The following is a 144,179-nucleotide window of genomic DNA, read 5'->3' on the forward strand; positions in this document are numbered from 1 at the left end:
ATCGGGTTGATCAAGGGGGGGGCTTGCCTGGTTGCTCTGGTAAGAAGGAGGGGTCGTCGTTGATGTAGTCGATCACGGGGGTATCGGCAGCATCTCGGGATCTATCGGAAAGAACTAACGAAGGGGGAACACGATAAATAATAGAGCAATCAAAGCATCACAAAGCATATCAAGGCAATACGCGGTGCTAGGGGTGACCTAACGCGGTACTAGGTGCTGCTGGCGAAGGGGGAAAACATCCGGGAAAGTATCCCCGGTGTTCGGCATTTTCGGACAGACGGACCGGAGGGGACGGTTGCAGGTTCGCTATGCTAGGGACGTGTGGCGGACGAACGGACTGAGTATTCGGATTCGTCTCGTCGTTCTGAGCAACTTTCGTGTACAAAGTATTTTCATCCGAGTTACGGATTATTTTATATTAATTTTCAAAGTTTTAATTCATTTTCTAAATTATTTTAATTTGAAAATTGAATAGTTAGATGCTATGGGTACACATAAGTGTACCCAGAGGTGTACACATGGGGCTGACTGGTGGGGACAGGGGGTTGAGTCAGCAGCCCAGTCAGCAGTCAAAGTTTGACCGTTGGCTGGTCAACCTGACCAGCAGGTCCCACATGTCATTAACCAGTTATTTAACAGATTGTTTAAATAGGTTATTTAGGTGGGGTGGGACCCAGAGGTCAGTGAGACACTTTAGTTAACTAATTTTAGTTTGACCCAAATTCCTAATTAGTGTGTGGGGGTCCCACAGTCAGTGGCTAGGGGGGTTAGCTGCTAACTAAAAGGCAGGCCCTAGCAGGGGATTTTGCACGTGCGCTCGGGCAGAGGGGCGCCGGCTGCGGCGGCACTTGGTCGGCAGGCAGCGGCAGCAGGCGGGCTTCATGCGAGACGGACAGGGGCGAGCGGGGACGGCACGCAGGAGCGAGCGGGGACGGCACGCAGGAGCGAGCGGCGGCCATGGCGAACGCGAGCGGGGGTGGAGGCGGAGCGCCGTCAGCAGGGCGGTGGGCGACTACGACAGTGGCGCGGCAGGTGCGGCCGGGAACCGGCGGGGAAGGGAGGGAACACGCGGGTGGCGCGGCTGGGAAGCACGCCGGCGGGCCGCGGTGCAGCAGCTGGAGTACGCATGCAGCAGCGGTACAGCGAGTGCGGGCAAACGGGGCATGGGCGTCAAGCGGGGAGGGCGCGACGCGGCAGCGGGGCCAGCAGAGGACGGCGTCACAGGAGGGAGAGGAGGCCGGGGTGCGGTGAGCGCGGTGCTGGCGCACGTACAGGGCAGAGATCAGGGGCGCGCGAGCGCTAACGGGAGCAGAGCTCCGGGCGCATGGTGGAACAGCGGTGTACGGCCATGAATTCGAAGGGGGCAAGCTGGGGGGTGGAGGAGGAGCTCACTGTGAGCCTATAGATGAACAAGGTGGGCTAGGGGAGGCTCCGGCAGGCGAATCGTAGACGAGCATTGCAGTGCCCGAGGATGATGACGACGGCGATCCAGCGATGCGACGGGGGTGGGCTCGATCTGGTCCTTGTAGACGAAGCAGCGAGCAGCGGAGGTTCTCTGGACGTGCTAAGTCGACGTGAGGTCGAGGTTAGTCATGGCTGTGAGGTGCTCCATGGCCACGACAGTGTTCAAGCCCGATCCCAATTAGATCGGGGGAGAGGGAGAGTGGTGGCGCGAGTGGGGGAGTGGGGGTGTCGGTGCCTAGGGTTTCGGCACCAGGGGTTAAGGGAGTGGGGATGGGCCGGCCTGGCATGTGGCTGGGCCGAGGCTCGGTGGGAGGGAGGCCTTTTGGCTTTTTATTTATTATGTTTTATTTTTTACTTTTTTTTCTATTTTCTTTTATTTCTTAATAGTTTATAGTTTTACCAAAAGAAAACCCCATAACTAAAATAGAGTTACAGTTCCAACTACTGCCACAAAAAGTTTACCCCTGAACAAAATAGTTTAGTATTTTATAAAATCAAAAAGGCATTTATTTAATTGTTTTACCTATTGTTTTAATTACTTAAGTGCATTTAAATCTTTTATAAAAATGTGGTTTCTCCATCATAATTACCTATGCATTATTTGGCACAACCCAGACAATTTAGTTTTAATATTTGAAAACTTTTTTTGTTAGCCTTTGTTTTAAATTTGAATTTGAATCGGTTTCGAATCAACATGAGTTTAATTACAGTAACCGAGGTGACGTGGCATCATTAGCAGAGGTTCACTGTAGTTTAATTACCCTGGCGTTACAATTGTTCCATGCTGTTATATTATCATTCTTGGATGTTTTACAATCATTTTATAGTCATTTTATATCTTTTTTGGTACTAACCTATTGACATAGTGCCAAGTGTTTGTTACTGTTTTCTGCATGTTTTTTACATCACAGGAAATCAATACCAAACGGAGTCCAAATGCAGCGAAACTTTTTGTGGATTTTTTCGGACCAGAAGACATCCAGTGGGCCAAAGAAGTAACGAAGAGGGAGACCGAGGTGAGCACAAGAGACCATGGCGTGCCTGGAGGCCCAGGCGCGCCCTGGTGAGTTGTGGCCACCTCGGTGGCATCCCGAACCGCCTCTTTGCTCTATGAATACCCCAATATTCCAGAAACCCTAGGGGAGTCGACGAAAATCAATTCCAGTCGCCGCAAGTTCCAGAACCACCAGATCCAATCTAGACACCATCACGGAGGGGTTCATCATGTCCATTGGTGCCTCTTCGATGATGCATGAGTGGTTCTTTATAGGCCTACGGGCCCATAGTTAGTAGCTAGATGGCTTCCTCTCTCTCTTTTGATTCTCAATACAATGGTCTCTTGGAGATCCATATGATGTAACTCTTTCTGCGGTGTGTTTATTGGGATCCGATGAACTTTGTGTTTATGATCAGATCTATCTTTTTATCCATGAAAGTTATTTGAGTCTTCTTTGATCTCCTATATGCATGATTGCTTATAGCCTCGTATTTCTTCTCCGATATTTGGGTTTTCTTTGGCCAACTTGATCTATTTATCTTGCAATGGGAAGAGGTGCTTTGTGATGGGTTTGATCTTACGGTGCTTGATCCCAGTGACAGAAGGGGAACCGACACGTATGTATCGTTGCTATTAAGGATAACAAGATGGGGTCTATTTCTACATAAATATATCTTGTCTACATCATGTCATCGTTCTTATTGCATTACTCCGTTTTTCCATGAACTTAATACACTAGATGCATGCTGGATAGCGGTTGATGTGTGGAGTAATAGTACTAGATGCAGGCAGGAGTCGGTCTACTAATCTTGGACGTGATGCCTATATAATGATCATTGCCTGGATATCATCATGATTATTTGAAGTTTTATCAATTGCCCAACAGTAATTCGTTTACCCGCCGTTTGCTATTTTTCTCGAGAGAAGCCACTAGTGAAATCTACGACCCCTGGGTCTCTTCCTTATTATATTTGCCTTTGCGATATATTTTCATTTCCATTTATTTTCATATCTATATTTCCAAAAACCCAAAAATACCTTGCTGCAATTATTCTCATTTATTTTATCTCGCGTTCCCGCGAGATATATTTATCCAATCCATCATATTTTTACCCCGTCTTTTTGGCAATTTCTCGCACTGTTACACGAAAAGGATTGACAACCCCTTTAATACGTCGGGTTGCGAGTATTTGTTATTTGTGTGCAAGTGTCGTTCACGTAGTGTTGCGTGGTTATCCTACTGGTTCGATAACCTTGGTCTCATCACTGAGGGAAATACCTACCGTTGTTGTGTGATGCGGCTTGAAGCTACGTTGGTATTTCCCCAAAGAGGAAGGGATGATGCAGCACAGCGGCGGTAGGTATTTCCCTTAGTTATGAGACCAAGGTTATTGAACTAGTAGGAGAACCAATCAACACAACGTAAACAACACCTACACACAAATAACAACTACTCGCAACCCGACGTGTAAAAGGGGTTGTCAATCCCTTTCGGGTAGCGGCGCCCCAAGATGGGCAAACAGACATGAATAAAATTGTAGTCGATTGATAGATCGAACGCCAAATAAAATAAATAAGAATAAAACGAAGCAAGGTATTTTTGTATTTCTGGTTTAATAGATCTGAAAATAAAAGGCAAATAAAATAGATCGTCAAGGCAAATAATAGGAGAAAGAGACCCGGGGGCCCTAGGTTTCACTAGTGGCTTCTCTCGAGAAAAATAGCAAACGATGGGTAAACAAATTACTGTTGGCCAATTGATAGAACTTCAAATAATCATGATGATATCCAGGCAATGATCATTATATAGGCATCACGTCCAAGATTAGTAGACCGACTCCTGCCTGCATTTACTACTATTACTCCACACATCGACCGCTATCCAGCATGCGTCTAGTGTATTAAGTTCATGGAGAAACGGAGTAATGCAATAAGAATGATGACATGATGTAGACAAGATCTATCTATGTAGAGATAGACCCCATCGTTTTATCCTTAGTAGCAACGATACATACGTGTCGGTTCCCCTTCTGTCACTGGGATCAAGCACCGTAAGATCGAACCCACTACAAAGCACCTCTTCCCATTGCAAGATAAATAGACCAAGTTGGCCAAACAAAACCAAAATATCGGAGAAGAAATACGAGGCTATAAGCAATTATGCATATAAGAGATCAAAGAAACTCAAATAACTTTCATGGATATAAAAAGATAGATCTGATCATAAACTAAAAGTTCATCCGATCCCAACAAACACGCCGCAAAAAGAGTTACATCATATGGATCTCCAAGAGACCATTATATTGAAAATCAAACGAGAGAGAGGAAGCCATCTAGCTACTAACTACGGACCCGAAGGTCTACAAAGAACTACTCATGCATCATCGGAGAGGCACCAATGGAAGTGGTGAACCCCTTTGTGACGGTGTCTAGATTGGATCTGGTGGTTCTGGACTCTGCGACGGCTGGAATTGATTTTCGTCGACTCCCCTAGGGTTTCTGGAATATTGGGGTATTTATAGAGCAAAGAGGCGGTCCGGGGGGGCACCCGAGGTGGGCACAACCTACCAGGGCGCGCTTGGGCCTCCTGGCGCGCCCTGGTGGGTTGTGCTCTCCTCGGAGCACCCCCCGGGCGCAACCTTGGCCCATTAGGTGTCTTCTGGTCTGAAAAAACTCTCCGTAAAGTTTCGTTGCATTTGGACTCCGTTTGGTATTGATTTCCTGCGATGTAAAAAACATGCAGAAAATAGCAACTGGCACTTGGCACTATGTCAATAGGTTAGTACCAAAAAATGATATAAAATGACTATGAAATGATTATAAAACATCCAAGATTGATAATATAACACCATGGAACAATCAAAAATTATAGATACGTTGGAGACGTATCAGCATCCCCAAGCTTAACTCCTACTCGTCCTTGAGTAGGTAAGTAATAAAAACAGAATTTTTGATGTGGAATGCTGCCCAACATATCATATCATATTCTTTTCTTTATAGCATGGACATTTGGACTTTTATATTGTTCAAAGCAATAGTCTAGTTTTGACATGACAACTTAAATACTCAAACATATCAACAAGCAACCATGTCTTTCAGAATATCAACGCTAAAATAAGTTATCCCTAGCCCATTATGCTCAATCATTGATCCATTCATGAAACACACTCACATATTAACTACACCCAATGCTCAAGTACGTTCATAGTGCCTCCTAGTTGGTGCTTTATAAGAGAAGATGGAGACTCAAATTCAAAATAAAAATTGCATAAAGTAAAAGAAATGCCCTTCGCAGAGGGAAGTAGGGATTTGTAGAGGTGCCAGAGCTCAAAGCGAAAAACTTAGTGACAAAAACATTTTGGGAGGTGTGTCCTTCCCACCAACGAAAACGACTTAGAGTTCCCAACACTTTCCATGCTAGATATATCATAGGAGGTTCCCAAACAGAAATTAAAGTTTATTCCCTTTTCAACCATACTTTCACTTTCCATGGCTTGCCGTATCCATGGTTGCCCTCCGTACCAACACTTTCCAAGGAATTTATTATTTGACAACATAAAGTAAATTCACTTTTAATTTCGGGACTAGGCAACCCTAATACCTTTGCCTTACTCTCGTGCAATGATGTAACATCCCAAATTTTCAATTTGGAATGTTATACAGAGATCATCATTTGCATATCATGTTTTGTAGCATTTTTGACAAATCCTCGATAAATCCTAAGCAACTCAAGGACCCTCGGAGAGAGTTGGGGATTTTCTCGAATTTTCGTATTTGATTTTTCAAACGAGGATTGGGATTTTTAATTATTTTTCTCTCCGGAAAAATATTTCATATTAAATAAACGAGAGGAGAAAATATGACTTCTCCAAAACAATTGAAATACTGGAGGAAAAATGTTAAAAACATTATTGGGATTTATTTGGATTTTATTTGCAATTTTTGTTGCATTTAAAAATATGCATGTTTTCAAAATATTTATTTTTGATTTTAAAAATGTTCACCCTATTCTAGATTTTCTAACTAGACGGGGAAAATTTATTTCATATTTTTCTGATTTTTATTTATTTTTCTACGCAATATTTTCTGCGGAACTTATTTAAAAAAACGCGCCCGCGCCGACTCGGCCGAGCCCAGCCGACGGCCCGCCCCGTCGCCCCTCTCCTCTCTCCCCACGACGCGATGCCGCCGGAGTCCGAGCTCGCCACGGGAGCCGCCGCCGCCTCGGTAGCCCCTTCCCCAAGCCGCCCGCACCCCCCCTCATAAATACCCCCCCTCCGTTTTCCTCGCCACCGCCGCCGGAGGAGCCCGCCGCCGCCGCCGCATCTAGCCCGCCGCCGCCGCCGCTTTTTGCCTCGCCGCCGCCGCCGGGAGACGCCGGAGCCGCCGCCCCCTCGCCAGCCGGAGCACCCCCCCGAGCCCCGCACCCCTCGCGCCCGAGCCCCGCCCGCCGGAGCCCCTCGCCGAGCTCGCCGCCGAGGTACTGCTGCCGCCGGTCGTCTCGTGTTGACCGGTTTTCTGCAAAAAAAAACCTTTCGTTTAAAAAAAAACCTAGATCGGTTTTTTTTCGGTTTTCTTATTTCGCGAGCGTTCACCCAACCGTTCGTTTTAACGAACGCGTTCATCGGTTTTTCTCTGTTAACGAACGTCCGTTATTTAACCGTTCGTCCGTTTTTCTTTTTCGTCGAATTTTTCTCGTTATTTTCTCAGATTCGATTTCCGATCGAATTTTCGAATCTGTTTAACTTTTCGCTCGTTTATCGGAATCAGGTGATTCAAGCGCCTAGAGTTTCGTCTCGAAATTCTCTTTGCGTTTAACCTACTCAAACAAGTTTTTGCTACAGTAAAATTTGACCTAGATCCAGATTAGCAAACGAAGTTTCTTTCTTTCGCCGTTTGACTTTCGTTGCTTCTTTCGAGTTGATTCTTTTTGCAAACCGTAGTTCTTAAGTTGAACTTTCTGGTTGGATCTTTCATTCGAGTTTTACCTGTGCATTAGTTGAGTACTGATTGTATGCTTGTTTGTTTGCGATAGAGTACCCGGAGTGTGCCGCTTGTTACTTCGACTCGCTAGGTTTTGCGGATCATCAGCAAGGCAAGTAACACTTTGATCATACCCCGTTCATACCCAGTTTTATTGCATTAGATCTGTTTTCCTCAAACACATTGCATGATTAGGATCTAATTAAACTGTGGGTATTGGGAAGTAGTTGAGGTAGTACCTATTACCTGTTTTATTTATCAAACCCTTGGGAGTTACTTCTACGTTGCTATTATATGCCATGCTATGCTCGTAGACGTGGATTGGGTTGAGTGATATTCATGACAGATGTGAGATGTTTAATAATGGTTCAACTTAAGGTGGCAACTAAAACTCACATCTGGGTGGATTGAGGCACCTGGAGAACCCAGTGTTGTCTGTATGTATAAGGTCCGCCACCCAGGCTCAAAGGGATCATAAGATTATTCATGCTAGAAACTTCCGTGTGCAGCCGCAATCTATTATGGGCTCTAGCATAGCTGAGTAGGTTACAGGATCTCTTGAAGAGGTGGACTAGCAGATGTAGGGGAAAGTAGGTGTACCGGTCCATCCAGAGTAGAGAGTGACTGTTTCTGAAAGACTGTGTCTCGGTCATCCGTTTCTCAAACAACATGCAGTGCGAGAATCAAGCGGAGGCGATCGAGTCTTGTGGGGAAAAGTGCACAAACCTCTGCAGAGTGTACAAACTGATCATGATTAGCCGTGTCCCCGGTTATGGACAACTTGAGTATCTAGTACCTGGATTATCATTTGAATCTCATCACCGTGATACTTATAATTAATTTTGTTGGGTTAATGATGACACTTAATTGGGATTGAGTTGGAGGTACCTTCTCAATGTTTCAACCACCATGATAGTTAAATAAAATTTATTCCTTTGCAGTAGGATAAAATTGGCTTTTCGCAAAAACATTAACCATAGAGCCTTTCCACCAGCCATATATGCATATAGTATAGCATTATCATTGTTCATTGTTCTCTATGTGTTGCTTTGCCAGCATATTCTATGTGCTGACCCGTTTCGGGCTGCAACGTTTCATGTTGCAGACTTTTCAGACGACGAGTAAGGTGCCTTAGGTCGTGGTCTTATACTCAGTGATGCCGCTGGAGTTGATGGACTCACTTATCTTCCAAGTCTTCCGCTGTTATCGTTATTAGATGGCCTTAAGCCATGTTTATCATACTTAATCTCTTCGGAGATATTCGATGTAATAAGTGTGTGATTGCTACTCTGTTATAAATCCTCCATTTGTACTGTGCGTGTCAGCATTACTGATCCAGGGATGACACTGGTGCACAGCAGCACAGGCCATTTGAGGTCTGGTCGCTACAAAGTTGGTATCAGAGCACACGCTGACTGTAGGACACGACCACTAAGCTTAAGCCCTAGAAAACTTCTCTCTTCTCATTTCTGACTCCTCTCCACTTTCTACTCTTTTAGGAGTGGCGAATGCAAGGAGCAAGTTCATGCAACCAGATGAAGATACGCCGTTTGGACGACACTTGAAGGAAGTCACCAAGTACTTGAACATAGGAATACCAAGCGTCACCGGAACCTACAACGCCACCTTACCTGAAGAGGAGAGCCGGAAGATTCAAGTTATCATTCCAGGAAGGATGTTTAGTGCCATGAGATTGGTTTTCGAAGCACCAACTTGGAGTTTAGGGAAGAGCATGGCCGCACACATCGCCATGGGACGCATTGGAGAAGTCTATCATCATGAGCTTAAGGATACAATTTATCAGATTTGTGGACGTCGAGACGCGCAATGGGAGATGATCAAGACCAATAAGGATGGATCAATTGGAGCTTTCATCCAGGAGCAGAACCAACATATTCGACGCCAGGAGAACCAGATATGCACGGACAAGGAAGAACTGAAGAAGGCATTCACGAAGATCAAGGAACTCCAAGAAGAACTCAAGGCTACACGCGAAGATTACTTGGAGGAAATCAACGCACTAGTCGGGAAGATTGACGACCTGGAGAACAAGATTGGAGCATTCGTGGGAAATCCAGTGCCAAAAGCAGAAGTCGACGAATGCACTTGTCCGGATAACTACATCATCATCGACGACACCGACTCGGAACCAAGTGAAGACGAATGGATTGATGAAGCTGGAGCAGACATCATGGAGTCTTCAACGGATCAGAATTTTTAGTAGACTACCATATCAGTAGTAGTTTTTTCCCCATTTAGTAGTATAGTTCAAGCACTTTGTAACGCTAGATAGATCGATTGTTTTGCCTTGTTTGGATTGATTGAGTGATATTGATTGAATTTGTCTCATGAGCATATGGGTAGTGTTTTCTCTCTAGACCTCATTCTATTCTTAACTCTCATCTTTTCTAAACCTATCAGATGCCTCCGAGACGCGACACCGGATTTGTTTTCCCGCCAGAGATCACCCAGTTGATTCAGCAACAGAATGCCCTGATGCAAGTGTTAGTTCAGAACCAAGGCAACAACAACCCACCGCCACCACCACCTGTTGACCACTTAGCCCGTTTCTTAAGGCTAAACCCGCCGGTGTTTTCCAGTAGCACCGAGCCGATTGTTGCAGATGATTGGCTCCGCAAAGTTGGAAGGGAGTTGACCACTGCAGGATGCACAGATGCGGAAAGAGTGCGTTTTGCCGCACATCAGCTTGATGGACCCGCAGCATCATGGTGGGATAATTATACAGCCACGCACCCTATTGACACTGTCACATGGGACCAGTTTCAGCAAGCTTTCCGTACAGCTCATGTTTCAGCAGGAGCTATGGCTATGAAGAAGCGTGAGTTTCACAACCTACGCCAAGGAGGACGCACCGTAGGCCAGTATGTGGAAGATTTCAGTAAGTTAGCACGTTATGCACCAGATGACGTTGCTACGGATGCTGCCAAGCAGGATAAATTTCTGGAAGGATTGAATGATGAGCTGAGTATGCAGTTGATGGTAGCAACTTTCAACAACTACCAGGAGTTGGTAGATAGAGCTCTCATGATTGAAGGGAAGCAATAGCAGATTGAAAACCGCAAGAGGAAGTATGGACAAGGGAAGTACAATTCTGGAGCCCAGCAGAAGCCACGATTTACCCCGAAGCCGGGAGGACGGTTTCAGCATACCCATGGAGGAGGTAGTTCGCACAACCATAATGGCTCCAAGAATGGTAATGGGAATGGAGGAGGAAACGGACAGAACCGCACCAACCCATCTACCCCAACCAAGAGAGATCTAAGTCACATTACCTGTTTCAAGTGCCAGAAGACGGGATATTACGCTACCGATTGTCCTGAAGCCCAAAATGGAAATGGCAATGGAAGCTCTGGGAAGAAGCCGAACCCGTTCAACAAAGGACATGTGAACCACGTGAGCGTGGAGGAGATTGAAGCTCAGCCTGATGCAGTAATAGGTAAGTTTTTGGTTAAGTCATTTACTGCAACTGATCTTTTCGATACTGGTGCATCGCATTCATACATATCAAGGGGATTCGTAAACAAGTTTAAGATGTCCACCCAAGTTCTCAAAAGCCCCATGTTAGTAACCTCGCCAGGAGCAGAGTATATGGCCACCCAAGGATGTTTTCAGATACCGTTGGCCATTGGAAGGCATGTTTTCCCCTCAGACCTCATTGTTTTGGAATCGCAAGGTTTGGATGTGATTTTGGGAATGGATTGGCTATCGTTGTATGGAGGAAACATCGATTGTGCCAGCAAGACAATTTTGCTTACCACCCCAGAAGGAAAAAGGATCAAGTATGTATCCAGGCATATGCCGAAGAGGACTCAAGTGAATTCCTTATCAGGAGTTGTACAGGAGGAAGTACGAGTGGTGAAGGACTATCCGGATGTATTTCCAGAAGAGTTGCCAGGCATGCCACCGGATAGAGACATTGAGTTCTTGATTGAACTTTTGCCAGGCACAGGGCCAATATCTAAGAGACCGTACAGGATGCCCGCAAAGGATTTGGAGGAAATTAAGAAGCAGATCAAGGAGTTACTGGATAAAGGCTATATTCGCCCAAGCTCGTCACCTTGGGGATCACCAGTACTTCTAGTAGAGAAGAAAGATGGATCACTAAGGATGGTTGTTGATTACCGAGGATTGAATGAAATGACCATCAAAAACAAGTACCCACTACCGATGATCAATGGTTTGTTTGACCGCCTGCAAGGAGCTAAAGTATTTTCCAAGATCGATCTACGATCAGGATACCATCAGTTAAAGATTCGAGAGCAGGATATACCCAAGACAGCATTTACCACCAGATATGGATTGTATGAGTATACCGTTATGCCATTTGGACTGACTAACGCACCGGCCTATTTCATGAACCTGATGAACAAAGTGTTTTTGGAGTTTTTGGATAAGTTCGTCGTGGTGTTCATTGATGATATTTTAATCTTTTCCAAGGATGAAGAAGAGCATGAGGAGCATTTACGATTGGTACTTGAGAAGCTCAGAGAACATCAGTTATATGCCAAGTTCAGCAAATGTGAGTTTTGGTTGAAGGAAGTTGGATTCCTTGGACATGTTATTTCTGGAGAAGGAATAGCAGTAGACCCTGCCAAGGTTGACACAGTGACAAGTTGGGAATCGCCCACTACAGTTGGAGAAATCCGGAGTTTTCTTGGACTTGCAGGATACTACCGGAGATTTATCGAGAATTTCTCAAGGATTGCTAAACCCATGACTGAGCTATTGAAGAAGGACACCAAATTCAATTGGACCGAGGAGTGTGAAGCTAGTTTCCAAGAGTTGAAGAAACGATTGGTTACATCACCAGTGTTGATTCTGCCAGATCAACGCAAGGACTATGAAGTTTATTGCGACGCTTCTCGTCGAGGACTTGGAGCAGTGCTTATGCAGGAAGGAAGAGTTGTTTCGTATGCTTCACGACAACTCAAACCCCATGAAAAGAATTGCTACGCATGATTTGGAATTAGCAGCCGTGGTGCATGCATTGAAGACATGGAGACATTTTCTCATTGGAAACCATTGTGAAGTGTACACGGATCACAAGAGTTTGAAGTACATTTTCACGCAGAAGGAGTTAAATCTCAGACAGAGGAGATGGTTGGAGCTCATCAAAGACTACGATATGAGATTGCATTATCACCCCGAAAAGGCTAACGTAGTAGCAGACGCGTTGAGCCGCAAGAGTCATGTCAACACCCTCATGACAGGAGAGTTACCTCAAGAGTTAGCCGAGGACCTACGCGAGCTATGTTTGGAGATAGTCCCTAGAGGCTATTTAGCGACATTGGAGATTCAGTCTACCTTGATGGAAAGGATCAGAGAAGCTCAGAAGACAGACAAGGAGATTGAAGAGATAAAGGCGAAGATGAGCAAATGAAAAGCCAAGGGATTTCGTGAGGATGAGCACGATACCTTATGGTTCGAGGACCGCGTATATGTGCCAAATGATCCGGAGATCAGGAAGTTGATTTTGCAAGAAGCCCATGATTCACCGTACTTGATTCACCCAGGGAATACCAAGATGTATTTGGATTTGAAGAATACTTTCTGGTGGACCGGAATGAAGAAGGATATTGCGGAGTTTGTAGCAGTTTGTGATGTATGTCAGAGAGTGAAGGCAGAGCATCAGAAGCCAGCAGGATTGCTACAGCCATTGCCGATACCCGAATGGAAGCGGGATAACATAGGCATGGATTTTATCACAGGATTACCCAGGACTCGTTCAGGCTATGACTCGATATGGGTTGTAGTCGACCGTTTGACGAAAGTGGCTCATTTTATTCCAGTAAAGACCACTTACACCAGTGCTAAGTTGGCGAAGATATACATGACCAGGATAGTATGTTTGCATGGAGTTCCGAGGACCATTGTATCAGACAGAGGAACCCAATTTTACCTCGAAGTTTTGGAAGCAGTTACATGAAACATTGGGAACCAGGCTGGAATTTAGTACAACATTTCACCCGCAGACAGATGGACAGACCGAGAGAGTCAACCAGATTTTGGAGGACATGTTGAGAGCATGTGCGCTAGATTATGGATCTAGTTGGGACGACAATTTGCCATATGCAGAGTTTTCATATAACAACAGCTATCAGACCAGTTTGAAGATGGCCCCTTCGAAGCTTTGTACGGAAGGAGGTGTAGAACACCGTCGTTATGGGACGAAGTTGGAGACCGTCAGTTGTTTGGACCAGATTTGATTAAGGAGTCTGAACAGAAAGTAAAGTTGATTCGCGATAGGCTCAAGGTAGCCCAGTCCAGACAGAAGAGTTATGCTGATTCTAAACGCAAGAGACAGTTCACGAAGTCGGAGACAGAGTGTATCTTCGAGTATCGCCACTTCAAGGAGTAAAGCGCTTTGGAGTTAAGGGAAAGTTAGCGCCCCGTTTTATCGGACCATACAGAGTGTTGGAACGTATGGGAGAAGTTGCCTATAAGCTGGAATTGCCCGAAGGATTGTCTGAAGTTCATGATGTATTTCACGTTTCGCAGTTGAAGAAATGCCACGCAGAAATGGCTGAGATACCGTTGAGAGATACTGTGCCACTGGAAGCGATTCAGTTGGAAAGTGATTTGACCTATGAGGAGAAACCCGTTAAGATTCTCGAGTATGCCAGCCGAGCTACCCGCAGTAAGGTTATCAAGTTTTGCAAAGTCCAGTGGAGTCACCACACAGAAGATGAGGCCACCTGGGAGCGAGAGGAAGATCTACAGAAAAACCACTCCCACCTGTTTTCTAGCCAACCCGAATCTCGAGGGCGAGATTCATCTAAAGGGGGGTAGGTTTGTAACATCCCAAATTTTCAATTTGGAATGTTATACATAGATCATCATTTGCATATCATGTTTTGTTGCATTTTTGACAAATCCTCGATAAATCCTAAGCAACTCAAGGACCCTCGGAGAGAGTTGGGGATTTTCTCGAATTTTCGTATTTGATTTTTCAAACGAGGATTGGGATTTTTAATTATTTTTCTCTTCGGAAAAATATTTCATATTAAATAAACGAGAGGAGAAAATATGACTTCTCCAAAACAATTGAAATACTGGAGGAAAAATGTTAAAAACATTATTGGGATTTATTTGGATTTTATTTGCAATTTTTGTTGCATTTAAAAATATGCATGTTTTCAAAATATTTATTTTTGATTTTAAAAATGTTCACCCTATTCTAGATTTTCTAACTAGAGGGGGAAAATTTATTTCATATTTTTCTGATTTTTATTTATTTTTCTACGCAATATTTTCCGCGGAACTTATTTTAAAAAAAACGCGCCCGCGCCGACTGGGCCGAGCCCAGCCGACGGCCCGCCCCGCCGCCGCCACCTCGGTAGCCCCTTCCCCAAGCCGCCCGCACCCCCTCTCATAAATACCCCCCTCCGTTTTCCTCGCCACCGCCGCCGGAGGAGCTCGCCGCCGCCGCCGCTTTTTGCCTCGCCGCCGCCGCCGGGAGCCGCCGCCCCCTCGCCCGCCGGAGCACCCCCCCGAGCCCCGCACCCCTCGCGCCCGAGCCCCGCCCGCCGGAGCCCCTCGCCGAGCTCGCCGCCGAGGTACTGCTGCCGCCGGTCGTCTCGTGTTGACCGGTTTTCTGTAAAAAAAACCTTTTGTTTTAAAAAAACCCTAGATCGATTTTTTTCGGTTTTCTTATTTCGCGAGCGTTCACCGAACCGTTCGTTTTAACGAACGCGTTCATCGGTTTTTCTGTGTTAACGAACGTCCGTTATTTAACCGTTCGTCCGTTTTTCTTTTTCGTCGGATTTTTCTCGTTATTTTCTCAGATTCGATTTCCGATCGAATTTTCGAATCTGTTTAACTTTTCGCTCGTTTATCGGAATCAGGTGATTCAAGCGCCTAGAGTTTCGTCTCGAAATTCTCTTTCCGTTTAACCTACTCAAACAAGTTTTTGCTACAGTAAAATTTGACCTAGATCCAGATTAGCAAACGAAGTTTCTTTCTTTCGCCGTTTGACTTTCGTTGCTTCTTTCGAGTTGATTCTTTTTGCAAACCGGAGTTCTTAAGTTGAACTTTCTGGTTGGATCTTTCATTCGAGTTTTACCTGTGCATTAGTTGAGTACTGAGTATGCTTGTTTGTTTGCGATAGAGTACCCGGAGTGTGCCGCTTGTTACTTCGACTCGCTAGGTTTTGCGGATCATCAGCAAGGCAAGTAACACTTTGATCATACCCCGTTCATACCCAGTTTTATTGCATTAGATCTGTTTTCCTCAAACACATTGCATGATTAGGATCTAATTAAACTGTGGGTATTGGGAAGTAGTTGAGGTAGTACCTATTACCTGTTTTATTTATCAAACCCTTGGGAGTTACTTCTACGTTGCTATTATATGCCATGCTATGCCCGTAGACGTGGATTGGGTTGAGTGATATTCATGACAGATGTGAGATGTTTAATAATGGTTCAACTTAAGGTGGAAACTAAAACTCACATCTGGGTGGATTGAGGCACCTGGAGAACCCAGTGTTGTCTGTATGTATAAGGTCCGCCACCCAGGCTCAAAGGGATCATAAGATTATTCATGCTAGAAACTTCCGTGTGCAGCCGCAAGCTATTATGGGCTCTAGCATAGCTGAGTAGGTTACAGGATCTCTTGAAGAGGTGGACTAGCAGATGTAGGGGAAAGTAGGTGTACCGGTCCATCCAGAGTAGAGAGTGACTGTTTCTGAAAGACTGTGTCTCGGTCATCCGTTTCTCAAACAACATGCAATGCGAGAATCAAGCAGAGGCGATCGAGTCTTGTGGGGAAAAGTGCACAAACCTCTGCAGAGTGTACAAACTGATCATGATTAGCCGTGTCCCCGGTTATGGACAACTTGAGTATCTAGTACCTGGATTATCATTTGAATCTCATCACCGTGATACTTATAATTAATTTTGTTGGGTTAATGATGACACTTAATTGGGATTGAGTTGGAGGTACCTTCTCAATGTTTCAACCACCATGATAGTTAAATAAAATTTATTCCTTTGCAGTAGGATAAAATTGGCTTTTCGCAAAAACATTAACCATAGAGCCTTTCCACCAGCCATATATGCATATAGTATAGCATTATCATTGTTCATTGTTCTCTATGTGTTGCTTTGCCAGCATATTCTATGTGCTGACCCGTTTCGGGCTGCAACGTTTCATGTTGCAGACTTTTCAGACGACGAGTAAGGTGCCTTAGGTCGTGGTCTTATACTCAGTGATGCCGCTGGAGTTGATGGACTCACTTATCTTCCAAGTCTTCCGCTGTTATCGTTATTAGATGGCCTTAAGCCATGTTTATCATACTTAATCTCTTCGGAGATATTCGATGTAATAAGTGTGTGATTGCTACTCTGTTATAAATCCTCCATTTGTACTGTGCGTGTCAGCATTACTGATCCAGGGATGACACTGGTGCACAGCAGCACAGGCCATTTGAGGTCTGGTCGCTACAAATGACAAGTGAATAAACACTCATCGTGAGAATAACACATCTAGCATGGAAAATATTAGCCACCCCTCACCGCTCCGCGAGCGGTACAAACACACAATAGAGAAGTTTATTTTGAAAATTAGAGATGGCACATACAAATTTGCTTAGAACGGCCAAAGAATACCGCATATAGGTAGATATGGTGGACTCATGTGGCAAAACTGGTTTGAAGGTTTTTGGATGCGCAAGTAGAGATCATACTTAGTGCAAAATGAAGGCTAGCAAAAGATTGAGAAGCGACCAACCAAGAAACAAATAATTTCATAAGCGAGCATTAAGCATAATTAACACTGAATAATGCACCACAAGTAGGATATAATTTCATTGCATAATTATTGACTTTCGTGCTTGCATAGGGAATCACAAACCTTAACACAAATATTCTTACTAAAGCATAATTACTCATCAAGATGACTCACATATCACATCATCATATCTGAAAACAATTACTAAGAATCAAGTTTAATTTGTCCAATGATCTTCATGAAAACTTTTATTATATCCTTCTTGGATATCTATCACTTTGGAACTAATTTTCATATGTTGCTTTTGATAAGCTCAAACAAATATAAGTGAAGATCATGAGCATAATATTTCTTTCTCTCAAATTAATTTAGGTGAAGCAAGAGAGAATTTCTTGAAAATTTTAATAGCTCTCAAATAAATCTAAGTGAAGCAAGAGAGCATTTCTTTAAAAATACTAAAGCACACCGTGCTCAAAAAGATATAAGTGAAGCACTAGAGCAAGTAGAGCTCATAAAAATTTAAGTGAGGCATAGAGAGCAATTCTAACAAGGCATGACATAATTTTGGCTCTCTCAAATAGGTGTGTCCAGCAAGGAATCAAGACTTAAAACACAAAATAAAACAAGCAAAGACTCATATCATACAAGACGCTCCAAGCAAAACACATAGTATGTGACGAATAAAAATATAGCTTTGAGTAAAATACCGATGCTCGTTAGAAGAAAGAGGGGATGCCACTCGGGGCATCCCCAAGCTTAGTTGCTTGCTCTCTTTTGGATAATAGCTTGGGATGCCGGGGCATCCCCAAGCTTAGGCTCTTCTTACTCCTTATTCCTTCATCCATCGTAAGATAACCCAAAACTTGAAAACTTCAATCACACAAAACTCAACAAAACCTTCGTGAGATCCGTTAGTATAAGAAAAAAAATCACTACTATAAGTACTGTAGCAAACCAATTCATATTTTTTTCTTGCATTATATCTACTGTATTCCAACTTTTCTATGGCAAAAACTCATCAAATAAAACCATAGAGCCATCGAAACAAGCACACAACGCAAAGAAACAGAATCTGTAAAAAACAGAACAGTCTGTAGAAATCTAACTATTTAGAATACTTCTAAAACTCCAAAAATTCTGAAACAATTAGGAAGACCTGAGCAATTTGTATATTAATCTTCTGCAAAAAGAATTGTCATTTTAGCACGCTCTGGTAAAAAATGAGAATTGTTTTCGTGAGCGCAAAAGTTTCTGTTTTTCAGTAAGATCAAACAACTATCACCCAAGAAGATCCTAAAGAATTTACTTGGCACAAACACTAACTAAAACATAAAAAACACAATCATAATAGTAGAATAATTGTGCAAACACTCAATAACATAAAGCAAAAACCAAAAATAAATTTTATTCATTGGGTTGCCTCCCAACAAGCGCTATAGTTTTACGCCCTTAGCTAGGCATAAAGCGAGGATCTAAGTTTTGTCATATTTGTTTCGAGATCCATAAGATGCCCTCATGATTGATTCATATGGTGGCCTAATTCTTGTTCTAGGGAAGTGTTCCATACCCTTCCTCAAAGGAAATTGGAACTTAATATTGCCTTCTTTCATATCAATCGCGGCACCGATAGTGCGTAAAAACGGTCTACCAAGAATAATTGGACAAGACGGATTGCAATCAATATCAAGAACAATAAACTCTATGGGCACATAATTCCTATTTGCAAGAATAAGAACATAATTAATTCTTCCTATAGGCTTTTTAATAGTAGAAACCGCCAAGTGCAAATTTAAAGAGCATGATTCAATATCGGTAAGACCAAGCACATCACATAAAGATTTCGGAATTGTAGAAACACTAGCACCCAAGTCACACTAAGAAAAACACTCATAATTTTTAATCTTGACTTTGATAGTAGGTTCCCATTCATCATGCAATTTTCTAGGAATAGAAACTTCTAATTCCAACTTTTCTTCAAAAGCTTTCATCATAGCATCAACAATATATTTAGTAAAAGCTTTATTTTGTTCATAAGCATGGGGTGAATTAATAATGGATTGCAAAAAAGAAATACAACCAATCAAATAGCAACTATCATAATTAAAGTCTTTGTAATCCAAAAGAATGGGCACATCACTAGTTAAAGTTTTGACCTCTTCAAACCCACTTTCATCAATTTTGTCAACAAGATTTTCACCCTCTGAAATATTGGGACGCCTTCTAACTAAAGTTTACTCTTCTCCAGTCCCTTTTTCATCAATCTTAATTTTACTAAACAAGGAATCAATAGAAGGAACACCAATGATTTTAAGATCTTCATCACTTTTGCGAAAGTAATCACTAGAAAACGCTTTTTCTAAAAAATTCTCTTTTAGCTCTAAGCATAGTGGTTCTTTTCTTACTTTCATCCATAGAAACATAAAGAGCTTTAATTTATTCATCAACCTTAGGCACAAAAATTTTCATCTTGAGATTTTCCACATCATGAGAAATTCTATCAACACTTCTAGACAAATCATCAATCTTATTCAACTTTTCTTCTATGGTAGCGTTGAAAACTTTTTGTGTGTTAATAAATTCTTTAATATTATTCTCAAGATCAGAGGTGTTCCTATTATTATTATAAGATTTATTTCCATAAGAATTACCATAATTATTAGAGGAATCACTAGGAAAGGCCTAGGATTAAAATTACCTCTATAAGCATTGTTGTTGAAATTATTTCGAGAGATAAAATTCACATCTATGGCATCACTATTTTGCTCAATCAAAGTAGACAAAGGCATATCATTAAAATCAATAGGAGCACTTTTACTAGCAACCAATTTCATAAGAACATCAACTTTTTCACTCAAAGAAGAAATTTCTTCAACTGAATTAACTTTTTTACTAGTAGGAGCTCTTTCGGTGTGCCATTGTGAATAATTTGCCATGACATTATCAAGCAATTTGGTGGCTTCACCCAAACTAATTTCCATAAAAGTACCACCTGTGGCGGAATCTAAAAGATTACGAGAAACAAAATTCAACCCCGCATAAAAAAATTGTATAATCATCCAAAGATTTAACCCATGAGTTGGGCAATTCCTTAGCATCATTTTCATCCTTTCCCAAGATTGTGCAACATGCTCATGTTGGGGAACGTAGTATTTCAAAAAAAATCCTATGCACACGCAAGATCTATCATGGTGATGCATAGCAATGAGAGGGGAGAGTGTAGTCCACGTACCCTCGTAGACCGTAAGCGGAAGCGTTATGACAACGCGATTGATGTAGTCGTACGTCTTCACGATCCGACCGATCCTAGCACCGAAAGTACGCCACCTCCGTGATCTGCGCATGTTCGGCTCGGTGACGTCCCACGAGCTCTTGATTCAGCTGAGTGTCGAGGGAGAGCTTCGTTAGCACGACGGCGTGATGACGGTGATGATGAAGTTACCGACGCAGTGCTTCGCCTAAGCACTACAACGATATGACCGAGGCGGAATCTGTGGAGGGGGGCACCGCACATGGCTAAGACAATTGTCAACTTGTGTGTCTATGGGGTGCCCCCCTCCCCGTATATAAAGGAGTGGAGGAGGGGGAGGGCCGGCCCTCTATGGCGCTCCCTGGGAGGAAACCTACTCCCACCGGGAGTAGGATTCCCCCTTTCCCTAGTTGGAGTAGGAGAGAAGGATGGAGGAGAGAGGGAGAAGGAAAGGGGGCGCCGCCCCCCTTCCCTAGTCCAATTCGGACCCAAGGGGGAGGGGGCACGCGGCCTGCCCTGGCCGCCTCTCTCTCTCCACTAAAGCCCATTAGGGCCCATATACTCCCCGGGGGGTTCCGGTAACCCCCCGGTACTCCGGTAAATGCCCGAACTCACCCGGAACCATTCCGATGTCCAAACATAGTCATCCAATATATCGATCTTTATGTCTCGACCATTTCGAGACTCCTTGTCATGTCCGTGATCATATCTGGGACTCCGAACAACCTTCGGTACTTCAAAACACATAAACTCATAATATCGATCGTCACCGAACGTTAAGCGTGCGGACCCTACGGGTTCGAGAACTATGTAGACATGACCGAGACTCAACTCTGGTCAATAACCAACAGCGGAACCTGGATGCTCATATTGGTTCCTACATATTCTACGAAGATCTTTATCGGTGAAATCGCACAACAACATACGTAGTTCCCTTAGTCATCGGTATGTTACTTACCCGAGATTCGATCGTCGGTATCTCAATACCTAGTTCAATCTCGTTACCGGCAAGTCTCTTTACTCGTTCCGTAATGCATCATCCCGCAACTAACTCATTAGTCACAATGCTTGCAAGGCTTATAGTGATGTGCATTACCAAGAGGGCCCAGAGATACCTCTCCGATACTCAGAGTGACAAATCCTAATCTTGATCTATGCCAACTCAAAAAACACCATCGGAGACACCTGTAGAGCATCTTTATAATCACCCAGTTACGTTGTTGACGTTTGATAGCACACTAGGTGTTCCTCCGGTATTCGGGAGTTGCATAGTCTCATAGTCATGGGAACATGTATAAGTTATGAGGAAAGCAATAGCAACAAACTAAACGATCATCGTGCTAAGCTAACGGATGGGTCAAGTCAATCACATCATTCTCTAATGATGTGATCCCGTTTATCAAATGGAACTCTTTGTCCATGGCTAGGAAACTTAACCATCTTTGATTAACGAGCTAGTCAAGTAGAGGCATACTAGTGACACTCTGTTTGTCTATGTATTCACATATGTACTAAGTTTCCGGTTAATACAATTCTAGCATGAATAATAAACATTTATCATGATATAAGGAAATATAAATAACAACTTTATTATTGCCTCTAGGGCATATTTCCTTCAGTCTCCCACTTGCACTTGAGTCAATAATCTAGATTACATTGTGATGATTCTAACACCCATGGAATCTTGGTGCTGATCATGTTTTGCTCGTGAGAGAGGCTTAGTCAACGGGTCTGCAACATTCAGATCCGTATGTATCTTGCAAATCTCTATGTCTCCCTCCTTGACTTGATCGCAGATGGAATTGAAGCGTCTCTTGATGTGCTTGGTTCTCTTGTGAAATCTGGATTCCTTGCCAAGGCAATTGCACCAGTATTGTCACAAAAGATTTTCATTGGACCCGATGCACTAGGTATGACACCTAGATCGGATATGAACTCCTTCATCCAGACTCCTTCATTTGCTACTTCCGAAGTAGCTATGTACTCCGCTTCACATGTAGATCCCGCCACGACGCTCTGCTTGGAACTGCACCAACTGACAGCTCCACCATTCAATAAAAATACGTATCCGGTTTGTGACTTAGAGTCATCCGGATCAGTGTCAAAGCTTGCATCAACGTAACCGTTTACGACGAGCTCTTTGTCACCTCCATAAACGAGAAACATATCCTTAGTCCTTTTCAGGTATTTCAGGATATTCTTGACCGATGTCTAGTGATCCACTCCTGGATTACTTTGGTACCTCCCTGCTAAACTAATAGCAAGGCACACATCAGGTCTGGTACACAGCATTGCATACATGGTAGAACCTATGGCTGAAGCATAGGGAATGACTTTCATTTTCTCTTTATCTTCTGCAGTGGTCGGGCATTGAGTCTGACTCAACTTCACACCTTGTAACACAGGCAAGAACCCATTCTTTGCTTGATCCATTTTGAACTTCTTCAAAACTTTGTCAAGGTATGTGCTTTGTGAAAGTCCAATTATGCGTCTTGATCTATCTCTATAGATCTTGATGCCCAATATATAAGCAGCTTCACCGAGGTCTTTCATTGAAAAATTCTTATTCAAGTATCCTTTTATGTTATTCAGAAATTCAGTATCATTTCTGATCAACAATATGTCATCCACATATAATATCAGAAATGCTACAGAGATCCCACTCACTTTCTTGTAAATACAGGCTTCTCCAAAAGTCTGTATAAATCCATATGCTTTGATCACACTATCAAAGCATATATTCCAACTCCGAGAGGCTTGCACCAGTCCATAAATGGATCGCTGGAGTTTGCACACTTTGTTAGCACCTTTTGGATCGACAAAAACCTTCTGGTTGCATCATATACAACTCTTCTTTAATATATCCATTAAGGAATGCAGTTTTGATATCCATTTGCCAAATTTCATAATCATAAAATGCGGCAATTGCTAACATGATTCAGACGGACTTAAGCATCGCTACGGGTGAGAAGGTCTCATCATAGTCAACTCCTTGAACTTGTCAAAAACCTTTCACAACAAGTCGAGCTTTGTAGACAGTAACATTACCGTCAGCGTCAGTCTTCTTCTTGAATATCCATTTATTCTCTATGGCTTGCCGATCATCGGGCAAGTCAACCAAAGTCCATACTTTGTTCAAATACATGGATCCACTACAAAAAAAATACACTTCCGTGATGATACATGTTTGTCACAGTAGGTCGCGTTTTCTGTCATGCATGTACATCCATGACAAATTTATGACAGAATCAAGATAGTCATACCAGTGCTGTCGTAGAAGTGTTCCATGACATTGCCAAAATTATCATCACGGAAGTGTCCACTTCCATGACGATAAATCGCGCGTCACAGAAGTGCTTTCGTCAAGGGTGACCGACACGTGGCATCCACCGTAATGGAACGCCGTTAAGCTATCGGGTTGGATTTTGGATCCGATAACCCGTTAACAGCCACGACCAATGCCGATTTTCCACGTGTAAAATTCCCATTGGCTGACGGATCCACGCGTCAGCTCCACGTTGGCGCAGGTGTCACTCATCCAACGGTCGAGATGGGCCTATGATATGTTGACACGTGGACCGGCCCAAAAGTGGCCCACAAAGTTTAAATGGGCCGGCCCAACCGAAGGCCCATAAGATTTAGCGGACCATAATGGGCCGGCCCAGCTAAAGGCCCACAAAATTTAGCGGACCATAATGGGCCGGCCCAGCTAAAGGCCCACACAATTTTGCAGACCATAATGGGCCGGCCCAGCTAATGGCCCACAAGATTTTGCGGACCACAATGGGCCGGCCCAGCTAAAGGCCCACAAGATTTTGCAGACCATAATGGGCCGGCCCAGATAAAGGCCCAACATTCTCTGTCAAATCGGCCCGTCAACGGCCTGTCCTAAACTTGTCATCAACGCGGCCCATGGTCACTGTTGGCCCGTTAACAGTCCGCTAAGTAATTGGGCCGAATTACGGCCCGGTGTATTTCCGGCCTGTTAAAGGTTTGGCTTCATTTGGGCCCATTTACAGGCCATCAAAACTTTCGGCCCATAAACGACCGTGAAGGATTTGGGTCATATTCGGCCATGTCTGACATTCGGCCTGTTAGAGGCCCACTATAGCTTTGGGCCACTTTCGGCCTGTTGTCATTTTCGGCCTGTTAACGCCGGACGTAAACCATGGGCCATATGTGGCCCAACGTCATATCGGGCCCATTAACGGCCCATATAAAAATGACGATAATCTAGCCCGACCGAAGTTCCGGCCTGTTAAAGGCCCGTGTATTAGGTCGGCGCATTTACGGCCCGTCCGAATTTCGGCCTGTCAAAGATCCGCATCGTAAATGGGCCACCATTTCGGCCTGCTAAGTCCAGTGGGTTATCTGGCACAATCAGGGCCCAATCTCACTTTTGGTCTATTAAAGGCCCATGTTTTTTATGGGCTCGAGATATTTACACCTGTAAACGGCCTATTTTTACTGAGGGCCCAAATTATGTTTAGGCCTGTAAAGGCCCACTATGGGCAGAGGCCTACCAGAAAAATATGAAAGCTTATGCTGATTTAGGCCCAGATATTTTTAGTGGGCTACATGCCAATTTCGGCCCGTAATCGTTTTTAGCCCAATTGGAATGGGCCCGACGAATATTGGCATGTTGGGCTCCTACGAAGCTTTCGGCCGAATACATTACTAAGATAAACCTACACTATACAAAAATAGCGTCGTAATTACTGCAGCTTGAGGCAGCATCATAAATGTTGTATCACAACAAAATAAATTCCAACCATACAACAAAAGGCCTGTTGGCATAAAGTTTATAGTCCTTCCAGATAAAAGCACCATCAGATGTATAGAAGCACAGATCATTTGACCTGAGTGCTAATGTTTCAGGCTGTAGAATCTGATGGAGCAGCACGATCTCCACCTTTTTCCGCCATTGCTCTTGAACAACGAAGCGAATGTCTGATAGTCTGGTTTCAAAACCATTCATATCTTGACGACATTTCTCAACCACTATTCTTGTTTCCGAAACAACGTCCATTAGGGATTGGACTTGTGTCTGGAGCACAGATATATCACTCTGTCTAGCAGGAAGATTTTGTTCAGTAGGCAATTTGGACGAGGTTACCTTGACAACCAACCCAGAATTACGTAGGAAGGTGCTTTTTGCACTGTTAGTGGAGAGATACTGACACACTGCAGCAAGAGGTGACATTGTGCATGTAGTAGCCTCGTCACCTTCAGGTGGTTGTGGCTGTTCAATCATTTGTTCCATAGCTTCCTGAAAGTTTGAACTTGTAGATTAGTGTACCAGATAAGTTACTAATGAGACAAAAACAAACAAAGTAGGTTAAACGTTTATACATAACTTATTTTGGTGAACTACTGTAATACATTAGCATGTATTGTAGTGCCAACTACATAATAAAATCACTTTCGGAACATATGTCCATGTAGCATGCCTACTGTATTGTCTATTTCCTCACATTCGTTGACATCTAAGGATAAAGAGACATGGTTTAAAGTAGGATGAACATAGTATGACATCATTCATATCATGGGCAAACAGATATAAAACAAACAGGCTATTTTATCATTGTGTGCGCACGTGAACATAACAACTAGATTACAGATCATGACCAAAAGAATATCCTTCATCTCTTTTAAACCATGTAAGGTGAAATGATACGTTAAGACAACTGTGAATAAAAGTGAACAGAGTAACTGACATTGGCTGCAAACCAAGTAGTTAAATGAAAACATCACAGTACCAATCAATTCAAGGCAGGAGGAGTAAGGACTTACAATAGCGGCTTGAACTGGTGTGCTCATGCCCTTCATCTTGCTGGTGTGGCAATCCTTGAAGATTTGCACTGCATTCGGTTTAGGTTCTTTTTGGTCCGCACGGGCTTTCCTCTATATTTGGAACAAGTCAATATAGATATGATAATATGGCACAAAAAAAGAAGGAAGTAGCAGCTATTTACAAGAGCCTCGCAGTGTGCAATATAGCTACGATATCCTGTTGTCTGTTGGAATTTCACTTTAGAACGGTTGGTTTTGTTCTTCAAACAGTTAGCCTAGAAGAAGATACACTTGTAAGGCACATACATAAATACAAGTTCAATATGTGGTCTGATCAAATACATATAGCCTACCTGATACTTTGGATCAGACCAGTGTTTAACGAGGGCTGTCCAGTCTTCATCTGTAATATATTCCACTGGAGATGTTTGGGCGATTTCATTGTTAGCCTTGCCTTCAAAGTGAGATTTTCTAAGGTGGTACCGATACTGTCGCAGAGCAGACTGAAAATGAGTGCATGCTTGTTTAGTTGCATCATCTTTCGGATCCAACTTGAACCTCATCTGTTGAAAAAAGAATGTGAGTCTTATTAGGAGGAAGCTAGAAAGTATGGGACAGAGCAAGACAATACTACTAATTGCGATGAATAACATTACTTACGGATAAATGGTCAAGGAAGGTGTTAAACTGGGTATTGTCTTTCTCATTGCTGTACTGGATCCACGTTGGGAGGATACGTGCATGACACCTAACGGCCGACTGCCTCTGATACTAACTTGGTTGACTCTGTAGCATTACGTGGCCTTTTTAAACCTGCCTCAAAATGGATCTCCATTCTTCCTCCTTTAGATTTTGTTAATCTGTCAAGCATTATCCCTGATGTTTGTTTCCGCTTGCGCCGTGGTGCTAGTTCAACAACGAATATGGAAAGTGTTAGTGTACATCAAACTGTGAGAGTACATATAAAGGAGCATGCAACTGCAACTTGACTCGGTCAGGTACCATCTTGGTGTTGATGCTCATGAGGTTCATCTGATCTTGCCAAGTCATGTTGTGTCAGCAGTGCTTCGGAAGTAGTGTTAGGGGTGAAGGCAGCTTGGGAACTGGCCAGTTCCGGAGCAAACGAACGATTAACTGGTTGAGATGCTGGTACAGTTGAAGCGGATGCTGCAGCTGGTGGAGCAGGTGATACTGTGGTTGTAGATTTAGCCGGTGGACTTGGACCTTCTACTGCACTATAAGTACCAGCAGAACCTTTTCCGTTTCACCCGACGAGTAACAACACTCCCTACTACATTATTTTCCTTGCTCTTTTTTGACTTTGCCATGTCAAGCTGTACCCACAACACAAAAGAATAAAATCACTCTTCAGAACTCATTGATGCATGATATAGACAAGCAATACTTTGATGTAAGACAACCGTATGAGGATGGAATATGTAAGAAAAACAGGACGGCATGACATATTCACAGCTACTATGTGCAAACTAAGCAGAAGGATTTTCAAGAAAATAGAAGTAATGCAAGCTAGACACCATATGAAAGATGCAACCAATATTACTCTGCCAAGTTAAAAGTGTCTTGTCATAAGTGGCAATTCGAAAAATTAGAAGCAGTACAACGTAGAAATCAATGCAAGATGCAACCACTATCAAACTGCCATGTTAAAAGCGTCCAATCATGAGTGACTGATGCGGGATACACAACAGCAGTACTTTGATGTAAGAACATGGTATGATAGATAGATGCAGTGTATTCTAGACACAGAAAGCCATGTCATATGCACATGTATAACGTATAAACTCAGCAGGTGCAATTTAATCAAAATAGAAGAAATACAGGCTAGACAACATATGCAACATGAAACCAATTATCACACTGTCAACTTAGAGCAAGCACCTGTGATGGTGGAGTACGGGAGATGAACTCATCATGTAGACTTGGGACTTCAACTTCATTAGCAGTAGCAGTGGCAAATCTAGAGAGTCTTCGTTTGCGTCGGTGCGGAGGACCACCAACATCCCCTAACTTACTCTTTTCCTTCCTATTTTCTGATATTGCCTTATGAAGTCAAAACCACAAGAAGATGAATAAAATTAGCTCTGCATAACTGGTTGATGCATGATACAGACGAACACTACTTTGATGTAAGGCAAGCGCAGGATAGGAGGATGGAATATGTATGAAAAAACAGTAAGCGGAAGGCATTTCAACAAAATTAGAAGAAATGAAAGCTAGGCACCATATGAAGATGCAACCAATATCACTCTATCAGGTAAAAAGTGTCTCGTCGTAAGTGCCATTTCAAGAAATTAGAAGCAGTACAAGCTAGAAGACAATGCAAGATGCAACCTACATCACAGTCCCAAGTTAAATGTATCTTATGGGTAAGTGATCGTTGCAGGTATAAGTTGTAAGCTACGCAAATGCAATTCAACATAATCAGAAGCAATACAAACTAGACATCATACGGAAAACGCAACCACGTATAACAGTTCCAAGTAAGAGCAAGCACCTGTGATGGTGGAGTAGGGGAGATGTGCTCATCATGTACACGTATGTTCTAGAAACAGGAACACGTGTCATATTCACAGGCATTATGTGTAAAGTAAGCATATGCAATTCAAGTTAGAAGCAATACAAGCTAGACATCATACGCAACATGCAACCACATATAATAGTGTCAAGTTAGAGCAAGCACCTGTGATGGTGGAGCAGGGGAGATGTGCTCATCATCTACACAACTACGTTGACTGTCCAGCCTTGTGTTGTCTTGCGAATCTTGTTGGGAGGATGGCGGAGTAGAATCTGTAGAGACCCCCTGTTTGAGTTGCTCCGAAGGACCACCATCATCCACTACCGGACTAATTTCCTTCAGCTGTAATGATTTTGCATTGTGAAGTCAAACCGATAAGAAAAAGGAATAAAATTCTCTCTTCAGAACTCATTCATGCATGATACTGACGAACACTACTCGGATGAAAGGCAAACACATGATGCGAGGATGGAATATGTATGAAAAACAGGATGGTGTGACATATTCACACCTATGATGTGGTAACTAAGCAGAAGGCATTTCAACAAATTAGAAGCACTGCAAGCTAGACACCATATGAAAGATGCAACCAATATCACTCTGCCAAGTTCAAACTATATGGCGTTTCAACAAATTAGAAGCAGTACATGCTAGAAATCATATGCAAGACACAACCAATATCAGAGTGGCGACTTAAAGGTGCCTTATCATAAGTGACTGATGCGGGATACGCAAGAATAGTAGTCTGATGTAGAAACAGGAACACATGTCATATTCACAGGCATTATGTGTAAAGTAAGCAGATGCAATTCAACAAAGTTAGAAGCAATACAAGCTAGACATCATACGCAACATGCAACCACATATAATAGTGCCAAGTTAGAGCAAGCACCTGTGATGGTGGAGTAGGGGAGATGTGCTCATCATCTACACAGCTACGTTGACTGTCTAGCCTTGTGTTGTCTTGCGAATCTTGTTGGGAGGATGGCGGAGTAGAATCTGTAGAGAACCTCCGTTTCAGTTGCTCGGAAGGACCACCATCATCCAATGCCTTGCCAATTTCCTTCAGCTTTATTGATTTTGCATTGTGAGGTCATACCGACAAGAAAAAGGAATAGCATTCGCTCTTCAGAACTCATTCATGCATGATACTGACGAACACTACTCTGATGAAAGGCAAAGTCATGATACGAGGATGGAATATGTACGAAAAAATGGACGGCTTGACATATTCACACCTATGATGTGGTAACTAAGCAGAAGGCACTTCAACAAATTAGAAACACTGCAAGACACCATATGGAAGGTGCAATCAATATCACCCTGCCAAGTTAAAATTGTCTCGTCATAGGTGGCGTTCATCAAACTAGAAGCAATACATGCTAGAAATCTTATTCAAGACGCAAACCAATATCACACTGCCAACTTAAAGGTGTCCCATCATAAGTGACTGATGCAGGATACACAAGAAGAGTAGTTTCATGTAAGAACATGGTGTGATAGACAGATATAGTATGTACCAAAAATAGGAAAGCGTGTCATATTCACATGTATCATGTGTAAGCTAAGCAGATGCAGTTTACACTAATTAGGAGCAATACGAGCTAGACACCATATGCAACATGCAACCAGATATCACACTGCCAAGTTAGAGCAAGCACCTTGGATGGTGGAGTAGGGGAGCGGAGACTTGGACCTTGTAATGCACTATCAGTACAAGGAGAATCAGTACAGATGCTCCGTTTACGTTGCTGCAGAGGACCACCATCATCGCCTTCCTTACTCTTTTCCTTCCTCTTTCTTGATTTTGCCTTGTCAAGTCAAACCCACAAGAAAAAGGAATAAAATTTGCTCTTCAGAACCCATTGATGCATGATACTGACGAACACTACTTTCATGTAAGGCAGCCGCATGATAGGAGGATGGAATATGTATGAAAAACAGGACGGCGTGACATATTGACATGTATGATGTATAAAGTGTAAACTAAGCACAAGGTGCTTGAACTTGTTAGAATCGATGCAAGCTAGAAACCATATGAAAGATGAAACCAATATCACTCTGCCAAATTAAAAGGGTGCCCTAACAAATGTATTTGACCAAATTAGAAGCAATACATGGCAACAGGCTAGAAATAATATGCAATATGCAACGAATAAAGGTGACTCATCGTAAGTGATTGATGCAGGATACAGAAGAGAGGTAGTTTCATGTAAGAACAAGGTTAACACATAGATGTAGTGTGTACCAAAAATAGGAAGGCATGTCATATTCACAGGTATAGTGTGTAAACTAAGCAGATGCAATTTACCCTAATTAGAAGCATTACAAGCTAGACACCATATCAACATGCAACCACATATCACACTGCGAAGTTAGAGCAAGCACCTGTGATGGTGGTGTAGGGGAAGTGCGGTCTTCAGGTACAGAGCTACGTTCAATATCTTCATTTAGGCTTGCTGTTTCTTGAGAATCATGTGGAGAGGATGAAATTGCATTCTTTATAAGAGTATTGCATCTCATATTAACCCACACGCATGACTGTCTCATCATAAGAGATAGACGCAGGATACACAAGAACAGTAGTTTGATGTAAGAACATGGTGTGATAGGCAGATGTACTATGTACCAAAAAAAGGAAGGCGTGTCATATTCACATGTATAATGTGTAAGCTAAGGAGATGCAATTTAACAAATTAGGAGCATTGATGAGGGATACACAAGAAAAGTAGTTTGATGTAAGAACATGGTTAATAGAAAGACGTAGTATGTACCAAAAACAGGAAGGCATGTCATATTCACAGGTATAATGTGTTAACTAAGCAGATGCAATTTACCCTAATTAGAAGCACTACAAGGTAGACACCATATGCAACATGCAACCACATATCACACTGCCAAGTAAGAGCAAGCACCTGCGATGGTGGTGTGGGGGAATTGTGGCGATCAACTAGAGAGCTACGTTGACTATCTTCATTTAGCCTTGCTGTTTCTTGAGAATCATGTGGGGAGGATGACACTGCACTCTTTAAACGAGTAGGGCGTCTCACAGTAACCCACTCGGGTGACTGTCTCATCATAAGTGATTGACGAGGGATACAAAAGAGCATTAGTTTGATGTACGAACATGGTTAATAGACATATGTAGTATGTATCAAAAACAGGAAGGCATGTCATTATCAAAGGTATAATGTGTAAAGTAAGCAGATGCAATTTAACCAAATTGGAAGCAATACAAGCTAGACACCATATGCAACATGCAACCACATTTGACAACGCGAAGTTAAAGCAAGCACCTGGGATGGTTGTGTGTGGCAATTGAGATCATCAACTGCAGAGCTACGTTTACTGTCTCCAACTGCTGACACTGCACCCATTAGAGCGCTGAAACGCTTAGTGCTTATCTTCGAATTACACTGGAGCGACTTCTGTCTTTTCTTTTCTGCATTCATCAACACTGCGTCAGAGTCTGAAATACCCATGCATAAAAAAACAATAGTGTGAGTATGGGTGAAGTGTGTGCACAATTAGTACAGTGTAAAGGTAGCAGATAGCAGGTCGGTGAGAAATAAATGACGGGAGACATATGATAGCTCTACAACATGCATGGCACACTAAATTACTACAGGATTCTATGAAAATAACAGTCGACTGAAAGCAAATAGGTCAGTCCATTTTTTCTGCACCGTTCGATGTACAAAAAACGGGCAGATCGCCTTCATCTACCTCCAACCAGTCAGTGTTGACGATCTTCCTCGAAACGCCAGCGACCACCGGCCCAGTATTCCTCCCCTGCCTGCGCCCTCCCCTCGACCTCACCGCACCGCCGTGCTTGGCACCGCCCCCCCGGCCATCCATTCAAGCCCCGCCGACCTCCAGATCGGGCGCAAGCAGCTCCTGCGCCCCACACCCCTATGATAGACATCGATGCACCGCTTCCCCGGGGAACAGGCGGACTAGGTGCTCCACGCGCCTAAGTGGGTGCTGCTTCTTTTAATTGCGGTTCGACTGACCCTGAATTGAAATCCAGGCGGGCTACTGACCTCTAGCAAAGGTGAAATAGTACAAGGGAGGAAACCTTATGCATTTAGTATCACGAAGAAGATGCAGTAAGAAGCGCTCAACTAGTTTCTTTCGTGGGATGAATACGGTGTGAGCAAAGACGTAAGATTTGCACGAATAAGGGAAGAGGAGTACCTCTTTCCGCTGGCAGTGCTGTGTCCTCCTGTTTTTCCGACGATCTTCTTGTTGTTCGCCGGAAACCAGAAGTTGTGGAGGACGGTGCAGCCTTGGACGAACCCATGGCCAAGTTGTTGAGTGTGGTGCGGTGGCCGTCTGTCGGCGGCGGGGAAGCAGATCCGAGGCGGCGAACGACGGCGTAGCGGGAACAACTCCGGTGCGGTGGACGGTTGCGACAGTGGAGCCGCAGCAGTGAGGCGCGGGACGGCGTGGTCGGAGTGGTTCTGGTACGGCGCACGTCGGCGTCGGCGTCGTGGAGGCAGCTCTGCCTCGGCTTCAGCTGCTAAGTCCTTGAGGGAGTTGCGGTTGCGTTGGACGACGACGTCGGGGTACCGGCTCCGGCGTGATGGAGGAGGGCGGTGGTGGATTGGCCGCTATGGGGTGGAGGATGAAGGAGGCTGGGGTTTCGCGGCTGGTGGAGAGGGCGTTTTCGCGCCCACGGAGTATAAATGGGGAAACGGAGGGAGGCGGGGAACTAAGGGGGAACAATGTTTCGGTTTGAGACGCGCTTGTTTGAAATTTGGGGAAAGTTACAAACTTTGCCCCATCTAAAATTTTGGACATGTTGTGGGTTGGGGGTAGGACAGTCATGTCAGGTGTCGCAAATGTGGGCGGGATAGATTTTGGCCGAGCGCATGGGTAGGCGCCCACGGCGTATGAATGCTTCTCGGAGGCGGTTGAGACTGGCGTCTTGTTGAAGTTACAAACCTACCCCCGTTTAGACCTTTGGACATCGGGCCGGTAGGCTACACGGGCCAAAGTCAGGACAGTAATTTCCTACCACCAAAACATTAGTCTCGCGCGGTTTCGGGTGATCAGAGGCCTATTTGGCGCTTCGTTCAATATTTGGGAGCAAAAGCATTAACGTTTTCGGTTCTCTTGAATTAAACTTTCAGGATTTGTCAAACTTCACAAATCTTTACTCTTGAAAATCCTAAAGCTACGATTATTTTGGAATGGAGGGGGTACATTTGAATATACATTGTACACGAGTATATATTAAAAAAAATGCAACTTACCTCAGTTCATGCATGGTTCCAGATATAATCTCCTTGGTTGCAAAAAAAAGTTAGGAATATATATAGCATGTTCAAACTCACAACAAAGATTGATGCCCCCTTTTACATCTGATTTACAAATGCCAATATCTCGGGTTCAAATAGATGAATGCACTTCCTATGAATTCAAATCTTCGAAACCCCCTTTATGTTGAATTCGACATGTATTCTATTTCGTAGCTAGCAATTTGGAATGTATCCATGCAAGTGACAAATGTATAAAGTGCTTCACACTAACAACATGGAGTGCACTAATTAATGTTTATATATGAATTGCAAAAGCATCCATTGCCTGTATTTCAAACCGCTCTCACTCTATGGATCGATAATATGAAATAAACACATGCACATGCTAGAATTCAATAGAGTATGGGTGTCTGATAGACCGATTTTCGTCCATACGCAATTTGCAAAATTCATGATCTCATCAAAAAAATAATGCCATTTATATTTTAATTTAATGCGTAGAACCGCCTTTTACACGTAGATGCACTATGCCTCGCCCCGTTCTCACAAACACGTTATATATCTCTCTATCTAACGCATAAGTGCACACACTTTATATGCATCGGCATTTCTCTTTCACACATGCTCACAATCTCTCTCAGGGTGTTGGGGTGTCTCACGCACATGCTCTCTCTATTTCTCTCTCTCTCTTTCTGACTACTATGTACCACTCTTTTCACTAATCTCAGTTGGAAAACACTATTTCTCTCACATGCATATATACACATGCACGGTCTCTACTAGCCCTCTATACGCACATATATGTGCCTACGTGTCTCCCGCACGCACATTATCTTTAGGCCTCTCTCGCACACATTCCCCCCCGACACACCTCTCTCTTAGTAGTTGGCAGATATGATTTCATCATATCATTCGGTAGGATATTCCTGGCTGTTAGGCTGGATGGTAATACGAGGCAAAGTTTTACCCTAGTTCGGATCGGACCCTTGCAGTTGAAGAAAGAGCCTACTCCTGGTACTGTATATTAGTGATAGGGGTGTGTACAAAGTACACGTGAATACCAGGCATTGTGCGTGTGTGTGTATACTATCGACGAACTAGGCCCCAAGCTTGTATAACATACTAAGGGCCTAGGGTTACAAATCATATATAGTCGGCTTATCACCAGTGGGGATAGAGTCCTCCGCGACTCTGGTAGCTTCGTGTTGTACGCCGAGTCCTCCACATGGGTCTTCGTATAACACGTCTCGGTCCAACCTATATGTGGCGCAAGATGGAACCGACCCATGAGTCTTCATGTTGACCCACCACAACTAGAAATGATGTGCCCACCACACCACACACGCAATCGGCCACTAAGAAAATAAGCATATACAATAGTACAACGGTATCTAGCTCATGATACGTCTCCATATTTTGTTGATGACACTGACGGACTTTGCATTTGATGCGTGCTCCGTATTTTGTTGACGACACTTACGGTCATTGTATTTGAAGCGAAAGCACGATATGGTCACTGGACTTCAGAATAAGCTCATCACGGTCACCACATACATTTTGTCGTGCTAACCAACATGTGGTTGGATGGTTAGAGGACAGTGGTTTCTCGAGCCCACCAAGGTTAAAGTCTCGGTGCTCGCATTTATCTTGTGTTAATTTCAGTATTTTCCGGCGATGTACGTTCAGTGGGAGGAGACGTTCCACTCGACTACGAGGCACCTATGGTGACTTCGTAAAATATCAAGATCATATATGCTGGCCCACTCTCTCGAAGGTGCTCATAGGGGTAGGGTTCGCGTGTGTGCGCTTATAACGGTGAGTGCTTGCGCGTATATATGAGCCCTTGCGTCTGTACCGTGTTAAACAAATACATATCATGATTATACGGTCACTGGCTCACCCGTACAACTCCGTATTTTGTTGATGACACAATCAATTGACCAGTCAAACGTTCCACGCGGCGCAACTAGTGTTGCACCATTGGGGCGCGTAACCGTGGGGCCCACCTGTCAGCCCGTATATGAAAGAAAGAAATGGTAGTTTGAGTCTGTACTGTGTTAATAAAATAGGAGTACATTTTAGGGTGATCATACGGTCACTGGCTCACCATACAGCTCCGTAATTTGTTGATAACACGATCAATTGACCAGTTAAACGGTCCACATTCAGCAGCGCACATTACCATAGGGCCCACCCGTCAGCGCGTATATGAAGGACAGAAATGGTAATAAATTAGTGGTCGGTGGGTATTCGAAGTCGTGAGACCTCCGGTTGGTAGTCACCGGCGGTTGGGGGGCGTTCATTGGGCGGTGGGGTGGGGATCCCCGGAGAAAAAGCTCGGCGGGGGGGGGGGGGGGGGGGGGGCTAGAGGGATGGCCGGTGCGGCGGCGGACCGGCGGTGGGGAGTGGTTTCGGGGAGGTGGGCCGGCCGCGGGCGGCGGGGCCTGGCGGTTCGGCCGGTGGTGGCTGGCGGCTCAAGGGGGGTGGAGTTTGATGATAAACTGGAGGCCCTTGATTTCGTATCCAACGGCTGGAAAATCTAATGACCAGAGATGAAAAAGTCAGTCGACTGACGTGTAGCCTCACCCCGCACGTACACATGCACGCAAGACACGCACGCATGTAGGCGTGCAACACTGACACGTACACACGCACGCATGCTGGCGTGCAACACTGACACGTACACTTGCACTCACAAACACACGCACGTACGCACCCATGCATGCAACACTGAAACGTACCCTTGCATGCACGCAACACTCGCACGCCTGCATGCACACAACACACGACGCAAGACACATGCTCAACCTATACGTGCATGCACCCTTTGTTAAGGACATGGATTGTTACGGGTATTAATCAATCTTATCTGTGATAAGCAGAACATTGATGTTTGTAGCGGTCTTTATGAATCACAACGTATCGAACGGGCTATCAACATAGTAGGCTTATCTACATGAAAAAGATGACGTCACACTCAATGAACAATCATTAGTTTATGAAATGCCCGCTTCTGACCGCCCTGGCCCACCAAAGGTTCCTCTGTTGTGCGCTGCCTGCGTTGGGTCACTGACATGCAGGCCATGCACCCAAAGAGCCCACACGTCAGTGGAAGAATAGCGCGGTGTCCTAGGTCAGAGTCGAGGGCACCACTCGCGGCACGCCCGGCTGAACACGCCTCCGTGCCGCATTCAAACACCTCCATGAAACCCGCCCGTGTGGAAGCCGAGAAACCCACTCTGGACACACGTCCGTTCATGACCGGGCTGGCGTTAAACGCAACGCCGGCCGAGCTCCTCCCGTTCGCCGTCTATTTAATCTCCTATTTAAACGAGGCCAAACGCCGGCCAAGAATCGCACACCTCCGCCGCTCCCCTATCTCCTCCACCATTTTGTCCACTCTTACAATGGCTTACAAAGAGTAGTTATTCCGCATCCAAGCCGGCTGGGTAGCCCGCCGGATACGAGCTATGCAGCTCGCTGATCCACCTCCCTCCCCTCGCCCGACGGAGCCAGTTGCCGCCCCAAGCCGGCGCGCGGTTCAGCAACTCGCCGCTCCAGGCCAGCTCGACGAGGAGCGGCGCACGGGCGTCGTTGTTGCCGTCCACGCCGCCGCCTCGTATCGTGTCTCCCGTTTCTGTGGCCGAGACTCCCATGCCGGCGGCCGCGCCATGCAAGCAGTGACAGAAGCCGGGTGCGTGGAGAGCGACGAGTCGGTGGCCAGCGCCTCCGCGTCCACCACCATCATCGAGGATAAGTAGAACACGGGAGGCCGCCGCCGCTTGGGTCCCATGAAGGCCACCGCGGAGGCGACGCCGGCGTACACAGCAGGTGTCTTGCCGGATCCTTTTGTTGCGAGGACCTTCGTCGACCCCGCATGGGCTCCACGGAAGAGGGGAATGTTAGGATGAACTCGAGCCGGTGCCGGCCATGGCGAAGTAGTGGCCGGTGATGAACTCGAACCGGTGCCGGCCACCATCATCTTCGGCACCAACCAATGATATCAGTTGGGCAGTGGGAAAGCGAGCCATCCTTTGCGCTGAAGCATATACCTCCGGGGCTCCCGGCAGTCCGGTGATCGTGCTGCCGGACATGAGGAACACAAATCGATCGGCGGGCGACCATTTAGGCCAAGTATTATATACCTGTGCTGTCCAGAACTAGCACCGCGTAGTTCATTTGAATGTAATGAAATCCATCATGTTTGTATGAAAATCCGGTATTTTATATGATTTCCGTCGTTGTTTATATGAAATATCAGTTTGTCTACGTGTTTGCGTGAATTTCGTCCGGTTGGTTGAGTTGCTGTCATAATGCGTGCGGCTACGGTTGGATGGCGTAATTTGCGGGTCGCCGGTCGGTCTACGGGCGGCTCGGGCGGCGTTGTGGGACAAAAAAACATAGCTCGTGCGAGCTCGTCTCCAACGTGCGCGCTGGAGGATGCATGACAGCATGAGCACCCGAGCCATTCCTCGTTCATCGGTGGCAAAGGCACCGGTGGACAAAAGGGTCGCCAATATTTTGGCTACCCCGGGCAAGATCCAAACATCCCCTCCCAACAGATTCAAATCCCTCGTTCGCCGTGGAATTTTGCCATGTGTTGTTTTCATGGACTAGCAAGATGCCCGTGCATTGCACGGAACATCAAGATGCATTTTTTTACAAACTCCCGCATGCATGCAAGGGATAATTAATGTCCTCCTTTGCTAGTACCACGAGGCAAACACCATTAATATTGCATCGATTAGTGTTAGTGGCCTTGTATATCTGCAAATTGTAATTTTGATAGTGGCCCCTTGTATATAAAAATGGAGAGAGAAAGATGAGAGATAAGGTGAGGAGGAGTGGGGCGTGGTGGTGACTGGTGGTCGGACTGGGCGGAGGCATGGGGATGGACGGCGCATTATGTCTAGGTTTGTATCTCTCTCACACACACCCACGTAGGTGGGGGATGTGCACGAAAGAAGAGGTGCACGCACGGCGCACGTACTCCCGTCTCTTTCCCAACCACACCCGCGCGGGTACACGGTGGAGCTCATTTCTGTATGAAAAAGGCAGCCCACGTGGTAATTTGGCACGTGTACTGGTTGTCCACTTGGTGGAGGGAGGATCGTCTACCACGGGTGAACAAACAAATTGCGACTTGGCGCGTTATGTTAAATTAAAAAAAGAGGCAAACCATGTGGGGCCTACCTTGGAGGCAAGGCTCTATACACTGGAGTACTTTTGATGTGTCCCGTCAACTCGCAGAACGAGGAGAAGCTTGCTTAGTACGACGTCTCCCCCGCCCACGGGCGCGGTGGCTCGCAGGATGAGGTGAAGCTTGCTTACGAGTAGTAGTAGTACTAGTACTAGTACTACTGTACGCCTTTACGCCCGCTCCCTCGCCCACGCGCGCGGTGGCTCGCAGCACGAGGAGAAAATTTTACTACTCCCTCCGTTTACTCCTCGTCCATACTACATACTTTGGTTAGTACTCCCTCCATTTACTTATACAAGGACACTATAAAAAAATACATTTTGCATCTATACAAGGCCACAAATAGTAATCGAGACAAAAGTTACTACTCCCTCCTTTCCAGTTTATGGCTCAATTTCAAAATCTCTCCAACCAAGGTAGACGGTGAGTGGTCGAATTAATTTCGTAGTTTGCACAAGTAATTAGTACGCTCGTTTTTCTCAAGAAGTTATGTTTACCGAGGCATTAATTAGAACGAATGCATGAATGACCACTAAATTTCCATGAACTTGTACATGCATTGGTTAGTTTCCTCTTGACACTGCTTGCGTCGGGTGATCTAACGCACCTCGAAATCCAACATGTAATGGTACTACTAGTAGTATAGTAGAATTGAGACTTATCAAATGGAAAAACGAATGTTTTTTAGATGAGCCCTATAAACCCTAGTGGGTACGTACTCCGTAAAAACAGATTTTTCCAAAACTAAGTCACCCCCTTTCATGAATTCTGTAGTATACTCCTCCGTCGACGCTCCCTTTCATGAATTCTGTACTTCCTGTCGCCGACATGTGGGACATATAGCAACAGGGTCGACGTGTCAAGCACCAAATAACAGTGCAGAATAGCAGGGGGGACGCACCCCACTCGTACCGGCCCAGTAGTAGTAATGAGCAATGAGACGTCAAATCACAATGCCGCACCTTCCCAGACGGACGAAGCAACCATTATTTCACACTTCGGTTCGCCATCATCTCAAACCGCGTAGTATTACTTCTACCTCAAGAGGGACACGCGCATCGCCTTGGTACATCATGACACATGGGACCGCATGACAGGCCATGTTCCCCCGCCGATCGCTCGGTAAAATCACCTCATTTTTACTATACTTCCTCCGTATCGGTTTACTACATGGCATGCACGTCGTTCTAGGTTGAGAATTTAACTGGCTATATATGTGATGAACAGTACTCTAGCCTTTAAAAAAATGTATACTTTTGTACAGTAGTACTATCGATGGATTGCGCCATGGAGCAAAAATTGAAATTAAAAAAAAGGTGGTACATATAGAGAGTGCTCGTCGCCAAATTATGCATATAGTACTATTAAAAAAGCTAGTACGTGCTTAATTGGGGTGCGAAATTCTATTAAAGAAATACTAGTAGTATGTACATACTGAAGAGTTAAAGTAACGAGAAGACACATAACATAGTTCTGCTGGGGCTCAGCACAACACACCCCTCAAATTAAACTAAGCACACCTGAAATTAAACTATGCAACTAATCCGGTAGACACTGCATTAGAAGTTTAGAACCACCATGAGCAACAACACTGCCACCTTACTCGGAGTCCTCGTCCACGACCTCGACTTCGTCCTTGTCCCTCTTCCTCTTGGTCGATACTTCTTTGCTTGAACCGCACACTTGGCTGTTGCTCTTCATCCAACCCTTGTAGATATTGAAACAAAGGTAGCCATCCATTGCAACGTAGTGGATGTGGTCTATATCTAGTACATTCCGCTGCCATGCATGACGATGAAACATGTAATGAGGTTTCTCCAGTTTACGGTACGAAGGATGAACCATGGCTCCTGCCAGGGTCAGCATTGAAGGCTGACGAGAGGGCACCAGCCGATTCTTCTGGAGGTCGAAGGGGTTGCCTACAACGAGGCCTATCCGACCCAGGACTTCTTTGTCGTTCTTAAAGTCTACAGTAATGAATTTCACTGTTTTGTCCTTGAGGAAGTTCTTAAAATCCTGGCACTCAACGTCGGCATAGCATATGTGGTAGACCAAGCAAACGTTATGTACACAAACCTGGATCACGGCGGGCTTCTTCCTCTCTTCGTCCTTTAGATCCTTCTCTCGTCCCAGGACTGTGGTGTACTCAACATCTAGCCCAGCGACCCACTCATCATCTGAGTTTTCGAACATGCGTCTGAAGCGCGAAAGGCATCCTTTCACCGTCGCGGAAGAACGGGTGTAGATGACGTCGAACTCATCGTCGGTGATGGTTTACCTTGTACTCACCGCCGATTGTGGAGATTTGGGACGCCATGGATTTGGGGGAGGGTTAGGATTAGTGGAACTGCCGTAATGTGAATGGACGGGGCGACTAGGAGCGAACCGCCGTAGTATTGAAGGACGTGCGGGGACGAGTAGGAGCGAACTGCCAGCGTGCGAACGGCGGGGTAGTGGCTTTCCATTCTCCCATGATACGGGCTTCCGAGAGCCCTTGGATCTGAGATCGAACGGTTGCATGGTGTGATTCTAGACCTATGGGTTAATATCCTATCCTGGAGGGTTATTCTGCAAATTTTCAGCAACTTAGCATGCGATCGTTTGATCTCAGATCCAAGGGCTGCCAGCAGCCCGTATCATGGTCGCGCCTACCACGACCGCCGCGTCGCTCGCGCGGTCGCGCCCTTGGAGATTTAACACGGTGCGTTAAGCTATCTGATGTTGGCATGTCATACATAGTCATCACTTAGTCACTCATACTACAACAAGGTTGGCTATACGTGTATTTTTTTACTCCTCTCTATCTCTTTCTTCGTACTCCCTCCGTCCCATAATATAAGAACGTTTTTGACACTAGTGTAGTGCCAAAAACGTTCTTATATTATGGGACACAGGGAGTACTAGTATTTATTGCATTTGCCAAGGAGTGACCTCTTCCAATGAAATGGTGTTGCTAAGTTTGCTTCATTTAATTAGCTATAGACTCAAAATTGTCTTTTCACCTAGGTACACGCGCTTAGCACCGTTTCTTCCTTGGGTCACCAAACTAGTCTCTCTCTTCTTGATTAACTTGCCACATCAGACTTTATGCCTATGTGGCAAGCTTAAGCACCTCTAGGAGCAAGTAAAAGTAAGTGCAATAGTGCGCTTTACATGGCATTTTTGCATATGTGGAGGAAAGAGAGGCAAGGAAAAAGTGGAGAAGTGGGCTCTCATGCAAGAGCCAGCCTCTACTACATGGTGGAGCATTGAGAGAGGCACTTATATGGAGGTGGTCAGGAATCGGGAGACTCACGCCGGTCGTAGCGCCGCAGTTAAGATGATAATGGCAAGTCAAATCACGGGGCCCCACCTGTCCAGCAGTAACTCGCTGTCAAATCACACAGCCCTACGTTTGCAGCGGCCTACTCCCTCGTCTTCTCGCGTCTCTGTCGAACCGACTAGGCGGAACTGCCCCGCCTACTGCGCAGGAAAAGCCCCGCCCTCGACTTTTAAATACAACTACATCCGCTTAAGAATCCAATGATATACTTTTTGTGACATAGTAACTCATATTTAGTTAGTCAAATGGATGACCTAGAACTACGTGCAGGCCCTATAAACCGAGACGCCTAAAAATAAAAAAACCGAGACGGAGAGGGTAGTTCAGCATGTATCTTTTTAGATCAATATAGTCGGGATTCACCAAGGAGCAAAACCAAGTGGTAGGCTGCTCCTGTCGTGTTGGCGTAGCAACTCAAGCAGGGTCAGTCCACACACGAAATGGCGACACACTTAACAGGACCCCTTTGGCCGACATGTGGCTCATCCACCGTCTTGTTCCACGTGCGATGCACCAAATTACAGTTCGGAGCAGCGGTTGGAATTGGAGGCACCCCGGTCGTAGCGCCGCAGTAGTAGAAAATGAGCGATGAGGGGTCAAATCACAAAGCCCCACCTTTCCCGCATTAAGCTGGACGGACGAAGCAACCATCATTTCACTCTAGGGCGCAAGAGCATAAAGAAAAGAGAAAACAATGATGCGTGCGGCAGCTACCTAGGGCACCCTAGGGTAGGGGTCTCCACTACAGATCATTTTTTGAAAGCGCCTCCACTACAAATCGGCTTCTCCCTCGTCCTCTTGAAGAAAACTGATGATGAGTGCGGCGGTAGGGTTTGTAGGAGTACTACGGCGTGCGGGGCCACGTCGTAGTAAACAGGTTCGAGTCGACGCCTTAAATATGTGTGGGCCGCTTGGTTTTACGGGAACGAGGCAGCATTTTGGGTTCGGGGACCAGTGGAGATATAGTACATACAAAAAATTGTGGACGTAGGTTCGACCGAAAGGCAACGATGCATGGGCCCTGCATTTTGATATACCCGGGGCCGCGTGAAATTTGCTACTCTACTCAAAACTAGTAAGGTACACATGTATTGAATGCATGAGATTTCGAAACCAAATTATGAATAAATACACACTATAGCATGTAAAGCTTTGAGTCATATATGCATGATGTGGATGTTCGTTTAGTTCTTATAGTTCATCTCATTCAAAATCAATTAGTTTTATAAAAATGTTAAGATTCATGGGGTTGTGCATTGTAAATCATAAAGTAAAAAACAAATAATGGCAATTCATTTAGAAAAAAATAATCAATTATGATACAGAAGATTCTAGAACAAAGGAGAAGTGCTTGTGTTTTGCGGTTTGTGCATTATGCTTAAGTTCAACCATGGAGTCTTCTAAATTGTACATGTGGCAGATCTGGTGGAATGTTGATGATATCCAACGGCCAGTAGTGCTCGGATTTGCCTATCTCTGCACTGTCGGGTTAGCTTCATCCAGCGACCATCTTTCAAAGTTATTGGCACACTATATAGTTCTTGTGCCATAGTTGCATGTTTTGGAAAAAAGCTACTAGTGGGTTGTACTATCTATTTAGGAATAGAAGATGTATACATGGAAGTTGTAGGGAAAGAGATGACATGGAGCATCTCAATTCCTATGAGTAGGGATTGGAAAAGAGATGTCATTTGGTTCACATCATAGGAACTTTTCTATTGAATCTAGAGATGACATGTATCTCAATTCCTATGAGGAGGGATTAGAAAAGAGATGTAATTTGGTTCATATCATAGGAACTTTTCTATTGAATATACGCTAATGTTTATTTTCCTTTGAAATTAAGGGAGTATAGGAATCCATTCATATGAACCAAGTGGCTCTAAAGCTATAGAAATGATATCATGTTTATTTCCTTTGAAATGTGGAGTATATGAATCTATTCCTATGAACCAATTGGCTCTAAAGGAAAAAAATCCTATAAAAATCATATCATATGGAGTTCCTATGATATTCCTCGACACTAAAGGATGCTTGAAATTGCTGCGGGTGATACGATGGTCTTTCTTTGTAGACTCCTCACCCATCTTTATAGTTACCTCTCGAAGATGAATGAAATGATATATACATGGTATTCTACATGTGCAATTTGGTATACGAAAACTCGGTAAAAGTTTGCGAGGTTCGAATTTTCAATAAAGCTATATGCACTGCATTTCGGAACGGAGGGAGCATACGGCAGTTGCTAACACTCACGTGGAAGATTTGTGTGTAGGAGGAGTGGCTGTTCTGTTAAATGACATGGCAAAACTGACACTGTCGGATGCCGATCTAACGGTTCTTACGGCGTTCGTCAGGAAAAGGCTTGTGGCGAACGTTTGTCGGATAATGATTTACGGACACATGCATTGCATTGATACGTGCCCCCTCTCTCTCACGCACACGCACCCTCACGAGTCACGACTCTCCCGAGTCCTCTCGCAGACTCGCACGTCGCACCCACCGTCTATCTGCAGGTAGACGTCACGCACATATGTGCTCTTCACACCCTACCCTCAGAACTTCTAAAAAACAAAAGACGGCGCGCACATTTTATTTTAGCTCACACGTCACACACTTATACTATTACTCTTGCGGCGAACGTTCTTTGGGCATAGTATATTGTACTCTCACGAAGAGAAGCGGTGCACACACGCACTAGTTCTCTCACACCCACTCGCGGGTACACGTAGGAGCGCATTTTTTTGAAGCTGGTACAACAAATTCACTCCACTATATATAAAAGTAGGAGCCTTAGCGCTTGCTTTACTAGGGTTCCTCTTGTTCACTCTCTCATGCTCTCCAAATCTAAGCAACACATAGGTGGCCACACTCTCTCTCAGCTCACGGCTGGTCACAAATCTGGCTAGACAACCTCGACCGGGGCAGGGGTGTAGGTGCATCCTTCACGCTGTCGGCGGCGGCGAGGGAGGAGACCAACGGCTGCCCGCGCGTCCCGATCGGCGGCCGTGCCGTTCTCTCCGAGAGAGCGCCGACTCGGGAGGGCCTCCGACCCCTTCTTCCTCCCTGCGGTATTGTGGCCAAGATGCGGCCTCCCGACGCCGTCTTTGCCACATGCCGACGACCCTCAGGTATATATTCCTTCGAAACCTGCCTTGCTCTACTGCCCCAGCTCCCTTCGTGTGGATCCTTTTCTACTTCCGTCCGCTGTTCCAAAGCCACCTAGACTTCTACTATTATTAGAAGTAAAGCTAGTTCATACAGTCGACTCAAAGCGTTGGTTCAAACAGGGAAGAAAGTGGGAAAGCTGTAGCATGGATCTAGGACTTGGTTCTAAGAGGAAACGGGGGAAAGTAGTAATATATGTCACTGTTTAAATAACCATATTTCGTATTTGCACAAACAGGGATGTCTGTCTCCATATCGTTTCGGGATGTCTGTCTCCGTATCATTTCTATCCGCGCAATCAAAAGCACACACCTCAGTTTTAGTACAACTGCGCAAAATGAGATGGCTATCCCTCGTTGCCGTCGTCTAACCTCCCGTCTTCAAGGTATCCCTACATTGGTAGTAACTAAGGTAGAATGACCAACGCAATCTAAAAGAAGCTGATTCGTACGTTTTACTTCCTGATTGCAGTGCAGGGACGAGCAAAAACAACTGCATCCTAGTCCGGAATGCACTTTCTACCAGTTCATCCATGGACCGAGGACTAGCTGGCACGGCTGCACGGCGGTTTTTTTGGACAGGTGCGCGGACAAGAGGCATTGTGGTCTACTTATTTCTGCAAATAGCGGTGCTTAAAATTAGTGGAATGCACAAGCATTTCAGCTGGTCAGTACACTGCATGGTTCAGTTCAGCATTCCAGCTGAGACCACAATTATAATTGGTTATTCTGGAATGAGAGAACCTAACCCTGGATGGTGGCAACAATAAAAAACTAGAGTGAACTCCAGGAAATTTAAGCCTGCCGGGAGGCCCTTTGCTCAGAGAAGCCTTGCTTGTTTTTTCCTGATTTGTAAACCTTCTCACAACTTTGTCTTTTGCTGTGAACTAGTATATGTTTGTTATGTTCTATGAATCATTGAGATGTATAAAATTGCTTAACTTATGCTTTTCAAGTTTTTTATGAAGACGAGTTTAATGTGAGTGTTCCACATGAGCGCTGGACTAGCGTGTGAACGTTTGGAATTTATTACATTGTGGCCTCAATTAACTGCATGAACCACTGTAACAAGATACATAGTTGCTTATATGTCAGACAGCAGATTGTTGATTGTTAGCTGGTCGATAGCCTAGTGTTGAAGCGAGTTGAGCCAATGTGTCATGTTTTGCACAACTGCTTACAAGTGGGGTAGCACCAACAGTGTTTACAAGTACCTATGTATACGTCGGTGCACGGTTCTCGAACGAGTGCTCTATTTCATCAAAACACACACTGCTCGTATGATAAACCGTGACAACTTATGTCTTACCATGCCATATTCATGAAAAAACTAGTGAGGACACATCTGTTTCGGCAACAATTACGATGGTTCTCACATGATTCACGGGCACACAAAAGTAGCAGCAGTTCCCATAGACGGATTCAAACAGAGTACTAGCCCCAGAGGGGTCGATAACAGGCAAGGTTCGGATAATTAGACACAATCCAAACTACTATTAAACACTACTGGGGCAACTATTTCATGCCTCGATCTAATTTGGGCTGGACACAAGACGGACCTTGCCATGAACATCATCGAGGACGTCCCGCAGCAGCTCAATCATGTGAACCTTCATGAAGACAACCTTGTGGCCTTGCCACTGATAAACTTGTTTGTGGAGGCATGCCACGTCATCTTCCTGCGTAAGCTTGACAAGAACAGTATGCCTCACAAACGAAGGAGTAGTTTTGAACTTCTTGTGCTTCAGTACACCCTGGACAACACGCCTGACAACAGTGAGGCTGGAATACAACTCTTCATTGGTATAACCGCAAATGGCTTCCAGGATCCAACAGCCTAAGAACTCTGTTTTCCCAGTGCGTATATTCAGGTCGTCCGCCTCATAGCGAGTGACATGTACAACCACACAATCCTTGTCTGCATCAGGGCTCTAATTGAAACAGAAACAAATTCTGAATTACTTTTCAGTATAAGAAACACAAGTTATTTAAACCACTATGTATAGCATGGCATCGAAGCAAATAAAATTTTGCATTATTAATCACCACATACTTCCTTTTCTAAAAAAATCACCACATACTTAGATGAAAAACCACAATCGAGATCGGCAAAGAAGGAAATCACCTTGGGCAGCTCAGCGGGGGGGGGGGGGGAGACACACATCCTCGAAGGGGGAAAACTGCTCCTGCAGTGCCACGGGGGCTGTAACCTCAAACGGGGCGTTGACCATCTCAGTAGTTGCCGTGAGCGTATCTGGGGTCAGCTCGGTGGTTGCCTCCATCTTCTTGGAGCTCTCTGTCTCGTGGGGATCAGCCTCCCGCGTCTGCTCCAATATCGGCAGATCTTTGCCTGGTTCTCCTTGGTCCATCATGAAACTGACGAATACTAGGAGACCACTGAAAGGAAAACACAATCGCAATGACAATGAAACAAAAAAGAGAGTGAGGATCGGTTACTGCTTTGCAAAAGTTCTTTTTTTTCTCTGAACGAAAATATACCAACATCACGGATCCGCTTACCTTCCCTTCGTTCGGAGAGAAGAACAGTGGCAGATGCGAGTGTTGCCTTTCTTGAAGACGGTGAGGGAGAAGGGGATTCAGCGAAGAGTGAAATGATGGTTGCTTCGTCCGTCAAACTTAGACTGCGGGGAGGTGGGGTTTTGTGATACGACAGCTCGTTACTGCCGCGCTACGACCGGGGTGACTCTCCGCCTGCATACTGCCTTCTAATTTGGTGGATGGCATTTGGGCCCGCGTGCTGCATGGCCCGCATGTCGGTGAACAAAAGTATAACGGCATTCAGTAGAGGGAGACGTTTCAATGACCTAGGAGGAGCCAGAAGCGGTAGAGTGTCTCCACTGTACTAGTAGTAATTGTTTTTCTGGGTAGCTGTAGAGTGTCTCCACTGTACTAGTAGTAATTGTTTCTCTGGGCCCAAGCCAAAATAGCCCATCCACACTAGTAAATAGTAAAATCAATTCAAAAGCCCATATATTTACTGAATGAGAGGCGCTACCCACACCCAGCACACCCGCCCCCCCCCAAAAAAATCTGGGTGCTCTTCTTCCTGCTGAATGCGAGGTTACTATTGTCCATCAGGCTTAAGTTCGCAAATGCCTTATCTCCTAGTGAACGTTCATCAGCTAATGCGATCGTACACGTACACCATCCGACCTACTCGATCCTACACGTACACTACCCGACCTACTCGGTCCTACACGGATAAATAGCGGATCACGCACGTACTACCTCCTTTCCGGTTTGCAGGGCTCAATTCAAAAAACGACCTACTCGATCCTACACGAATAAATAGCGGATCACGCACGTACTACCTCCTTTCCGGTTTGCAGGGCTTAATTCAAAAATCTAACCAACCAAGGTAGATGATGAGTGGTGGAATCATTTTTGACAAGGAGGGAGTACCTCATCTGGATGATTCGAGTGCACTCGTTTGACCGTCATGCCGGCGTGCAACCCAACACGGACGGGACGCACCACTGAAGGGACGGGACGGCACAGTCATAATTTCAGTTTTTCTAGTTTTCCATGGCAAGCTCGCGCTAAGCCATGCCTGCTTATGCATTGAATTCCGATGACCGCGATGACCGTCGTGTTTCCCGCGACACGCTAGGTCGCCTACCTTCCGCCTATAATTACTGTTTCCCGGGCTTCTCCGGTGGCACCATCACCCAAATCGCCCTATCCTCATAAGCCCCCACCGGCCCGACGTCGCTCGCCACTTATCCTCGCTCTCACCACGTCCGCCATGCCCCCGCCCGTCCGCGATAGGCGACACCGGAGGCGGTCACCGCTGGGACTAGTGTTCGGTTTTTCACCGGAAGGCAGACGGAGGGAGGAGGCATTCTATCGGTCTTTAGATGGCAATGCGGAGATCGAGGAGTTGTTGGAGCGCGACCACCTGGCGGAGGAGCAGGAGTTGTTGGAGCGCGACCGCTTGGCGGAGGAGCAGCGCATCGCCGATTTGCACCGCAGCGGGACGTGGAGCAGCAACGCACCGACGCTCTGAGTCGCGAGTAGAGCGCCAGCAACTGGGCCGACTATGTGGAGGCCGGCGCCCGGTAAATAGCCCTGGAGGCCGTCGGGCACGCACGCGTTCGCGACGCCGATTTTTACTACCATCTCGTCAAGTGGGTTTCCCGCTTAGAAGCCGAAGCTTCGATGGACCACGCCGGCATGGAAAGGGCCAACGCGCGCGAGCAACGCGCCCTATCGCACCTCTGGCAAGTCCGAGGCGAGGCGGAGGACGCCGGTGCCGGCGTTTAGCGTGTACCGCAGATGGCGGTCGGCATCGTCTAGTTAGTACTTGTACACTACTAGAGTATTAGTGGGAGTAGATAGTTAACTTGGCTATGATGGTTGTCAACGTGGAAGTTCAGTACTCTATATGTGGATCAGACCTGTTACTTTGCTCTGAATGTTGAATTTTCCGTTTGAACGTATGGAATGGGCTGTTATTTTTTAAAATGGGTTGTATTTGTCCTCCACGGGTTTAGAGGCTGACTTGTGGGCCTACCAAGTTGACGCGTACACAATCAGGAGATGATTGTACGTGGAGAGGATGACAGCAGGGACCCGCCAAGGTCATGGCAGTACGCAAGCAAGTGCCTCCTTATTTGAAGCCAATAAAAAATGGCTCCTCCTAATGGATTTCTGACATCTGGGTCCCATGCCATTGTCAACGTAGTTAATAAACGAGAGAATTGCACAACGAGCGGCTGACACCAGGAACCCAGCAGCTCGCCCAGTTTTTTTTGGGTTAATTTGATAAATGCCACTCCAAATCTAGTGTTTCCGAGAAATGCCACTGCAATTTCCAAACTTTGAAAGTGCCATTTCATGCCATTTCCAGTGGCATTTTTCGAAGTCTGGAGTGGCGTTTTTCAAAGTTTGCAAATTGCAGTGGTGTTTTCCAAAGTTTGCAAAAATTGCAGTGGCATTTTTCAAAGTTTGTAAATTGTAGTGGCATTTTTATGAATCACCATAATTGGAGTGGCATTTATCTAATTTGTTTTTGAGACGGAAGCAGGGTGTCAACTGGGCTGTGCGGGGCACTCTGGCCTGTCTAGACAACCTTCCTTTTTATGTTTACCACAGACCAGCCCAGTAGTTTTTTTTTTCTTTCTGAAAATGGCTAGCCCAGTTTTTTTTGTGATTTTCCAAGTAAGTCGCTTTGTCGGGCCTGTTGGGCTGCAAATCTTTCAAGACGAGGAGAGCTTCATTCGGCTGGATGAGAAAATTGCCTATCAGTAATGAGAAATGGGTTGTACATTTTTAAAACACATCAAACCGGCAATTAGTTTCAAATTTCTTTTTTTCATTTCGAGATTTTAAATTGCATTAATTTTATGCGTGGACAATTTGTTGGATTTTATATTGATATACATTTATTTTTAAAATCAGTTTGAATGTGACTTGAAATTTCGGGATTAAAAACAGTTCGGACCGCACCGAAATATGCAAAATTTCGTATACTTTCTTAACCGTGGCCACAATATGGGCTGTAATGCTAACAAAAAGAATATGGGCTAAAAAAAACCTTAAGAATTAGCAAATGGGCTGTGAATTATTAGAAATAATGGTAGATAGGTTGTATGTTGTTTTCCACAGATTTGAGGCTTTCCTAAAAAAAGGTTGACGCACAAGCAGTGACTGTTGGATGTCCATCCAACGGCCGTCGTGCTTCTTCAATCTCTGCTCTTCCTGCTCCAGCCGCTCAAACAAGCGCCGGCGGGACTGCCTGCTCCCTCCTCCCCGCGTCCGGCTGTGCTGCCGCGCAGGCCTCACTGCCCCACTGTACTCCCATCGTTGGCCTAGCCATCCCTCTACTCACCCACACATGCTGTTATTCTCCGGCGACGGCAGACGAACCAGTAAACCCTCTTACAGTCGTACTCCCCTACGCGTGGGAAACAATTGCCGAGTCTTCCCTGCCTCCGTGTCGTTCCCTTCCTAGGCCTCGCCGTCATCCACCGCCCTGGTGCTCTCGGCGTGGCCTGGTCAACGTGGTCAACGACCGACATGCATCTGAAGTGGACTGTACGTGGAGAGGCTGACAGCTGGGTCCACGGCCGAACGCAAGGAAATGCCTCCTTATTACGCGCAAAATAATGATTCCTCCACCTGACATCTGGGACCCACCGAAAGGGCCTCTGTATTTCGTGAAAAAAAGTTACCGCCGCTGATAGCTCGGACCCACCAGCTATATCTTCGCACGCAAGGAAGTGCGTCCTTATTACGCACAAAAAAAATGAATACTCCCCATGCTAGCTGGGACCCAGTATAGTGGCAGGCTGACTTGTGGGCCTACTAAGTTGACGGGGACGGAGGGTTTGGTCAACTTAGTCAATATGCACGATTCTAGCTCCAGTGACCGTACGATGTCCATCCAATGGCCGTAGTGCTTCTTCAACCTCTGGTCTTGTTGCTCCAGCCGCCCAAAGCAGCGCCGATCGTGCCGCATGCTCCTCCTCCCGTGGCCGGCTGTGCTGTCGCGGAGGCCTCACCGCCCCCTACTATTCCCACCGCTGGCCAGGCCCTGCGGCGACGGCAGCTTCACACCGCAGCCGAACCAGTGAACCCTCTACTCCTCTCCGCGCGGGCTTCCACTGTCGCGTCTTCCCCGGCTCCGCGTCGTCCCCTTCCTAGGCCTCGCCGTCGTCCACCGTCCTGGTGCTCTCGGCGCGGCGTGGTCAACGTGGTCAAGGAACGGCTTCCATCGGACGTGGACTGTACATGGAGAGGCTGACAGCTGGGTCCACGGCCGCAGCAAGGAAGTGCCTCCTTATTACGCGCAAAATAATTATTCCTCCACCTGACAGCAGGGACCCACCGGATGGGCAACTGTATTTCGCGAAAAAATGTTTCCCCCTGATTGCTGGGACCTACAGCTACATCTTCGCACACAAGGAAGTGTGTCCGGGCAAAAAAAATGATTCGCCCCCGTGACTGCTGGGACCCACCAGCTACATCTTCGCACGCAAGGAAGTGCCTGACAGCCGGGACCCACCTGGTCGAAGCGTACGTAGCGTTATCATTCTGGTCGCGAACGTGTACGTACATACCGGTCGTTGTAGAGGCGCGCACGTGTCATAGTAGAGGCGCGCACGTAGCATGTACACGTACGTACAGCGGCCAGTGTGCAAGAAAGAAAATACGGCCACGTACGTACATACGGGCAGGGTCTCGAACGCCTACTCGCGCATACGTACGGCCAGGGCTCGTGTACATGGCTGGGTCGGAACGGAGAAACAACGTCGTCGTCGTGTTCATGGGGAGCCAACCGGCTGGGTTGGAACGGAATGCGTCGTCGTGTTCATCGGGAGGGCTTGGACGGAACAGCCGATGGAAATGAGGCCTGGCGTACCGCAGAACAGAGGAAACGGCCTTGTGTTCGACCGACCACGTTCGAAACGGGATCCTGTTCATCGGGAGGGGTCTGGCGTACCACAAAACGGAGGAAACGGACCTCCTACGGTCGAAACGGGGGTCCTGTTGATCGGGAGGGGTGTGGCGTACCGCAAAACGGAGGAAACGGACTTGTGTTGCTGCGCTACGGTCGAAACGGGGGTCCTGTTCATCGGGAGGGGTGTAGCGTACCGCAAAACGGGACTCCACGGGATATTGTTCATCTCCACCGTCGACCTCCTCCAGCCTCCACCTGCGACTGTTCATCCACGGACTCCTGTTCATCCAGCCTCCACCGCGCGCTACTCCACCGGCTACTGTTCAACCAGCCCTCTCCACGGGCTCCTGTTCAACCACCCCTCCATGAGCTACTGTTCATCCTGCCCTCCACAGTCTACTGTTCATCATGCCCTCCACGGGGTGGTCCTGTTCATCCTGCCCTCCACGGGGTCCTGTTCATCCAGCCCCAATCGGCTCGAACGATCAGGGTCCTGTTCATCCACTCCCACCGGGAACTGTTCATCCAAACCCCCCAGCAACGCTCACTGTTCATCCAGAGGCAACGCCAGGGGGTCCTGTTCATCCACCCCCACCGGGAACTGTTCATCCACCCCCCCCCCCCCCCGCGCAACACTCACTATTCATCCAGAGGCAGCATCGATCGGCTTCAGTTAGCAGCAGTAGCGAAGGAATCGCTCGATCGGGTTTAGTAAACAGCCATCGATCGATCACTCGGGTTCAGTAACGCGTAGCCTGCAGTGCAATCGCTCGGGTTCAGTTAGAGCCCAATGCCTCGCTCGGGTTCAGTTAGAGCCCAACGCCTCGCACCCACGCGCGTGCGTGTACGAGAGAAACACGCATCGCTCGGCCCCGACCACCCACCGTAACCGGGAACACCCCGATATTTTCCTCGCCCTCGCTTCTACCACGGTTTTTTCCGTCATGGACGGCCCAAAGAATGTCATGCAGCCGTGTCTCCGGCCCGCCCAGAACGAAAAGCCCATTTTCTGTCATGATTTTTTGTCATAGAAGTAGGACCCCACCACATCTATGATGATACCGGGTTTTGTCACAATTATCATCATAGAAGTGTCATAAGTATGACAGAAAAGATTTTCGTTCGGCCCAAAATGTCACTGATGTGTCTTTTTTTTGTAGTGATCCCATCTCAGATTTCATGGCCTCAAACCATTTTGCGGAATCTGGGCTCATCATTGCTTCCTCATAGTTCGTAGGTTCGTCATGGTCAAGTAACATGACTTCCAGAACAGGATTACCGTACCACTCCTACTCTGGTTGACCTACGAGGTTCGGTAGTAACTTGATCAGAAGTTTCATGATCATCATCATTAGCTTCCTCACTTACTGGTGTAGGAATCACTGGAACTGATTTCTGTGATGAAGTACTTTCCAATAAGGGAGTAGGTACTGTTACCTCATCAAGTTCTACTTTCCTCCCACTCACTTCCTTCGAGAGAAACTCCTTCTCTAGAAAGGATCCATTCTTAGCAACGAATATCTTGCCTTCGGATCTGTGATAGAAGGTGTACCCAACAGTCTCCTTTGGGTATCCTATGAAGACACATTTCTCCGATTTGGGTTCGAGCTTATCAGGTTGAGGCTTTTTCACATAAGCATCGCAGCCCCAAACTTTAAGAAACGACAACTTGGGTTTCTTGCCAAACCACAGTTCATAAGGTGTCGTCTCAACGGATTTAGATGGTGCCCTATTTAACGTGAATGCAGCCATCTCTAAAGCATAACCCCAAAACGACAGCGGTAAATCAGTGAGAGACATCATAGATCGCACCATATCTAGTAAAGTACGATTATGACGTTCGGACACACCATTACGCTGTGGTGTTCCAGGTGGCGTGAGTTGCGAAACTATTCCGCATTGTTTCAAATGAAGACCAAACTCGTAACTCAAATATTCTCCTCCACGATCAAATCGTAGAAACTTTATTTTCTTGTTACGATGATTTTCCACTTCACTCTGAAATTCTTTGAACTTTTCAAATGTTTCAGACTTATGTTTCATCAAGTAGATATACCCATATCTGCTCAAATCATCGGTGAAGGTAAGAAAATAACAATACCCGCCGCGAGCATCAACACTCATCGGACCGCATACATCAGTATGTATTATTTCCAACAAGTCCGTTGCTCGCTCCATTGTTCCGGAGAACGGAGTCTTAGTCATCTTGCCCATGAGGCATGGTTCGCAAGCATCAAGTGATTCATAATCAAGTGATTCCAAAAATCCATCTGCATGGAGTTTCTTCATGCGCTTTACACCAATATGACCTAAATGGCAGTGCCACAAATAAGTTGCACTATCATTATTAAACTTATATCTTTTGGCTTCAATACTATGAACATGTGTATCACTACTATCAAGATTTAGTAAAAACAGACCACTCATCAAGGGTGCATGACCATAAAAGATATTACTCATATAAATAGAACAACCATTATTCTCTGATTTAAATGAATAACCGCCTCGCATCAAGCAAGATCTAGATATAATGTTCATGCTCAATGCTGGCACCAAATAACAATTATTTAGGTCTAAAACTAATCCCGAAGGTAGATGTAGAGGTAGCATGCCGACGGCGATCACATCGACTTTGGAACCATTTCCCACGCGCATCGTCACCTCGTCCTTAGCTAATCTTCGCTTAATCCATAGCCCCTATTTCGAGTTGCAAATATTAGCAACAGAACCAGTATCAAATACCCAGGGGCTACTACGAGCATTAGTGAGGTACACATCAATAACATGTATATCAAATATACCTTTCACTTTGCCATCCTTCTTCTCCGCCAAATACTTGGGGCAGTTCCGCTTCCAGTGACCAGTCCCTTTGCAGTAGAAGCACTCAATCTCAGGCTTAGGTCCAGACTTGGGCTTCTTTACTTGAGCAGCAACTTGCTTGTTGTTCTTCTTGAAGTTCCCCTTCTTCCCTTTACCCTTTTTCTTGAAACTGGTGGTCTTGTTGACCATCAACACTTGATGCTCCTTCTTGATTTCTACCTCCGCAGCCTTTAGCATTGCGAAGAGCTCGGGAATTTCTTGTCCATCCCTTGCATATAATAGTTCATCCCGAAGCTCTTGTAGCTTGGTGGCAGTGATTGAGGAACTCTGTCAATGACACTATCATCAGGAAGATTAACTCCAAGTTGAGTCAAGTGGTTGTGGTACCCAGACATTCTGAGTATATGTTCACTGACAGAACTATTCTCCTCCATTTTGCAGTTGTAGAACTTATTGAAGACTTCATATCTCTCAATCCAGGCATTTGTTTGAAATATTAACTTCAACTCCTGGAACATCTCATATGCTCCATGACGTTCAAAATGTCGTTGAAGTCCCGGTTCTAAGCCGTAAAGCATGGCACACTGAACTATCGAGTAGTCATCAACTTTGCTCTGCCAGACGTTCACAACATCTGACGTTGCTCCTGCAGCGGGTTTGTCACCTAGCGGTGCTTCCAGGACGTAATTCTTCTGTGCAGCAATGAGGATAATCCTCAAGTTATGGACCCAGTCCGTGTAATTGCTACCATCATCTTTCAACTTAGCTTTCTCTAGGAACACATTAAAATTCAACGGAACAACAGCACGGGCCATCTATATACAACAACATAGACATGCAAAATACTATCAGGTACTAAGTTTATGATAAATTAAAGTTCAATTAATCATATTACTTAAGAACTCCCACTTAGATAGACATCCCTCTAATCATCTAAGTGATCACGTGATCCATATCAACTAAACCATGTCCGATCATCACGTGAGATGGAGTAGTTTTCAATGGTGAACATCACTATGTTGATCATATCTACTATATGCTTCATGCTCGACCTTTCGGTCTCAGTGTTCCGAGGCCATATCTGCATATGCTAGGCTTGTCAAGTTTAACCCGAGTATTCTGCATGTGCAAAACTGGCTTGCACCCGTTGTATGTGAACGTAGAGCTTATCACACGCGATCATCACATGGTGTCTCGGCACGACGAACTGTAGCAACGGTGCATACTCAGGGAGAACACTTATACCTTGAAATTTAGTGAGAGATCATCTTATAATGCTACCGTCGAACTAAGCAAAATAAGATGCATAAAGGATAAACATCACATGCAATCAATATAAGTGATACGATATGGCCATCATCATCTTGTGCCTTTGATCTCCATCTCCAAAGCACTGTCATGATCACCATCATCACCGGCTTGACACCTTGATCTCCATCGAAGCATCGTTGTCGTCTCGCCAACTATTGCTTCTACGACTATCGCTACCGCTTAGAAATAAAGTAAAGCAATTACATGGCGATTGTGTTTCATACAATAAAGCGACAACCATATGGCTCCTGCCAGTTGTCGATAACTCTGTTACAAAACATGATCATCTCATACAATAAAATTTAGCATCATGTCTTGACCATATCACATCACAACATGCCCTGCAAAAACAAGTTCGATGTCGTCTACTTTGTTGTTGCAAGTTTTATGTGGCTGCTACGGGCTGAGCAAGAACCGTTCTTACCTACGCATCAAAACCACAACGATTTTTCGTCAAGTGTGTTGTTTTAACCTTCAACAAGGACCGAGCATAGTCACACTCGATTCAACTAAAGTTGAAGAAACTGACACCCACTAGCCACCTGTGTGCGAAGCACGTCGGTAGAACCAGTCTCGGGTAAGCGTACGCGTAATGTCAGTCTGGGCCGCTTCATCCAACAATACCGCTGAATCAAAGTACGACATGCTGGTAAGAAGTATGACTATTATCACCCACAACTCTTTGTGTTCTACTCGTGCATATAACATCTACGCATAGACCTGGCTCGGATGCCACTGTTGGGGAACGTAGTATTTCAAAAAAATTCCTATGCACACACAAGATCTATCATGGTGATGCATAGCAACGAGAGGGGAGAGTGTAGTCCACGTACCCTTGTAGACTGTAAGCAGAAGCTTTATGATAACGCGGTTGATGTAGTCGTACGTCTTCACGATCCGACCGATCCTAGCACCGAAAGTACGGCACCTCCGCGATCTGCACACGTTCGGCACGGTGACGTCCCACGAACTCTCGATCCAGATGAGTGTCGAGGGAGAGCTTCGCGAGCACGACGGTGATGATGAAGTTACCGACGCAGGGCTTCGCCTAAGCACTACAACGATATGACCGAGGTGGAATCTGTGGAGGGGGGCACCGCACACGGCTAAGACAACTGTCAACTTGTGTGTCTATGGGGTGCCCCCCTCCCCCGTATATAAAGGAGTGGAGGAGGGGGAGGGCCGGCCCTCTATGGCGCACCCTGGGAGGAGTCCTACTCCCACCGGGAGTAGGATTCCCCCCTTTCCCTAGTTGGAGTAGGAGAGAAGGAAGGAGGAGAGAGGGAGAAGGAAAGGGGGGCGCCGCCCCCCTTCCCTAGTCCAATTCAGACACAAGGGGGAGGGGCGCGCGGCCTGCCCTGGCCGCCCCTGTCTCTCTCCACTAAAGCCCATTAGGGCCCATATACTCCCCGGGGGGTTCCGGTAAGCCCCCGGTACTCCGGTAAATGCCCGAACTCACCCGGAACCATTCCGATGTCCAAACATAGTCATCCAATATATCGATCTTTACGTCTCGACCATTTCAAGACTCCTCGTCATATCCGGGACTCCGAACAACCTTCGGTACATCAAAACACATAAACTCATAATACCGATCGTCACCGAACGTTAAGCATGCGGACCCTACGGGTTCGAGAACTATGTAGACATGACCGAGACTCATCTCCGGCCAGTAACCAATAGAGGAAGCTGGATGATCATATTGGTTCCTACATATTCTACGAAGATCTTTATTGGTCAAACCGCACAACAACATACGTAGTTCCCTTAGTCATCGGTATGTTACTTACCCGAGATTCGATCATCGGTATCTCAATATCTAGTTCAATATCGTTACCGGCAAGTCTCTTTACACGTTCCGTAATGCATCATCCCGCAACTAACTCATTAGTCACAATGCTTGCAAGGCTTATAGTGATGTGCATTACCGAGAGGGCCCAGAGATACCTCTCTGATACTCGGAGTGACAAATCCTAATCTCGATCTATGCCAACTCAACAAACACCATCGGAGACACCTGTAGAGCATCTTTATAATCACCCAGTTACGTTGTGACGTTTGATAGCACACTAAGTGTTCCTCCGGTATTCGGGAGTTGCATAATCTCATAGTCATAGGAACATGTATAAGTCATGAAGGAAGCAATAGCAACATACTAAACGATCAAGTGCTAAGCTAACGGAATGGGTCAAGTCAATCACATCATTCTCTAATGATGTGATCCCGTTAATCACATGACAACTCATGTATATGGCTAGGAAACTTAACCATCTTTGATTAACGAGCTAGTCAATTAGAGGCATACTAGTGACACTCTGTTTGTCTATGTATTCACACATGTACTAAGTTTCCGGTTAATACAATTCTAGCATGAATAATAAACATTTATCATGATATAAGGAAATATAAATAACAACTTTATTATTGCCTCTAGGGCATATTTCCTTCAACTCATGTTCAAGTTGCTTGAAATTCATGATCTGGGTTCTAAGGGAAATAATTTTTGTGGGCGGAAAATACTTAGTGATGAAAGCATCTTTGCACTTATTCCAAGAATCGATACTATTGCGAGGCAAAGAAGAGAACCAATTTTTTGCAGAATCACGTAAAGAAAACGGAAATAATTTCATCTTCACAACATCATTGTCCACATTTTTTTCTTTTGCATATCACATAATTCCACAAAGGTATTAAGATGGGACGCGGCATCCTCACTAGGAGTACCGGAAAATTGATCTTTCATAACAAGATTCAGCAAAGCAGTATTAATACCACAAGACTCCGCACTAGTGGCAGGAGGAGCAATCGGAGTGCCAATAAAATCATTGTTGTTGGTATTTGACAAATCACACAACTTGGTGTTCTCTTGAGTCATGATGACTATGCAACAAGATTGCACTCAAAAACAGATCCGGCAAGAAAATGGCGAACGAAAAAGAGGGGCGAATAAAACGGCAATTTTTTGTCAAGGGGGGGGGAGGAAAATGAGAGGCAAATGGCAAATAATGTAAATTGCGAGGAGATGAGATTTGTGATTAGGAACCAGGTATATGTTGTAGATCCTCCCCGGCGACGGCGCCAGAAATTCCTTTTGATGCGGCTTGAAGCTACGTCGATATTTCCCCAAAGAGGAAGGGATGATGCAGCACTACGATGGTAGGTATTTCCCTCAGTTATGAGACCAAGGTTATCGAGCCAGCAGGAGAACCAAGCAACAGAACGTAAACATCACCTACACACAAATAACAACTACTCGCAACCTGACGTGTAAAAGGGGTTGTCAATCCCTTACGGGTAGCGGCGCCCCAAGATGGGCAAACGGACGTGAATAAAATTGTAGTAGATTGACAGATCGAACGCCAAATAAAATAAATAAGAATAAAATGCAGCAAGGTATTTTTGTACTTTTGGTTTAGTATATCTGAAAATAAAAGGCAAATAAAATAAATCGCGAAGGCAAATAATATGAGAAAGAGACCCCGGGGCCGTAGGTTTCACTAGTGGCTTTTCTCGAGAAACATAGCAAACGGTGGGTAAACAAATTACTGTTGGGCAATTGATAGAACTTCAAATAATCATGACGATATCACGCAATGATCATTATATAGGCATCACGTCCAAGATTAGTAGACCGACTCCTGCCTGCATCTACTACTATTACTCTACACATCGACCGCTATCCAGCATGTATCTAGTGTATTAAGTTTGTGGAGAAACGGAGTAATGCAATAAGAACGATGACATGATGTAGACAAGATCTATCTATGTAGAGATAGACCCCATCATTTTATCCTTAGTAGCAACGATACATACGTGTCGGTTCCCCTTCTGTCACTGGGATCAAACACCATAAGATCGAACTCACTACAAAGCACCTCTTCCCATTGCAAGATAAATAGATCAAGTTGGCCAAACAAAACCTAAATATCGAAGATGAAATACGAGGCTATAAGCAATCATGCATATAAGAGATCAAAGAAACTCAAATAACTTTCATGGATATAAAAAGATAGATCTGATCATAAACTCAAAGTTCATCCGATCCCAACAAATACACCGCAAAAAGAGTTACATCATATGGATCTCCAAGAGACCATTGTATTGAGAATCAAATGAGAGAGAGGAAGCCATCTAGCTACTAACTACGGACCCGAAGGTCTACAAAGAACTACTCACGCATCATCAGAGAGGCACCAATGGAAGTGGCGAACCCCTTCTTGATGGTGTCTAGATTGGATCTGGTGGTTCTGGACTCTGCGGCTGCTGGAATTGATTTTCGTCGACTCCCCTAGGGTTTCTGGAATATTGGGTTATTTATAGAGCAAAGAGGTGGTCCGGGGGGCACCCGAGGTGGGCACAACCCACTGGGGCGCGCCTGGGCCTCCTGGCGCGCCCTAGTGGGTTGTGCTCTCCTCGGAGCACCCCCCAGGCGCAGCCTTAGCCCATTAGGTGTCTTCTGGTCCAAAAAAATCTCCGTAAAGTTTCGTTGCATTTGGACTCCGTTTGGTATTGATTTCCTGCGATGTAAAAAACATGCAAAAAACGGCAACTGGCACTTGGCACTATGTCAATAGGCTAGTACCAAAAAATGATATAAAATGAGTATAAGATGATTATAAAACATCCAAGATTGATAATATAACATCATGGAACAATCAAAAATAGATACGTTGGAGACGTATCATTGTGCTGCATCATCCCTTCCTCTTTGGGGAAATACCGACTTAGTTCTAGCAGACATCAAGGCGTAGGATGAAGATGGTCTCTCTCAAACAACCCTGAAACCAAAGAACAAAGAGTCTCTTGTGTCCCCAACACACCCAATACTATGGTAAATTGTATAGGTGCACTAATTCGGCGAAGAGTTGGTGATACAAGTGTAATATAGATGGTAGATATAGGTTTTTGTAATCTTAAAATATAAAAACAGCAAGGTAACTAGTAATAAAAGTGATCAAAAACGGTATTGCAATGCTTGAAACAAGGCCTAGAGTTCATACTTTCACCGGTGCAAGTTTTCTCAACAATGATATCATAATTGGATCATATAACAATCCCTCAACGTGCAACAAAGAATCACTCCAAAGTTTCTAGCGGAGAACGTAGGATGAAAACGTGCATCAACCCTTATGCATAGATTACCCCAATGTCACCTCGGGAATCTGCGAGTTGAGTACCAAAACATACATCAAGTGAATCAATAGAACATCCCATTGTCACCATAGATATCCCATCGCAAGATATACATCAAGTGTTCTCAAATCCAATACTCAATCCAACATAACGAAACCTCAAAGAGCAAGACTCAATTCATCACAAGAAGGTAGAGAGGGAAGAACACCATATGATCCATCTATAATAACAAAGCTCGTGGAACATCAAGATCGTGCCAAATCAAGAACACGAGAGAGAGAGAGATATCAAACACATAGCTACTAGTACAAACCCTCAGCCCCGAGGGTGAACTACTCCCTCCTCATCATGGTGGCCGCCGGGATGATGAAGATGGCCTCCGGTGATGGTTTCCCCCTCTGGCAGGGTGCCGGAACGGGCTCCCAATTGGTTTTTCATGGCTACAGAGGCTTGCGGCAGCGGAACTTCCGATCTAGTGTTCTTTTGGAGGTTTCTATATTTATAAGAATTTTTGGCGTTGGAAACAAGTCAGGGGGGTGCCCGAGGGGCCCACAAGTCCTTAGGGCGCCCCCGCTAGGGCGCGCCCCGGAGGCTTGTGGCCTCCTCGGGACTCTTCTGGCCTAGCTCCGGTGCTTCGGGGGTCTCTTGGTCCATAAAAATCACCGTAAATTTTCAGCCCATACCGAGAACTTTTATTTCTGCACAAAAAACGACACCATGGTAGTTTTGCTGAAAATAGCGTCAGTTCGGGTTAGTTCTAATAAAATCATACCAAAACCTTATAAAATTGTTGCAAACATGGCATGAATATTTCATAAATTATAGATACGTTGGAGACATATCAGGGCTGTTAGTATCTTCCATGATAGGTGGGTTATTCTCACGATGAGTGTTTATTCACTTGTCATTCACGAGAAAGTGGCTGGTAATTGGGATGCCCAGTTCCATGATCAAAATAAAATCAAAATATAATAATGAAACAAAACTCTCCCAGGATTGTTGTTGGTATGGACGGTACCCGTGGATTCGGCTAGCCGTAGAGTGTGTTTGTCGGTGGAGGGTGAGTAAAACCTTACCATTCTGTTTGGGAACCGCCTATAATGTGTCTAGCATGGAAGATAGTGAGGTCTCTTGGTTGTTATGTAGCATGCCTCTCAAAATTATATCAATCTCTGTTTTAAAAGCTTCGAGCTTTGGCGCCTCTGCAAATCCCTGCTTCCCTCTGTGAAGGGCCTATCTATTTACTTTTATTTTGAGTCATCATCCTCTTATTAAAGCACCAGCTGGAGAGCACTATTACCATTTTTATGCTTTGTTTTTAATTGATGTTGAGTATGAGTGTGACTGGATCTCTTTTGCCATGAATTATAATGTCTAGTCAGTGCTTGATCTTCAGGGGTTCTCTACATTTATGTTTTGTGGTCTCACAAAGGGCTAGCGAGATACCATTATATCATATTATATCATGACTGTTTTGAAAATGTGTTGTCATCCGAGATATTTTGTTATTGCTCGCTAGTTGATTGTGCTATTGATATGAGTAAATGTGAGATCTAAGTGTTATTGTGAATATGGTTAGTTCATAATCTTTGCCGAAAACCTGAATATTGGCTAGACATATTTGCAACAACAAGATCAAACAAAGTTTGTAAAAGTTTTTCTTTGTCACTTTCAGTTTGTCAACTGAATTGCTTGGGGACAAGCAATGGGTTAAGCTTGGGGGAGTTGATACGTCTCCATCGTATCTACTTTTCCAAACTCGTTTGCCCTTGTTTTGGACTCTAATTTGCATGATTTGAATGGAACTAACCCGAACTGGCGCTGTTTTTAGCAGAATTGCCATGGTGTTATTTTTATGTAGAAATAAAAGTTCTCGGATTGACCTGAAAATTTACGGAGAATATTTCTGGAATATATAAAATATACTGGCGGAAAAAGATACCAGAGGGGGCCACCCATGGGCCAAAAGCCGAGGGGCGCGCCTACCCCCCCCCCCCCCCAGAGCACGCCCCCCAGGCTTGTGGTGCCCCTAGAGCTCCGGCAACCCCAATTCCAACTCCATATATACCTATTCGCGGAGAAAAAAATCAGAGAGAAGGATTCATCGCGTTTTACGATACAGAGCCACCGCCACCTCTTGTTCTTCATTGGGAGGGCTGATCTGGAGTCCGTTCGGTGCTCCGGAGGGTGGAATCTGTCGCCATCGTCATCACCAACCTTCCTTCATCGCCAATTCAATGATGCTCACCGCCGGGAGTGAGTAATTCCTTCGTATGCTTGCTGGACGGTGATGGGTTGGATGAGATTTATCATGTAATTGAGTTAGTTTTGTTAGGGTTTGATCCCTAGTATCCACTATGTTCTGAGATTGATGTTGCTATGATTTTGCCATGCTTAATGCTAGTCACTACGAGTGCCATGATTTCAGATCTGAACCTATTATGTTTTCATGAATATATGTGTGTTCTTGATCCTATCTTGCAAGTTGTAGACACCTATTACGAGTTATGATCAGCATACCCCAAGGTGACAATAATTGGGATTATGTCCGGTGATTACCGTAATTTGAGGAGTTCATGTATTCACTATGTGCTAATGCTTTGTTCTGGTTCTCTATTAAAAGGAGGCCTTAATATCCCTTAGTTTCCTTATGGACCCCGGTGCCACGGGAGGGTCGGACAAAAGATGCCATGCAAATTCTTTTCCATAAGCATGTATGACTATATACGATATACATGCCTACATTACATTGATGAATTGGAGCTAGTTCTGTGTTACCCTAGGTTATGACTGTTACATGATGAATATTATCCAACACAATTATCCATCATTGATCCAATGCCTACGAGCTTTTCACATATTGATCTTTGCTAAGTTACTTTTGTCGTGCTGCTGTTACAATCACTACAAAACTGTTACTGTTACTTTTGCCACTATTACCATTACTTCCATACTACTTTGCTACTAAAAAATTTGCTGCAGATATTAAGTCTTTCAGGTGTGGTTGAATTGATAACTCAACTGCTCATACCCGGGAATATTCTTTGGCTCCCCTAGTGTCGAATCAATAAATTTGGGTTGAATACTCTACCCTCGAAAACTGTTGTGATCCCCTATACTTGTGGGTTATCACAAGCCTTCTTGAAGGCATTGTCTAGAAGCGGGCATGTTGGTGGTGGTGTGGCCGACTTGGATTCGATGGTGGTTGTTTGGTGGTGTTCGTTGGGGTTTGGCGGTGGTGCCTTTGGCTCCGCAAGGCGGCCATCCGTTTTCCGCTCGTGAAGGTGTCCCACGCTTGTTGTTGTGCACGCTGAAGACCCTCTCATGGTTGTTGTTGTGTTGTAGCGAGCCTCGTGCTTTTGGTGATGTGCCGGTTTATATTTGCTTATTGATGGCGCGAGATGCCTCCCCAACTTGCTAATCATTCCAAACTTTCGTGGTGGAGCTCTCAGTCAAGGTTCGTGTTGTCGCACTCATTGATTGTGGATTCTCCTGAGTTGCTCCATGGGGTTTGGTATGCACGCCAGTGCGGTGCGTTAGGCTGGTTGCAAAGTCTGGTATTGTGATCCCTCGACAACACCCCACATCTACTTGTGTCTTTCATGGTGATGGTTCTTCTGTTTGCTAGCCAGGCGAGCATTGCCCTGGGTGTCCTTTTTTCTTTCTCTCTTCTACTTTTATCCTTGCTACTTCTAAGGTTTTCGGTCTGATTTCCCTTATAAATGGGGCCAACTTGTTTAGGTTTTCGATCTGGTTTTCCTTATAAACTGGACTAGCCAAAGCCTAGTCTTTGGCCCTTTTGAGCAATATATTCAGGTGGGAGAACTCCCCCCCCCCCCCCCCCCCCCCCCGCGATTCCTCAAAAAAAGACATGGCAAAATGTATTATGCCATATTTAAAAATTGTTTCTGCAACAGTGTGTTCATGTATGTTTTGCTTCGTTGTAGGTTCCTGGTGTAATCCTATGCTATCTAGACTTGTTGACGAACAAATAAAAATGGAAGCATAAAATAGTTGAACAAATTAAAAACTCACCTACTAACACAACTTGAACTTGAGCACCTAAATTTCGTTCATGCTCTAACCGGGAATGCACAACTCCATGGTCCACTCTCCCAAAACCACAAAAGGATCCGCCTTACACTACATCAGCCATTTACCTTAAGCCTGCTGACCTATCCCTTTCACAGTGGTTGCCATTGCTGTAAAAAGATGCATGCCAGTAGGGTGAGACTATACCTTTTATTTCTGTTTAAGATTAAAAATCAACTGGTGAGACTGTTCTCCTTTTGTTACTGTTCAAAATTGAAAATCCAGTCAGAATTTTGTTAAGACTTAACATTTATACCATGTGAGAATTTGTATGTGCACAAGAATTACAATTATTAGTCTAGAATTACCTCATAAATTGCTAGATTATTATCTAACAATCATACATCAACCAATGGCGAGACATCGCATTGTGACAAGTGGCCAATTTATAGTTTAGTTACCCCGTTGCAATGCACGGTCTCATTTGCTAGTCATTCTTATGCAAATTCCTTTTAAACTCATTCTGCTCTTATGATAGGTCTACAAATCTAGCCATGCCAGCAACTCATGCCAAACCATGAGGCGAGTACCCAAAATGCCCCTACGTGAATGGTTACAACACTCTCGAAACAGGCTTTTGTCCCGCTTTATATATAAAGCAACAACACCCAAGTTTCATAATTCACATTTCCAAAATATCAAAAGGTCAAATTATGCGAAATACAACATTGAAATATCATTGTTTCACCTATCTCGCTGCACATGGGCAGCGCATATAAGAGCACGATACTATCCAGGATCCTAAAGGCATTTCCGATGTTCAAATTATGCAAAATACAACACTAAAATACATCGTATTTACCTATCTCATTGCACATGAGCGGCACATATAGGAGCACGCGGGGTTCATAATCTGGACAAACGAGCCCAGGCTCATCTCCATCTGCAGGTCCGCTCCCCGCGTCGCCTCCCCGAGCGAGGCGACCGGGGGCCCATCTCCCCGCCCTCCAGCGCCTTCCCCTCCCGTTCCCCTTCTCCCGCCGCCGCCGGCCTGCGCCACCGGGCCCTGCCCGCGTGGTGTTGGCGGCGGCGGCGGCCGTCCCTTCCCCGCGCGCGGTGCCACGACTCGGGTGGTGGCGTCCCGCGGTGCTCCTCGGTCAACGGTGATTCCGGCAGCGGCGGCTGCTCCTGGCGGCGCAGCTCCGGGTGGCCTAGAGGCGGCGGCGCAGCCCCTTGGCACCGCGCCAGCTGGCGCGGTAGATGGTGGCGGCGCCCTCCCGGCCCAGATCTGGGCCCTTTTGGGCCCCATCTGGGTCTGGGTGGGCCTGACTCGGTCTCGCCTGCGGCGGCTCCGGCGGGGGCGGTGGTGGTGCGGCTCGTGCGGGGGGTGGTGGAGACGGCGACACGTCTACTGCAGCTCGGTGACGGGTGCTTCACGAGCCCCTTTTGGGCTCGACCGGGCCTCGAGGGCCTGGTACGCTCCCCTTGCCGCGTCCGGTCGGTGACCGCCGATGGCGGTGGAGGTTGTCTCCTCCGGCGTGGCTGCCCTCGCTGCCGTTCCTCGTTCCCGGCTGCTCCCTCTCGTCCTTGTCGGTCTCGCTTCGATGACCACGGTGAGGCGGCGGTGATGATGGCAAGTCCGTGGTGGCGCACGTTCGTGGGTGGCTTGTCGTCTGGTGGTGCGCGTCGGACCGTTCGGGGTTGTGGGTGTTTGGCGGATGGGAGAAATCTGGGCCGGCTTGCCGGCACCGACGCGGTGACGCCTGTGGGCGCCATCGTTCCTTCCTGAAGGGCGTCGGGTCTTCCCCTTCCCCACGCCCCTCCGCGTACCGGGGGAAACCCTAGGACCTGTCCGAGCAGCAGCGTCGTCGTCGTCGTGTTCCTTCCTGAAGGTGTTGCTTGGTATGCGGAGGTTCGAGGTGCCTGGAGCGAGGTGGCACATCTCCGGTGGGCGCAACGGTTTTGGGTTATTATCGTTTTCGTCGATCCGACGCTGTGGACATTATTTTCTCTCTTCTTTCTTTTTTGTTTCTTTTGGGCATGCTTGTGCTGTTTGCCCCAGCATTGAACTCTTTGTTGTATCGGGCGGTTGCTATATCAATATAGCAGGGCGAAAGCCTTTTTCGTACATATAGGAGCACGCTCTATCCGGGATTCAAAAAGCATTTCCGCTAAATAATATGTAACGTATGCCCCCACCTGAATACTACGCAAATGCAGTAGAATGTAGCTATTGTAGTTATACGGTAGATATGCAGTGATGGGTGGGAAGAGACAACGACGGAGTGTCATACATATTTTTATTTTTCTAGACATGTGATCATTTCATTTTTCTTTCATGACTTTGTGGACATCGTAGATTAGAATAAAGAGCAGTTAGCTAAAACACAAGCGATGAAATCTCAGTCGTTTTCCTGATCGTGAGATTCATTTGTGATTCGTGTGATTCGAGCTAGAGACAGAATGAGGCGAAGCAAAGTGACGTAACAACGACAGCAAAGGCGGGCTTGGACTGAACCGGGGGCGGTGAGGATAACTTCGCAGTGGGGGTTCTTGATGACGGATAAGATGGCCGAGAAGCGGTGATGGATACGACGGTCGCTGAACCGAAGCTGGTAGTTGTTCACTGTGAGTGAGACCGTGAGGGGGTACGACCAATTGAGTTGGGTAGGACCACAATTAGTTTTGGTTGCTTTGATTTCTTTTTCTTTTCCCCTACTTAGGCATAGCTTAAGTCTTGTATGACTTTGTTCTTTGCCTTTTGATTTCTTCTTTTGTGTATGTGTTATAGTCAGTTGTGTGCGTCCTAAATATGCAGAGGCCAGGTGTGCACTCATTGTCTTTGTACCCATCTTGATGCTTGATTTTAAGTAAATAAAATCCATCATTTGTTGAAAAAGAACGGTAGTTAGTTAAAGGTTGAAGATGACAAGAGCCCTTGGATTGAAATGTGACGGGCGCTAAAAATCAGTGGCAGTTTGACAAATCCTCTGTCCATTGTGCTATAGGCATGCCTAATAAAAACATTTTTATTGATAGCTAGCTTTAGTGACTGGAGAGATCATCCATCCAACCCTAACCGCCACCCCTCGAGATATTAGTTTACTGATGAGTCATCGCTCCCTCACCTCCGGCGGTGTCGTGAGGTTATGGGAGGCTCAAATTTTCTTTGTTATTTTAGGGTGTCGTTTTTCGTTCTCTTGGCTATGACGATGACCAAATTGGCTTGCGTAATAATTGTCCTCATTCTTCTTCGACATGTCGGTCTTGCCTTCGGCTGCCACTGAGATGTAGGTTTGTACCATGTAGATTTGTGGTGCCACATCACGTGGTCTGGTCAACCATGACATGATTTTTCTTCAGCTCGTTGGACTTGACGGATCCACATTTTAGGAGCATCAACAATGGATCCTCCCCTTGTGAAGCTCATGGTGGTGCCCCAGCCAATGTCCAAGACTGGTTTTCTGGCTCTACCTCAAGCGGCGGACTCTCTTTATTGTAGATTTCAGCATAACTTGTGTTATATTCATGCTGGGGCAGGAATTCAAGAATATCAATTTGAAAAAGCTTATATCGGTTTGTTTGGTCTTAATTTCATGTTTGCATTTTATTGTGAGTCTTTGTATGAAAACTATTCCGTGTGTGTTTCAGATGGAATATTTTCTAGTTCTTATAATTTGTTCGGTAAACTATGTTTTGTCCAGTTTACCAGTTTGGGATCAACAATTCCATCTAAAAGAAGGAGAAATGGCTCATTTGTTTTACATAATTCCCAAATCATAGGAATAGGAAAAGTAAGGATTGGGATATCAAGCCCACTCCAATTCTTAGGCTTTGTTCGGTTGCCCCCGCCCCCGCGTGGTTCGAGGTCCAATCCACATGGGTTCACGGGAATCCACCCCCGTCATGGAATAAACCCAGCCCGCCTATTTATGTGCATTCGGTTAAGGCCAGCGTAGGTTTTCCCTGGTCAAAACGGCTCCAAACCAAACGGAAAAAAACATCGTCCTGCACCCCGTGGAAGGAATCCTAACTTGATTCTCTCACGCAACGGCGTGACGCCTCTCCACCTTGTTTCACGCCTTGCATGGATTAGATGGGGAGGGACCAAACGGACTATGTAACACGATGATTAACCGTGATGGAATTAATGAGAAATAATGGGGGTTGGGTGACAAGCAGGGAATCACCAAAATCATACGTGGATAGAAACCACTCGCGGAATCTTCCCCGAGCAGCCAAGCAAGGCCTTAGGAATTTTTCATGAGGTCTCACCTAATACTAAGAACCCTTAGGAATTAGATCAACGAGCAAGGGAGGAGGGGAGGAGGACGAGGAAGGGGTGTGGCGGTTGCGGGTGGGTGCTAGGGTTCGTGCAACTGTGGGCTTTGGTGCAGGTGCGCATGGAGGCGCGGATTGGAGAATCCTCCTCGCATGTTCCCGATGGCTCACCTAGCCAATACCTGCGAGAGACGTGCCCACTCGTCATTGGCCAAGAAAAGCAACCATCCGGTGAAAACCAGAATTACCTAAGGTACTTGAGGTGAAGATCAGACGGCTGAGACTTAAAACGAATAGGATCGGATGGCCAGCGAAGGGCCAATCTGGGGGAGCGCCCAGGAACCAAGCTGGCTGGCAATCTTACAGGTTAGAATATGAACACAATCCTTCCCTGCAGAAAAAATAGAACACAATCCTTAGGAATCTAGCACCTCTATTCCTACAACACAAATGCTCACCATAGAAAAGAAATCATGTAGGGATCCTTAAAATAAGCCATGAAGGTAAACATGTAATAATTCATCTCATCCATATTCAGTACTCCAACGAAGACAAGAAAAGTAAATTTCAAAAAGAAAAACAAGAAAAGTCACATAATTTCATCTCATCCATCCTTATTACTCCGACAAAAACATACCATACATGCAATTTTTTGCAATATCATCGACCCTGATCCCATGAACCAATCACTATCTTATGTAAGTACCTCATCGAGTTATCGACATGTCAAGATACAAATCAAAGGTTTCTTCCTTCTCTAAAACAGGCTTTCGCCCCCCCCCCCCCCCCTATAAATAAAAGCACAAACTGAATAAAGTACACGACCGAACGATACAAGGTGATAAGATAGCCCTCTTACAAAGTAGATCCTAGGTTACCCGGACCGCGAATAAGACAAGCAACTACGCTACCGAAGGAGAACACAAGAGAAACTAAAAACAACCCCACGCAACACCCTAGGACATCTAAGCTCCTAGATAGCGCCCCAAAGAGGGATAACGGCGCAGAGCGTCGTCGCTGCCTAGCCCCACCGGGCAAGGCTCTTCACCCGGAACTCTGACGCGGAGAGGAGATCCACGATGACGTCTTCAATAAGAGAACGACGCCCACAAGCGTCACTGGCGCCAGCGCAAAAACGTGGAGCTTTCGCTCGGCACCCCACCAATGTCACCGAGGCCCCATGGCAAATGTGACGTGCCCAGACCCCAGATCTAGACCTGGGCGATGTCCAACAGAGGACGCGCCCGAGCCACCAACCGCTACCCCGCTCGTCGCCCCTACGACCAAGATGTGAGCCACCACCGCTGCCATGATGCCCGCCGGAGAGCCAACCAAGCAAACTGCCATCCGGAGCCGCCGCCCCGATATCCATGTCCGAGACCTCACCCACCACCCACACCACAGAGTACCAGCCACGGTAGGAAGAGTAGAAGGCCACACCTTCCACTCCTAGCCCGACATGAGTTATGGAGGCTGGGCCGGGGCCACCACTGTAGGGGCCCAGCCCTGCGTCCCTAGCCAGTCCCGATGGACTGGGGGAGACACACCCCCTGACTCCCGACGGCCGTCGCCGAACACACTAGCACGACGCCATTTTCATGGCCCTCGACTCTGTGTTACTCAACAGTACCGTGAAGTCTCGACCACCACCAACGACGACCGCACCAACGGAGGGCGGGACCTCCCCGCTCGCGGGCACAACCTGGATCGAGCCCAATCTCACCTACCCGGAGCAGCAACTCCGACACGCCTCGGGCCCCGAGCAAATCCTCCCGAGCACGTGCCCCCGATCATAGCCACTTCGACGGCATAGACCGAGGAGAAGGGAGGTCGCATCCGCTGCGCTGCACCGCCGACGGGGCACAGCCACCAGTGAGTGTCGCCGCCCCCACAGACCCGCTCACCCGCGCGCCAGTCAAGCTGGTCACCGCGGCCACACTGCTGGACACACCCGACTGGTGCACACCACCATGTCGTGCCATCACCGGCGCCTAAAGCCACCGGAGACGAATAGCCCACACCACCACAGCCCGCGTCGCCCATGAGTCGGCAGCAGGACGAGCCCCCGATGCAGATCCGAAAGGTTCATCGCCGCCACCCCAAGCACGCACCACCTTCCCGGGACATCCAGCAGCCGCCAGCACAGCCACAGCCACCGAACCTCGTCGGGCCACCACGACCAACCGCCACCACCGTCCAGGACCCACAGCGGTCGCCGGCCCCGCGCCACCCATGGCCCGCGCCGACAAATACATCCCGCGCCAGATTTGGTCGCGAGCGGCGGCAAGCACGCCCCTCCAGCAAGCAGCCCAACGCACCACAGATGCCACCTAATGTCGTCGCCGGGAGGGCACTCGGAGCACCGCCGCGACCCACCAATCACGGTGCCCTGGCCCGTGGCAGCGGCCCGCACCGGCGCCACACGCGAGGGGATGAAGAGGCCTGCCGCCGCCGCCGTGTGGCAGCGGCGGGGGCGGTAAGTGGGAGGAAGGCCAGCGACGGCTAGGGTTCCCTCCCCGTCACCTGCGGGGGCGACGCAGGAGGGGTGGGTGGGTCGGGAGGGTCCCGTCGTCGCTCTCAACTGAATAATAATCTCTGTGAGTATGCCTGAAAAATCTGTGGCAATAGTTTTCCATGCAAAAAGACATGTGAACATTCATTCAAGGAGATACAAATCTTCGGTTGTTTTCTTTACAGACACGCTTTATGATCTATATATAAATGAAAGGAACTTAGCATTGACATACCCATATGCATTCCATCTCATTCATTTATACTGAAAACTTCTGCCTAGTGACTAGACACGATGGTTTAAGACTGACTATATCCGTATAAATTTTTTCATCAATTTATAGATGAAAAGGGCATCAAAATAAGGTCTATCTCTAGACACTAACATACAAGATGCAAATAGTCATATAAGAGATGTGGACTGAGTTCGTTGCATGTACTTCATGGTGGGGCGGGCAGGAGCAAACTACAGGTTTGCAGCTGATCAACGAACAGAGACGTTTTTCATCTTTCCGGACCTGTGCCTGACAAAGAAAGCAGCTAGCATACTTTTGGTGCGGACGGGAGCCTTTTGGATTTGACGCCCTCTTGGGTTGTCGAGAGAACTGAATGATGCCAAATGCCTTGCACCAGGCTGATCCTGAAAATGCAAATCAGGCAACCCCAATATATAATCAAGAGTTTTGTACTTCCTCCGTTCCTAAATATAAGTCTTTGTAGAGATTCCACTAGGAACCACATACGGATGTATATAGATGCATTTTAAGTGTAGATTCATTCATTTTGCTCCGTATGTAGTCCATCTAGTGGAATCTCTACAAAGACTTGTATTTAGGAACGGAGGGAGTACACAAGATAGGTTGTCTGTGGAGGGAAATAGACAAGTTTTACACCACCAAATGAATTGCAGGCCTTAATACTAAGCACATATTTCATCATATCATGGTTTACCTTCATGCCAATGTTACGCGTAACAATGTCCGAGCTGCTCACATTCGACTGCAGACGCTTGGGCAAAGGAGACACGGACAATTCCTTACCTGAAATGTAAGTTGTTTCAGATAAAATGCTTGTTGTCTGTACACACAGATATAAACTATGCAAAAATCTGCCTAAATAGGTAACTTAGTACCAATCATAAAAGCAAACCACACAACTGGGGCTATAAGCAACAAAATAAATTAAATACCTGTAAGGTTGAACCCACCACTGGATGTAGGCTTAGTAGTTTTCGTTTCCCCATGGCTGCAAAAGCAGATGACAACAAATCAAATACCCCATTTCGGAAGAGTGGAGAAAAATGGACGTGACATACTTACCCCAATTCAGATTGGTGTTCTCCATTGGTTTTGGTGTTCTTCTCTGAAGCCAAGTGCCAGAAAAGAGTCTTCTCTAATAAGGAAAACATTTTGCATTAGTACACTAAGTATTTGGCATCAAACTTCCAAATGTGCGCACAGAAGCAAGAAAAGGCACCTGAGGGATAAGGTTTAGGCTTTAAGTCAAACTCGGCGTCTGTTTGCATCTCAGAAAAGGCCTGCATTCTTTTGTTTCCCGCAGCTAGTTCAGAGAAAATTTAACAAGTTAAATTAGGTGATAATCGTTTCTTGGGCTGAGAAATACATGTTTGTATCACACGTCCTTACTTGGTACGATGTAATGTTTGTGGTGTCTTGTGGCGTTTCCGATCATCTGCTGCTGCCTAAGGCCTTCTTTATCGGTGTAAGTTTGGCAAGTCAGGACTTGCTGAACATGGAAAGTAAGTGTCACTTGTAAATCCTGCAGCTCTATCAGCACAAATTCTCTTGCTAAAATAGTCAGTACCTGGTTCAAGGATGCTACTTTCAGCTCGACAGTTGAGACCTCTGAAACCTGTTGTTCATACAGGTCTGTCAATTTGTAGGCAACGGTGCCAAGGTGGTCGACCGCGTTGACCAGCGCCCTGACAGCATAATCCTTCAAGTTGTCCAGCACACTGATAACAAGAAACATGCGAAAAATGATCAGACAACCTCTCGCTGCATGTTCTACTTCTGTGCAGTGATCACCTAGCAGAAACTTGATGCGGCCTTTTGTTCTTCCTTATTTACAGAATCCTTGGTTCCTTTTGCAGTGCAGTCAGATGCAGAAGATGGACGCGTCCATTCAACTAAAATTAACAAGGTAACCTTTATTTCTAAGTCGACCAAGAAATTCTTATTTCTAGGTGGACGATTCTGAGCGTTGATTCTTTATCCAATGGGAATCAAGTAGTTGCACAATTTGGAGTAACTATTTCTCAGGCGACGGCTTAAAATAGCAGATCTGAATTAAACAATTATGAAAAGTTGTGCAAAGAAATCCAAAATTCCTACAACCTTCACTGCCCATGATTAATTCTCTAGTGGTGTCTCCGCATTTAAGCCTCCACACCTGGAGAGTTTTTCTCAATCAATTGTCCTTGATTTGTCTGTTCCTAGTTCGTCGGTAGATGGGTGCAAATATGCTACTAGCATACTACCGAACCAATCAATGCTTCATAGAAACCCATTGCGCATCATTGGTAGACTCACAACGCCAAAATAGAAGCTGGGCATAAAGTTTGGTTAAAACATCGGCTGGCAACATCAAGTAAACAATGATTGCTACACATGCAAAGTTGTTGTTACTGCCAAGAAATTGCGACCGAGTTGCTACAGAATACTGCAGAATTGAGTGGTAGAACTGGGAATCGCAGTGGAGACAAGAATAGCTCACATATGCTTCTGCTCGCTGTGGAGGTACGACTTCTCGCAGTACTCCGCGGCGGAGTAGAGCTGTGGGCGCAGGTTCTTGAGCTCCTGCACGCGCGACAGACGCAAGTCACTTACCGCCAACCTAAACAAAGGGAGCGCAAAACGCGGATCTGTCGGCGCGCCGATAGAGGCGAAAGCCAAGTCGGGTAGCGGCGGGATCTCCAGGATCCTGGCCGGCGGCGTACCTGGAGCGCCTTGACGAAGCTCTTGCTCCGCTCCATGGACGCCTCGTCGAAGGTGGTGGGAGCAGGGCGGGCGGGGTCGGGCCCGGGCACCCACGAGGGCGGCGCCTGCAGCTGCATCGCGGTCCTCTGCTCGCTCCTGTCGTCGGTGGGAACGGGAAGCGGGGAGGCCAAGGCACGTCAGGAGGGGAGGAAGCAAGGTAGCGAATGCGATTCGCCTCTGCTGCTGTCGCGCCTGGCGGGTGCTGCAGCAGCTCGCGTATTGGAGGTAGCTGCTCTCCGGCTCCGGCTGCGTGCGGGAGTGGAGGCAGGTGGCGGAGTGGGGCAGCGAGCGAGGAGGTGAGGGTGGGCGCGGATGCCGACGGCGGACGGGGTCGTGTTGGTTGCCAGTCGCTTTAAGTTCTAGTCAATGTGCGGCGGGCGCAGCACCCACCCACACACTTGGCAAATGACGGCAGCAGATTAGGGGCATCGAGTGCAAGCTTTGTCAGCCTCTTTTTCCTTCGCGGTACTCTTTAATTTTTTCCACTGATGATTTGATGAAAAAAGTGAGTTTGTCTCCGCCGTCCGTCCTGTGGCTCGTCCTCTGCACTTGGCTGTTGCTGTTTGGTTGCAAGATGTTTGGTGTGTTGGTACCTTTGGGTTCGGTTGCGAGGTAATAGCACCCCAGGTACCCTAACTTGCACAGAATGTGATGATTCAGTCCTAATCTTGCAAAACTTGACTCCATCATACCCCAACTTGCACCTCATGTGATGATTTAGTCCCAGGCCAATCACAGCTCGACAATTGGCAGCCAGGTGGCTGGATCGGTCAGCGCATGCACTTTTGCAGAAACCCCCTGCCTTTTTCCCTATTCAACCCGCACTCTCTCCACCTGAATTAATTCTGTCGGAACGAATCCACCTCGCGTCCGCCTCTGTTCCCCTCGTGCTCACCTGCCCCCCTCAGCTCCAGCTCCATCTCCACGCCGACAGCAAGCTCGCCGCCGCCGTCCTGAAGGAAATATGCCCTAGAGGCAATAATAAAGTATTATATATTTCCTTATATCATGATAAATGTTTATTATTCATGCTAGAATTGTATTAACCGGAAACATAATACATGTGTGAATATATAGACAAACAGAGTGTCACTAGTATGCCTCTACTTGACTAGCTCGTTAATCAAAGATGGTTATGTTTCCTAGCCATAGAAATAAGTTGTCATTTGATTAACGAGATCACCTCATTAGGAGAATGACGTGATTGACTTGACCCATTCCGTTAGCTTAGCACTCGATCGTTTAGTATGTTGCTATTGCTTTCTTCATGACTTATACATGTTCCTATGACTATGAGATTATGCAACTCCCGTTTACCGGAGGAACACTTTGTGTGCTACCAAACGTCACAACGTAAATGGGTGATTATAAAGGTGCTCTACAGGTGTCTCCAAAGGTACTTGTTGGGTTGGCGTATTTCGAGATTAGGATTTGTCACTCCGATTGTTGGAGAGGTATCTCTGGGCCCACTCGGTAATGCACATCACTATAAGCCTTGCAAGCATTGTGACTAATGAGTTAGTTGCAGGATGATGTGTTACGGAACGAGTAAAGAGACTTGCCGGTAACGAGATTGAACTAGGTATCGAGATACCGACGATCGAATCTCGGGAAAGTAACATACCGATGACAAAGGGAACAACGTATGTTGTTATGCGGTCTGACCGATAAAGATCTTCGTAGAATATGTGGGAGCCAATATGGGCATCCAGGTCCCGCTATTGGTTATTGACCGGAGACGTGTCTCGGTCATGTCTACATAATTCTCAAACCCGTAGGGTCCGCACGCTTAAAGTTACGATGACAGTTTTATTATGAGTTTATGTATGTTGATGTACCGAAGGAGTTCGGAATCCCGGATGAGATCGGGGACATGACGAGGAGTCTCGAAATAGTCGAGACGTAAAGATCGATATATTGGACGACTATATTCGGACTTCGGAAAGGTTCCGAGTGATTCGGGTATTTTTCGGAGTACCGGAGAATTACGGGAATACGTATTGGGCCTTATTGGGCCATACGGGAAAGAAGAAAAAGGACCTCAAGGGTGGCCGCACCCCTCCCCTTGGTCTGGTCCGAATTGGACTAGGGAAGGGGGGCGCCCCCTTCCTTCCTTCTCTTTTTCCCTTCCTCTTTCCTATTCCTTATGGGAGGTGGAATCCTACTAGGATTGGGGAGTCCTAGTAGGACTCCACACTTGGTGCGCCCCCTCCTAGGGCCGGCCTCCTCCTCCCTTGCTCCTTTATATACGGGGGCAGGGGGGCACCCCAGAGATACAACAATTGATCCTTGAGATCTCTTAGCCGTGTGCGGTGCCCCCCTCCACCATATTACACCTCGATAATACCGTTGCGGAGCTTAGGCGAAGCCCTGCGTCGGTGGAACATCATCATCGTCACCACGCCGTCGTGCTGACGAAACTCTCCCTCAACACTCGGCTGGATCGGAGTTCGAGGGACATCATCGAGTTGAACGTGTGTAGAACTCGGAGGTGTCGTACGTTCGGTACTTGATCGGTCGGATCGTGAAGACGTACGACTACATCAACCGCGTTGTGATAACGCTTCCGCTGTCGGTCTACGAGGGTACGTGGACAACACTCTCCCCTCTCGTTGCTATGCATCACCATGATCTTGCGTGTGCGTAGGAAATTTTTTGAAATTACTACGTTCCCCAACAGTGACATCCGAGCCTGGTTTTATGCGTTGATGCTATGCACGAGTAGAACACAAGTGAGTTGTGGGCGATATAAGTCATACTACTTACCAGCATGTCATACTTTGGTTCAGCGGTATTGTGAGATGAAGCGGTCCGGACCGACATTACGCGTACGCTTACGCGAGACTGGTTTCACCGTTGCGAGCACTCGTTGCTTAAAGGTGACCGGCGGGTGTCTGTCTCTCTCACTTTAGTTGAACCGAGTGTGGCTACGCCCGGTCCTTGCGAAGGTTAAAACAGCACCAACTTGACAAACTATCGTTGTGGTTTTGATGCGTAGGTAAGAACGGTTCTTGCTAAGCCCGTAGCAGCCACGTAAAATATGCAACAACAAAGTAGAGGACGTCTAACTTGTTTTTGCAGGGCATGTTGTGATGTGATATGGTCAAGACATGATGTGATATAATGTGTTGTATGAGATGATCATGTTTTGTAACCGAGTTATCGGCAACTGACAGGAGCCATATGATTGTCGCTTTATTGTATGAGATGCAATCGCCATGTAATAGTTTTACTTTATCACTAAGCGGTAGCGATAGTCGTAAAAGCAATTAGTTGGCGAGACGACAACGATACTACGATGGAGATCAAGGTGTCGCGCCGGTGACGATGGTGATCATGACGGTGCTTCGGAGATGGAGATCACCAGCACGGTGCTTCGGAGATGGAGATCACAAGCACAAGATGATGATGGCCATATCATATCACTTATATTGATTGCATGTGATTTTAATCCTTTATGCATCTTATCTTGCTTTGTTTGACGGTAGCATTATGAGATGATCCTTCACTAAATTATCAAAGTATAAGTGTTCTCCCTGAGTATGCACCGTTGCGAAAGTTCTTCGTGCTGAGACATCACGTGATGATCGGGTATGATAGGCTCTACGTTCAAATACAACGGGTGCAAAACAGTTGCACACGCGGAATACTCAGGTTAAACTTGACGAGCCTAGCATATAACAGATATGGCCTCGGAACACGGAGACCGAAAGGTCGAGCGTGAATCATATAGTAGATATGATCAACATAGTGATGTTCACCGTTGAAACTACTCCATCTCACGTGATGATCGGACATGGTTTAGTTGATATGGATCACGTGATCACTTAGAGGATTAGAGGGATGTCTATCTAAGTGGGAGTTCTTAAGTAATATGATTAATTGAACTTAAATTTATCATGAACTTAGTCCTGATAGTATTTTGCAAATTATGTTGTAGATCAATAGCTCGCGTTGTTGCTTCCCTGTTTTATTTTTGATATGTTCCTAGAGAAAATTATGTTGAAAGATGTTAGTAGCAAAGATGCGGATTGGATCCGTGATCTGAGAATTATCCTCATTGCTGCACAGAAAAATTATGTCCTTGATGCATCGCTAGGTGACAGACCTATTGCAGGAGCAGATGCAGACGTTATGAACGTTTGGCTAGCTCAATATGATGACTATTTGATAGTTTAGTGCACCATGCTTAACGGCTTAGAATCGGGACTTCAAAGACGTTTTGAACGTCATGGACCATATGAGATGTTCCAAGAGTTGAAGTTAATATTTCAAGCAAATACCCGAGTTGAGAGATATGAAGTCTCCAACAAGTTCTATAGCTAAAAGATGAAGGAGAATAGCTCAAGCAGTGAGCATGTGCTCAGATTGTCTGGGTACTACAATCGCTTGAATCAAGTGGGAGTTGATCTTCCAGATAAAAAAGTGATTGACAGAATTCTCTAGTCACCATCACCAAGTTAGTAGAACTTCGTGATGAACTATAGTATGCAAGGGATGACGAAAGTAATTCCCGAGCTCTTCGTGATGCTGAAATCGACGAAGGCAGAAATCAAGAAAAACATCAAGTGTTGATGGTTGACGAGACCACTAGTTTCAAGAAAAGGGCAAAAGGAAGAAGGGGAACTTCAAGAAGGACGGCAAGCAAGTTGCTGCTCAAGTGAAGAAGCCTAAGTCTGGTCCTAAGCCTGAGACTAAGTGCTTCTACTACAAAGTGACTGGTCACTGGAAGCGGAACTACCCCAACTATTTGGTGGATAAGAAGGATGGCAAAGTGAACAAAGGTATATTGGATATACATGTTATTGATGTGTACTTTACTAGTGTTTATAGCAACCCCCGGTATTTGATACTGGTTCAGTTGCTAAGAGTAGTAACTCGAAACGGGAGTTGCAGAATAAACAGAAACTAGTAAAAGGCGAGGCGACAATGTGTGTTGGAAGTAGTTCCAAGATTGATATGATCATCATCGCACACTCCCTATACTTTCGGGATTAGTGTTGAAACTAAATAAGTGTTATTTGGTGTTTGCGTTGAGCATGAATATGATTTGATCATGTTTGTTGCAATACGGTTATTCATTTAAATTAGAGAATAATTGTTGTTCTGTTTACATGAATAAAACCTTCTATGGTCATACACCCAATAAAATGGTTTGTTGGATCTCGATCGTAGTGATACATATAATCATAATATTGAAGCCAAAAGATGCAAAGTTAATAATGATAGTGCAAACTATTTGTGGCACTGCCGTTTAGGTCATATTGGTGTAAAGCGCATGAAGAAACTCCATACTGATGGGATTTTGGAATCACTTGATTATGAATCACTTGATGCTTGCGAACCGTGCCTCATGGGCAAGATGACTAAAACGCCATTCTCCGGAACTATGGAGAGAGCAACAGATTTGTTGGAAATCATACATACGGATGTATGTGGTCCGATGAATATTGAGGCTCGTAGCAGGTATCATTATTTTCTGACCTTCACAGATGATTTGAGCAGATATGGGTATATCTACTTAATGAAACAGAAGTCTGAAACATTTGAAAAGTTCATATAATTTCAGAGTGAAGCGAAAATCATCGTAACAAGAAAATAAAGTTTCTACGATTTGATCATCGAGAAGAGTATTTTAGTTACGAGTTTGGCCTTCAGTTAAAACAATGTGAAATAGTTTCACTACTCACGCCACCTGGAACACCACAGCATAATGGTGTGTCCGAACGTCATAACCGTACTTTATTGGATATAGTGCAATCTATGATGTCTCTTACCAATTTACCATTATCGTTTTGGGGTTATACATTAGAGACAGCTACATTCACGTTAAATAGGGCACCATCAAAATCCGTTGAGACGACGCCTTATGAACTGTGGTTTGGCAAGAAACCAAAGTTGTCGTTTCTTAAAGTTTGGGGTTGCGATGCTTATGTGAAAAAGTTTCATCTTGATAAGCTCAAACCCAAATCGGAGAAATGTGTCTTCATAGGATACCCAAAGGAGACTGTTGGGTACACCTTCTATCACAGATCCGAAGGCAAGACATTCGTTGCTAAGAATGGATCCTTTCTAGAGAAGGAGTTTCTCTCGAAAGAAGTGAGTGGGAGGAAAGTAGAACTTGATGAGGTAACTGTACCTGCTCCCTTATTGGAAAGTAGTTCATCACAGAAATCTGTTCCTGTGACTCCTACACCAATTAGTGAGGAAGTTAATGATGATGATCATGGAACTTCAGATCAAGTTATTACTGAACCTCGTAGGTCAACCAGAGTAAGATCCGCACCAGAGTGGTACGGTAATCCTGTTCTGGAGGTTATGTTACTAGACCATGACGAACCTACGAACTATGAAGAAGCGATGGTGAGCCCAGATTCCACGAAATGGCTTGAGGCCATGAAATCTGAGATAAGATCCATATATGAGAACAAAGTATGGACTTTGATTGACTTGCCCAATGGTCGGCGAGCCATTGAGATTAAATGGATCTTCAAGAGGAAGACGGACGCTGATAGTAGTGTCACTATCTACAAAGCTAGAATTGTCGCAAAAAGGTTTTCGACAAGTTCAAGATGTTGACTACGATGAGAGTTTCTCACTCGTATCTATGCTTAAGTCTGTCCGAATCATGTTAGCAATTGCCGCATTTTATAAAATCTGGCAAAGGGATAAACAAAACTGCATTCCTTAATGGATTATTAAAGAAGAGTTGTATATGATGCAACCAGAAGGTTTTGTCAATCCTAAAGGTGCTAACAAAATATGCAAGCTCCAGCGATCCATCAATGGACTGGTGCAAGCATCTCGGAGTTGGAATATACGCTTTGATAAGTTGATCAAAGCATATAGTTGTATACAGACTTGCGGTGAAGCCTGTATTTACAAGAAAGTGAGTGGGAGCACTACAGCATTCCTAATAAGTATATGTGAATGACATATTGTTAATCAGAAATAATGTAGAATTATTCTGCAAAGCATAAAGGAGTGTTTGAAAGGAGTTTTTCAAAGATAGACCTCGGTGAAGCTGCTTACATATTGAGCATCAAGATCTATAGAGATAGATGAAGACGCTTGATAAGTTTTTCAATGAGTACATACCTTAACAAGATTTTGAAGTAGTTCAAAATAGAACAGTCAAAGAACGAGTTCTTGCCTGTGTTACAAGGTGTGAAATTGAGTAAAGACTCAAAGCCCGATCACGGCAGAAGATAGAAAGAAAATGAAAGTCATTCCCTATGCCTTGGCCATAGGTTCTATAAAGTATGCCATGCTGTGTACCAGATCTATTGTATACCCTACATTGATTTTGGCAAGGGAGTACAATAGTGATCTAGGAGTAGATCACTGGACAGCGGTCAAAATTATCCTTAGTGGAATAAGGAAATGTTTCTCGATTATGGAAGTGACAAAAGGTTCGTCGTAAAGGGTTACGTCGATGCAAGTTTTGACACTAAATCTAGATGACTCTAAGTCTCGGTCTAGATACATATTGAAAGTGGGAGCAATTAGCTAGAGTAGCTCCGTGAAGAGCATTGTAGACATAGATATTTGCAAAATACTTACGGATCTGAATGTGACAGACCCGTTGACTAAAATTATCTCACAATCAAAACATGATCACACCTTAGTGCTCTTTGGGTGTTAATCATATAGCGATGTGAACTAGATTATTGACTCTAGTAAACCCTTTGAGTGTTGGTCACATAGAGATGTGAACTATGGGTGTTAATCACATGGTGATGTGAATTATTGATGTTAAATCACATGGCGATGTGAACTAGATTATTGACTCTAGTGCAAGTGGGAGACTGAAGGAAATATGCCCTAGAGGCAATAATAAAGTATTATATATTTCCTTATATCATGATAAATGTTTATTATTCATGCTAGAATTGTATTAACCGGAAACATAATACATGTGTGAATATATAGACAAACAGAGTGTCACTAGTATGCCTCTACTTGACTAGCTCGTTAATCAAAGATGGTTATGTTTCCTAGCCATAGAAATAAGTTGTCATTTGATTAACGAGATCACCTCATTAGGAGAATGACGTGATTGACTTGACCCATTCCGTTAGCTTAGCACTCGATCGTTTAGTATGTTGCTATTGCTTTCTTCATGACTTATACATGTTCCTATGACTATGAGATTATGCAACTCCCGTTTACCGGAGGAACACTTTGTGTGCTACCAAACGTCACAACGTAAATGGGTGATTATAAAGGTGCTCTACAGGTGTCTCCAAAGGTACTTGTTGGGTTGGCGTATTTAGAGATTAGGATTTGTCACTCCGATTGTTGGAGAGGTATCTCTGGGCCCACTCGGTAATGCACATCACTATAAGCCTTGCAAGCATTGTGACTAATGAGTTAGTTGCAGGATGATGTGTTACGGAACGAGTAAAGAGACTTGCCGGTAACGAGATTGAACTAGGTATCGAGATACCGACGATCGAATCTCGGGAAAGTAACATACCGATGACAAAGGGAACAACGTATGTTGTTATGCGGTCTGACCGATAAAGATCTTCGTAGAATATGTGGGAGCCAATATGGGCATCCAGGTCCCGCTATTGGTTATTGACCGGAGACGTGTCTCGGTCATGTCTACATAGTTCTCAAACCCGTAGGGTCCGCACGCTTAAAGTTACGATGACAGTTTTATTATGAGTTTATGTATGTTGATGTACCGAAGGAGTTCGGAATCCCGGATAAGATCGGGGACATGACGAGGAGTCTCGAAATGGGCGAGACGTAAAGATCGATATATTGGACGACTATATTCGGACTTCGGAAAGGTTCCGAGTGATTCGGGTATTTTTCGGAGTACCGGAGAGTTACGGGAATACGTATTGGGAAAGGAGGAGTCCTACTCCCGGTGGGAGTAGGACTCCCCCCTATGGCGCGCCTCTCCCCTTGGTCGTCTGCCTCCCCCTTGCTCCTTTATATACGGGGGCAGGGGGCACCCCAGAGACACAACAATTGATCCTTGAGATCTCTTAGCCGTGTGCGGTGCCCCCCTCCACCATATTACACCTCGATAATACCGTTGCGGAGCTTAGGCGAAGCCCTGCGTCGGTGGAACATCATCATCGTCACCACGCCGTCGTGCTGACGAAATTCTCCCTCAACACTCGGCTGGATCGGAGTTCGAGGGACGTCATCGAGCTGAACGTGTGTAGAACTCGGAGGTGCCGTACGTTCGGTACTTGATCGGTCGGATCGTGAAGACGTACGACTACATCGTTGTGATAACGCTTCCGCTGTCGGTCTACGAGGGTACGTGGACAACACTCTCCCCTCTCGTTGCTATGCATCACCATGATCTTGCGTGTTCGTAGGAAATTTTTTGAAATTACTACGTTCCCCAACACGTCCAGCTTCAGCTCCGGCGTCATGGTCTCCTGGTCGGACGGTTCGTCCTCGACATCGACATCCCGAGCAAGAAGGTGACAGTGGTGGGCGACGTGACGCCGCTGGGCGTGCTCACCACCGTCTCCAAGGTGAAGCCCGCGCAGCCGCTGAGGTAGGCAAAAGCGTGCCATGGCCCGCCCAGCCGCTGAGCTAAAAATATAGCTATATACGTGCAGGCCACCCACGACAGCCTCGCTCGCATGCTGTCTCGCCTCGTCAGGCTTCTCTCCTTGCATCCAGCCTCAGTCGCCCTCCATGCTAGGGCACGAACCACACGTACAACTGCACACAGGGACAGAGAGAGGTGGGGCGGAGCCGCAAATTAAGGTCCAGCTGCCGGCCGCAGTGAGTAGCAGCGTAGAACGATGAGGACTGCGGATGCTCCAGGGCGAGCCATGCCACGGTGGCTTGGCCACGCCCCAGGCGGCAGCTAGCAGTGGTTGCGTCCAGCCGGGTGACGGCAAGTTCAGACGTAGGCGACGAGCGCTGCTGCACTAGCACACAGGCACATGCACAACCCGCAAACTCTCCTCTCCCAGGCAGTCTAATTTTCCTATAAAATGTAGGCTATAGCACTCTGAAATTCAGTAAATTGATAATACACATCCTAATTTGGATAGTAGATAATTGCCATAGGCACTGGGTAGCAAGGCTGATCAACGCAAAATCGATTTGGTTTTCAAGTGAAAAAAGAGAACTACGTTACAGATTAAGTTGAGGATGACTTTTCAGCAGCAGCTCATCATCCTTTCCTTGGGTTGATTTTTTTTCGTGTTTCTTTAGATTGGCCCGCCCAGGATTTTCTTTGTAGCTCCGCCACTGGTCCTAGCTGCTCGAGTGGTCGAGGACGAACCAGTGATCTCTTTGCCAAGCTTTATTAGCTTTCAAAACATCTTATATTATGAGACAAAGAGAGCATAATCTAAAACCAAAAATTGTGATACCCATAGGCCATAGTCATCTTAATCTGTGGTCGATTGATCGGTCTCAGTGCATTGGAACAGAATCAGAGCATAGCACGGCTCTCCACTAAACAATGGCAAGCAGGACGGCACCACCAGGACATGTTCGATTCTACACTTTCTTCCTCCACTCACCTTTAATTTTCCCTCTTGTTTTCTCTCGATATTCTTTTAGGCTGTTTTCTCTCTATATTTTGGTTGCAGAGCTGCATTTGGCATGAACAGTGAGCTATATTCAGAACAAGAAACACCCGGAAAATAAAACAAGAAAGCAGGCAAGGTACTTTTTTTTACTAGTACAGGAACTATAGTATATTTCAATTCAGAATACAGGCATAGAAAATCCATGGGTGCACATGCAAGACGAGGAGTTTCAGTGCCGTTTCTCTGAAGAAAAATAAAGGAAAGAAATTTGGAGCTACTACGTGCGTGGCAGCCGCGAGCTGTCCATCTCGGCCACTACGTACATCGATCGCCTGCGCGCGAGTGACCCGCCATGGACGACCACTCGAGCAGCTAGGACCTCGTATCTACTTGTGATTCAGAGAGAGCAGAGAGATCACTGGTTGGAGCGTTCAGAAGGAAGCGGAGGTGCGCGGGGGGCACGGCTGCGACGGCCAGAACTGTGCGGGCTTCACCTTGGAGACGCTGGTGAGCACGCCCAGCGGCGTCACGTCGCCCACCACCGTCACCTTCTTGCTCGGGATGTCGATGTCGAGGACGACCCGTCCGACCAGGAGACCATGACGCCGGAGCTGAAGCTGGACGGCAGCAGCGAGCTTGCTGTTGGCGTGGAGATGGAGCTGGAGCTGAGGGGGGCAGGTGAGCACGAGGGGAACAGAGGCGGGCGCGAGGTGGATTCGTTCCGACAGAATTAATTCAGGTGGAGAGAGTGCGGGTTGAATAGGGGAAAAGGCAGGGGGGTTTATGCAAAAGTGCATGCGTTGACCGGTCCAGCCACCTGGCTGCCAATTGTCGAGTTGTGATTGGCCTGGGACTAAATCATCACATGAGGTACAAGTTGGGGTATGGTAGAGTCAAGTTTTGTAAGTTTAGGACTGAATCATCACATTCTATGCAAGTTAGGGTACCTGGGGTGCTATTACCTCTTCGGTTGCTGTACATTGCAATTTGTGCGTAACAAGTTAGAGCATCTTCAACCGGACCCCTCAAACCCGTCTCAAATGTCCGGGCAGGCCGTCCAGTCACGATTTCACAAACACCCTCAAACGTCAGGGCTGACCAGCACCCTCATATCCAGCACAAATATGGGGCGGATATGGGGGTGCCCGGGCACTCCCGCCACGTTGGACCCGACAACCCGACCCCACCCCAAATTGCACTAAATCCTCCCCCCCCCCCCCCCCCGAGCTGCCGGATCCATTTCCTCTCTTCTCTGTTCTTCCTCGTGCGCGTCGTCCGGCTCGCAGCTCCGCAGCCGTTTCCAGGCTCTCCGCCGCCAACTCCGGAAGAGCGCTCCCGTCCTCGCCGCGGGGGACGTTGTCGCCGGCCCGGACGCCACCGTGGTACGTTCGGCAATTCTCCGGCTCCGCCTTGTGCTTGATGTGTTCGACACATTGACCGACCGGAATTATTGTGATTTTGTTAGGTACATGACGGATTCCGATGCTTCGTCGGATGAGGAGTATGGCCCGACGGAGCTTGACCAAATGATTCAAGATGAGTTCTTCGATTCGTCGGACTCGGACAAAGAAGTGGACATGATCATGCTCATGAGCATGCAAGAGGAAATGGACCGGCAAGTGGAGCATATTCTCAACTTCAAGGGCTCAATCAAAGGGAGAAGAGTGATTAACCGGGACAGAGTGTCCGGAGCAAAGCTACTGCACAATGACTACTTTGCTCCCACACATGTTTTTCCGGATGATCCATGGTTTCGTCGCCGTTTTCGCGTGCGGAAACCATTGTTTTTGCGCATTGTGGACGGAGTGGAGGCACACGACGACTACTTCAAGCTGAGAAGGGATTGTTGCGGCCAACTCTCTTTCTCGGCCAAGCGGAAGTGCACGGCTGCTCTGAGGATGCTTGCACTTGGTACTGCTGCAGACGTCGTTGGTGAGATGGTCCGGATGGAGGAGAGCACGTGCCTCAAGACTACTGTCAAATTTGCTCGTGTCGTGGTTGAGGTGTTTGGACCAGAGTATCTCAGAGAACCAAATGCGCAGGACACGGAGAAGTTGTTGGCTATTGGAGAGGCAAGGGGGTTTCCAAGAATGCTCGGATCAATTGGTTGAATGCATTGGCAATGGAAAAAACTTCCCCAAAGGTCTGCGGGGAATGTATCAAGGTCACACCAGAGAGGTCACCATCATACTAGAAGCGGTGGCATCACATGACTTACGGATTTGGCACACTTTCTTTGGAATGCCCGGTTCTCACAACGACATCAACGTGCTTCAACGATCTCCAGTGTTCAGGAGGCTTTGCAATGGGGAATCACCGCCGTGCAACTACATCGTCAACGGCCGGTACTACAACATGGGGTACTATCTTGCCGATGGTATCTATCCTCAGCGGGCGGCGTTTGTGAAGACCATAGCCGAGCCGCGTGGCAATAAACAGAGCCACTTTGCAACAATGCAGGAAGCGGCTAGGAAGGACGCGGAGAGGGCATTTGGTGTGCTTCAGGCTCGTTGGGGAATTGTGCGGAGCGCTGCAATGTGTGGGAATCAGAAACTTTGTGGCAGCTGATAACATGTAGTGTTATTCTGCACAATATGATTGTCGAGGATGAGGGTGATGGTGTAGCCCAAACCCATGGTTTCAAAGCACCTGGAGAACAAGTTGAAATCCCAGAAGATCAAGATGCGGCTCAACTTATGAACTTCCTGCGGATGCATCAGAATCTTCGAAATCAGCAGATGCACACGCAGCTACTCAATGATCATGTGGAGCACATGTGGATCCACAATGGCAACCAAGGAGGCAATGCTTGAGTTTGGCACTTCAAATAAATTTTATGTAAACACTATGTATGCTTGATACCAACATTTGTTATTTATGTGCGACATTGTGATGCATGATCGACGTGTATGTATTTGCATGGATTTGAGAGTCCGGATTTGAAATATGTGCATGCACGAAAAAAACATGAGGGCCCGTCCGGATGCGCCCGTGGGCGTGCCCAGACGCGTCCGTGGGCGTTGAGGGGGCGGATTTGCCAAGTCCGGTTGTAGATACTCTTATGGCCTTGAGATGTACTAAAAGGAGAATTAGTTATCTCTTTCTTCAAAAAACATCAGATTTATTATAAAAGTTCACCAGAAGTACATCGAGATTTCGAGACCCCAAACAACCACTACTACCTCAGAACAAGCCGCCGACGCGCCGCTATCGCCACTCCCTTACCGGGGTCTACTTGGCCTTGTCGATGACAGTCGAGAAATCTTCATGCACGTGCCCCGACGCTCTGGAGCCATAGTCATCGCCGTTGAGCTATTGCACAGATCTAAAGCGCATGACATCAAATCTCGCCACATAAAGAGAAACTCTAACATCACCTCCCCAAGAAAAAAAATAGAAATCTACACCGAAGCTCCGTTGACTACATCCAGGCAGACGAACTCTTCATAGAAGTCCGGAACACAAATTAAAAGAAAAAGCGTCGCCATTCGCCTCAACGATGTACCTACGAGGGGTAAAAAAAGAAACTAACCTAAAATACTACCAGAGCGGAGGCACCGTCCAATCAAAACTTTAAGATTTGTATTTTTGTTGGACATGCTCACATTGGTAAAGTTGTTTCGGTGCTGGCCGCTGTCTCCATAGTTTGTTCCATGTGTTTTTGGGTCGTCTCTTGATCATTTTTGGGTTGTTGTTGGTCACTCTTGTGGGCTGCAGTGTTCATCTTACTCCCTTTTGTATTAAAATATAAGGCTTTTTCTTGATATTGTCATAGTTAGAAAAGGTCTTATATTAAATTACAGAGGTAGTATTTTTTTAGGAGAGAAGTGATTGAAACGAGAGGGGTAAGCGTATGTCCTAAAAAATAAACGGCGGCATGTATTTAAGAATGAAAGAGCCACTAATCCATTTTTTACCCTTCTTTTTTCGAGCCGTCTATTTTGTCACATTTGAAAGTTCACCCCTGAAACGTAACTAAGAATCCGATCAGTTTTTTATTTTAGTTGTAAGTATGTCCTTGGCAAGCAACGGAGGGCGCGGGGGTGAGCTTTTTATCCCAGATGCAATTCCACCCACGATACACAACCAGGAGCCGACTCATTTTTGTCCCAATTACAACTTCACCCTCAACACGCAACTGGGTCCAACCTATTTTTGTCTCAGTTTCAAGTCCACTCACGACACACAATTGCATTCCCGTAATGAGACTGTAACTAGGGGCGAAAGGAGGGTTGTCCGCCAGTTTCATGTCCAAAACTAAAAAAATCATGTTTTTTTTGCATTTCCATCTTTTTTATAAAAGTAATGAACATTTTGTTAAAATTATGTTTTTTTATAATTCATGTTTTACTTTTTATAAAAAATCATGAACTTTTTCCACATTTGTTTTTTGAATTTGTGAGCATTTTCCAAAGTTGCTAATACCTTTATAATTCGCGTACTTTTAAAAATTTATGTACTTTTTTTTTAATTTCATAAAAAACAAAAAACATACAAACAATTTTTTATTTCACCAATATTTTTTTGCAAACAATTTTAAATAGATGAGCAAGGACAATCGACTTGTTTAATCAGAATAAGAAAAACAAACAAATGCACGAGGGGAATGGCCTTGTTCTAGGACGAGGTGACGTTGATGTCGTACTTAGATGTTGCATATTTCAACAGATGTGACATGGTTATATTACATCTAGACGAGGCCTAGACACACCCATGAAAGTAATAATAGTTGTTAAGATCTTGTAGGGCTTAACAACCACCAAAGCTCTTTTTTTTTTCCTTTTTTGAGAAGAGACATCCAAAGGGTGTCTCATACTCCCTATCTTATAATGTAAGACGTTTTTTTACTTTGGTGTAAAGTCAAAAAAGGTCACACATTATGGGACGGAGGGAGCCGTTTCCTGATATAAGATGTTGTATTGTATTTATGTATTGGCTGGACAAGATTTGATCCCATGATCCTACCACCAGCATCATTTAATATTTTATTATCTTCACGTGTAATAAGATGCCAGTCAAACGAGGGTGCATCTTGCATTATTGAATTTGAGCACACAAAAGGTTCAGCGAGTGCGACACTCTGAACGTTGTTGATGACTGATTACGCATGAATTATGAGATATTTTAATTAATATAATGTTAAATTATATTGTCTTCTTACTCAATTAATTGGACTTTCGGTCGAACTAACTAGTACGTACATAGTAACGATGGATAAGTTGCAGCGGCCACTTTGGTTTCGCTGCCAGAGTGCGGCGGCGGCTGCAGGAGGTCCTCAGGCCCGGATTTCACGTGCATCATCGGGATGGCTTGTTTTAGCTTTGCTTATGTGTCTCTGATTGAAGGGGTAGATATGAGTGGAACCATCCAGATTTTGTGAATGAGATGGTTTAATTTAAGTGAAGTGCGTTGTATGTCCTTGAACTATTTTAGGGGTGTCATGAGGTTCTCAAATTATGAAAATCAGCATTCAAGTCTTCGAAATGCAGTGTGTCTTTTACGTCCAAAATCTGTCTGCTCCCGCCTGATCGGCTAGCTGGCGCCGTTGACCCGTGACAGTCGGACAAGGGGGCCCGCAAGGTAACGGCCGATAACGGAAATATGCAAATAAATTCAAAGTCGTGATTTTTTTTTTCAAATCCACAATCTCTTTTAAAATTCATGAACTCAAAAACTCCTGTAGCGCGCTATTATACCATTCAAGAAAAATCGGTAGCTTTTGAGTATTTTTTTGTCAGCCAATTTTTCACGAACACTAAAAAAATTAAATATGAAAAGGTTTGCACAAATTTAATGAATGTTCATGAATTTTTAAAAATGTTAGCGACTTTTATTTTTTTAGTAAATTTAAAAATGTTCAAAAATTTGAATTTTTTTTACGAATTTGAAAATATGTATATACATTTACCAAATGGTCATTAATTTAAATGTTCATGGTTTAAGAAAATGATCACAAACATGGAGAAAATTTTCATGACATTAATAAAAATTATAAAAAAATTTTTAAAGTCGTGAAAGTATATGAATGTTTGCGAACATTTTTCCATATTTGCGAATAACACTAACATTTTTTAAAGTCGTCAACATATTGTAGATATTCATGATTTTTTAAAGTCCTGAAAGTATATATGATGTTCGAGATTTTTTTTAATATTCCCGAAAGACGCGGATTTATTTAAAAAGTCATGAACATTTTTTCCATATTTGCAAACACATTTTTACAGTCATGAAAGTATAAGAATGTTCGTGAATTTTTTTTCTATATTTGCGAACGATGTGAACTTTTTTTTAAAGTCATGAACATATTTTCCATATTTGCAAACATTATTTTAAAAGTCGTGAAAGTATATGAATGTTCGCGAAGATTTTTTCCATATTCGTGAATGACGTGAACATCTTTTCCATATTCGCGAACATTTTTTTAAAGTCATGAAAGTATATGTATTAGAACATTTTTATCATATTCGCGAACGACACAAACAATTTTTTAAAGTTCATGAATTTGAATTTATTTGCATATTTTTGTGACCGCCATTACCTTGCTGGTCCCCTGGTCCGCCGTGTCACATGTTGACGGCGCCAGCTGGCCGATTAGGAGGGGTGAGACAATTTTTGGGCCTGGATGATACACTTACTACACTTTGAGGACCTGAATGACGATTTTCATAGTTTGAGCACCTACATAACACCCCTGAAATAGTTTAAGGATCTACAATGCACTTCACTCATTTAATTTGGATGTTTGGTTAAGATGAGTGGGATGAACCCATTTTTTTTAGTTGAAGGAATAAAGGTGGTTTGGATGTGGTCCTCGCATAAAATAATCAAAGACATAGAGAGATTATCATGTATAAAATAATCATGTGAATAACCAAAAAGGGATTGAACCGCACGGTTAAACCAACTTACTGGGGTGGGATGGTTCAATGGATGGAACCATTCAGGTGCTTTCTAACCAAACAACTCCTTTTTTGGCACGGTCCCAACCTATCATGGATGACCCATTCAACCAAAGGCATACTCTGGTTGGGGTGATGAAGCAGCGGTGTTGTCGATGTGTAGGATAATGTCCTTTTCGTCCTATCCTAGTTTCGTTAGTGCGCTTAGTGCCGATGGTGTGTGTGGAGGTGTGTCTTCGACTAATCCTACTAGATCTGGTTGATTTTGGTCTTCGGTGGATCTATCTGAATTCGGACGACCCTCATGGTCATTGGAGTATTTGCGGGCCCTTTCCGGCATTTTCTTTTGCATGGTCGTCGGCGTCTTGTGGTCTACACCAACAACTTCCAGGGCACTGCTTTTATAAGCTCTTGTGTTTAAACAAGTTTGCTCTGCCAAGACAGAGACTTGGAGATGGCAACGAGCTTTGTTCACAGCGCGTCGCCGATGGATGAAAGAGGAGAAGGCTTCAACACCCCAAGGATTTGAATGTATTTTTTTCTATAGGAATGTATTTGTAAGGAGATGTAATACTTAATATATGTTCTTAGTCGGGATTTTAATATCCTTAGGTACCAGGAAGAAAAAAATAATGACCGCTTCGACACTCATTGGCCTTTCCTATTCAATGCCGTTATTGATAGTTTGGACCTTCGGGAGGCTTGTATGTCAGGGCGGCAGTTCACTTGAGCTAATAACCATTCTGTGCCAACGTACGAGAAGCTCGATAGGGTACTCATGGATACCGAATGGGAGCTAAAATTTCCTATGGTAACCGTACGAGTGTTGGGGATCGTTGCAGAAATTAAAAAAAATCTACGCATCACCAAGATCAATCTATGGAGAGACTAGCAATGAGAGAGAGGGGAGTGCATCTTCATACCCTTGACGATCGCGATGCGGAAGCGTTACAAGAACGCGGATGAAGGAGTCGTACTCGCAACGATTCAGATCGTGGTTGATTCCGATCTAAGCGCCCAACAACGGCGCCTCCGCGTTCAACACATGTACAGCCCGGGGGCGTCTCCTCCTTCTTGATCCAGCAAGGGGGAAGGAGAAGTTGGGGAAGAGCTCCGGCAGCACGACGGCATGGTGGTGGAGCTTGCAGTTCTCCGGCAGGGCTTCGCCAAGCTCAACGGAGGAGGAGGGGGTGTTGGAGAGAGGGAGGGCTGCGCCTTGGGAAGGGTGCTACTGCCCTCCCTCCACCCCTCTATTTATAGGGCGAAGGGGGGAGGGGGCCGGCCCCATCCAGATGGATCTAGAGGGGGGGCGGCGACCAAGGGGGAGGGGGCTTGCCCCCCAAGCCAAGGGGGGCGCCCCCTTTAGGGTTCCCCCCAACCCTAGGCGCATGGGCCCTAGGGGGATGACGCCCAGCCCACTTAGGGGCTGGTTCCCTTCCACATACAGCCCATAGGGCCCTCCGGGGCAGGTGGACCCTCCCGGTGGACCCCCGGAATCCCTTCGGTGGTCCCGGTACAATATCGATAAACTCCCGAACACTTCCGGTGACCGTATGATGACTTTCCATATATAAATCTTCACCTCCGGACCATTCCGGAACTCCTCGTGATGTCCGGGATCTCATCCGGGACTCCGAACAACATTCGGGAACTACATACTATTTCCCATAACAACTCTAGTGTCACCGAACCTTAAGTGTGTAGACCCTACGGGTTCGGGAATCATGCAGACATGACTGAGACATCTCTCCGGCCAATAACCAACAACGGGATCTGGATACCCATGTTGGCTCCCACATGTTCCACGATGATCTCATCGGAAGAACCACGATGTCGGGGATTCAATCAATCCCATACACAATTCCCTTTGTCTACCGGTATGATACTTGCCCGAGATTCGATTGTCGGTATCCCTATACCTTGTTCAATCTCGTTACCGGCAAGTCTCTTTACTCGTTCCGTAACACATCATCCCGTGATCAACTCCTTGGTCACATTGAGCTCATTATGATGATGTCTTACTGAGTGGGCCCAGAGATACCTCTCCGTCACACGGAGTGACAAATCCCAGTCTCGGTTCGTGCCAACTCAACAGACACTTTCGGAGATACCCGTAGTGTGCCTTTATAGCCACCCAGTTACGTTGTGACGTTTGGCACACCCAAAGCATTCCTACGGTATCCGGGAGTTGCACAATCTCATGGTTTAAGGAAATGATACTTGAAATTAGAAAAGCTTTAGCAGACAAACTACACGATCTTGTGCTATGCTTAGGATTGGGTCTTGTCCATCACATCATTCTCCTAATGATATGATCCCGTTATCAACGACATCCAATGTCCATGGTCAGGAAACCGTAACCATCTATTGATGAACGAGCTAGTCAACTAGAGGCTCACTAGGGACATGTTGTGGTCTATGTATTCACACATGTATTACGATTTCCGGATAACACAATTATAGCATGAACAATAGACAATTATCATGAACAAGGAAATATAATAATAACCATTTTATTATTGCCTCTAGGGCATATTTCCAATAGTCTCCCACTTATACTAGAGTCAATAATCTAGTTACATTGTGATAAATCGAACACCCATAGAGTTCTGGTGTTGATCATGTTTTGCTCGTGGAAGAGGTTTAGTCAACGGATCTGCAACATTCAGGTCCGTATGCACTTTACAAATATCTATGTCTCCACCTTGAACATTTTCACGAATGAAGTTGAAGTGACGCTTGATATGCCTGGTCTTCTTGTGAAACCTGGGCTCCTTGGCCAGGGCAATAGTTCTAGTGTTGTCACAGAAGAGAGCCATCGGGCCCGACGCATTGGGAATAACTCCTAGGTCGGTAATGAAGTCCTTCATCCAGATTGCTTCATGTGCTGCCTCTGAGGCTGCCATGTACTCCGCTTCACATGTATATCCCGCCACGACGCTTTTCTTGCAACTGCACCAGCTGACTGCCCCACCATTCAAAATATACATGTATCTGGTTTGTGACTTGGAGTCATCCAGATCTGTGTCGAAGCTAGCATCGACGTAACCCTTTACGACGAGCTCTTCGTCACCTCCATAAACGAGAAACATATCCTTAATACTTTTCAGGTACTTCAGGATATTCTTGACCGCTGTCCAGTGTTCCATGCCGGGATTACTTTGTTACCTTCCTACCAAACTTACGACAAGGTTTACATCAGGTCTGGTACACAGCATGGCATACATAATAGACCCTATGGCCGAGGCATAGGGGATGCCACTCATCTTTTCTCTATCTTCTGCCGTGGTCGGGCATTGAGCCGTGCTCAATCTCACACCTTGCAATACAGGCAAGAACCCCTTCTTGGACTGATCCATATTGAACTTTTTCAATATCTTGTCAAGGTATGTGCTTTGTGAAAGACCAATGAGGCGTCTCGATCTATCTCTATAGATCTTGATGCCTAATATATAAGCAGCTTCTCCAAGGTCCTTCATTGAAAAACACTTATTCAAGTAGGCCTTTATGCTTTCCAAGAGTTCTATATCATTTCCCATCAATAGTATGTCATCCACATATAATATGAGAAATGCTACAGAGCTCCCACTCACTTTCTTGTAAACACAGACTTCTCCATAAATCTGCGTAAACCCAAACGCTTTGATCATCTCATCAAAACGAATGTTCCAACTCCGAGATGCTTGCACCAGCCCATAGATTGAGCGTTGGAGCTTGCATACCTTGTCAGCATTCTTAGGATCGATAAAACCTTCCGGCTGCACCATATACAATTCTTCCTTAAGGAAACCATTAAGGAATGCCGTTTTGACGTCCATTTGCCGTATCTCATAATCATAGAATGCGGGAATTGCTAACATGATTTGGACGGATTTCAGCTTCGCTACGGGTGAGAAGGTTTCATCGTAGTCAACCCCTTGAACTTGTCGATAACCCTTAGCGACAAGCCGAGCTTTATAGATGGTCACATTGCCATCCGCGTCCGTCTTCTTCTTAAAGATCCATTTATTTTCTATGGCTCGCCGATCATCGGGCAAGTCTGTCAAAGTCCATACTTTGTTTTCATACATGGATCCTATCTCGGATTTCATGGCTTCAAGCCATTTGTTGGAATCTGGGCCCGCCATCGCTTCTTCATAGTTCGAAGGTTCATCATTGTCTAACAAAATGATTTCCAGGACAGGGTTGCCGTACCACTCTGGTGTGGAACGTGTCCTTGTGGACCTACGAAGTTCAGTAGCAACTTGATCCGAAGTTTCTTGATCATCATCATTAACTTCCTCTCTAGTCGGTGCAGGCACCACAGAAACATTTTCTTGAGCTGCGCTACTTTCCGGTTCAAGAGGCAATACTTCATCAAGTTCTACTTTCCTCCCACTTACTTCTTTCGAGAGAAACTCTTTCTCTAGAAAGGATCCATTCTTGGCAACAAAGATCTTGCCTTCGGATCTTAGGTAGAAGGTATACCCAATAGTTTCCTTACGGTATCCTATGAAGACGCATTTTTCCGACTTGGGTTCGAGCTTTTCAGGTTGAAGTTTCTTGACATAAGCATCGCATCCCCAAACATTCAGAAACGACAGCTTAGGTTTCTTCCCAAACCATAATTCATACGGTGTCGTCTCAACGGAGCCCTATTTAAAGTGAATGTGGCAGTCTCTAAAGCATAACCCCAAAATGACAGCGGTAGATCGGTAAGAGACATCATAGATCGCACCATATCTAATAGAGTGCGATTACGACGTTCGGACACACCATTACGCTGAGGTGTTCCAGGCGGCGTGAGTTGTGAAACAATTCCACATTTTCTTAAGTGCATGCCAAATTCGTGACTCAAATATTCCCCTCCACGATCTGATCGTAAGAACTTTATTTTCCTGTCACGTTGATTCTCAACCTCACTCTGAAATTCCTTGAACTTTTCAAAGGTCTCAGACTTGTGTTTCATTAAGTATACATACCCATATCTACTTAAGTCATCAGTGAGGGTGAGAACATAACGATAACCACCGCGAGCCTCAGCGCTCATTGGACCGCACACATCAGTATGTATGATTTCCAATAAGTTGGTTGCTCGCTCCATTGTTCCGGAGAACGGAGTCTTGGACATTTTGCCCATGAGGCATGGTTCGCACGTGTCAAATGATTCATAATCAAGAGACTCCAAAAGTCCATCTGCATGGAGTTTCTTCATGCGTTTGAGACCAATGTGACCAAGGCGGTAGTGCCACAAGTATGTGGGACTATCATTATCAACCTTACATCTTTTGGCATTCATACTATGAATATGTCTAACATCACGTTCGAGATTAAATAAGAATAAACCATTGACCAGCGGGGCATGACCATAAAACATATCTCTCATATAAATAGAACAACCATTATTCTTAGATTTAAATGAGTAGCCATCTCGCATTAAGCGAGATCCAGATACAATGTTCATGCTCAAAGCTGGCACTAAATAACAATTATTGAGGTTTAAAACTAATCCCATAGGTAAATGTAGAGGTAGCGCGCCGACGGCGATCACATCGACCTTGGAACCATTCCCGACGCGCATCGTCACCTCGTCCTTCGCCAGTCTCCGCTTATTCCGCAGCTCCTGTTTTGAGTTACAAATATGAGAAACCGCACCGGTATCAAATACCCAGGAGCTACTACGAGTGCTGGTAAGGTACACATCAATAACATGTATATCATATATACCTTTGGTATTGTCGGCCTTCTTATCCTCTAAGTACTTGGGGCAGTTCCGCTTCTAGTGACCGTTTCCCTTGCAATAAAAGCACTCAGTCTCAGGCTTGGGTCCATGCTTTGGCTTCTTCCCGGCAACTGGTTTACCGGGCGCGGCAGCTCCCTTGCCGTCCTTCTCGAAGTTCTTCTTACCCTTGCCTTTCTTGAAAGTAGTGGTTTTATTGACCATCAACACTTGATGTTCCTTTTTGATCTCCACCTCCGCTGATTTCAGCATTGAATATACCTCGGGAATGGTTTTCTCCATCCCCTGCATATTGAAATTCATCACAAAGCTCTTGTAGCTAGGTGGGAGCGACTGAAGGATTCTGTCAACGACCGCGTCATCCGGGAGATTAACTCCCAGCTGAGACAAGCAGTTGTGCAACCCAGACATTTTGAGTATGTGCTCGCTGACAGAACTATTCTCCTCCATCTTACAACTGTAGAACTTGTCGGAGACTTCATATCTCTCGACCCGGGCATGAGCTTGGAAAACCATTTTCAGCTCTTGGAACATCTCATATGCCCCGTGCTGCTCAAAATGCTTTTGGAGCCCCGGTTCTAAGCTATAAAGCATGCCGCACTGAACCAGGGAGTAATCATCACTACGCGACTGCCAGGCGTTCATAACGTCTTGAGTTGCTGGGAAAACAGGTGCGTCACCTAGCGGTGCTTCAAGGACATATGCTTTCTTGGCAGCTATGAGGATAATCCTCAGGTTACGGACCCAGTCCGTGTAGTTGCTACCATCGTCTTTCAGCTTGGTTTTCTCTAGGAACGTGTTGAAGTTGAGGGCAACATTAGCGTGGGCCATTTGATCTACAAGTCATATTGCAAAGATTTTTAGACTATGTTCATGATAATTAAGTTCATCTAATCAAATTATTTAATGAACTCCCACTCAGATAGACATCCCTCTAGTCATCTAAGTGATACATGATCCGAGTCAACTAGGCCGTGTCCGATCATCACGTGAGACGGACTAGTCATCATCGGTGAACATCTTCATGTTGATCGTATCTTCTATACGACTCATGTTCGACCTTTTGGTCTTCCGTGTTCCGAGGCCATGTCTGTACATGCTAGGCTCATCAAGTCAACCTAAGTGTATTGCGTGTGTAAATCTGGCTTACACCCGTTGTATGCGAACGTTAGAACCTATCACACCCGATCATCATGTGGTGCTTCGGAACAACGAACCTTAGCAACGGTGCACATTTAGGGGGAACACTTTCTTGAAATTATTGCGAGGGATCATCTTATTTAAGATACCATCGTTCTAAGCAAATAAGATGTAAAAACATGATAAACATCACATGCAATCAAATAGTGACATGATATGGCCAATATCATTTTGCTCCTTTTGATCTCCATCTTCGGGGCGCCATGATCATCATCATCACCGGCATGACACCATGATCTCCATCATCATGTCTTCATGAAGTTGTCTCGCTAACTATTACTTCTACTACTATGGCTAACGGTTAGCAATAAAGTAAAGTAATTACATGGTGTTTTCAGTGACACGCAGGTCATACAATAAATTAAGACAACTCCTATGGCTCCTGCCGGTTGTCATACTCATCGACATGCAAGTCGTGAGTCCTATTACAAGAACATGATCAATCTCATACATCACATATATCATCCATCACATCCTTTTGGCCATATCACATCACACGGCACATGCTGCAAGAACAAGTTAGACGTCCTCTAATTGTTGTTGCAAGTTTTTTACGTGGCTGCTATAGGTTTCTAGCAAGAATGTTTCTTACCTACGCCAAAACCACAACGTGATATGCCAATTTCTATTAACCCTTCATAAGGACCCTTTTCATCGAATCTGATTCGACTAAAGTGGGAGAGACAGACACCCGCTAGCCACCTTATGCAACTAGTGCATGTCAGTCGGTGGAACATGTCTCACGTAAGAATACGTGTAAGGTCTGTCCGGGCCGCTTCATCCCACGATGCCGCCGAATCAAGATAAGACTAGTAACGGCAAGTAAATTGACAAAATCGACACCCAGAACAACTTGTGTTCTACTCGTGCATAGAAACTACGCATAGACCTAGCTCATGATGCCACTGTTGGGGATCATTGCAGAAAAAAAATATTCTGCGCATCACCAAGGTCAATCTATGGAGAGACTAGCAACGAGAGAGAGGGGAGTGCATCTTCATACCCTTGAATATCGCGATGCGGAAGCATTACAAGAACGCGGATGAAGGAGTCGTACTCGCAGCGATTCAGATCGCGGTTGATTCCGATCTAAGCGCGGAACAACGGCGCCTCCGCGTTCAACACACGTACAGCCCGGGGACGTCTCCTCCTTCTTGATCCAGCAAGGGGGAAGGAGAAGTTGGGGAAGAGCTCCAGCAGCACGACGGCGTGGTGGTGGAGCTTGCAGTTCTCCGGCAGGGCTTCGCCAAGCTCAACGGAGGAGGAGGGGGTGTTGGAGAGAGGGAGGGCTGTGCCTTGGGAAAGGTGCTGCTGCCCTCCCTCCACCCCTCTATTTATAGGGCGAAGGGGGGAGGGGGCCGGCCCCATCCAGATGGATCTAGAGGGGGGGCGGCGGCCAAGGGGGAGGGGGCTTGCCCCCCAAGCCAAGGGGGCGCCCCCTTTAGGGTCCCCCTCCCCCAACCCGAGGCGCATGGGCCCTAGGGGGGATGGCGCCCAGCCCACTTAGGGGCTGGTTTCCTTCCACATACAGCCCATAGGGCCCTCCGGAGCAGGTGGACCCTCCCGGTGGACCCCCGGACCCCCTTCGATGGTCCCGGTACAATACCGATAAACCCCCGAACACTTCCGGTGACCGTATGATGACTTCCCATATATAAATCTTCACCTCCGGACCATTCCGGAACTCCTCGTGATGTCCGGGACTCCGAACAATATACGGTAACTGCATACTATTTCCCATAACAACTCTAGCGTCACCGAACCTTAAGTGTGTAGACCCTACGGGTTCGGGAATCATGCAGACATGACCGAGACATCTCTCCGGACAATAACCAACAACGGGATCTGGATACCCATGTTGGCTCCCACATGTTCCACGATAATCTCATCGGATGAACCACGATGTCGGGGATTCAATCAATCCCGTACACAATTCCCTTTGTCTACCGGTATGATACTTGCCCGAGATTCGATCGTCGGTATCCCTATACCTTGTTCAATCTCGTTACCGGCAAGTCTCTTTACTCGTTCCGTAACACATCATCCCGTGATCAACTCCTTGGTCACATTGAGCTCATTATGATGATGTCTTACTGAGTGGGCCCAGAGATACCTCTCCGTCACACGGAGTGACAAATCCCAGTCTCGATTCGTGCCAACTCAACAGACACTTTCGAAGATACCCGTAGTGTGCCTTTATAGCCACCCAGTTACGTTGTGACGTTTGGCACACCCAAAGCATTCCTACGGTATCCTGGAGTTGCACAATCTCATGGTCTAAGGAAATGATACTTGACATTAGAAAAGCTTTAGCAGACGAACTACACGATCTTGTGCTATGCTTAGGATTGGGTCTTGTCCATCACATCATTCTCCTAATGATGTGATCCCGTTATCAACGACATCCAATGTCCATGGTCAGGAAACCGTAACCATCTATTGATGAACGAGCTAGTGAACTAGAGGCTCACTAGGGACATGTTGTGGTCTATGTATTCACACATGTATTACGATTTCCGGATAACACAATTATAGCATGAACAATAGACAATTATCATGAACAAGGAAATATAATAATAACCATTTTATTATTGCCTCTAGGGCATATTTCTAACAACGAGCCCTAGAGAGAATCGAGGCATTATCGGATCATGCACCAATCATTCTTGCTTCTAATTCTACGAGCCATTCTTCCCGCCACCCTTTCAAATTTGAATTGGCATGACTGCACCGGGAAGGTTTTGTAGAAATAATCAAGAAAGTTTGGGAGAGGCCGGCCATTGGTCGTACACCGATTCAGAGACGGAATTATAAAATAAGGGCCATGAGGCAACACCTCTCTGGATGGGCGAAACACATCAATGGGTTAGATAAAAAAGAAAAGCAGCGTCTTTGTACCATCGTTGATGACCTCGACAAAATTGCAGAGACCCGCACCTTATCTCAACATGAGATTGAATTGAAAAATCAATCTAATGAGTAGGTTGCCCGTCTTTTGCGAGAAGAGGATATCGAATACTACCAGAGGTCCAAAGCTGACTTCATTCTAATGGGAGATAGTAATACAAGATACTTCCAATTGCTCGCCAATGGTCGACATAGGAAGAAATGTATTCATAGTCTCCAACAGGATGAGGGGCGGATCGAAGGTCAGAGGGAGCTCAAAAACTATATCACCATCTACTACAAATCTCTGTTCGGATCGTCGGATGAAGGGAATGTCACCCTTGACGAGACCCGAACAGATGATATTCCACAAGTCACGGCAGAAGAGAAGGATATCCACATGGCACCTTTCTCAGAAGAGGAGGTGAGAGCGGCGGTGTTCCAAATGGAACACAACAAAGCTCCAGGCCTTGATGGTTTCCCCGCAGAATTCTATCAGAATTTCTGGGATATCATCAAGGCTGACCTTTTGGAGTTGTTCAATTGTCTTCATGCCGGTCGACTTGACCTATTCATGATAAATTTTGGCAAGATTGTTTTGTTGCCGAAGATTAAGGAGGCTGAACGGATTCAGTAGTTCAGACCCATATGTCTGCTTAATGTCAGCTTCAAGATTTTCACTAAAGTGGCTACGAATAGGTAACTTGATAGCTGACCGTGTTGTCCATCCATCTCAAACGGCCTTTATGGAAGGACGAAATATACTAGATGGTGTAGTAATCCTGCATGAGACCGTCCACGAGATGCACCGAAAAAACATGAGTGGAGTGATATTCAAAATTGACTTTGAAAAGGCATATGACAAGGTCAAGTGGTCTTTCCTTCAACAGGCCCTAAGGATGAAAGGTTTCTCCGATAAATGGCGCCAGTGGATCCACAATTTTGTAACTGAAGGTAGTGCGGCCATCAAAGTCAATGATGATGTAGGCCATTACTTTCAGACAAAAAAAGGACTATGGCAGGGTGACTCCATGTCCCCAATGTTATTTAACATTGTCGCTGACATGTTGGCGATTCTGATTGAGCGCGCCAAGCAGGACGACCAGATTGCAGGAGTAGTGCCACACCTTGTGGATGGTGGCCTATCTGTTTTACAATACGCCGATGACACAATTCTTTTTATGGAACATGATCTGGATAAGGCTCGAAACCTAAAACTCTTGCTTTCAGCGTTAGAACAAATGTCGGGTCTCAAAATAAACTTCCATAAAAGCGAATTGTTCTGCTTTGGACAAGCCGTTGAGGTGGCGGCCGATTATGCTGACCTATTTGGTTGCGCACATGGCCAATTCCCGATTAAATATCTGGGAATACGATTCATTATCGACGCCTCACCATTGCGAAGTGGAAGCATGTAGAGCAGCGTCTAGAGAAACGGTTGAGTAGTTGGGAAGGCAAACTACTCTCAGTTGGAGGACGGTTGGTTTTGATTAACTTTGTCCTCGCAAATATGGTTCTCTATATGCTTTCTTTCTTCCAACTCCCAAAAGGGGTCCTACAAAGATTGGATTATTTTAGATCCAGATTCTTTTGGCAAGGAGACGATGAAAAGAAAAAATACAGGCTGGCCAAATGGAGCGTGGTTTGTAGGCCGAAAGACCAAGGAGGGCTCGGAATTCATGACTTGCAGGTCAAAAATGAGGCCCTACTCAGTAAATGGTTGTTCGAACTTTTTACTGAGGATGGTGTTTGGCAAACCATGCTACGCAACAAGTATCTAGGTCAAAAGGCGGTGTCCCAGGCATTTTGGAAACCTGGCGATTCGCACTTTTGGGCTGGCCTAATGGCGGCAAAGAAACATCTCTTTCGCTTTGGGTCTTTCGTGATAAAGGATGGGTCGGAGATTCGTTTTTGGGAAGACATCTGGCTAGGCAATGCCAGTCTCCGAGAACAATATCCAGGCTTATACAACATTGTTTGCGATAAGAATAATATTATTGCGCAAGTGCTCAGTTCATTCCCGCCGAATATTTCGTTCAGGCGGGATTTGATTGGCCCCCGACTTGTGTCATGGCATAATCTTTTATCCCGACTGGATTCGATTAACCTGACACGAGGCCGGGACGTGTTTCGCTGGAACCTTACTACATCAGTGTCTTTCACTGTAGACTCTATGTATCGTGTGCTCACATATTCTGAGGTACCAGTGAGCAATAACAAGAAAATTTGGAAGTCCAAAATTTCACTAAAAGTGAAAATTTTCATGTGGTATCTTCGTAGGGGAGTTGTGTTAACCAAAGACAATCTCGCACGATGCAATTGACAAGGGAGTAAGAAGTGTTGTTTTTGTACTCATGATGAGACAATCAAACACCTTCTTTTCCAATGCAAGTTTGCACGTTCTACGTGGTCAATCATCCAAATAGCGTCAAATTTGTATCTGCCCACACGTGTTGCCAATATTTTTGGTCATTGGTTGGACGGTATTTCAAATAGGTTTAAAACGCTAATAAGGGTGGGAGCGTATGCCTTAATTTGGTTGCTTTGCCTATGTAGAAATGATTTGGTTTTTAATGGAAAAAATGCTTCTCCTCTACAGGTTATTTTCCAGTGTACGCAATTGTTACGTATGTGGTCTATGTTACAACAACCGGAGGACCAACCGCTGTTCAAGGCGGTGTGTATGCGATTGGAGCAAGTGGCTATGGAGGTTTTTTCCCAACATGGGTGGCAACATAACCTTCGGATCGATCCACCACCTCCATCGACATAGGCATAGTGTCGGTCTATAGGGCTCTACTGTTGCCGATTTGTCGGTTTTTTCATCAATTTTTGTCAGACCTTCATATTGGGCCGTGTGCATCCTAGTTATGCAGAGGCCGGGTGTTACTCATAATGCTTTGTATCCACTTGATGCTATATTTTGAGATAATAAAATCACCCTTTATAAAAAAAGTCGTTTCCAAGGAAAAAATAATACATAGTAATTATATATATCTTTTAACGATCCGTATGTACCATGTCATATGGTATCACAAGCAAACATATATTTCTCTGTCAGTTAGGACCGTTAAGATCTCCATTAGTCGATCAAGTAAGCAGATAATTCAATTTGAAACCCGATCTCGGATGCACCCGATGAACAGTAAAATCAAAAAAATAGAAAGAAAATTTAAAAAATTCATGTTTTTTGTGGTGCAAGATGCTCGTGTGCTGAACTTCATGCAAAATTCTGTGTGGTTTGGACATTCGAGGAGCTTGTGGCAAAAAAGAGAAAATCAAGCATGAATAGTGTGAGTTTCAGAAGTTCCGCGGACACCCGATTTTTTTTTTTCACGAGCTCCTCGAATATCCGAACTTCATCAAATTCTTGCACGAAGATCACGCATTTGAGCATCTTGCTTGCCAGAAAATCAACTTTTAAAAAATTATACTATTTTTAGTGATTTTACTGTTCATGACCAGGCTCATCTGAGCCCGGGAGCCAAATCGCCGCATCTCAAGTAAGCCAGCTAGTTTTTCCAGGCCCAACATCACAAAATTTTTCTTTTAGAGCATGTGCTCTTGAGGTAAAAGAAGAATGCGTGAAGTAATATGAGTGGTATGTGACAAGCTCTATTCTCCTTCTCAATTAATGGATGAGGTTCGCCTTCGTTTAAAAACAAAATTGGGTGCTCTTTTTTTTTGAACCTAAATTGGGTGCTCTTCATAGCATTGTCATTTGCAGATCAGAGCCCATCGATATCGGCAACGTTTCACCAGAGAATGCACCCTGAAGTCAAATTACTAGTGATGCATGCTTGTCAAAAATGGCATCCTGTCCCGCTGACGACTGCTTCATCCTCTCTAATTTTTGAACCAGAAACCGAAAAGCAGGGTGTTGTTACATGATTAGTCCTGCTGCAGCAACAAAAAATAAAATAGATAAATGTTGTATGCTGAATCATTCAACCAATCCTGCAAGGTCCACACAATGTTTGTTGGTTTATTTCTGTTAAATATCCGTAGACGTATACACAGATCGATCGACCTCCGTGCCTCACATTATACCCTCATCACCACAAAAATTGCTCCAAGGATATATCCATGCTTTCCACGGCAGTATGTGCACTCACGCCGACCAGCTGCATGCTTCCATTCTGCTCTTAAGCTCATCTTGTCAAAGAGACTGAAAAGAATTATGTACAGCTAGGCATGCGCGAGAGAGCGCGCGGGGTGTCGCTCTACGGCTCGGCTTTGCCTTTGGTGACGGACGGATCGGTGTCTGTGACCGAGGAATCGGAGTCGGTGTTGGGCGACTTGGAGACGGAGAGCACGAGCTCCTTCATGTCGGAGCTGGAGGAGCGGAAGTGCGCGAGGATCTTGCTGAACTTGGGCTTCCTCCGGGTGATGGCGATGGAGACGTCGTTGGGGAAGAGGTCCCTGAGCACGAAGGCGTGGAACATGGTGGTCACCAGCAGGCCGGCTACCGTGACGGTGGCAATGCCCGAGAGGCCGATCGACAGCGTCCGCGTCAGCACGTTGGTCACCTCCGTCGCGTACGTTATGGTCGCGATGGACGCGCCGGTCATCGGGAACGTGTACGCCCACCACGCCAGCGAGAACCGGAACCCTCTGAAGAAGTTGATCCGCACCGCCTGCTCATCATAGACACAAATCAGATTCGCTACATATACCATATAAATACAGAGGAACGACGCCATCAGGTTTATTACGTGGGCACATGTGGGAACAAGCGGAGTCTGTTGGTTACGTACCAGTGACATGTAGAGGAAGAGCGCAATGAAGTAGGCAATCCGGGCGCCGTTGTCGAACTCGCCGTTGATCTTGGCCCAGGCCATGGAGGCGACGCTGGGCGCGGCGACGAAGAGGAAGAAGACCGGGTGGAGCTCCTTGGGGAGCGTGACGTTGGTGGGGAGCCGCTGGTAGAGGGTGACGAACAGGACAATGTAGTGCGCAAGCCCGATGGCGAAGAAGAAGATGGGGCCCTCGCTGATGCCCATTTTGGCTCCCAGCAGCGCGCCGACAAAGTTGCCGACGATGGAGAGGTGGTTGGACGGGTTGGCCACCTTGGACAGCCGGCGCTGGCCACCGGACATCCACTGGCCGTAGATCTTGAGCTCGAGGCAGAAGATGGGCGCCATGAGCATGTACCAGACGCCGTGGTGCACCTGGGCCAGCTCCCGCGGGGCGCCCTGCACCAGGAAGAGGCAGGCGATCCACGGCGCGAAGAAGAAGTTGGCGCGTATAGGGTGGTGGAACTCGCGCCGGACCGCCTCGAAGTAGAAGACGATCTTGAGCAGGTAGATGCAGGACACGAGGCCCATCAGCGCCAGCGAGATGTACCACAGCGCGTGGGCCACCGCGAGGCTCACGTGCAGGAACGCCGTCGGCGGCGCCGTCGCCAGCGTCTTCCACAGGATCGCCTGGCTGCTCACGCCCAGGACCATCCCGAAGGCGCTGATCGGGAACCGCAGCAGGAACGGCCACTGCTCGTCGTTCGGCAGCACCGCCACCTCCGTGGCCTGAAGAAAAAGAAAGACCGAGCCGTTAGCCTCAGCGGAAGGTCACTGACACAGTTCATGGTCATGTCAGACCGTTGCGTTGCGTACTTACCCTGAGGGTGTCGAGCTCGGGGCCTTCCAGGGCGTCGAAGTAGCGGTCGGTGCCGGGAACCTGGTCGGTCTCCTCGGAGATCTTGGAATGGTGGGAGCCGAGGTCCATGGGGTCCAGCGGCCGGCCGCGCAGGTTGGAGAGCTGCCGCTCGAGCCGGCCGGAGAAGGTCTTGAACGGATCGAACCGCTTGTCGCGCGTGCTGTCGGCCCTCCGCGTCCCGTCGTTGATCTGGGACGCGTGGAGGATCGGCTGCGAGTGGAACCGCGTCTGCTGCAGCAGCCGCGGAGACTGCGCCTCCACCTGCTTGGTGTCGGAGGGCGCCACCGCCGCGCGCGCCTCGTTGCGGCGCACGGACGCCGCCCTGAACTGCGAGAAGTGGAGCCCCGACGGCGACGCCGGCATGCTGATGGAAAGGGAGTAGGGTATCTGCGTGTCGTCGTACGCGCGCACAGGGGCAGCTGCTGGTGGGGTCGCCGGCGCCTGGATGCTAATGACAGTGTCCTTGTTGTTCCGCTCGCTCAGGGCGGCGGGGAAGACGGCGTCCCGGCCGACGCAGTCGAAGCCGGCGATAGTCCGCGACGGAACCTGGATGAGCAGCGACGGGAGATCCTCTCTGGACGATTGCTCGCTCAGCTGGCTGCCCATTTGGATTTGGATGTCTCTGTTGCTCAACTCCATGCCGATCGAGAAACCTGCAGAATCCATATACACACAGTAGTACTCCAGTTAGCAAAACATGCAGCGCTGCTGGAACATACGGACTACGCAATAGTAATGAAGCAGAAGGACATAATCAAGTATCGCAATACCAGATACACCAATTCGGCCGGAGCACGGCTGGGCATTCCCGTATGGCCACGCTTGCCATATCGATCCTAAATCCTAGTGCTAGTATATTCTTACCTGGACTGGGCTAGTACTATGTGTTGGTGTGAATCGTGAACGGTTCTGATCTCCCTAATCAACAGGACAAGCGGATCGATATTTCCGTGCGCCCTCGAAGAGTCGAAGTAGCAAGTTGCAGCTCGGCTCGGTGCGAGAGGTGCTGGATTTATAGAGCTAGCCCAGGTGGGAAAGCTCCAAAGCTAGCGACTCCTTTTTCTGCACGCGCGCGCGGGAGCTGGAGCTGGTGGTGCCTGCCAGTGGAGCGGCAGAGCACGCCGCCGGCCGGCGACCGTGACGGCTCGGCGCTGGCCGCGGCTGCCATACATCGCGAAGGTTCGGTACGGTGTACCGCCAACGCCCGTCGCCGTCAGCCGAGGAGAAACTTGCCTGTTTCTCCTTGTCAAACTTTGACACTACCTCCTCCTCCGCAATCCATACGGCCCGATCGAGAAGATCTTTGCGATCTTGTTCTATGGTAGTACAGCACTACGGCATGCATCAAGACAGTGGAATGAACCTTTTTGTTCGCCGGCGACAGGGAGAGGAAGGTACGCAGGTGTACGTATGATGAATATGATACGCACCAGAGTCCAAGCCAGGAGTGCTTCAAAAAGGCGGCCCTTAGAATCGGGAGAAGTGGTCTGGCCTGAGACCCGTGTGGAAACTGAACGTTTACTCATGGCCAGCTACAGTCGGACCGTCCAGTCAGACAAGATGCAACATGTACACATGGATACGATAAGTATTTTGACTTGTGACGAGAATAATCACTGTCATGTTTGCGATCAACTGTACTAGCTAGCAGAGAGTTAACTACAGAGGCACGGCAGTCGGTCGACTATAGTAAACCGTTGTAAGTTTGCGTGCATTACCGGATTGGGCGTACCCTCCCTAGATCTAGATGTCACCGGGAATCCCTTCCCAGCTGACAACGCCTTGCTAGCTGCATCTATACTTGCCTGGATGAGAGGCAGCCTAGGCTAGCGATTCATAGCGTTAGCGTACACGTACTCTTTCTTGGCCGCATGGCATGAGATGAGAGCCATGCAACACCGAGCAAGCGAAACCGACAGAATGACACGGCTAAAGGTATCGAAAAAACCTCATCACTTTCTCCAGAAACCACGAACTACTAAAAGAACCAGCAAGCAGATGGCACCAAAGTAGCATGGGCACCACCATGGATTGATGGATGCATCCATATCCATGCATGCATGCAAATGCTCGCTTTCCCATCCATTTATGGATTTACCTGTTGGTCTTGAGAATTAATTCAGGGATGAGACGTGCTGTGAAAACCCCAGCAAAAGCCAAAAAAAGGAGATGTGTTGTGTAAAGGATGAGAGTAGTGGCGATAGGAGTAGATAGCAACCAAACAATGGAGGCTATCACAATGGAGGGTCGATGGAGGTGTGGTGGTGGCTACAAGGGGACGCACTGGCTGTATATATAGAGGTAGGCCTAGGTAGATGGTGAGTGTATATATATTGTATAGTTGAAAGGGGGAGATGAATTGGTGGAAGGAAAAAAAAAGGTACTCGTACTACGTATTGTTGGAAGACATAGTGGAAGCAGAAAGGTGGTGAGTCAAAGGCGCTCAAAGCGCGCGGTTGCACCGCAGCCGTGTCTGCCTGCTCCTCGGGCCCAGATCCAGGCCCTCCCGTTTACCAGGAACATTCACGGAGAGGCAACCCTGAAGCTAGGTCATTTTGTTTATACTCTAACCCTTAATCTGATCATTTTGCCTGCAAAACTTTCCACTTGTATGTGCTCGTATGTTAAGATATCGACATTTTATTCATAGAAGGCAAGCTCTAAGCTTAGAGGTGACTAAGTTTTTTTCCCTTCTACTAGTAAGATGTCTGTGCATTGCACGGAACATCAAAATTGGGGGTGGAACCTCCAATGCCTATCGTTTGCACACGTCCAACAGTTTGCCGACCTCTGGGAGAAGATATCCATGACCTCTCTGAATGATGACATAGAAGATTCCATCACCTGGAAGTTCACCAAGGATGGGGTGTACTCTGCTTTGTCTGCTTACAAGGCACAATTTGAGGGTCTCACATCGTCCGATCTCGTTCACTCTGTGTGGAGGGTTTGGGCCACCCCTCGGTGCAAGTTCTTTGCTTGGCTAGTCTTTCAAAACAGGATTTGGACATCGGATCGTCTCATACGTCGCGGATGGCCAAACTGTGGCCTCTGCCCACTTTGTAAGCAATGCCAGGAGTCGGAGGCCCACCTCCTCTTCCAATGCCGCTTCACCATCCGCATTTGGAACCGTATTCTTACGTGGCTTGGCATGCACCACATTTCTACGGTGATATGGCAGACGAGGACTTCGGTGAAAGACTGGTGGAACGGCAACCTTCATATTCGCCTTGGCTCCCCTAAGGCGCTAGCCTCCTTGATGATGCTTATGTCATGGGAGATATGGACAGAGCGTAACGCTAGGGTCTTTCGAAACACAGCCATCCCTTCCATGGTCCTAATCTGTAAGATCAAAGAGGAGGTGTCTCTTTGGGCAGTGGCGGGTGCAAAGCACATGAGTGCTGTAATGCCGCGAGAGTATAAATTTTATTTCGCCGCCTTGTGGCCCTTGTTCGATAACTCCTTTCTTAATCAATGAAATGGCAAATCTTTTGCCTTGTTTCAAAAAAAATTGGGGGTGGAAGGTGCCGGCAGCGGCCATCACACCAGATTGTTCCATGGCCTTCTGGATGTGGTGAGAAAGAGATAAGACTGATTGTGAGAGACAAGGAGTTGATTGTAAATATGAAAACATGTGCGGGTATCTTTTTGCAAAACTACGACAGTTTGCTTTGTACGCGTCAGATCTAGATCCGACGGCTATTGATGAAAGATGGCAGACACACCATCATCACCAACTCAGGTTTTTTTATAGGAGTAGAGATCTTTGGTGGCAGTTTTGCACAACGTATGGAGGCGCATCTATGCCTTAGAGGCAGTCTTAGGGCGTCTCTAACAGATACCTGATACCCTATCCTAAAACTCCAAATTCTTCTCCCTATCCTATTTCCTTGATTTTCTAGGGAAATTACGGCCGCTCAGCTAGCAGGTCCTCTAAAATTTTATTTCTACTAGACAATTGCCCGTGCGTTGCAACGGGAGTATAAAATTTATATTTGATTAGACCGTGACCGCATGTCTATCATTACATTGATGCGCTAATATCTTAGCAAGTTTTCATATGCAATTGTCATGATTTACCTGCTATTTTATTTTTAAGCACTTATTTGATAAGAATTTAATGACTTGCCAAAAAATATGTTTTTATTTTAGTAAGTTAATAAAACATGGGACAATTGATTTCATTTTAGAAAGAATGGATGGGAGGAATAATTAGAGATGGGAGGAAAAATCAAAGAGGAAAAGGAAAGGGTGAGACGTATATAAGGAAGGTTGGACGAAAGAGAGGTGAAATGGAAACTTATTTCTTTTTAAGTACTTATATTTGAAAGAGAGGTTGGAGTAGTATAAGAGATAAGCACTTATTTGATGAGAATTTAATGGCTTACCAAATAAATTATGTTTTTATTCTGGTAAGTTAATAAAACATGAGACCTTGGATATGACATCGAGTGCCGGCATGACGGCCGGCTCCTCGTCGGAGAAGACCTCTGGGAGTAGCTTCTCCTTCAAAATGCACGATGTGATATGGTGGAGGTACTGGCTGCTCCGCGTCCATTTTTTTATCACCGAGTCGGTGGACAGCCGCTGGCAGCGGACTGGGTAAAGCATGAGCTCCAAATAGTAACGAAAACTTTGATGCAGAGGCCAAGGGTAAAATAGAAACTTGCATTTTTCTAACAAAAAACATTAACTCGGTTTTCACCGTATTTAAATTGGACCATCAAAAGGTATGAGCTCTAAATAAGAATTATTTTCTCCATTAGGGGGGGGGGGGGGGGGTTTAAGAATTTCGCAAGAATTAACCAAACCCTGCGTCATGGGAGCAAAGCTGAGCTGAGTAACCGAATCCAGCCAGGTAATTTTGTGTCGACGTGCATCATCATAGAGAGAATGACTAATCGACTTATAATGTAGTGCGTGTAGATTTTTGAAAGTCAAACTTTAACCAAATTTATAAGAAAACGATTTATATTTACAGTGTCAAATATATAAAATATGAAATTACATCTTCTGATGATACTAATGTAGGCATTCTAGAGGTAAATGTTTTCTCCATAAAGTTGGTCAAATTTTATGAGGTTACAACATGTATTATGAAACGGAGGGGCAGTGTACAGTATTACGCACAAGGTGATACAGACCGTCAGCGCTAGTTGAGGACAGCTAATGACACAGTAGTCTAGTGGGTGAAGAGTACATGCCGTACGGTAGCACTTAACTAGCCTCGACGATGTTGATGGAGCAAGCGGACAAGAGAGAGGACGGCGGCGCAGGTAGATGGAACAAATCCTCCGGATCGCAGCAGGCAGCAGAGGCCAATATGAGCGCGTAAGCGACAAGCAAGGCACCCGATCCTTTCACCGTGGGTCGTTCACGTCCCCGTCCATCGTTCACATCCCGTAACCCCATAAATAAAGCGGCGGCCGGCATCACCATGAAATTACTCGGGCAGGTTGTACCGTGGTACTACTACATACCTGGCTAAGTAGTGCCGGGCCGCTACTCTCCAAAGCTCCCTGCCGTGCAATTTGTTTGACTGCTGCGCCTGCGCCTGCGCGCGGTGCCGACGGCAGCGGCGATCTTCCGAACCCAGCGCGCGCGGAATGCTATTGGAAGCGGCGAGATGCGAAAGCAGCGACGACGATAAGGTTTGATCTGACCGAGGAACAATGTGCCACAGGCTTTCTCTTCTTGGCTATGTTGAGAGCTTGTTGGGCAAGGGGAAGAGGCTAGCTGGTTTAAACTGGCACTAGTGGTTCTCGCACTCTTCCCCCCTGAGAAGCCGTGCTTTTATAGGGAGGCGATAAAGATTAGCAACGACGATGAGGGAAGGGAATTAATGCGCATGATTGTGAAAAACATAACCCGCAGCCGGGAGGGGCCTAATCAGCCGAGGATTTTTTAGGTCGTGCACGATATGGTGGTTTGTGCTGTGCGACATGGCACATGTTGTAGTACGACGTCAGTGGCCACCATCCATCGCTCCCGCCGTCACAGCCCAGTGGGCGACTTCGTGGGTGCCTACTGCCAACTAGGATCGGTGGGTGGGTTCTACTCGGGCAGGTTGGTCACGCCACAGGAGAATTTCCCAGCAGAGGGCTGAAAAGTCACTGGATCCAGATTTGATGGTCGATTCTGCGTCGTCAAGTCCGACGTTGAGGGCCGTGGCACTAAAAGTTTGTTCACTTGCACTTGCACTGTCGCAAGTGGCGGAATTGGGTTCGTGGCCAGGGGTACCAACGATGAGATGGACCAAAGGATGCCTCCCAGCTAGATTATTCGTCTGATGAAACCCGTTCACGCGACGAGGATCCGATCTGTCATGCACCTACAAATAAAACAGAGATGTCCCTGAACTCCCCGCCGGAAAAATGCGTTTCGTTCTTAATTTTGAGGCAATGCCATCATGGCTGGCTTTATTTCATACCCGCTCGTGCAGCATGATCGGAAAACGTGCTTATCCCTAGATGTCCAGTCAACTATTGCACCTCAACGCATTACGGGGGAAAACCAGCTAGCTCTGGGTTCGAGTGACATTTCATTTCTAACCACAACTCATCCGCTGATTCTTTAACATCAGTTGATTCGAACCTCTGCATAGTTTCATCCAAGCTTCATCCTGATCATGGATAGATCACCCAGGTCCGGGTCCATAAGCGGTGACAATCGCCCAATTAAGACTCGGTTTCGCTACAGCTCCGATGGGTTCCATTTGCTTAACCAAGCAACGGCCTACGAGTCGTCGGCTCATTCTTCAACAGGCATGGCGGTCAAAGATCACTTTCCATAACTAAATATAAGGCGTTTTTAAAGTTATACAGGGTGTATCAAACAACGATACACCGTTCAACGGCAAGCTGGTGGGCTCTTCTTTTAGTTTTATAAATGCTGGAATTTTATGACCTTGATCTCAATAACCATTAACCCCAACCCGCGCCTGCATGCGTTTCCGTTCGGCGTCAACTGCCTGCATTCATGTCGTTGTAAAGCGGCCGCTCCGCATTAACGACGGCACATAACGGACGCGATCTCTCACTGTTGACATTGAAGCGGCGCACCGGCCGAGAGAGCGCCGCCCGCTGCACGCCCGACTGAACACGCCTCCTCGTCGCATTCAAACGGTTACAGAATGTCTGTCTTCCTTCATTAAACCCGTGTGTCTGCTGAGAAACCTACTCCGGCCGCATGTTCATTTGCGAGCCGCCCATCATTAAACACAACACCGGTTGGCTCCGGCCGTCTGCCCGCTATTTAAACGATGCCAGACGCAGGGCAAAAATGACACCACACTCCACTCTCATCTCCTCCTTACACCATTTTCTCCACAATCTTCATGGTATCCAGCGAGCAGGGTGAGGAGTTCTCTGGCACAAAAACCGGTTGGGTGGCCTGTTGAGCCACGCAACTATCTGCTCCACCTCCCACGACGCTCTAGGCCGCTGCAGACCAGCTCATGGAGGCAGAAGCTCCAAGCGTTGCGTCCTTCAACAACTCACCGCTCCAAGCCAGCACGCGGTGAAGCACGACGGCACAAGCATCGTAGCTGACGTGGACGACACCGTGTCGTACCGCTCCTCCCATGCCTGCAACAGCCGCCAACATCCGCGTAACCATGCCCTGCCGACGGAGAAAGAAGCCAGCTTCACGGAGATCGACGAGGCAGCAGCCAGCACGTCCGCACCCGCTGCCATCATCAAGGAGAAGTAGAACATGAGAGGCCGCCGCCTCTTGGGTCCCATGAAGGCCATCATTGAGGCGACGCCAGCGTACACAGCTGGTGTCTTGCCCTGTTGCAGGCCACCTTCATCCCCCGCCCCCCAAACCAGCCTTGATACGTGCTTCACGGACGCGGAGGGCGCCATTTCCCTCTAGCTGAAGCATACGGCAATGCCACTCCGATGAGCGGCGCTGTCGAACATTGGAAAGTGAGTCATCGTTTGTGCTGAATCATATACCTTCGAGGCTCACATCAGTCCGATGAGAGGGCTGCCGGACATGGGGAAGACAATGGAGATCCGCCGCGGCCGGCCATAGACTACTCAAGGGTATCCGTGTCATGTGAATGGATATTCGTCGACGCTGGCCGTAAACTAGTTTTACTTAGTCTGGTATAGTTTTTAGTTAAAAAATGTCCAAAATATAAGGAATTTCGTCCATTTAGTTCAAACAGTGGTGGAAATGTATGCATGCAGCTTTGGATGACCAGTTCCTGCATCTATGTTCGCGGATTGGTCCCCCAGTCCTTGGACGGATATGGGAGGAAATTTGCGGGTCAGCGTTGGAGATGCCCTATGGCTCCCATCTCTTCTAAGATAACGACTCCGGATGCTATTATCTTGGAGTTCACATTTTTAAAATTTTCATAAAAATATTAACTTGTGTGAAATGTTAAAATAAATACGTTTGCACAAAGATTAGAAGTATCATGCAGATCCAATGAGTATAAGCAAACTAACACATAACCTAAAAATGACATTTCTTATTATTGTACTAATGAATCTCTGCCATTATATGGGATTTTCTTCAAATTTTCTTCAATGAATATAGGCAAATTCAAATTTTCATTAACACACACATTCCCCTTGGTAAAGTATATGTGGTCTCCAACATGCAGTTTAACCACTTAGTTAGGATTCTATTTGTTGTAGTAATGAATCAATACTACTTAAGATCTCACCCCCTATCCTAATGGCATTGCCACATGGGCAATCAACACAAGTCAAGATCAGTGAAAGAGAGTCAAAGCAGTCAACCATTATCAAGCCACCTGAGTCAACAAAAGTTCAAGCAAGTCTTCACGGTCAATAAGTCAAAGGAAAAAAGACCGCATAAAAAATAAGTCAAAAGTGAAGGCAAGAAAGCAAAGAGGCCTAGGCCCAAGCTAGCAAGCTTCCGCATGTTGTAGGGATTCCCCTTTAGTGGGGTTCAACCCACCTCCTAGCCCAACTAGAGGCACATGGGCCAAGGACGAAAAACTATCTAGCTCCACCCTCCCATCTCCTTACTTCGAGGGTAGCATTGGTCATTTGTCAAGGAACCCTAGGCTATGTAAGCCCTCCCATGGGGATGTAAGTCACTCATTAACACTTGAATAAACTCAAAGGCAGGACCAGTCTCCCCATCTAACTCTCTTAAACCCGTCCGGAGGGAGAATATATGTTTTTAAACAACTCATGAGGCGTTTTTTACATAGCAATATCTCCAGATCCTCCACAACTGCATAATAACCGGAATATGGAGCACATGCTACAAAAAGCACTATAACAGAGTCGTCATACCTATCAAAAACACCATAATTTATGGAGCGTCCTCCATATCAGACCTCATAGCCTCCGTATTTTGTGTCTCGGTGATAATTTTGAAGCGCACTCCATCCAATGATTATGTGTGATGGGAGGAAACTGAAGGAAATATGCCCTAGAGGCAATAATAAAGTTATTATTTATTTCCTCATATCATGATAAATGTTTATTATTCATGCTAGAATTGTATTAACCGGAAACATAATACATGTGTGAATACATAGACAAACATAGTGTCACTAGTATGCCTCTACTTGACTAGCTCGTTAATCGAAGATGGTTAAGTTTCCTAGCCATGGACATGAGTTGTCATTTGATTAACGGGATCACATCATTAGGAGAATAGTGGGATTGACTTGACCCATTCCGTTAGCTTAGCACTTGATCGTTTAGTATGTTGCTATTGCTTTCTTCATGACTTATACATGTTCCTATGACTATGAGATTATGCAACTCCCGTTTACCGGAGGAACACTTTGTGTGCTACCAAACGTCACAACGTAACTGGGTGATTATAAAGGTGCTCTACAGGTGTCTACGAAGGTACTTGTTGGGTTCGCGTATTTCGAGATTAGGATTTGTCACTCCGATTGTCGGAGAGGTATCTCTGGGCCCTCTCGGTCATGCACATCACCATAAGCCTTGCAAGCATTGTGACTAATAAGTTAGTTGCGAGATGATGTATTACGGAACGAGTAAAGAGACTTGTCGGTAGCGAGATTGAACTAGGTATTGAGATACCAACGATCGAATCTCGGGCAAGTAACATACCGATGACAAAGGGAACAACGTATGTTGTTATGCGGTTTGACCGATAAAGATCTTCGTAGAATATGTAGGAGCCAATATAAGCATCCAGGTTCCGCTATTGGTTATTGACCAGAGACGTGTCTCGGTCATGTCTACATAGTTCTCGAACCCATAGGGTCCGCATGCTTAAAGTTAGATGACGATCGATATTATGAGTTTTGTGTTTTGATGTACCGAAGGTAGTTCAGAGTCCCGGATATGATCACGGACATGACGAGGAGTCTCGAAATGGTCGAGACGTTAAGATTGATATATTGGAATGTTATATTCGGACACCGGATGAGTTCCGGGGGTTATCGGATAAATACCGGAGAAACCGGGAGGTTACCGGAACCTCCCGGGGGGTTATTGGGCCTCATGGGCCCAAGTGGTGGAATAGGAGAGGTGGCCAGCTAGGGGCGCGCGGCCCCCCTAGCCCAAATCGAATAGGACTAGGGGGCCGGCCCCCCTTTCCTTCTTCTTCTCCTCCCCTTCCTTCCCCTCTCCTACTTGGACTAGGAAAGAGGGGGGAATCCTACTTGGAGTAGGATTGCCCCCCTTGGGCGCGCCTCCTCCCCTTGGCCGGCCCTCTCCTCCTCCCCCCTTTATATACGGAGGAGGGGGCACCCCATAGACACAACAATTGATCTCTTGATCTCTTAGCCGTGTGCGGTGCCCCCCTCCACCATATTCCACCTCGATAATATTGTAGCGGTGCTTAGGCGAAGCCCTGCGTTGGTAGCATCATCATCACCGTCACCACGCCGTCATGCTAACGGAACTCTCCCTCAAAGCTCGGCTGGATCGGAGTTCGAGGGACGTCATCGAGCTGAACGTGTGCTGAACTCGGAGGTGCCGTACGTTCGGTACTCGGATCGGTCGGATCATGAAGACGTACAACTACATCAACCGCGTTGTGCTAACGCTTCCGCTTTCGGTCTATGAGGGTACGTGGACACACTCTTCCCTCTCGTTGCTATGCATCACCATGATCCTGTGTGTGCATAGGAATTTTTTTGAAATTACTACGTTCCCCAACAGTGGCATCCGAGCTAGGTTTTATGCGTAGATGTTATATGCACGAGTAGAACACAAGTGAGTTGTGGCGATACAAGTCATACTGCTTACCAGCATGTCATACTTTGGTTCGGCGGTATTGTTGGATGAAGCGGCCCGAACCGACATTACGCGTACGCTTACGCGAGACTGGTTCTACCGACGTGCTTTGCACACAGGTGGCTGGCGGGTGTCAGTTTCTCCAACTTTAGTTGAACCGAGTGTGGCTACACCCGGTCCTTGAGAAGGTTAAAACAGCACTAACTTGACGAACTATCGTTGTGGTTTTGATGCGTAGGTAAGAACGGTTCTTGCTCAGCCCGTAGCAGCCACGTAAAACTTGCAACAACAAAGTAGAGGACGTCTAACTTGTTTTTGCAGGGCATGTTGTGATGTGATATGGTCAAGGCATGATGCTATATTTTATTGTATGAGATGATCATGTGTTGTAACCGAGTTATCGGCAACTGGCAGGAGCCATATGGTTGTCGCTTTATTGTATGCAATGCAATCGCCCTGTAATGCTTTACTTTATCACTAAGCGGTAGCGATAGTCGTAGAAGCAATAGTTGGCGAGACGACAACGATGCTACGATGGAGATCAAGGTGTCGCGCCGGTGACGATGGTGATCATGACGGTGCTTCGGAGATGGAGATCACAAGCACAAGATGATGATGGCCATATCATATCACTTATATTGATTGCATGCGATGTTTATCCTTTATGCATCTTATTTTGCTTTGATTGACAGTAGCATTATACGATGATCTCTCACTAAATTTCAAGATAAAAGTGTTCTCCCTGAGTATGCACCGTTGCCAAAGTTCGTCGTGCCATGACACCACTGAGGGAGTCCTGGATTAGGGGGGTCCTCGGACAGCCGGACTATATCCTTTGGCCGGACTGTTGGACTATGAAGATACAAGATTGAAGACTTCGTCCCGTGTCCGGATGGGACTCTCCTTGGCGTGGAAGGCAAGCTTGGCAATTCTGATATGTAGATCTCCTCCCTTGTAACCGACTCTGTGTAACCCTAGCCCCCTCCGGTGTCTATATAAACCGGAGGGTTTAGTTCATAGGACAACAACAATCATAACCATAGGCTAGCTTCTAGGGTTTAGCCTCTACGATCTCGTGGTAGATCAACTCTTGTAATACTCATATCATCAACATCAATCAAGCAGGAAGTAGGGTATTACCTCCATCGAGAGGGCCTGAACCTGGGTAAACATTGTGTCCTCCGCCTCCTGTTACCATCCGCCTTAGATGCACAGCTTGGGACCCCCTACCCGAGATCCGCCGGTTTTGACACCGACATTGGTGCTTTCATTGAGAGTTCCACTGTGCCGTCACCATAAGGCTTGATGGCTCCTTTGACCATCGGCAACGATGCGATCCAGGGTGAGGTTTTTCTCCCCGGACAGATCTTCGTATTCGGCGGCTTCGCACTGCGGGCCAACTCGCTTGGCCATCTGGAGCAGATTGAGAGCTACGCCCCTGGCCATCAGGTCAGGTTTGGAAGCTTAAACTATACTGCCGACATCCGCGGAGACTTGATCTTTGACGGATTCGAGCCCATGTCAGGTGCGCCGCACAGTCACGACGGGCATGACTTAGCTCTGCCGTCGGACGTTGTTCGGGAGATCACACCTATGGCTACTCTGGCCCTCGATCCGGAGCAGATTGCGCCGTCCGAGGACGGGTGGATGGACCCCGCCACGGAGGCTGCACACTCAGTGGCGATAGAGCCGAATGCTGACTTCACCTCCTACGAGACCTGTGTTGCCGGACTCTTGGATTCGTCCCCGGCCACGGGCTCCGAACCGCCTGCATCAGTGCCTATCAAATCTGATTGGGCACCGATCATGGAGTTTTCCTTCGCGGATATCTTTCAGCACTCGCCCCTGGGCGATGTGCTAAATTCATTAAGGTCTCTCTCCCTGTCAGGAGGCCCTTGGCCGAACTGTGTCCGGCTTGAGTGGGAAGCGGACGACGAAGAAATTCGTTCCCCACCCACCACCCACTTAATAGCCACTGTCGATGACTTAACCGACATGCTTGATTTTGGCTCCGAAGACATCGACGGTATGGACGACGATGTAGGAGAAGAACAGGAACCACCGCCCACAGGGCGCTGGACTGCCACCTCATCATATGATATATACATGGTGGACACCCCCAAAGAAAGCGATGGCAATAAGGCAACAGAGGATAATCCCCTCGAGAAGCAATCTAAGCACCGGTGTCAACGGCGCCGCTCTAAGCCCCGCCATAGCAAAAGCGGTGATACCGGCGCAAGAGACAACAACGCAGCGGATAGTGCCAAGACGAAGACAATCCACTCCAGCCAGGCTTCGAGCGGGAGGATGGGCAAGCTAGCCCTAAGGAACAGGCAGCAGACGGAGAATCAGAGGATACAATTACATGCCTCTCTCCGAAGACGAGGTGAGCCTCGGCGACGAAGAATTTATCGTGCCTGAGGATCCCGTCGAGTAGGAGTGCTTCCAGCACCGGCTTATAGCCACAGCAAAAAGCTTGAAGAAAAAGCAACAGCAGCTTAAAGCTGACCAAGATCTTCTAGCGGATAGATGGACTGAGGTCCTAGCGGCCGAGGAATACGAACTCGAACGCCCAACCAAAAGTTATCCAAAGTGCAGGTTGCTACCCCAACTCGAGGAGGAAGCATTAAAGCCTACTGTGTATGATGCGGCTGACCGGCCACCTCGTGGCTGAGACAAAGCGGCATATCAGGCCGAAGTCCAGCCCACACCCCGCCGCCAGTCAAACAAAAATACCAAGGCCCGGGGTAACACGCAGGACCTGCGAGACGTATTGGAAAACAAAGCAGGACATGTAAGATCGATCTACGGATCACGCGGGCGCGCCCCAACGCGCGACGACGACCGTCACGCCGGATATACTAAAAGCAAATCCGGCCGGGCCGAATACAGCAGACAAGACTCGTATGAACTGCGTCGTGATATAGCCCGGCACAGAGGCGCCGCACACCCCCTATGCTTCACTGATGAAGTAATGGATCATGAATTCCCAGAAGGTTTTAAACCCGTGAACATTGAATCATATGATGGTACAACAGACCCCGCGGTATGGATTGAAGATTTCCTCCTCCACACCCACATGGCCCACGGTGACGATCTACATGCCATCAAGTACCTCCCATTAAAACTCAAAGGGCCGGCTCGGCATTGGCTGGATAGCCTGCCGGCAAACTCCATCGGCAGTTGGGAGAATTTGGAAGACGCATTCCTTGACAACTTCCAGGGCACTTATGTGCGACCACCGGACGCCGATGACTTGAGTCACATAATCCAACAGACAGGGGAATTAGCCAGGAAATTCTGGACTCGGTTTCTAACTAAAAAGAACCAAATTGTCGACTGTCCGGATGCCGAGGCCTTAGCGGCATTTAAGCATAACATCCGCGACGAGTGTCTCGCCCGACACCTCGGCCAAGAGAAGTCGAAGTCCATGGCAGCCCTCATGACACTCATGACCCGCTTTTGTGTGGGCGAGGACAGCTGGCTAGCTCGCAGTAACAACACATCGAGAAACCCTGGCAATTCAGATGCCAAGGATAGCAACGGAAGGCCGCGTCACAACAGACATAAGGGCCGCAACAACGGCGACAACGCTGAAGACACGACAGTTAATGCCAGATTCAGTGGCTCTAAATCCGGGCAGCGGAAAAAGCCGTTCAAAAGAAGCAATCCGGGCCCGTCCAGTTTGGACCGCATACTCGATCGCTCGTGTCAAATTCACAGCACCCCCGATAAACCAGCCAACCACACCAACAGAAAATGCTGGGTGTTCAAACAGGCCGGCAAGTTGAATGCCGAAAACAAGGAAAAGGGGCTGCATAGTGACGACGAGGAGGAGCCCGGGCCGCCGAACACAGGAGGACAAAAGAAATTTCCTCCCCAAGTGAAAACGGTGAACATGATATACACAACCCATATTCCCAAGCGGGAACGGAAGTGTGCACTAAGGGACGTCTATGCGACGGAGCCAGCCGCCCCAAAGTTCAACCCATGGTCTTCTTGTCCGATCACGTTCGATCGCAGGGACCACCCCACCAGTATCCGTCATGGCGGTTCTGTCGCATTGGTCCTTGACCCCATCATTGACGGATTTCACCTCACTCGAGTCCTTATGGATGGTGGCAGCAGCCTGAACCTGCTTTATCAGGATACAGTGCGCAAAAATGGGTATGGACCCCTCGAGGATCAAACCCACAAAAACCACCTTTAAAGGTGTCATACCAGGTGTAGAGGCCTGTTGCACGGGCTCAATCACACTGGAAGTGGTCTTCGGATCTCCGAGACAACTTCCGAAGCGAGGAGTTAATCTTCGATATCGTCCCTTTCCGCAGTGGCTATCACGCACTGCTCGGACGAACTGCGTTTGCCAGATTCAACACGGTACCGTATTATGCATACCTCAAGCTCAAAATGCCAGGACCTCGCGGGGTTATAACAGTTAATGGAAACACAGAACGCTCGCTCCGCACGGAGGAGCACACTGCGGCCCTCGCAGCAGAAGCGCAAAGCAGCCTTATGAGGCAAACCGCCAATTCGGCGAAAAAGACCCCGGACACCTTCAAGCGAGTCCGGAGTACCCTGCAAGAGGATCGCCAGACACGTTTAGAGCTCGCCGAGCAATTCGGCCTCCGTCCCAGCCCCAGTGAAGCGGCGAAATTTACGCCGCACGTACATAATTACGCACTCAAAATACCATGGGCACAGGCGGAGGCACGACCATGGCACGACCCACAATGCGGCTCAACCGCTTCATGACATGTATACCTTTAACATTTTCTTTCTTTCAGGCCCCTATTCTCTGAAGGCCCTCTCCGATCGTTTGATTGTCGAACTCGTCAAGGGAAGGAAACACCAAGGCAGCTAGAAGCTTTGACGTACAAGGGAATCCTCAGGTGGTCTCTAATAACGATCGATATATCTGTTTTGCATACCCACACGCAGCTTGCCCTTAGATAGGACATGTCAAATAGTCCTATTGTTCACTTATTGCACTACATGTATGCATACGCTTTGACGCATAATTTAAATAACAATGTACAACATTAGCTCATTATTGCATTCGTTTATCCTTTTCCCTTGTCCGTTTATTTACGACAAGTTGCACCCGTACATTCTGATATGACCAGTGCGCCAGGGGCTTCGGTGTACCCCATAACACGACATGAAAAGTCCGAACACTTTCGACAGTGCGGCACCCCGAACTTATAGCATTATATGCATCAGCTCCGAATCATGTCTTGGGTCAATAGTTGGGTTTGCCCGACTCCCATGTTTTGGTACCTTACGTTCCGCTATATCGGCTAAGGTAGCGCTGGGAGAACTACTGCGATTGTGTCCCGGTTCTTCCGGATGAACACCTCAGTAGAGAAAGCCGAAAACTGACTGTCATGATGAGGCGAGAGCTAGTCGCTATTCGAGAGGTCTCAAATCCTTAAAGATTTTTTCTGCTTCGGGCGAGGAGTCGGCCTTGTCCGATTTAGGCGTACATATCGCCCCAAGTTCAGCCTTCCGAATACTAGGGTCTTCGCCAAAATTTAAAATTGTAGACTTCTATGGCTAAGTGAGAGTGATAAAGCTTTATAGTCCGATTGCCTGGTTCGTTGTGCTGAACACCTCCTTCAAAGGACCTAAAACTGGGATAAAGAGTGATCAGGTTTATCCCGAACACCTCAGTACTAGTTACATGGGGGCAGAAGCCGACGACTGGCCAACTCTCAAATTTTATAAACGGCCGCACAGAAGGTAATATTTTAAATTAACAAGCATTACTTAGCGCACATGAAATCGTTTCATATTACAGGATCACATGAGTACATTCATTCAAATATTACATCCTTAGCACATTCCTCTGCCACAAGGCGAGCACCCTTCAGGACACTGTCATAATACTTTTCGAGGTGGCGATGCTCCTTGCCCTCCGGCGGCCCCTCCTTCACCAGCTTTTCGGCGTCCATCTTCGCCCAGTGCACCTTCGCCCGGGCAAAAGCCCTGCGTGCACCCTCAATGCAGACGGACCGCTTTATGACTTCAAACCGTGGGCAGGTGTTCACAAGCCGCCTTACCAGGCCGAAATAGCTGCCAGGCAGGGGCTCGCCAGGCCACATCCGGACTATAAGGCCCTTCATGGCCAGTTCGGCCGCCTTGTGAAGCTCGAACAGTTGCTTCAGTTGGTCGCTCAAGGGCATCGGATGTTCGGTCCCAGTATACTGAGACCAGAACAACTTCTCCGTCGAGCTCCCTTCCTCGGCCCGGTAGAACTCCGCGGCATCCGACACACTGCTGGGTAGATCTGCGAACACTCCTGGAGAGCTCCGAACTCGGGTAAGTAAAAGGAAAGTTTCCTTCACATGCTTGCTTTGCATAATGAATGCCTTACCCACCGCTATCTTCTTGACCGCCTGAATCTCCTAGAGGGTCTTTTGGGCTTCGGCCTTGGCATTTTGTGCGTTCTCGAGGGCCTTCGCAAGCTCGGACCCTTGTGTCTTAGAGTCACGCTCCAAGGACTCGTATTTTTTGACGAAGTCCTGGAGCTCTTGCTGAACCTCGCCGACTCGAGCCTCTTGCTTCTCGCGCTCGGCTCTCTCCTCGGCCACTTTTTCTTCAGCCTCGGACAACGCCTTCTTCAGGGCCGCCACTTCGGTCGTGGCCCCTAGCAAAATTCATGACGATTCTATTATTTAACAACCTTCTTATTTTTTATCGATACATAGACGGGGTATCATTTACCTTTGTTCTCCTCAAGCTGCCTCTTGGTAAGGCCGAGCTCTTCCTTGGACCGCTCAAGGTCTCGCTTCAGTACGGAGACCTCTGCAGTACGTGCGGCAGCGGCCAGCAACGAAGCCTGCTCATGCACATAGACATACTCTGATTAGACTCCTGTGATTATTATTTGGTCCTCTGTTCGGCCTTTCTTTGCGAATGCCAAACAGAGCATCAGGGGCTACTGTCTATGCTGTAACATTTTCTTATAATTTGATTACTTACCTCAAAGCCTGTTAAGAGGCTGGCACAGGCTTCAGTCAGCCCGCTTTTGGCGGACTGAACCTTCTCGACCACCGCACTCATGATAGTGCGGTGCTCTTCGTCGATGGAAGCACCGCGAAGCGCTTCCAGCAAGTTGTCCGATGCCTCTGGATAGACAGAGGCCATCGGCACGGACGGCTTGCCCCTCTTAGCGAGGGGTCGCCTGGCAGAGTTCGGTACCACTGGAGGTTCCGGCGTAGTATTCGGCTGGGGGCCAAACTTGCTGCCCCCGTCATTGGAGCCCATGGGAATCTTGCTCCCCACGCGCCCAGCGTCTGGAATGTCGCCTTGGGGCGCCTCTGGAACTGTCCCCCCTTGGTCCAGTGCCCTTTGAGACAACACCTCGACATCGTCCGTAGGGCGGGGGGAGGAGGCGGTCGGGAGTGAATCGCTCTTCATCTCCGACGAGCTCAAAGACTCCTCCGAAGAGGATACGTCGATATGGGCTTTGGACGGACTGCGTAATCATGTTCGGCATGATAAGAAGCAATAAAATAAAACATACCAAGAACTATTATGGTATCCGAATACTTACGACTTCGCCAGGGGCTTGTCCCTGGGTAACCACTCCTCGTCGCTAAAAGCGGCCGCCGTGGAGCAGTCAGGAAGGAGAGTCCTTCCCTTCTTGGACCCTTCGGCCTCCCCTGACGGGGCGGCCTTCCTTTTCTTGTCTCCCAATGCTGGGGGGGAGGGGAGAACTTTCCTCTTCCTCCTCCTCGTTTTCATGGGAGGAGGGCGCTTCGGTGTTATCGGACGATGAGTCCGATATGGCCTTGCGCCGGAGACCTTCCCTGGTCCCCGTGGCCTTCTCCTCCGGTGCCTCATAGGGAGCCGGAACCAGCATCTCCGTTAAGAGAGCCCTTGCTGGATCTTCGGGCAGTGGGGCCGGACAATCGATCTGCTCCGCTTTCGCGACCCAGTCCTGTTAAATGGCGTGGAGGCTTAGACCCCTCACATGATTATACTGGGGAAAGAAACATCTTATGAGATATAAGGAGCTTACCGGATTGGCATGGCGCTTCGCGCTGAGTCCGCGATCCTCGGTAAGGGGAGGAGGTACCTCGGCGGACTTGAACAACACCTTCCAAATGTCTTGGTGCGTCGTGTCGAAGAGCTCTCACAGCATATGGTGCTTAGCCGGGTCGAACTCCCACAAATTGAATGCCCGTCTTTGACACGGGAGGATCCGGCGGAAGAGCATGACTTGGACCACGTTAACAAGCTTGATTTTCTTGCTTATCATGTTTTTGACGCAGGTCTGGAGTCCGGTCAGTTCCACCGATGAACCCCAGGATAGGCCCTTCTCTTTCCAGGAGGTGAGCCGCATGGGGATACCGGATCGAAATTCACGGGCCGCCACCCAGTTGGTGTCGCGCGGCTCGGTGATGTAGAACCACCCTGATTGCCACCCCTTTACGGTCTCCACATAGGAGCCTTCGAGCCAGGTGACGTTGGGCATTTTGCCCACCATGGCGCCTCCGCACTCCGCTTGCTGGCCGACCACCACCTTTGGTTTAACATTGAAGGTCTTCAGCCACAGGCCGAAGTGGGGCTTTATGTTGAGGATAAAATTGGGGGCCAGATCATGGAAGTCCAGCCCGTAGTAGAACATGAGCCCGCGGACGAATGGGTGGAGGGGAAATCCCAGCCCGCGGACGAAATGGGTAAGAAATACAATCCTTTCGTGGGGTTCGGGGGTAGGAACGATCTGCCCCGCGTCTGGGAGCCGGTGCGCGATATCTGCGGCCAGGTATCCGGCTTCCCAGAGCTTCGTAATGATCTCCTCCGTAACGGAGGAGACCATCCACTTGCCTCCCACTCCGGACATGTTTGGAGTGGTTTTGCGGAGAAAATGCGAACTTGGGCGCTGGAGCTCGAGTGCGCGAGAATGGATGGGCAGGGAAGAAGAAGGCGTGGGTAAAAAGGAGGAGTCCGTGTCCCTTTATAAGGACGGGGCAAACTGTGCGCCTCCCCACCTGCCTGGTAAACTCGCTTATTCCCCAAGCGCCGTAATTGATGGCACGGTTGGGTTACCCACACCCATATTGATGAGAATCCCGTGATAAGGGGACACGATCTCTGCTTCGACAAGACGTGCCAAGAAAACCGCCTCGCAATATGTGCAGTAGCGGGTTGAGAAAAACGGTTTGAATAATGACCGGGCCGTGGCGTGATGTCACGTTATGAAAAGTTGTCAGCAGATTAGATTTGTGGAAATATTATACTCTCTACGGTGGTATGTGGAATTTGTTTTGCAGAGCCGGACACTATCCTTGTGTTCGAAATTTTCTATGTACTATTCAGAGGAAGAACCTGCCTTGCAATGCCGAAGACAATCTGCGCGCCGGACTCATCGTCATTGAAGCCTGGTTCAGGGGCTACTGAGGGAGTCCTGGATTAGGGGGTCCTCGGACAGCCAAACTATATACTTTGGCCGGACTGTTGGACTATGAACATACAAGATTGAAGACTTCGTCCTGTGTCCGGATGGGACTCTCCTTGGCGTGGAAGGCAAGCTTGGCAATTCGGATATGTAGATCTCCTCCCTTGTAACCGACTCTGTGTAACCCTAGCTCCCTCCGGTGTCTATATAAACCGGAGGATTTAGTCCGTAGGACAACAACAATCATAACCATAGGCTAGCTTCTAGGGTTTAGCCTCTACGATCTCGTGGTAGATCAACTCTTATAATACTCATATCATCAAGATCAATCAAGCAGGAAGTAGGGTATTACCTCCATCGAGAGGGCCCGAACCTGGGTAAACATTGTGTCCCCCGCCTCCTGTTACCATCCGCCTTAGACGCACAGCTCGGGACCCCCTACCCGAGATCCGCCGGTTTTGACACCGACAACCACGTGATGATCGGGTGTGATAAGCTCTACGTCCATCTACAAAGGGTGCAAGCCAGTTTTGCACACGCAGAATACTCAGGTTAAACTTGACGAGCCTAGCATATGCAGATATGGCCTCGGAACACTGAGACCGAAAGGTCGAGCGTTAATCATGTAGTAGATATGATCAACATAGTGATGTTCACCATTGAAAACTACTCCATCTCACGTGATGATCGGACATGGTTTAGTTGATTTGGATCACGTGATCGCTTAGATGATTAGAGGGATGTCTATCTAAGTGGGAGTTCTTAAGTAATATTATTAATTGAACTTAAATTTATCATGAACTTAGTACCTGATGGTACTTTGCTTGTCTATGTTGATTGTAGATAGATGGCCCATGCTGTTGTTCCATTGAATTTTAATGCGTTCATTGAGAAAACAAAGTTGAAAGATGATGGTAGCAATTACATGGACTGGGTCCGTAACTTGAGGATTATCCTCATTGCTGCACAGAAGAATTACGTCCTGGAAGCACCGCTGGATGCCAGGCTTGCTGCAGATGCAACTGACGACGTTAAGAACGTCTGGCAGAGCAAAGCTGATGACTACTCAATAGTTCAGCGTGCCACGCTTTACGGCTTAGAACCGGGACTTCAACGACGTTTTGAACGTCATGGAGCATATGAGATGTTCCAAGAGTTGAAGTTAATATTTCAAGCAAATGCCCGGATTGAGAGATATGAAGTCTCCAATAAGTTCTACAGCTGCAAGATGGAGGAGAATAGTTCTGTCAGTGAACATATACTCAAAATGTCTGGGTATAACAATCACTTGATTCAACTGGGAGTTAATCTTTCGGATGATAGTGTCATTGACAGAATTCTTCAATCACTGCCACCAAGCTACAAGAGCTTCGTGACGAACTATAATATGCAAGGGATGGATAAGACAATTCCCAAGCTCTTCGCAATGCTAAAGGCTACGGAGGTAGAAATCAAAAAGGAGCATCAAGTGTTGATGGTCAACAAGACCACCAGTTTGAAGAAAAAGGGCAAAGGGAAGAAGAAGGGGAACTTCAAGAAGAACAGCAAACAAGTTGCTACTCAAGAGAAGAAACCCAAGTCTGGACCTAAGCCTGAGACTGAGTGCTTCTACTGCAAGCAGACTGGACACTGGAAGCGGAACTGCCCCAAGTATTTGGCGGATAAGAAGGATGGCAAAGTGAACAAAGGTATATGTGATATACATGTTATTGATGTGTACCTTACTAGAGCTCGCAGTAGCACCTGGGTATTTGATACTGGTTATGTTGCTAATATTTGCAACTCGAAACAGGGACTACGGATTAAGCGAAGACTGGCTAAGGACGAGGTGACGATGCGCGTGGGAAATGGTTCCAAAGTTGATGTGATCGTCGTCGGCACGCTACCTCTACATCTACCTTCGGGATTAGTTTTAGACCTGAATAATTGTTATTTGGTGCCAGCGTTGAGCATGAACATTATATCTGGATCTTGTTTGATGCGAGACGGTTATTCATTAAATCTGAGAATAATGGTTGTTCTATTTATATGAGTAATATCTTTTATGGTCATGCACCCTTGAAGAGTGGTCTATTTTTGTTGAATCTCGAAAGTAGTGATACACATATTCATAATGTTGAAGCCAAAAGATGCAGAGTTGATAATGATAGTGCAACTTATTTGTGGCACTGCCGTTTGGGTCATATTGGTGTAAAGCGCATGAATAAACTCCATACTGATGGAATTTTGGAATCACTTGATTATGAATCACTTGGTACTTGCGAACCATGCCTCATGGGCAAGATGACTAAAATGCCGTTCTCTGGAACTATGGAGCGAGCAACTGATTTGCTGGAGATCATACATACTGATGTATGTGGTCCAATGAATGTTGAGGCTCGCGGCGAGTATCGTTATTTTCTCACCTTCACAGATGATTTGAGCAGGTATGGGTATATCTACTTAATGAAACATAAGTCTGAAACATTTGAAAAGTTCAAAGAATTTCAGAGTGAAGTGGAAAATCATCGTAACAAGAAAATAAAGTTTCTACGGTTCAATCATGGAGGAGAATATTTGAGTTACGAGTTTGGTCTACATTTGAAACAATGTGGAATAGTTTCGCAACTCACGCCACCCGGAACACCACGACGTAATGGTGTGTCCGAACGTCGTAATCGTACTTTACTAGATATGGTGCAATCTATGATGTCTCTTACTGATTTACCGCTATCGTTTTGGGGTTATGTTGTAGAGACAGCTGACGTTAAATAGGGCACCATCGAAATCCATTGAGACGACGCGTTATGAACTGTGGTTTGGCAAGAAACCAAAGTTGTCGTTTCTTAAAGTTTGGGGCTGTGATGCTTATGTGAAAAAGCTTCAACCTGATAAGCTCAAACCCAAATCGGAGAATTGTGTCTTCATAGGGTACCCAAAGGAAACTGTTGGGTACACCTTCTATCGCAGATCCGAAGGCAAGACATTCGTTGCCAAGAATGGATCCTTTCTAGAGAAGGAGTTTCTCTCGAAAGAAGTGAGTGGGAGGAAAGTAGAACTTGATGAGGTAATTGTACCTGCTCCCTTATTGGAAAGTAGTTCATCACAGAAACTGGTTCCTGTGACACCTACACCAATTAGTGAGGAAGCTGACGATATCGAACATGAAACTTCAGATCAAGTTACTACTGAACCTCGTAGGTCAACCAGAGTAAGATCCGCACCAGAGTGGTACGGTAATCCTATTCTGGAGGTCATGTTACTTGACCAAGGTGAACCTACGAACTATGAAGAAGCGATGGTGAGCCCAGATTCCGCAAAATAGCTTGAGGCCATGAAATCTGAGATGGGATCCATGTATGAGAACAAAGTGTGGACTTTGGTTGACTTGCCCGATGATCAGCAAGCCATTGAGAATAAATGGATCTTCAAGAAGAAGACTGACGCTGACAGTAATGTTACTGTCTATAAAGCCCGACTTGTTGCAAAAGGTTTTCGACAAGTTCAAGGGATTGACTATGATGAGACTTTCTCACCCGTAGCGATGCTTAAGTCTGTCTGAATCATGTTAGCAATTGCTGCATTTTATGATTATGAAATTTGGCAAATGGATGTAAAAACTGCATTCCTGAATGGATATGTGGAAGAAGAGTTGTATATGATGCAACCAGAAGGTTTTGTCGATCCAAAGGGAGCTAACAAAGTGTGCAAGCTCCAGCGACCCATTTATGGACTGGTGCAAGCCTCTCGGAGTTGGAATAAACGTTTTGATAGTGTGATCAAAGCATATGGTTTTATACAGACTTTTGGAGAAGCATGTATTTACAAGAAAGTGAGTGGGAGCTCTGTAGCATTTCTGATATTATATGTGGATGACATATTACTGATTGGAAATGATATAGAATTTATGGATAGCATAAAAGGATACTTGAATAAAAGTTTTTCAATGAAAGACCTCGGTGAAGCTGCTTACATATTAGGCATCAAGATCTATAGAGATAGATCAAGACGCTTGATAGGACTTTCACAAAGCACATACCTTGACAAAGTCTTGAAGAAGTTCAAAATGGATCAAACAAAGAAAGGGTTCTTGCCTGTGTTACAAGGTGTGAAGTTGAGTCAGACTCAATGCCCGACCACTGCCGAAGATAGAGAGAAAATGAAAGATGTTCCCTATGCTTCAGCCATAGGCTCTATCATGTATGCAATGTTGTGTACCAGACCTGATGTTTGTCTTGCTATTAGCCTAGCAGGGAGGTACCAAAGTAATCTAGGAGTGGATCACTGGACAGCGGTCAAGAACATCCTGAAATACCTGAAAAGGACTAAGGATATGTTTCTTGTTTATGGGGGTGACAAAGAGCTAGTCATAAATGGTTACGTCGATGCAAGCTTTGACACTGATCCGGACGATTCTAAATCACAAACCGGATACGTGTTTACATTGAACGGTGGAGCTGTCAGTTGGTGCAGTTCTAAACAAAGCGTCGTGGCGGAATCTACGTGTGAAGCGGAGTACATAGCTGCTTCGGAAGCAGCAAATGAAGGAGTCTGGATGAAGGAGTTCATATCCGATCTAGGTGTCATACCTAGTGCATCGGGTCCAATGAAAATCTTTTGTGACAATACTGGTGCAATTGCTTTGGCAAAGGAATCCAGATTTCACAAGAGAACCAAGCACATCAAGAGACGCTTCAATTCCATCCGGGACCAAGTCCAGGTGGGAGACATAGAGATTTGCAAGATACATACGGATCTGAATGTTGCAGACCCGTTGACTAAGCCTCTTCCACGAGCAAAACATGATCAGCACCAAAACTCCATGGGTGTTAGAATCATTACTGTGTAATCTAGATTATTGACTCTTGTGCATGTGGGAGACTGAAGGAAATATGCCCTAGAGGCAATAATAAAGTTATTATTTATTTCCTCATATCATGATAAATGTTTATTATTCATGCTAGAATTGTATTAACCGGAAACATAATACATGTGTGAATACATAGACAAACATAGTGTCACTAGTATGCCTCTACTTGACTAGCTCGTTAATCGAAGATGGTTAAGTTTCCTAGCCATGGACATGAGTTGTCATTTGATTAACGGGATCACATCATTAGGAGAATATTGTGATTGACTTGACCCATTCCGTTAGCTTAGCACTTGATCGTTTAGTATGTTGCTATTGCTTTCTTCATGACTTATACATGTTCCTATGACTATGAGATTATGCAACTCCCGTTTACCGGAGGAACACTTTGTGTGCTACCAAACGTCACAACGTAACTGGGTGATTATAAAGGTTCTCTACAGGTGTCTCCGAAGGTACTTGTTGGGTTGGCATATTTCGAGATTAGGATTTGTCACTCCGATTCTCGGAGAGGTATCTCTGGGCCCTCTCGGTAATGCACATCACCATAAGCCTTGCAAGCATTGTGACTAATAAGTTAGTTGCGAGATGATGTATTACAGAACGAGTAAAGAGACTTGCCGGTAACGAGATTGAACTAGGTATTGAGATACCGACGATCGAATCTCGGGCAAGTAACATACCGATGACAAAGGGAACAACGTATGTTGTTATGCGGTTTGACCGATAAAGATCTTCGTAGAATATGTAGGAGCCAATATGAGCATCCGGGTTCCGCTATTGGTTATTGACCGGAGACGTGTCTCGGTCATGTCTACATAGTTCTCAAACCCGTAGGGTCCGCACGCTTAAAGTTAGATGACGATCGGTATTATGAGTTTTGTGTTTTGATGTACCGAAGGTAGTTCAGAGTCCCGGATATGATCACGGACATGACGAGGAGTCTCAAAATGGTCGAGACGTTAAGATTGATATATTGGAATGTTATATTCGGACACCGGATGAGTTCCGGGAGTTATCGGATAAATACCGGAGAAACCGGGAGGTTACCGGAACCTCCCGGGGGGTTATTGGGCCTCATGGGCCCAAGTGGTGGAAGAGGAGAGACGGCCAGCTAGGGGTGCGTGCCCCCCTAGCCCAAACCGAATTGGACTAGGGGGCCGGCCCCCCCTTTTCTTCTTCTTCTCCTCCCCTTCCTTCCCCTCTCCTACTTGGACTAGGAAAGAGGGGGGAATCCTACTTGGAGTAGGATTGCCCCACTTGGGCGAGCCTCCTCCCCTTGGCCGGCCCTCTCCTCCTCCCCCCTTTATATACGGAGGAGGGGGCACCCCATAGACACAACAATTGATCTCTTGATCTCTTGGCCGTGTGCGGTGCCCCCCTCCACCATATTCCACCTCGATAATATCGTAGCGGTGCTTAGGCGAAGCCCTGCGTCGGTAGCATCATCATCACCGTCACCACGCCGTCGTGCTGACGGAACTCTCCCTCAAAGCTCGGCTATATCGGAGTTCGAGGGACGTCATCGAGCTGAACGTGTGCTGAACTCGGAGGTGCCGTACGTTCGGTACTCGGATCGGTCGGATCATGAAGACGTACGACTACATCAACCGCATTGTGCTAACGCTTCCGCTTTCGGTCTACGAGGGTACGTGGACACACTCTTCCCTCTCGTTGCTATGCATCACCATGATCCTGTGTGTGCGTAGGAATTTTTTTGAAATTACTACGTTCCCCAACAGAAACTTCACATGACCCCTACCTCATGTGGGGATTGCAAGAAGATTGAGGAAAAATGATGTGCCATTGACGAGTGGATCGTACAGTACGAAGGCAGCTAACATGGAGACTCTGAGTTTGGGCATTGCCTCAGCGGTCTCCATATGCACAACATATGCTTCATCCACGTTACGAAGCCTCTCAATATGGGACGGGGCTTGCCCACTCCCGTCCGATGCTCCCATATGTGCTCCAAACATGTTATTTTTTCATCCAAAAGATGTACGATTTTCGTTCTATGACAATTCTTTTCAAACGGAAGCAAATCACTGAGCTCCCGTATCCTGTCTCTCCTTTGTATGTATTCCCTTCCTCCCCGGAAGCTCATTTCCGACAATCAAACATGGTAAGGAGGAAGCATGAAGAATTGAGTGAATCTGGCCATTGCTCTCTGCTCCCGTTGCTGCACCTCCTCCCTCCTTCCCCACCGGGCACTGTCTCCCCCGTGGCCAAACCATGCAGCTGCAGCACAAGCTCAGCATTGAATCAAATCGGACCTAGGCCATGGCCTCAAGCAGGAGGTGGGCATTAAGGAGGAGCACCGTCTCTCCATAGCTGGGGCGTCGCCCCTATACCAGATGTCGACCCTCTCCAACCTCAAGACAACCTCCGTCTCTTGGTTTTGCTCCTCCTCCTTGCTGCCCTTGATCCCTCATTGTTCGATCTAGCTTGTTTCTTGCTTCTTCTAATTTTGTTGTCTGTTGATTGCATCTATTCTCGTTCCAAAGGCCGGGTCTTGGAGTTGAGGTATGGACATGTAGTGTCTGGGACAGTTGAGGTCGGTAAGGAGCAGAGGCCATGGAGCCCATCATGAAATTGTAGGCGGTCAACTATTCTACTACAATAGAAAGACGGGATATTTGACCGATGGTCTTTAATCCATGGTCATCGTTGACAGTTTTGAAATTCTTTCAGCAGGGAAACTTAAGCAATCGATTTGACAAGGAAAAGAACAATGAAAAGAGATCATGAAGAGTATACTTTTGGTCCTTGAGATGGATCACCGCCCCTCATAATACCCGGGACCAATGTTTTGGACTTCTTTTTGCGAGAGAAACTTCGTATTTATTCATAATCAATCATGGCAGTAGTGAACTCGAAAGGTAATAAAAATTACAACCATGTTCATAGGCCACCTAGCGACGAGTAGAAGCACTGGAGCGAGCCAAATGCGTGCAACCGTCATCGCCCCTCACTCACACCAGAGCCTGGCAGATTTTATTGTAGTAGACCATCAGGAAGTCGTCGTGCTAAGATCCCATAGGACAAACGCACCAGAGAAGCAACCATCACCGATGAAGAAACTCGTAGATAGGAAGGATCAACTCTATAAACACCCAGACGAAGACTGGATCCAAATAGATCCACCTAAGATCAGCACCGACCGAGTCCGAGAGGATTCGTCGAAGACGCACCTCCACACGCTATCCAAGGATGCTAGATGCACCAATGAGACGTGGATTGAATGTGGAGGACATTATTCCTACCAATAAGATGTCCCTTTCCTTCAACCCCTAGGTCGCTTGATACTACCTTGTTCTACGTGGGATTGATTCGTTCGACGCACCTTAGCTTTCAGATTGTAAAATACTATTCTTTTACCTAAGATTGAATTTGTTTGATGTGCTTCTGCCAAGGATCTTGTTCAAGATTGATCTGGACGATCTAATATTATGGTGAGATTTGAGTGTTTCCTCTATAAATTAGCAGAGATTGGTGTGGTGTCTTGTGGATTCGCATAATCTAAGAGGTTTGACGCCCAAACCTATGCTTTGTGTGTTTGGCAGCAAAATAGTAACATTGACGCCCTTCTTTCCTCCAGATTTAACGAGTATTACGTAGCATTTTTGTCACAGAGGGTATTACGGGGTGTTATATGGAGGGAAATAAAACATGGTTTTGTGTTCTTTTTGTCTAGAAAAGAGACGTAGGGGGTGAGATAATTGGTGTGGCTGTTGGATGAAAAAAATAACGTGTTGGTGGCACAGATGGAAGCACGGGACGTTCGCCAATACGGCCACTCTGCTCTATTTGCTTTAACTTGATGCATGCGTGGGATTTCATCTACTCAATCTAAATGGGAATATAAGCCAGGCACGAGTTTTTAGGTCCACAATTTGACTAGAGAAAACATGTGTTGTGTATATAAAAAATTATATCTCTAGATTAATTATCGAACAAACTTTCTGAACAAATATTTTTTGTGGCACATTATAGAAGTTTAGCTAGTTAAATCGACGACCTAAATTTCTGTACCGGACTTATATTCCCATCCGGAGGGAGTATGCACACAACTGCTTTGACTAGTTAGGTGATTAGGTCCATGCCCCCTGCTTTACAGACTTTAAACCGACCCATCTATCAAGCGCAGGGCTTGTACCGCCTAATGGAATCACACGTACGTGGCACTCAAACTTGGTGGTTCAAATCCATCCTGCATGCAGGTTGGGGATATCTGTATATGGTGCCTCAAATATACTACATGCTGGTATAATAAATAAAGAAAGTATGATAAAGCTACGTACTACGTGGACGTGGCCGGTTGCAAGAAAGAACCATCTCTCTGGGATTGCGATGTCAAGCCCGGGGGAACTCGTAATGCTATTGTTCGGTACGAGCTAGAAATGGGTGACGCAGACGCATATATGTCGACCGGTCGGTCGGGTCTATCTGATACCGTATCTGACCGACGGCGCTTTCGAGCCCGTTCATGTGCACTACAAGGGATTCGGAAGCGGAGATGCATCTAATCTGCCTGCCATGCCTGCATATGACGTTGGAGGTTGGACAGGGTAATATATACGTGCGGGCACGTATTAGCTAGAGCCGTGCAATATATGGGCCTCCGCGTGCATGTGCATGTCACGTTATCGTGCGTCGGTGTTAGGGTTGGATCAGTTACACATACATATGTGTCCATTGGAAAAGCGAAAAAATTCAGCATGTGTCCGCACAACGTTAGTTGTAGAATAATGTTGTTGTTTTAGATAATGCAAGATGGGAAATCCTCTAAAACAACCGGCTGATTTTCTCTCCCGTAAACCACCATATCTGCCCGCCACGTGCCCCCGTGGGGGCCCACCACCGCTCTTCTTCCACCTTATCTCTCCACTAGTTTCTTTCTTCCCTTTTTCCCTTTCCCTTTCCCTTTCTCTCATTCGTGAGCCAGAGCGAGATGAGAGGATCATCGAGATGACAGCACCGCCGTCGGAGTTGAGGAATGGAAATAGCCGCTGTCGCCGCTACCTGATGGCCCGTGCGTGCTGCTGCCGCCCACAACTGTACCCCATGGGGACCTCTGCCATTGCTGCGAGCAGAGGAGAGTTGCACAACGCCGACCACCCGGCTGCCGCAAGCTGCGAGGTCAGCCGACGCCACTGCAGGGGGGTGGGGGAGAGCACCCCGGCTGCTTCCATGGATGGCGGCGGTGGTGCAAGGGCTGGCCGGAGCGCGCGTGAGCTGCTGCAAGGCGGCCGGTCGCTGACGTACTTCTTTTTGCGGTAAAGACTTCAGGTGCTTCAATTTGACCGGCGCCTGTCGGTGTTGTGGACGGAGGCTCAGTGATGCAGCTCATCCATGTTGTGGACGGAGGCTACCACGGAGCTTCAATGGAGCATCGCCGGGACCGTCGATGTTGCGATGGAGCTTTTGCCGCGCCGCGCAATGTGCTGCTATGGAGCATCGCCGGGGGCGTCTGTGCTTCCATAGACTTGCAATGGAGCATCAGGGAGCTGCAATGCAACGTAGGTGGTGCTGCGACCCACGGTTCTCGCCGGCGGCGGAGCTGCAATGCAATGCGATGTGGTGCTCTGACCTGTCGCCGGCGACGGAGCTGCAATGCAATGCGATATGGTGCCCGGACCTGTCGCCGGCTGCGGAGCTGCAATGCAATGCGATGTGGTGCCCAGACCTGCTCATCTAGTCGGCAGCAGAAGCTCCAATGGAACGGTGTCTTTTTTGCTGCGGCGGAGATGACCTGCTCATCTCGCCGGTCGTCTCTGCTACAAGGCGACCATGATACCTGGCCGGTGCGGCAGGCGGTAGCACGAGACAGGAGGGCAACGAGCGATGAATTGGTGCTGCGCTGGAGAGATGACGGGTCAAATTTCTGCTGGGTTGCGGACGTGGTCTGGTTGTCAAATCAGATGGTTGTGAAGCGCCTCATCCAACGGCGGGCAAGGCGATTTATAATTGGTTCCTGTTATCCGGATGACGCCTAGCAGTTGCCATGCATGATAGTCTGGGGTGATAGACTGCCAAGCAAGCACTACAAAGCGTAACGGTAATGTATTCGGGCCATGTGTGCATGCACGCAACGTGTTCCATGTACCGAAGGCCTATATATTTATCCCCGCAAAAGAAAAAAAAAGGCCTATATATATCAAGGAATATACTACCACGTACTTTTCGTACATTTTTTTTGGCAACCATACATATACAACGGAGAAGAGAAAACAAATTTAGCACGTTGATGGCACAAAGTTCACTGTATAATGCTGTTATCGGCAGGGGACAAGATAGATATTACTACTGTTTGATGTGGCCATCAGTACGTTGTGAGTTGAAAATGCACAGGGGCACGCACTTGCGCCGGTGACCTGGTATGTTCGTTCGCGCCTTGATTTCTGCACTTGTGTGTACGGAAAAATCGTAAAAAACCACTGGTAATAGATATACGCTATGAATACAATAAAATACAGTCGAGTATATATATATCGGTCTTGTACAGATACGTCATACATACAGTTGCACTATTCCCTCTTTGACTATGGGTGGACCTTATATGTTACTTCTTTGCTTCCTGTTCATCTCCTTCCTCCTGTCTCTGCATTTTCAGTCTGTAGGAACTCTTCTTCCTTTTCTACATCTTCATTGTTGTGCCATCTACGTTCATCCAATGCTTTCTATTCTCTTTGCTTTCACGTAATTCCTTCCTTTGCGTCGCTGCTTCACCTACCGTGGGTATTCTGTGAACTACCAGTATGATATCTTTCCGAGCAGAGTTTGATGCATTAAAGTTGCAGTTCGACAGGTAATTTATTCTGCTACTCCTTGTATTCTGTTACTATTCTTGGTTACTCACATAGGCCGCTCATATCTTTCTATCTCGCATTGTATCGATGCACGTCTGCGGTGCTCAGATCATCTGATGCAAACTCATGTTTACCATCTGACGTTTGTGCGGAGGATTGTGATGTTACAAAGGTTCAATCATCACATGATTCTGAATCGACAACTGGGGTACATGGTTGTCTTGCGCAACGAACTTCTTTTACAGATTCACATATCCATACATCTGAATTTGTACCTTAAATCGATTCAATGCCAATGAATATTTCAGTTTCCTCCCAATACAACCATCAACATACTAGGTGATTTTGAAATCTTTTGCTTCCATATTAATAGTTTATTATTTCATCAGCAAGTTACGTTATCTGAAACTTGTTGCATTTAAGTTTCATTGGTGTACCTTAACTAGTTCTTAATGCCATCATGTACAACAACTTTCAAAATGTTATGCATTCTGGACTGAGTGTTGATTGTGATACCCACAGTGGTTTAGACGAAATGTCTTCGCTCGATAATATGAGTATGCCTGCCAGTCCAAGTTCGTCTGATATACCTCTCAGTCATGAACGAATATAACAAATTGTCTGGTAATTTTTCTCGGTACGCACTTGTATTCCAGTCATCTTTACAGACATTGTTCGCCAAATTGGATAGCTATGAAATTTAAAGTATATTTCTCATATATTTTTGCTTACTTGTTTCAGATGGAAAGAGAGTGTAAATTGTATTCATATATGCTCACAACAGATAGATGATCAACACGAAGGAGAACCTGATTCTAGTGATACTGCTCACTACAACAAATTGTCACAACGGTTCTTTCTGTTATTTACTACCTTTGTTAACATTATTTCAGATGGCACAACAGTCTTAATTCTACCAATATCTCATTTGATTCACTTGATGTTCTGTCCAATGTTCCACTTTCCCCTCATATTCCTCAGTTTCTCTCTATGCCTTCATGACAGCCACCTGAATTAGTGCATATACATGGTTCAAATGATTCCACTATACGTAATCAGCACCTATCGTCTTCTATGCCAAAAATAAACAAAATGATGTCGACTCGATCCAATGTGCACTGACAACTCATATGTAGATCCTCTACCTCCCTACAAATTTACTGTGTTCAGTTTACATATCTTCGCTTGTATATTACTAATTTTAAAATTCTTTACCAGGTCACATTCCAATTCTCTTCTAGATGTTCAGCCACCAAACAATTCTCGCTTTTGTGCTCTACAAAAATCATTATATGCATATTCAACACGAACAAGAGAAACTATTATGTACCCATCATGTTCCAATACTATCACGGAGGCATATGATTTCTACAATTTATACAGCTGTGAGATGGGATTTGGCATCCGGTATGGAAAGAGTTGGAAGAATTCTTAGAAAATTCATGCAATGCAAGAATTTAACTGTCTATGTGGAGTATGTCTAAAGTCATTACTTCTATATTTGCCACGTCTTTTGTTACATTCTATGCATATAATGATCTCTTTGCAGGGTATGCCTTGTCAAAAAAATGGCAAATCCATAAGAACTGAATGCCCTTCCATGATTTGAGTTACACTTCATACTGACAATCTATGGCACATCAATGAATTTCGGTCTGATCATAACCATCCATTATCAACAAATGATTCCCAAAAGATGCATTGGAAACCGCATTGTTATATTGATATATACTAATAACCAATATGAGAGCAAATAATGTTCACATATCGAAGGTGTACATGTTTCTTGGTACTTTCTTTGGCAGGATGGAAATCATTCCTTCAGTAAGCGCGGTTTAAAAAGTTTAAGCGGTCGTATCAACAAAGAGCTCGCAAATGATGATGTGAAAAAACATTTGATGTTTTCGATTATATATGTTCCGAAGATCCTGATTTTGCCTACCAGGTTCCGGTTGACTCACAAAGCCGAATTGGTACTTTACTCTGGACAGATGGTTGTAGTCGATCAAAATATAAATACTTTAGAGATGTTATTACTTTTGATACAACTTACCAAAGAAATATATATGACATGCCTTTTGGTCTGTTTGTTGGTGTCAACAACCATTTTCAAAGTATCATACTTGGAGGTGTTTTTATGCGACATGAAACAACAGAGAATTTCCAATGGGTTTTCTTTGAGTTCCTAGCACTCATGAGTGGCAAGCATCCTGTTACCATAGTGACAGGTTGATTCCATATTCGTTACAATTGTATCCTTATATACATTTTACAATCTTTTTACACATCTAATACTTCATGATTTCATTATGTAGATCAATGTTTAGCTATGGAGATTCCTATTGGATTGGTAATGCCAACTACAACACACAGGTGGTGCAAGTGGCATGTTCTTCGAAAAGCTAAAGAATCTCTAGGATCATATTACTCGCTCAAAATGGCTTCGATGCTGACTTCCACAAAATGGTGAATCAGATGATCATTGTGGATGAATTTGAGTTAGGTTGGAAAATGGTTATTGCAAAATACAACTTAGAGAAGAACACTTTCCTTATACAGTGCTTTGATGTTAGACATAAGTGGGGTAAACCCTATTTTGCTAGAATTTTCTGTGCAAAGCAAACAAACACACAATGTAGTGAAAGTGCAAACCATTTAATAAAAACTTATGTACCCACTCTTTCTCCAATGCACAACTTTGTCAAACAATACCAGAAAATGCAATTTTACTAAGCTTCCGAAGAAAGTTATGAAGGTAAAAGAACAAGCCTCGTAAGATTTTATTCATAT

At 46.2% G+C, this 144,179-nt stretch overlaps 3 protein-coding genes across 7 annotated transcripts; 1 reads left to right on the plus strand and 2 right to left on the minus strand.

The window, feature by feature from the left end:
• Nucleotides 1-73,351: 73,351 nt before the first annotated feature.
• Nucleotides 73,352-76,660, minus strand: LOC109751508 (probable protein ABIL1). 3 transcript variants are annotated; one of them, XM_020310391.4, is made up of 9 exons: nucleotides 76,194-76,660; nucleotides 75,971-76,053; nucleotides 75,059-75,209; nucleotides 74,881-74,980; nucleotides 74,711-74,794; nucleotides 74,554-74,626; nucleotides 74,424-74,479; nucleotides 74,186-74,274; nucleotides 73,352-73,874 (listed from the first exon to the last, which is right to left on the minus strand). In XM_020310391.4, exons 1-9 carry the CDS (start codon nucleotides 76,308-76,310, stop codon nucleotides 73,719-73,721), a joined length of 909 nt encoding a protein of 302 aa, XP_020165980.1. In that variant the 5' UTR covers nucleotides 76,311-76,660; the 3' UTR covers nucleotides 73,352-73,718. The 3 variants fall into 3 exon arrangements, with proteins under 3 accessions (XP_020165980.1, XP_020165981.1, XP_073366561.1); XM_020310392.4 differs by having other exon boundaries at nucleotides 73,352-73,868; nucleotides 76,194-76,577; XM_073510460.1 differs by lacking the exon at nucleotides 74,186-74,274 and having other exon boundaries at nucleotides 76,194-76,577.
• Nucleotides 76,661-88,225: 11,565 nt separating this feature from the next.
• On the plus strand, nucleotides 88,226-88,867 carry LOC141042926 (uncharacterized). The gene has a single exon (XM_073511838.1). It carries the CDS (start codon nucleotides 88,226-88,228, stop codon nucleotides 88,865-88,867), a length of 642 nt encoding a protein of 213 aa, XP_073367939.1.
• Nucleotides 88,868-107,425: 18,558 nt separating this feature from the next.
• LOC109751510 (S-type anion channel SLAH2) lies at nucleotides 107,426-114,887 on the minus strand. Of its 3 annotated transcripts, none has more exons than XM_020310394.4 (4): nucleotides 114,593-114,887; nucleotides 109,077-109,768; nucleotides 108,218-108,985; nucleotides 107,426-108,097 (listed from the first exon to the last, which is right to left on the minus strand). In XM_020310394.4, exons 2-4 carry the CDS (start codon nucleotides 109,752-109,754, stop codon nucleotides 107,684-107,686), a joined length of 1,860 nt encoding a protein of 619 aa, XP_020165983.1. In that variant the 5' UTR covers nucleotides 109,755-109,768; nucleotides 114,593-114,887; the 3' UTR covers nucleotides 107,426-107,683. The 3 variants fall into 3 exon arrangements, with proteins under 3 accessions (XP_020165983.1, XP_020165985.1, XP_020165984.1); XM_020310396.3 differs by lacking the exon at nucleotides 114,593-114,887 and adding an exon at nucleotides 109,980-110,368; XM_020310395.4 differs by lacking the exon at nucleotides 114,593-114,887 and adding an exon at nucleotides 109,886-110,368.
• Nucleotides 114,888-144,179: the final 29,292 nt, after the last annotated feature.

Source organism: Aegilops tauschii, chromosome 3 (genome assembly GCF_002575655.3).
Source record: "Aegilops tauschii subsp. strangulata cultivar AL8/78 chromosome 3, Aet v6.0, whole genome shotgun sequence".
NCBI lineage: Eukaryota > Viridiplantae > Streptophyta > Magnoliopsida > Poales > Poaceae > Aegilops > Aegilops tauschii.

Bases quoted from the DNA above. Each gene is read 5' to 3' on its own strand.
- LOC109751508 (XM_073510460.1), bottom strand. From the start codon at position 76,310: ATGCAGCTGCAGGCGCCGCCCTCGTGGGTGCCCGGGCCCGACCCCGCC. The intron at 74,480-74,553 runs GTAAGTATGTCA...CTGCTTTTGCAG, and splicing joins GAACACCAATCTGAATTGGG to CCATGGGGAAACGAAAACTA. The intron at 73,875-74,423 runs GTATTTAATTTA...TTGCATTTTCAG, and splicing joins TGGTGGGTTCAACCTTACAG to GATCAGCCTGGTGCAAGGCA.
- LOC141042926 (XM_073511838.1), top strand. From the start codon at position 88,226: ATGACGGATTCCGATGCTTCGTCGGATGAGGAGTATGGCCCGACGGAG.
- LOC109751510 (XM_020310394.4), bottom strand. From the start codon at position 109,754: ATGGAGTTGAGCAACAGAGACATCCAAATCCAAATGGGCAGCCAGCTG. The intron at 108,986-109,076 runs GTAAGTACGCAA...CTTTTTCTTCAG, and splicing joins CCGAGCTCGACACCCTCAGG to GCCACGGAGGTGGCGGTGCT. The intron at 108,098-108,217 runs GTACGTAACCAA...TATGATGAGCAG, and splicing joins TCTTCCTCTACATGTCACTG to GCGGTGCGGATCAACTTCTT.